The sequence below is a fragment of the Danio aesculapii genome, chromosome 19 (assembly GCF_903798145.1).
Source record: "Danio aesculapii chromosome 19, fDanAes4.1, whole genome shotgun sequence".
NCBI classification, from domain to species: Eukaryota; Metazoa; Chordata; class Actinopteri; order Cypriniformes; family Danionidae; genus Danio; species Danio aesculapii.
Genome location: NC_079453.1, coordinates 2,541,075 through 2,685,253, shown reverse-complemented (window position 1 = coordinate 2,685,253; position 144,179 = coordinate 2,541,075). Strand labels below are relative to the sequence as shown.

Sequence of the window (144,179 nt, the reverse complement as noted above, 5' to 3'; positions counted from 1 at the left end):
GTGTTGTTGTATTCTACATTACAGCTACAAACATTAGACTGAGTATAAATATATCACCAGATCATCGCTTCATTTATCATAATGAATCAGTCTACAATTAATTTGTCAGCGCAAGTTTCAGTATTTTCGTTGGATCGCACGATTCTGACATGTCATGAATGAATGATGGATGCTCATTTGGATCTATTTGTAATGTGTTTGGCTATTTCTGAGACACAAAAAGGATTTTCTTTTCTATTATTATACATTTCACTAGTATAAACATCAACAGCGTGCCTGTGTTGTGTTCATTTTAAATGACGCGCTTTGATTGGCTCAGTCTTTTGATTCTTGGTATAACGGAAACCTTTGGATCGCTGTCCCCTCCCGCCTCTCCCTTCTTACATCACTCAGCTCCTCGTCCAATCGCAGGCCACCCCAAAAAGTTTGCTCCTTCCAGACTATAAGAGTCTCCAAACTTCGCTTCGAGTTTGAGAAAGCCCTCCGTGACGCAGGAGGAGACGCGCTGAGAGGGACCGAGCCTCCGACCCCATTCCGCCGGACTCAGGGAAGCCACGACGCGCTATCTGAGCTTTTCCAGAGGTGATGTTTGAGGAAGAGGCGATGCACGAGGACTCCAGCTCTCCAGAGTCTCCGGTGGACAGTCTGGGAAACAGCGAGGAGGAGCTCGACAGGCGACAACCGAAGCGCGTCAGCAGGAAGAAACGTGCCAGCCGAAAAAACGCCGAGGATTCCGACAGTCCCACACCCGGGAAGAGGAGCAAGAAGTGCAGCAACAGCAGCAGCAGCCCGCAGTCTCTGGAGGACCTGCAGACGCAACGCGTCATGGCGAATGTGCGCGAGCGTCAGAGGACTCAGTCTCTGAACGAGGCGTTCGCCTCCCTGCGCAAAATCATCCCCACCTTACCCTCGGACAAACTCAGCAAAATACAGACGCTCAAACTCGCGGCCCGGTACATTGACTTCCTCTGTCAGGTCCTGCAGAGCGACGAGCTGGACTCCAAGATGTCCAGCTGCAGTTATGTGGCGCACGAGAGACTCAGCTACGCGTTTTCTGTGTGGAGAATGGAGGGCGCGTGGTCCATGTCAACATCCCACTAACGCACGGATGCACGCGTTTAATGCAGCATGGTATGCGATGCAAAACTTTGTGCATTTTAAAAGGCTAAAAAAACAACAACTTGCTCTTAAAAATCAAGGGTTGCGTAATTATTTTGGATAGCCAGTCAAAAGCGTGGACGTAAAACGTTAGATTGCCTATGAGAGAAGTCTAAATGTTATATTCGTATTGTAGGCAATTATATATACACTGAAAAATGATGTTCACTAAATTATTTTAAGGTTGCAAATAATTTACATGGGCTGAATTTAACGAAACAAATCAAATTTAGTAATGTTCAACTTAATTTGTTTGTTTAAATTCAGCCCATGTGGATTACTTGCAACCATGTACCTTCAAAAAAAAAAGTAAATCCAATTTACCATTTTCTATTTATGTATACACCAATTAAACTTGTTACTTCTTGAAAATCTCATGAAAATGGTTGATAAATATCCTGAGCAGGGCATTCATCACAAGATTAATTTTCATGTTTTCACATGTTTGGGTGGCTCCATAATCCTCAGCTTTTGAAATATGTCAAGTTTAAATGATTTATATTATTTTGCCACAATAAAGAGTGAGTATATGTGTCCAAACATTTGGCTGCTGATGTAAAACTAAATTAGGATCATATTAAGTATATTTTATGCTTAGTTATTGGGATTTTAAATAACCCATTCAAAAGGTCAATTTGCACCTAAAATGCTTCATGATTTATTGGTGTTATTCAGAAACATTCCTTTCCACAATGTTTGTAGACGATTTATAAACTAGAACTATTTTAAAAGCAATCCATTAATAATGTTTTATCAATTTAAATAATATTTAATTGTTTATTTACTAAAATAATTACTGTTATTGTTTAGTAAAAGCGGTAGCAAATTTATTAAATCAATGCATATAATAATTATTAGATAAATATTGCATAGATGTCCAAACTCAAATCCTTTTCTTCGGGTTTTTTTAGATTCTCGGCCTTGTGCATCGAGTCAGACGAGCTGAACTCACTGGAAGGAGCGACTCAAAACAAGGGCGAAAATAAGGATTATAAAGGGGAAATTCTGGAGCATCATGACGTCGTTGCAAGCACTTACAGTTGTGAACTACGACATGGGAGCAGGAATTACAGTCAGATCTGTGCTGTTGTGACGGTGGATGTGGAAAACATGTGCTTCTGTCCACAAAACAGAGACTCGCTGCAGGAACAGACGCTTCTGCGCTTCTGACAGCAACAACCAGCATGGCGTCATATTTATTTCTCTGAAGGAAAACACACACAGACACACACACACACACACACACACACACACACTAACGAATGAAGGAAATCGGCTCATATCTGTGTTAACGTTTTCTTTGACCGGTCCTAGAAAAGACATTTATTTATTTATTAATGATTGTCACGATGCAGAATAGATCTGGGGTCTACATGCATTTTCTATTTTAAATACGATGTAAATATGTGTATATTTTCTGCAATAAAACATGATTTGAAATGCACCAATTTTTAGCATGTTGTCATTGCAGTTATTCGTGTTTTATGCACAAATGCAGAAGGCTTTATGAAGAAACAACTGCAATGATCATTCGGTAAGATCATAATAATGAAAACACTCTTGAATGATTTGCCGTTTTAATTTTATTTCTCATCCAATATGGCTTTCTCAGCTCATTTAGATGTCGCAGATATTTTTTTAAAGTATTAAAATGGTGTTATAAAATGCATTTGTTTTTTTGCAGTCAAAGATATTTTAAATTATTCAACAATAACGTTGTAATTAAGAATATCTAAAATGATATGATCAATTAGTCCTGTTACGCAAGCTGTTTTAAGTAAGATTAACATAATATAAGTTCAATTGACTCAAGGTTAGTTTGATTCAGCTTAAAAAATTAAGGCAACCAGGATTGTTTACAATGTGCTAAATAATCGTATTATTGTTGTTAAATATTTCAGAGTTATTGACTAAAATGTAACATAAAAATGTTCTGTGGACAAAAAACAATGGACAAACCCAATCGTTGGGTTAAAAAGTCATTTAAATTGGATTTACAAAAGTAACCCAACATTGGGTTTGTCCTTTTTTTGACAACCCAGTACTTTAGGGTGCATGCTATGCATTAGAAAATTGTATGATAATATGGTTACACATTTAGACGAAATTCAAAAACTATAACAAACGTGTATATGAGGTGACAGAAATTACATTTGATTATTATTATTATTTCTAATAAACACATCAGATACATAACTCAATATCTAGCTGATATTTCTGCAGAAATGAATGAATTTGTGTTTTTCTCCGCGGTTTTCTTCTTTTTAACCCAAAAGGACAGCATTTGACAGGTCTGGGAAAGCGTTTAGGATGTTGTGAATAATCATTTGAAGGTGTGTAACGGGGTCCAAACATCTATGGAATTCACAGATGTCTATAAAACGAGAGGTCGGGAGGGTCACTGAGAGGTACAGCGGGTCAAAGCTGCCAAACACGAGCAATTTACAACCAAGACTCTTTACTGATTACGAGAGAAATAGTATAAAGATTTATAAACCATCAAACGTGATATTTATAAATATTTAATATTTATAATATTTAAATTTAATATTTAAAAACTCTTAAGCTACTTTAAAATTTACTCTAAAATGATGGGTTGTTGTAACTCAATATTATGGCAAATATGGGCAGCAGTTGGGTTTAATTAAAAAGTGTAATTTAAATTCAGTTGAAATAATAAGTAAAAAATAACAAATTTTGGTCTGTTTTATACACAATTTTGTGTTAGCCTACAACAACGAAATATTTGTATTTTGAGTAAACTGAGGAAGAGGAAAGGGAGGTTTTGGAATCATTATTCTGAAGCAGGCCTAGTCTATATTATATTCACCATAAAATCAGCATGATAACCTCATATACAGCTAGAAATCTCCAAATATTTTTGTGCAGTACGGAATTTTAAGATGTCTTGTTTTACGAGGCCCACAAGCCGGGTGTGATTTTAGGCGGGAATCTGGTGCGTTTGTTTTCCTCTGTCACCGATCCCTCCTAACGTTAGCTTCGATCGGTTTCCCGTCAGAAAGACGTTAAAATGACGCCTCAGCCCAGAGGTTTTGGGACTTGGCGAGGGAGAGAGAGGGAGTGAAAGCGAGAGTCCAGGCACCTGAATCAAACTTATTTTAAACAGATGTTGTTAATATTTTTCTTAACGTCACGTGAATCGAACAGATGTTGAGCTGCGCGGACCCGCCTTCACAAGCGCGAGGTCTGACACAAATATATCCGTCGAGTTTCTCAAAAAGACGCTTGCGTCTGTGTGGGATAGCCTAATGGAGGAATTATAAACTAATGTTTACGGGATATTATGAGTAAATGCACTGTTAGAAGGACACGGGAAAATCGTGGACTGTTTTTTCGCTTCGGGATTTCTTCAGTGGATTTCATCTGGGATTGAGGGTGTATTTCTGGTAATTATTTCTCTAACAACTAAGGTCATTTTGATTAGCATCTGGACAGTTTTGATTCACATATCGACTGCTTTTTCCATAACAAATATCATATTTTCCTGCTTTTTCAAATTGAATAAATAAATAAATAAAGTATGAACTCGAGAATGCTTCTGTTTTTATTTCAGTAAACAAAACGCTTTTAAAACACCTTATAAGTATTAATCTGACTGGAGTTTGTTTACTAGGCCTTCAGCATGACCGTCTGAAATCTTCCATTGCGGTGAAGTGTAAAAAGCAGAAGTAAAACCGGAGTTAAACGATTTGACGAATGTTAATGTAAACGCGTCAGCTCTGACCTGCAGGGCAGCTAAAGATTCACCGAGCTGAATCGATTCACCATCTCCAAATGAGCATGTCCGTGTTGTGTTAAACTTGAGGAGGGGAAACTCTCTGTTCTGTGGACTTGACTGCGTGAAATTCCCGATCTCTGCACGGGATCTGCTCTTTCATGTGTGTTATCAGGCTCTGAGTGTTTGACCCGATGACTTTGACATCATGATTTAAAATTCAAAGGCCTCTGAAGACACCAGTGCATCTGCTCATCTGCTTTCACCAGATCAAAGCCTAGAGAGAAACCTGCAAACATGTACGCAATGTGTACAGAGATAATAGATTATAATGATGAACATAAATGACAGATTGTTAAACCACATCTTACGGGTTTTGCTGTACAAAACAGTATATTTGCTGCTTGTTTAAATTATGTATTTAAACAACACACCTTGAGAGTATTTTTGGATTATTTTATGTTCAATCTTAAATGTTTTATGTTAATTTAATCGTATTTTGTGTTGGGACAACAAGAATGATTTGTGTGAAACATAGTTCATTCATGTTGTCCTAACACAAATCAATTAACTAACGATTTAGTGGATTGAACATAAAACATTTAAGTTGTCCCAAAAAATCCCAAGAATTGTGTTGTTTCAGCTCATTTTAAATAAATACTTTGAGTAAGCAGCAAAAATCTGCTACTTTTGAGTGTAATAAACATAAATGACAGATTGTTGAACCACATCTTACGGTTTTCGCTGTACAAAAACAGTTTGAACAGTAATATTTATATACTCTCAAAAAATATTTTTGCTGCTTGTTTAAATTACTTTAATTATTTATTAATTAAACAACACAAAAAAAATTAACTAAACAACACAAATCTGGAGGTTATTTTTGGAAACGTAATTGTTTTATGTTCAATCTACTTAAATTTGTTATGTTAACTTAATCGATTTGTGTTGGGGCAACATGAATGAATTGTGTGGAACATAGTACTAACACAAATCGATTAACTATTAACGATTAAGTGGATTGAACTTAAAACATTTAAGTTGTCCCAAAAAAAATCTCAAGAATTGTGTTGCTTCAGCTCATTTTAAATAAATACTTTGCAAAAGCAGCAAAAATCTGCTACTTTCGAGTGTAATAAACATAAATGACAGATTGTTGAACCACATCTTACGGTTTTCGCTGTACAAAAACAGTTTGAACAGTAATATTTATATACTCTCAAAAATTGTTTTGCTGCTTGTTTATTATTTGTTAATTTAACAACACAAAAAATAAAAAATTAACTAAACAACACAAATCTGGAGGTTATTTTTGGAGACATAATTGTTTTACGTTCAATCTACTTAAATTTGTTATGTTAACTTAATCGATTTGTGCTGGAGCAACATGAATGAATTGTGTGGAACATAGTACTAAAACAAATCGATTAAGTTAACTATTAACGATATAGTGGATTGAACTTAAAACATTTAAGTTGTCCAAAAAAAATCTCAAGAATTGTGTTGTTTCAGCTCATTTTAAATAAGTACTTTGAGTAAGTTTGAATGAGTGTAATAATCTGTAAAAACATTATATAAACATTTAGTCATGACAGTATGTTTTAGTAACTTATTAAACTAAGTTAATCATGTTCTAACTTAATTTCATAAGTTATGCAAGCAGTTTTAAGTCAGTTTAATATAATATAAGTTCAATGGACTCAATTTGGTTCAGCTTAACGATTTAAGGCAACCAGGATTATTTACAGTATATACTTTAAGTGTAATAAACATAAATGACAGATGTTAAACCCCATCATATACGGTTTTTGCAGTAGAAAAACAGTTTGAACAGTAATATTTATACAAGTATAGTCATAAAAAGTGAGGCATGTTAAAGTACACTAAAATTCAGCCATTAAAGAGTCAGAAAACAGTGATATTATTATTTTCTTACTGTAAATTATTCATCATAATGTACATAAAAGTGCAAACAGGTTGATGAGTTTAACAGGTGTACATTTTTTAAACAATTGTAAGTCAAGACACATAATCTTATATTAGAACTAAACGTATTTAATTAAAATATACACTTAAAATATATACATATTCATTATCACCAAAATATATAAAGCAAGTACAAAGTGAGAAAACTGACTTAATTTTTATTTTCTTATTATAAATTATTCATCAGAATGCTGGGAAAGTGCAAATAGATGTACATTTTGGTAATACTTTTAAGTTAAGATACGTCTTGTATTAAAACTAAATGTATTTAATTAAAATATATGCCTAAAACATGTACGATATGTATTCATAAGCACCAAAATAATAAATAAAAGGAAGATTTTATACAAAATTACTGCATAAAACAAAACAGGTGTTTTTGTGGATGTGCATGATCAGGTGCAAATAGTTTTTTTTTTTGCAAAATAAAAATAAAATGTTTTTATTAATGCCAAATATTCGGAGTAACCCATATAATATCCCAAAAGACATGCACAATTTAATAAAAATCATTATTATTTTTAACTATTTATAAAAATAAAACAAATAACGTACCAATATTCACTGCTCTGTACAAAATTCTTGCTGCCTTACATTTTTTAGTTGACTCAAATGAACTTTTCTAGTTATCTCAACTTAAATAAATCAAAATAATTAAGTTAAATTTTAAATAACTTAAAAATATAGTTGAAACCTAATTAACATATTAGAATAAGTTAGAGCAACATAAAAAGATTCGTTGTCTTGACTTCTTGTCATTACATTTTTTATGTCACTATAAAATCATATTTAATGGATTAAAACAATACTTGCATGCACAAATGCTATTTAGGAAAGTTTAAGGTGGCGACACGGTGGCTCAGTGGTTAGCCCTGTGGCCTCACAGCAAGAATGTCGCTGGTTCGAGTCACAGCTGGGCCAGTGGGCATTTCTGTGTAGAGTTTGCATGTTGCATGTGTTGGTGTGGGATTCCTCCGGGTGCTCCGGTTTCCCCCACAGTCCAAACACATGCGCTATAGGTGAATTGGATGAACTAAATTGGCCGTAGTGTGTGAGTGTGTGTGTGTGTGTGTAAATGAGTGCGTATGGGTGTTTTCCAGTAATGGGTTGCAGCTGGAAGGGCATCCGCAGTGTAAAACATATGCTGAATTAGTTGGCGGTTCATTCCGCTGTGGTGACACCTGATGAATAAAGGTACTAAGCCGAAGTAAAATGAATGGATGAATGAAAACGTAAGGTCAAAGGTCATCATTAGATGTGTATTCATGATCCGTTTGGTAGCATGACGTGGCTTTTTGCTGCTTTACCTCCATGTTTTTTTCTGCTCAATGGAAACTTTGAGCACACAATGATTCCTCAAACAAAGCGTGTCCGTCCTGGAAGACCAGATTAATCTATGATTTCATTTGAGCGAAGGCCTTTTCATCTCTGATTTAGTGGGTTCTGGACTGTAAGCAGAACCACATGGATTGGACGCTTTCATGTCAGCGCAGCTCCCATAATAATATGGCGGAGATTCCAATCATATTTAAAATGATTACGAGCAGACAGATCTGATGTGCCTGTGTTTTAATCCAGTCCAGATATTCATCGCACTGCATTTCCTTCATATTCCATGCTGATTTGTTTGCGAGGAGCAGATTATCATGCCCGTATTGCATTGCATCGCATCGGATTCTCTTATGAAATGAGCAAAAGTCCGGTTAGATATTCTGCATTGACTTTTTGTGTTAAACAACTCACATAACCACATTTCAGAGCTGTTTTTTGGTTTATGTTTTATGACTGTCGGTTGTTTTGCTGCAAACAAGCCTCAGTAAGAATCTCAAGTGTTGCAACCTTTAAAAAAATGCATAAATGTGACCGAGACATTTTATTGGTGTTAAAAGTCTTTCCACACTCTAACAGGAATGCAAGATATTTTCAGAACTCAAGGCTTGAGCAATATGAAAGCATTGATGTTTTGCGGTTTGGCATATTTGATCCAGCTTTTCTTTTGTTGGTCTTTTAAATTTTGCTATAATCTATTTTAGGTCAACAAGTAAAGGGAAATTAAAAGTGGTTGGTTCCTTTAAATGTTGGTCAACTTAGTAGTTGTAAATCGAACCTGATTTTAAGAATGAACAGTTTAATGTGGCTGAGTATTTGAGCTGGAGATTCAAAAGGTAACCACAAAATCTCAAAATAGAGGTCAATGTCATCAAAATAAAATCTGAATGTGTTCACAAAAATTTTTAGGGGCTATACTGAGTTTCCTATTGAAGTCAATGGTTACCGGTTTTCACACAATTTAATAATTATAAACTGGTTGATGAGTTTAATAGGTGTTGGATATTATGTTAATACTTTAAACTTCATATATATCTATTAAACATATCCAAAAGGTTGTAGGTTCAAATCCCAAGTGGAAGTAAATGTAAAAGAACATCTGAATGTGTTCACAAAATCAAGTTTTAGGGGCTATATCAATCCCATACCGAGTTTCCTTTTTTCTGTTAAACACAAAAGAAGATATTTTGAAGAATGTTAGAGCCACTGACTTCCATTGGATAGGTTAAACAATTACTATTGAAGTCAATGGTTACCGATTTCCGCACAATTTAATAATTATAAACAGGTTAATGGGTTTAATAGGTGTTGGATATTATTTTAATACTTTAAACTTCATATATATCTAATAAACATATCCAAAAGGTTGTGGGTTCAAATCCCAAGTGGAAGTAAATGTAAAAGAACATCTGAATGTGTTTGCAAAAATCAGCCTCAATTTTAAGAACTTTATATCAATCCCATGAGTTTCCTTTTTTCACTGAACAAAAAAGAAGATATTTTGAAGAATGTTAGAACCCCTGACTTCCACTGTAGTAACAAATACTATGGAAGTCAATGGTTACCGGTTTCCACACTATATGTATTTAACTTCATGTGTTTCGATAGATATTTTCTTAATTGTTTTCTTATAAACAGGTTAATTGGTTTAATAGGTGTTGGATATTTTATTAATACCTTTAACTTTATGTATATCTAATAAACATATTCAAAAGGTTGTGGGTTCAAATCCCAAGTGGAAGTAAATGTAAAAAACATCTGGATGTGTTTGAAAAATCAGCCTCAATTTTAGGAACTTTATATCAATCCCATGAGTTCTCCAGCTTTTCTTTTGTTGGTCTTTTATTTTGCTATAATCTATTTTAGATCAACAAGTAAAAGGAAATAAAAGTGGTTGGTTCCTTTAAATGTTGGTCAACTTAGTAGTTGTAAATCGAACCTGATTTTAAGAATGAACAGTTTAATGTGGCTGAGTATTTGAGCTGGAGATTCAAAAGATACCCACAAAATCTCAAAATAGATGTCAATGTCATCAAAAAAAATCTGAATGTGTTTGCAAAATCAAGTTTTAGGGGCTATTCCGATCCCATGAGTTTCCTTTTTTTTTTTGTTAAACGCAAAAGAAGATATTTTGAAGAATGTTAGAACCACTGACTTCCATTGGATATGTAAAACAATTACTATTGAAGTCAATGGTTACCAGTTTCCACACAATTTAATAATTATAAACAGGTTAATGGGTTTAATATTATGTTAATACTTTAAACTTCATATATATCTAATAAACATATCCAAAAGGTTGTGGGTTCAAATCCCAAGTGGAAGTAAATGTAAAAAAACATCTGAATGTGTTTAAAAAATCAGCCTCAATTTTAAGAACTTTATATTAATCCCATGAGTGATCCAGCTTTTCTTTTCTTGGTCTTTTATTTTTGCTATAATCTATTTTAGATCAACAAGTAAAGGGAAATTAAAAGTGGTTGGTTCCTTTAAATGTTGGTCAACTTAGTAGTTGTAAATCGAACCTGATTTTAAGAATGAACAGTTTAATGTGGCTGAGTATTTGAGCTGGAGATTCAAAAGGTAACCACAAAATCTCAAAATAGAGGTCAGTGTCATCAAAATCTGAATGTGTTTGCAAAATCAATTTTTATGGGCTATACCGATCTCATGAGTTTCCTTTTTTTCTGTTAAACACAAAAGAAGATATTTTGAAGAATGTTAGAACCACTGTGTTCCATTGGAAAGGTAAAAGAAATACTATGAAGTCAATGGATACCGGTTTCCACACAATTTATATTTAACTATGTTTGTGTTTCGACAGATATTTTCTTTTTTGTTTTCTTATTATAAACAGGTTGATGAGTTCAGGTGTTGGACATTTCATTAATATTTTTAACTTTATGTATATCTAATAAACACATCGTAAGGGTTGTGGGCTCAAAGACCAAATGGAGGTAAATGTTGTAAACAAATATTTCTGGATGTGTTTGCAAAATCAGCCCAAATGTTAAGGGCTATGTACCAATCCCACGAGTTTTCATGTTAAACACAAAAGAAGATATTTTGACGAATTTTACAACCACTGACCTCTATAGAATTGGAAAAACTAATTCTATGGAAGTCAATGGTTACCAGTTTCCAGCATAGACATAAACATATCCAAAAGTCTATGGGTTCAAAATTAGCCTTAATTTTGAGGACTTTATGCCAGTCCCAATCCAACGGCTTCCTTTTTCTGTGGAACACAAAAGAAGATATTTAGAAGAATGTTACCACCCCTGACCTCCATATAGCAAAAACAAATACTTTGGAAGTCAATGGTTACCGCTTTCTTTCCAACGTAGACATAAACAAAACCAAAAGAGTTCAAAAACCAAATGAAGGTAAATGCTGTAAACAAAAAATTCTGAATATGTTTGCAAAATCTCCATTTTATGGACTTGATACCACTCCCAGCACTTTCCTTTTTCTGTTAAACACAAAAGAAGATATTTTGAAGAATGTTGCAACCACTGACCTCCGTATAGGAAAAAACCAGCCTGATCTTACGAGAAAACGTATTTTACGTTATGTCACTTTGGTAACTAATTTGTACGAACTCGTACATTTTCAGTTGTACGAAAATGTACGATTTTAAAAAGGAGGCGTGGCACCAAACTCCACCCCTAAACCCAACTGCCATTGGGTGATGAGCAAATCGTACTAAATACGAATTCATACAAATTAGCTACTAAATCGAAACGTTATGAATTGCCGTGAGATTGTGTTGGAAAATACAAACCCTATGGAAGTCAATGGTTACCGGTTTCCAACATAGACATAAACACATCAAAAAGGTTGTGAGTTCAAACCCCAAATAGAAGTAAATGTTGCGTTTGCAAAATCGGCCTCCATTTTAAGGGTTTTATACCAGTCCCAGACTCTAAGTGTCTGGTCACGGCCTGCTTCACCACAGCCGGTTTGTCCTGGTCTTCTGGTTTTCCGCCTCTCTGCTGTATATGTGATTTAATAGTGGGGTTGTGATTTATATGTACCACCCAGGCAGCAGTAATGCCACCTATATGCCACCCTCTCCATGTGGCACACAATAACCAGACCACATCTACCTGCACATCAGCCTGTGGTCTGTGTGAAAATAAACAGGCAATCAGAATGGAGTTCAGCGTACACAAAGGCATCACACACTCTCACGCAGGGTAAACGACTCTTTGTCTCATATTTATTTGTGTTGATCTCTTCTAAAATAAGTTTCAGCCCATCTGAAGGAGGTAAACACACGGTAAAGTAGACAGAAATCTGGATTTCAATGATGCTTTCCTGCGAAACATTCTGACTTTATGGAAATTAAACTAACTTTGAATGAACTAGCTGATTTAATTCGTGACATCATGGAAAATATACACGCATTAAAATTCAATTATGTCATAACTGCTTATGAAGCTTCATTAATAAAGTATTATTTGCATTTTGTTTTGTGGTTGATGGAACAGATTTTACTTTATTATTAATAATAACTTTTTACATCTTTCTAACTACCCAAATTAAGCCATTTAATTTTGCTTAAATTGACAAAACAATAAAAATATGAGAGAAATGCTGTACATTCAATTATTCTGAATGGTTTCTTCATACATATTTTGTTTACCCCAGCTAAAAGAAAGTAATTTAATCAAACAAAATATATTTAAATAAAAAAATTTATAAACATCACGTATATTTGCATATGACTGCCTCTAGAGCAAAAATCGACCAATAGGTTTACATTGTTGCACCATAAGCCCCGCCCACTTTCCTTTGGCTACTTAATTAACGCTGCACCTGACGTAAATTTTACGTCGAGTCAAACACAAACATAACCTGCGATAAGCGTGGACATTATACACTTTATACAGTACACAAGCTTCATTAAATACGCGTTATTAGCATTTTTTGTGGTTGATATATCCGATTTTATTAACATTATTAACAGTAATTACATTATTATTTTACATCTTTCCTAATACTCAGATTAAGCCATTTATTTTTGCTTAAATTGACACAATAATGAAAAATATAGAAGAAATGCTGTACATTCAATTATTCTGAATGTTTCCTTCATACATCTTTTGTTTCTCTCAGCTAAAAGAAAGTAATTTAATCAAACTAAAAATTATTAAATAAAAAAATTAATCAGCGTCACGTATATTTGCAAATGACTGCCTCTAGAGCAACAATCGACCAATAGGTTTACATTGTTGTACCATAAGCCCCGCCCACTTTGATTTAGCGACCTAATCAGTGTTGCCAGATTGGGCGTTTTGAATTTTTTTTTGCCGGTAAAAAATGACATAGGCCCGTAGTGAAAATTTGGGCGGTTTTGCAACGGTTCGCCATCCCCGGTCTGCCCTCATAAATCTGTTTTGATCTCCCAAAGAGATCAATCCCGACACGACATCGCCCCCCTCCCCCCGTTACAGCTTTTGGGCTGGAAACAGTCAGCAATATCTGGCAACACTGCACCCAATTAACCGCTGCACCTGACGCAAAATTTTGCTTCACGTCAAACACAAGCACAACTAGTTATAATCATGGACATTATCTACAGTTTATAAAGTATAGACACAGATTAACTTTCTGATTTACTTCAGATTTAAGTCTGACAACAAAAGGAAAATTGGATAAATATATGATATATAAAGGTGTTCCGTTTAACAGCTCGAGCCTCTGTGCAAATACTTTAGAAGGAGATCGTCGTGTCAGAGGATTATATAGTCCTTTTGTGGGGAATTTAACAAATTAATTAATTAATTGAGAATTTTAAAATGGCAACTTGTTTTGTTAATGAGGCATATTGTAACGAAGAGCAAAAAGACTTTTATTCGAAGAGGAAGCAGCGAGTTGTACTGGATCTGACGGAAGCATCACCAACTGTAAGTAAACCCTTCATAATCCTTCATTTATGATTGTATATGGATAATATTTTCTACACACTATGTATACGTTTATACTCGAGTGTAAACATTGTTGGGAAATATTATTTAATTAATTATTTTGTTGGGAAAAAAATAATTAACGTTTTGAGAAAACATTGGAAAACAATAATAAGCCATGTTTTAACTGGCCTGAGATCATGATATCTCTTTTAAAAATCTTTTAAGCTTGTAATTTTGGTGAAACGGTAAAGAAAAAATCACCAGTATGCTTGATATGGCTATCTGAAGGAGGTAAACACACGGTAAGTAATCTGGATTTCAATGATCCTGCTGATGCTTTCCTGTTAAACATTCTGACTTTATGGAAATTAATCTAACTTTGAATGAAGTAGCTGATTTAATTCGTGACATCATGGATGCACACATCACAATTAAATTCTGTCATAATTTATAAAGAAAGTTTACAATCTTGTGCTAAAAAGCATGGTTATGTGATAAACTCCCAGGGAATGTGTGAATTATTTTTATAACTCGCTTTGATTGTGATAATGAATTGTAAGTAGCTCAAGATAAAGGCATCTGCTAAATGTCTAATGCTGTCTTCATATGCCAAACTGAGCAAGTTTGAGTCAGATTCAGTTTTAATAAAAATCAACCACTGAGATTAAAAAAAGTGAAGTAACACCCATGACTGAAACAAGAGCACATAAAGCACTGAGTCACATACTGACCTGTTTCACTAAGACATAAGAAAGCCAAATCCCCTCGGACTTCCTCTGTTTCTTTTCTGGATGAGATCCCTGCTGGAAGCCGGAGTTATGAGCATGCTTTTGCCTCGCTTTATTCCCCTGAATAGCTGGAATGCACACAAGGTCAGATCTATCCACTGGAAACTTTTAAAAGTGAAATATTTTAATTAGAATGGACCCCGAAACTAGCCCTCGGCATGTCCGTTTAAGTGTTTTCACCACTCTCGCCAGGAAAATCTGATGGTTTGGATCTGACGCATGCTTTTTGTTCTTGGTTGACAAACACAGCGCATTGTTTTGGAGCTCCAGGGTTTGGTTTTGTGTTCACAGATTCAGCAGGAATTAGCATAATTGTGGTGTGGATGTTTAACACATCAGGCCAGGGTTTAAGATGGGTTTGCATTGCGGGAGGGTTCGAAAAAAGTGGCGGATGTTACAGTGGACGATGTGAGTAGGAATGTGGCTGTTGACATTGTTCAATCCCTCCTTGCAACTGTCTCCTCAATAAAAAGTGACAGAACGGACAGAAATAAAACTCCTTTGCTTAAAAGAACAGCTTAAAAGGCACATTATGTAATGTTCTCCACTAGAGGGCGTGTATTCGCAACAAACAAAGGCATATTTTGTTGACCGCATTACTGAGTATGGAATTACAGGACTTGTGGTCTTCATTAGATCCTACGACTCCTGCGGAAATCATGTTGATGGATGTGCTTAAGTAATTCAACAGTTAATATTATGGTAGTACAAAACAGTTCGATTAAAAGCGGTGAAAACGAAATGAGAAAATGCTGAAGCAATTGCTAATGAGAAACAAACACAACGCAGCAAGAAAGCAGCAGAGCTTTTATTATGCCATTATTCTGTTGAATACAAAAGCAGATGTATTGAATAATGTCGGAAAGGTGTAACCATTCACTTTGATAGTATTTGTTTTAGCTACGATGGAGGTTAATGGTTACATGTTTCGAGCATTATCCAGTATATCTTATTTTGTGTTCACAGATTCAGCAGGAATTAGCATAATTGTGGTGTGGATGTTTAACACATCAGGCCAGTGTTTAAGATGGGTTTGCATTGCGGGAGGGTTAGAAAAAAGTGGCGGATGTTACAGTGGACGTTGTGAGTATGAATGTGGGTGTTGACATTTTTCAATCCCTCCTTGCAACTCTCTTATCAATAAAACGTGACAGAACGGACAGAATTAAAACTACTTTGCTTAAAAGACGAGCTTAAAAGGCACATTATGTAATGTTCTCTACTAGAGGGCGTGTATTCGCAACAAACAAAGGCATATTTTGTTGACTGCATTACTGAGTGTGGAATTATAGGACTTGTGGTCTTCATTAGATCCTACGACTCCTGCAGAAATCATGTTGATGGATGTGGAAGTAATTCAACAGTTAATATTATGGTAGTACAAAACCGTAAGATTAAAAGCGGTGGAAACGAAACGAGAAAATGCTGAAGCAATTGCTAATGAGAGACAAACACAATGCTGCAAGAAAGCAGCAGAGTTTTTATTATGCCATTATTCTGTAGATTACAAAAGCAGATGGATTGAATAATGTCGGAAAGGTGTAACCATTTACTTATTTTTTTTAGTATTTGTTTTAGCTACGATGGAGGTTAATGGTTCCATGTTTCCAGCAATACTCAGTATATCTTATTTTGTGTTCACAGATTGAGCAGGAATTAGCATAATTGCGGTGGGGATGTTTACCGCATCAGGCCAGTGTTAAAGATAGATTTGCATTGAGTTTTTTGGAGTGCTTTAAAGTGGCGAATGTTTCAGTGTGGATGATCTGAGTAGAAATGTGGCTGTTGACATTTCTCAATCCCTTCTTGCAACTGTCTCCTCAATAAAAAATGACAGAACGGACAGAAATAAAACTCCTTTGCTTAAAAGAACAGCTTAAAAGGCACATTATGTAATGTTCTCCACTAGAGGGCGTGTATTTGCAACAAACAAAGGCATATTTTGATGACTGCATTACTGAGTCTGGAATTACAGGAGTTGTGGTCTTCATTAGATCCTACGACTCCTGCAGAAATCATGTTGATGGATGTGGAAGTAATTCAACAGTTAATATTATGGTAGTACAAAACAGTTAGATTAAAAGCGGTGGAAACGAAACGAGAAAATGCTGAGGCAATTGCTAATGAGAAACAAACACAACGCAGCAAGATAGCAGCAGAGCCTTTATTATGCCATTATTCTGTTGAATACAAAAGCAGATATGTTGAATAATGTCGGAAAGGTGTAACCATTGACTTCGATAGTATTTGTTTTAGCTACGATGGAGGTTAATGCTTACATGTTTCCAGCATTATCCAGTATATCTTATTTTGTGTTCACAGATTCAGCAGGAATTAGCATAATTGCGGTGGAGATGTTTAACGCATCAGGCCAGTGTTAAAGATGGATTTGCATTGAATTTTTTGTAGCGCTTTAAAGTGGCGAATGTTTCAGTGTGGATGATCTGAGTAGAAATGTGGCTGTTGACATTTCTCAATCCCTTCTTGCAACTGTCTCCTCTATAAAAAGTGACAGAACGAACAAAAATAAAACTCCTTTGCTTAAAACAACAGCTTAAAAGGCACATTATGTAATGTTCTCCACTAGAGGGCGTGTATTCGCAACAAACAAAGGCATATTTTGTTGACTGCATTACTGAGTGTGGAATTATAGGACTTGTGGTCTTCATTAGATCCTACATATATATATACATATATATATATATATATATATATATATATATATATATATATATATATATATATATATATATATATATATATATATATATATATATATGTATATGTATGTGTATGTGTATATATGTGTGTGTATGTGTATATATATGTGTGTATATATATATATATATATATATATATATATATATATATATATATATATATATATATATATATATATATATATATATATGTATGTATGTATGTATGTATATGTATGTATGTATGTATATATATGTATGATATCCAAACTTGCATAAAATAATGTCATATAATGGTCCAATATTGTCATGCAGTATATGAGCAATTCCATGCAAATGTCAACCTTGCCATGAAAAAGTTTTGACCAAAATAGTAAGTTGTTTATGTAGAGTTGCATTTTACACTACTGTAAAAATACTCCATGTCTGTAAACTTTTTCAAATGATTTTAATTGAGTCACACGAGTGCAGTTTTACATCCATAACGGACCAATGTCTTCTCCATAACAAAGCTTTTTCCTAATAAATGCAAAAACGTTCAATTAAATAAGTAATTTTTGTTCTGCAAAGAGACGACTTGTATCCTTTTTATTATTATCATTTCTTTTTGCGTTGTGCAGTTTAATTCAAAGAACTTCTAGTATTTTTTTGTATACACTGAAAAAAAGTGTTGCATGCAAAACTGTTGCAAACAATTCATTTGTGTTGAGTTTAAACAAACAAATTAAATTTAATAATGTTCAACTTAATTTGTTTGTTTAAATTCAGCCCAAATAAATTGTTTACAACCACTTAACGTAAAAAAATTGAGTAAATCCAAGGAATCATATTAGAATTATTTTTTTCAGTGTACTGTAAACCTTCATGGTCACATCCATAACACGTGTTTATTTAGCCCATTTAAAATGTAAAACATGTTAACAGATATTACCAGTGTTTCCCAACCGTGTTCCTGAAGGCACACCAACAGTCCACATTTTCAACCTCTCCCTAATCAAACACACCTGAATCAACTTATCATAACATCAGAAGAGACTCCAACACCTGAAGTTAATGGGTCAGAAAAGGGAGACATCCAAAATATGTACTGTTGGTGTGCCTCCAGGAACAGGGTTGGGAAACACTGATGTAAACATAATACAAATGTTTTAATAATGTGAATATTTTTTACTGCAAATGTCACATGCATAACACTGGAATTGCTGATTTCTATATGACGTTGATTGTATGATGAGGTTATATGATATATCTGTGGTGTTTTTGTTCTTTAATCTCCCCTTAAACTCCTAAATTGTTGCAAGAACAAAGTGCACTGTAGTATTCTGCATCTTTGTGTGCCAAACAGCCGCATTGTGAGAAACTGAAGCAGCGCAGGACGTCAGGGGAGGTTAACGTTTCAGGTTTTTTTTTTCTTTTTTTCTGAAGGATCTGCTTAATGCATCTTTGTCAGGCTCTCCTGGAGGGGGTCTGCGGGGGGTAAATGCAGACCACCGTCCCCCTGGGGGGTAATTAGCCTTCAGTGACACCTCCAAACATTCGACTGCCCCCCTCCAGGCCAAGCTTCAAGGCTTCATTAAGCCTCGTTGACTGGTGTCACCCTGACTGAAATGCTAAACAGATACACACGTGTATAAAGTTCATCATGACCGCACGGCTCTTGCTTCTTTTCAGTGTGTCAGCCACTTTGCAAATGGTGCGTGCATGCATTGCGTCAAGGCTTTTAAAAAAAGTGTGTATGTGAAAAGCATTTTTTAAATTGGCGTAGAAACCTTCCTCAAAGCGAACGTACACCAGAATACATTTTAATTGATTTATTAATGATTATTATGAAATATGAAGGATGGGTATAGCAGGGCACTTATAATTCATCGACAGTTTTACTCTTATTTTTCCACTCCATTTTCAATGTTTTGAGTTTGACCAAGTAAAACCTAATGGTGTATATTATTTATTCTGTATGGTGCATGTTTGAATAAACTGGTGCTTTTCTATTATTATTATTCATTCATTCATTAATTAATTCATTCATTCATTTTCTTTTCGGCTTAGTCCCTTGATTAATCCGGGGTCACCACAGTGGAATGAACCACCAACTCACCCAGCATTTGTTTTATGCAGCAGATGCCCTTCCAGCCGCAACCCAACACTGGGAAACACCCATACACGCTTATTCACATACACTACGGACAATTTAGCCTACCCAATTCACCTGTACCGCATGTCTTTGGACTGTGGGGGAAACCGGAACACCCGGAGGAAACCCACGCGAACGCAGGGAGAACATGCAAACTCCACACAGAAACGCCAACTGACCCAGTCGAGGCTCGAACCTGAGCACTGTAGTTAAACACTCGAGTGTAGTTTTGAGGTGAGTTTGGTGTAAAAGTTCATTGAGAAGCGAAGCAAACAGCTGTTAATATCACAGAATCTCAGTGTCAATTAAATTCCAATTTAAACCTTTTTTTTGCGTAGCTTATTTGTGTATTACAACTGTAGTGAACTCTGCTCCATCTAAAGGCACATGCTTGAGGTTTAATAGAGCCGGGTTTACTGAAAAAAATGTGTATAGAATTTAAATCGCCCAGCCCTATATATTGAACTAAACTGAATCAATTTTAAACTACATCGTAAGTCTACCAATATTCTGCTTTCTGGTTGATGTATTTAATATATTCCACAAAATGAAATAATTATCTGACTTTTTAATCATTTTCCTGTTCATTCTTGTAAAGTGGCTTTGACATAGGGATGGGCGATATGGCAAAAATGCAATCTCAGTTATTTTCAATATAAATATGATATATTTTTCGATACTTGTTAATGCTTTCAGATTTAAAAGAGTAACCCAACAATGATTGAAGCCAAAAAATTTGAGGGTTCATTAAATGGCATAACATATTTTCGGCCAATAAATTTTCCAATAGTATCTGGATGCAGCCTTTATGATGCAAGCTGAGATTGCATCACTCAGCGAAGCAATGTCAGACACAATGCACTCAAATGGAGCGAGTGATGTCACTGTGAGGGGTGGGGTTAGGTGAGCCTATTAAAAAGCATTGGATGCAGCTCAGATTGCACTGCATCAGGTCTGCATCCAGACCCCTCTCAAATTTTCGGTGGCCGAAAATTCAGTACAGCTGAAATATCAACACACTTTTAGATTACCATTGTTGCACATTTCTGTGTGATTGGCTCTTAGATCAATATAGAGTAAAAAAGTCTAGAGCTTATTATTGTAATGCTGCGGTCTCACTAGAGTTTGTGCGTTCGAAATTCTGTTGTATGGCGCTGCGAAAAGGGGCGGGATTAAAGAAGATGATTAGACATTATAAAAACGAGCGATTGGTCCAAATTTCTGTCCAGAGAGGTCATGTTTTGATCTTCGATTGGTCTCACGCGATCATGTGATGCGATTTCGCAGGTCAGAGTTCACCAAGCTTGAACTTTCGAATGAAGCGAACTGCGAAACTTGTCGCACGAGCTTGTGTTTTCACTCTGACACATTCGCTTGCTTATGAGTGGAAGTCTATGGCGAGAAAAGTGCAGTGTGACTGCAGCTTTGAGAGAAATTTAATCGTGATTCGATTATAATATCATTTATCGGCCCAACTCTACTTTGACAGAATCTATGTGGTATAAGGCGCTATAGAAATAAAGGTGACTTGACTATAATGGAGTTAGAAAAGCTGCAGGATTCTGAGATCTGCTGAGATGTTTTTCAGACACCGGTAGTTGACTGTACTTGCAGACCTTTGCAACTATGATGAGAACCAAAGTGTTTAATAAAATAAAGCTTTATTTTGTGACTAGTTTGTTGGTCTTGGTAATGCAATTTAACCATGAGTTTGTCATGTTGATGCTGCTGCCTAAGAAGGGAGCTGCCTATGTAGACAGCAAGGGTGTTGCTCAGTGCTGAGTCATGGCTGTGGTATTTAAAATGTGCATTGCGTTACTCCTCGGCTCACTGTAACCGAGATTTAAACAGTTTCACAGCCCGTCTGTTCTGCTCAGAGCACTTCAGAGGAAACAAGAAAATTGCTCTGCGTTTTCAAAATCGTAAAGAAAATCTTTCCGAATGAGTGAGCTTGACTTTTTGGGGTTTTATTCTTTACAAGAAAATGTTGTGCACACATGCATGTCATCGCTGAAGTATGGCAACGTGATTCAGGAAATGTCAAAAGCATCAATGAAGGTTTGCATGCAGTCCAGCCGGCAGCAGCTATTAAACTCCACATGCTGCAGGGTTTGCTTTTAGTGCAGGTTCTCTCTGTGGCTTTCGCATTGCCATGGTTGGTTTTGAAAACGTTCCTGACTGTATATTCAAGTATTAACCCTCATTCATAGTTCAGCAAAACCCGATTCATGAAGCTTATTTGTGTCAGTTAGATCTGATTAGTTTGTATTTGGGTTTAGTTGCTCTTCTGGTTTTATTTGAGGACTTGCAGAAGTTTACAGAAACATTAGCCGCATTTCCACTATCGGGCCAGTGCGAGCCAGGGCTTTAATCGGGCCAGGCCGGGCCAGTAGCCCGGGAGGTTGAGAAATGAGGCCGAAATCTTGTCGCGTTTCCACTGTCGGGCTAGTTGCTCGCAGCGCGTCACACAAACACCGCCCCCAGAACGTCCCCCGAATCAAACGTCACACAAAACGTCACACAACCAGCCCACTTCAGCGGGAACAAAAAACTCAAATTATAACCACAAACACAACCTGGCATCACTACGAGAGCTGGAAGATGGAGAACACCGAAGCGATTGCTTTTTTACTGTTTGTGGTCTGTTAGTGTAAGGCCAGACAGCGATCCCTGGATAAGGACATTCGAGTTCGGCGGCATTTACTTTTTTTTCTTAGTGAGTTCATCAAGCGCGATAGCAAAACAAATGTAGGGGAAGAAAGCATCTTGTCTCCTCTTTACCTGACAGGAAAACTCCGCCTTTGTACGTAACCCCGCCCCGAAGCCCCAGTTGGCCCTCCTTGGCCCAAGGTATTCGGCGGGCCGAAAAAGGCCGGACGCTGGCCCCAAGGAAGCCCCGCTTTGGCCCGATTACACCCCGGAAGTGATAGTGGAAATGCGACTGGCCTTGGCTCGCCCTGGCTCGCTCGCTTTAGGCGCGATAGTGGAAACGCGGCTATTGCGTTTCTCAAAATCGTAGAAATGTCTGGTACCAATGATCCCTGCTTGAGCCAACGACCTGCTTAAGCTTGTGATGATTCTGATTCAGCTGGTTTATTCGGCTGTAGAGCACAGAAAAGTGAGATTACTAGGGTACAAACAACATTGGGACCCCACTGACATTATATGGATCACAACAAATTTTCAACACAGGCTCGTCTAGAAAATGTGCCCTGGTGTACATTTTTGAGAACCAAGAAATGTGCTAACAGGTAAAAATGGCTGCATTTTATGTGTAAAACGAACGCTATGGGGTGGTACCACTGACTGCTAACCTCCGTATGGACTGCTTTTCTGGCGTTGCTGGTTTGCTTAGTAGCTCACCGCAAATGAAGCCAGACTTGGAGTGAACCAGGGTTCGAGTTGAGCTAAGGGTGTTCCAGAAACCTGGTAAAACAAGAAACAAAACAAGCCGTGTGAGGTCGGGATGGCTTTTCTCCTCTAGTTTGCTTTTAAAAACACTATTGGTTGGGTTTAAGGAAGGGGGTCAGTTTATATCAAGCTGATATGTTATGCATGATGATGTGCCGACTGGATTCTCTCAGGGACATTAATATGCACACAAATGCGAGAAATGGCACATATGAGAACACGTGCCCCCGGTAAGGTATTTGAGATTGTCAAAAATGGACAACGTGACCTCTAGTGGATTTGTGACAACAAAAAAGCAAGAAAACGTAGTCCAATGTAGAAATGTAGTCCTGGGCACATAATTCCAGTGAGCCTGTGTTGCAAAATTTGGTTCCCTTGCTTTCAAAAAAATGATCTACGTTTCAACCCAAGTGTATTTGTATAGCACTATTTACTGTAATTATTGTTTCAAAGCAGCTTTACAAAAGATGCACATTATTACATTACAATCAAATTAAGTAAAAGTTACAATCACATATAAGTCATCATAAACAGGCATAGTTAACCTGCAGTTTTATTGCATATAGGTGATGTCTATGTGTACATGTTTAATAAAGTGTATTAAGTGTATGTGTTGTCCTGGAAGTCCTATGGTTGGCTTCATCTCTTCATAGGAGTTGTTCTCGATAGTTCGCATTGTTTCTTTGTATGTGTTGTCCTTGAGCTCCTCTGGTTATCTTGGCTTGTTTGGCGTTCAACAGTCATTTTTTAAGATGGCTTGAGTAATGTTGGTCACATGTTGTTTCTAAAGCTGTGGTAAAAATCATTGATTTTTCTCTCTTGTATTGATTTTGTCTTTCTTGAATCGCCCTGTTTTTGGCTCCTGTTGATGTCTGTGGTTCATGTTGCATGTTTTACCATGCACAGATATTCAATTCACATTGTTTTTCACATGTAAAAATGCATCTGCACTCTCATCCGCTGTTCAGTTATAAGACAAAATGTTTGTAAGAAGTAATGAAACAGATTGTACAATAAATGATTTTTAATTATGGATGCAACACCTATAGATATTGGTTGTACGATTATAGTCTGAGGAATAATCATGGTTATCACGATTATTATGCGTTCATTAATTTCAAAACACTACTAATTTAGAAAATCACGTGAAAACTCCTTTTATTTTAAAGTGTTATTTATTGCTGCTCAGTAACCAATTAATACAACATTAATAATAATAAAATAAACAATAGTCCATTTCTCTTTGGAAATAACGAAGTTGCACATGCAGAAGACGGGATATGTTAGTAGCCTCAGCCATAGTTAAAATCAGCCTTTAATCCAGCGTATGTGGGTATTGTGTAAAAGCTCTGAACTTTAAACTAGCGCACAGTTGACGTAACTTTTAGTCTCTGCAGTTTTGTTCTGTGCTGAAACGCGGTGTTGAGAAGCCATTACGATTAATTAACCGTAACTTAATACTAGCGCGGTTTATAGTGAAATCAGTTAACCGTTGCATCCCTATTTTTTTATACAGTAAATCTGACTGATTTTACTTATCACATATGTCTGACATCTCAAATCTTTTAAAATGCAGCATGTAGAAAAACGAGCCATTGAATTTTCGAGTGTGTTCGTTTCTTGATCTAAAGTTTGGAGTTTACGGAGCAGGTTTCTAGAGGTCAGAAGCAGGTATCTCCTGCTGTTCTGCATGCGGCATTACTCCATGAAGAAAGAGCAAAGTAAAGAGAGAAAACCTGAAACAGATGGTCCATCGCCCCATGCAGCCTCAACCAACAACAACCGGTGCTCCGGCACTTCATCACCGCTGCATTTTCGGCCCCCCTGCAGGGCTGAAAGAGCCTCTCGCACCCTCGGCCCCTCCGCAGGGGCCCATCTCCACTAGACGGAAGTGTGAAGCTCAAGTTAAAAGTTGTGGAAAGATAAGAGGTTTTAAAAGCCCAAACTGGGTTTTTACGTCTCAGTGGGGCATTGTAAATCCTTCCTCATTAGCTCTCTATACCCCCTTCTTTCTTCCCAGGGATATGTTTGCGTGTTAAATTACTTTTTAGAAGTGTTTGCTAAGTCAGGCATCACTATTATCACTCATTAAGTTTAGTTTTAAACAAACCACTAATCCCGAGAATTAAACTTGTGTTTGCGTAACTCCTGCGACGCCATTTGTGCTGCACACATCAAACACCTGGCAACCGGTCAGATCACAATGGCAACCCCTTGGCAATCTTGGTTTCACGTCTTAAGGATTTGTTGCCCTTGTCCTTAATAAAAACCTATAATTATGTGCTGCTTTGATATTTTTAACTGCACATCAAAACTATAATTAATGAAATATTATGGCTTCATTTTTCCGCGCTCCATTCTCTGCTGTTCTGCCAACGCTGCATTTTGAGTTTCGTTATGAACGGTAAAATGCAGATGAGGTTAAATAAAAGCGTACAGTTCTTGAAGGCCTCCATCATGTTTAATGCTAAAATGCTCACTTATAAACTGATATTAAGCGTTTGGTGCACGACTGTTGATTCAATAAACTTTTATTGCAACAAAAATATGTAAATGGGAAAATAAATAGAGATCAAATATTTTAAGTAATCCATAATTCCATCATTGTTTGGCGTAACAAGTATAATTATGAAAAAATATGATTATTGTTATTATTATATTTTATTATAAATTATACTCTCACTGGCCACTTTATTAGGTACACCTGTCCAACTGCTCAACACCAATTTCCAATCATGGAAGCAACGCGATGCATTTAGGCATGTAGACATGGTCAAGACGATCTGCTGCAGTTCAAACTGAGCATCAGAATGGGGAAGAAAAGGGATTTAAGTGACTTTGAATGTGGCATGGTTGTTGGTGCCAGACGGGCTGGTCTGAGTATTTCAGAAACTGCTGATCTACTGGGATTTTCACGCACAACCATCTCTAGGGTTTACAGAGAATGGTCTGAAAAAAAGGAAACATTCAGTGAGCGGCAGTTCTGTGGGCGCAAATGCCTTGAGGTCAGAGGAGAATGGCCAGACTGGTTCCAGCTGATAGAAAGGCAACAGTAACTCAAATAAGCACTCGTTACAACCGAGGTCTGCAGAAGAGCAACTCTGAACACACAACACGTCCAACCTTGAGGCGGATGGGCTACAGCAGCAGAAGACCACACCAGGTGCTGCTCCTGTCAGCTAAGAACAGGAAACTGAGGCTACAGTTCACACAGGCTCCCCAAAACTGGACAATAGAAGATTGGAGAACTGTTGCCTGGTCTGATGTGTCTCTATTTCTGCTGCAGCATTCGGATGGTAGGGTCAGAATTTGCCATGATAGCATGAATCCATCCTGTCTTGTATCAAAGGTTCAGGCTGGTGGTGGTGTAATGGTGTGGTGATATTTTTTTGGCACACTTTGGGTCCATTAGTACTAATTGAGTATTGTGTCAACACCACAGTCTACCTGAGTATTGTTGCTGACCATGTCCATCCCTTTATGACCACAGTGTCTCCATCTTCTGATGGCTACTTCCAGCAGGATAACACACCATGTCATAAAGCTTGAATCATCTCAGACTGGTTTCTTGAACATGACAATGAGTTCACTGTACTCAAACAGCCTCCACAGTCACCAGATCTCAATCCAATAGAGCACCTTTGGGATGTGGTGGAACGGGAGATTGTTATCATGGATGTGCATCAATATAATCATATCAATATGGAGCAAAATCTCTGAGGAATATTTCCAGTAGCTTGTTGAATCTACGCCATGAAGGATTGAGGCAGTTCTGAAGACTAAAAGGGGTCCAACCCGGTATAGTATTTAATATGACACTTAGTATTTTGGGGCCTGCACTGTGATCTTTCAATAGTCCTCTAACATGTAACCAATTCATTTTTGATTTAAATGGGACATGTTTTGTTACAAGCCTCATCTTAGTGGGTGTTTTTTGTACATCCTGATAGTCATTCTTTTTTTTCTCTCTAATAAACAGGACATATTCTACTGTGCAAAAAAAAATTATCTGTGTAAAAAAAAATGAAAATTGTAACCTATATAAACCCCCCCCCCCCACTTCTTTAAACCCATATACACTATAGGAAATATCTGTAAATTAGCAGTTTTCTGTATCTTGTGATTTATTTTCCCCCATTTATTTATGCTTTTTTTTATTGCATTATGGGATCTTGATCTTTCTTCCAACAGCTTTTAACCTTAAAGTTGGAAAAAGTGTCTTTTATGAACATTTTTAATAGTTTAAAGCGCTATATTATCTGGGTTGGTGTTGTATGTTATGCTACAAAACCCTTGTAATAAACCGCCAGTATTATTTCTGTTATTTTACAGTCTTATTTCTCCATATATTATGTCTTATGTTATTTCAAACTACTAAAATGTCCATAAAAGTCACTTTGGTAAACTATAGAGTTGAATTTTCAACATCAAAAGTCGACAGAGCAGAGATCAACATCCCATGATGCGATTCACTACCGTAAATAAGTATATAAGTAAAAAAGTAAATAAGTAATAAGTATATATGGCGGGCGCCGTCGGTGAAATACCACTACTCTTATCGTTTCCTCACTTACCTGCATTTCGTTGCCTTGTACTTGTACATGTGTGATGACAATAAATTGAATCTAATCTAATCTAAATAAACAGAAAACACATAGAATACAGAAATGGTTCATTAACAGGTTTTTTTAAGTGTATATACTAGTTATATACAGTGTATATATGTGTGTGTGTGTATATATATATATATATATATATATATATATATTTATTTATTTCCTAAACATTTCTGCTGTCCTTCTCATCAAACAGAAAAGCCCCGCCCCTAAACTCTTGCCATTGGTTGATCCACCCTTCCAGTGTTGTGCTGCTCAAACAGACAGAGCAAAACATCTGAGATGGGAAGTATTTTAACTTAGAAAAACACAACACTCTTCACCACCCATTAATCATTATGTTCTGCGAGATTCTCGTCCCGGCTCACGAATTTCGAAGTCATTTTTCTGCACCTCCTCCTGGCGACCTTTCAACCTTTCCTCCACATTAAAAAAAGAATATGGATTGAACGCATAATGACTCTTTTCCTGTGCCGTAAACTCCACGACAGCACAGGGGCGATAATTACAGTCTCCAACGCAACGTTACGCCTCAAACCTCGCTTAAGGCTGAAGTTTCACAAACTTCAAACAGTACATGAACATGAGGGAGAAAGGAGAAAAAGAAGGAATGAATGGATGTGAGAAATGTAGGAGAGAAGGAGAAAAACAAAACGGGAGGGAGAATTTTGGACTGCTGGGTCTGGATTTCATTAGAGCCAATTACCTTATCTGTTTCATCTGTGGAGTGACCCGCGGGCGAGCTGATCCGGACACACGCTAATACACACACACACACACGCATGTAACTATACACGCAAAGCACATTCACACACACACATTCGCTACACGAGCACATACCTAAAGTACCTGCTGTTCTCATAAGAGGAAAAAAACGTGACTCTTTTCTGCTGCTGAACTTCAGTGCAACTCTGAAGTGCCATGTTAGATTATTTTTCATATTGCAGTAAGAAGACTTAAAGTGTTTTTCTCTCTCTGTGGCGTTTCTGAGAGCAAGCTGGAGTTTATTTGCGTAATGTTCGTCGGTGAAGGTGTTGAGCTTTCCACTGCGCCGCATCTGAAGTGTCATTCAAGGCTATGCTAACACAACAAACCTCATTTGAAGAAAAAATGTGACTCTTTTACTGCTCAAAAAAACATCCAGGACACTCATAATGTCAATCTTAATTATTTGAGAAGTTGAAATTTCAGGTTTTGTGAGCGGTGCTTTCCCTGGCTGCAATGCTATGCTAACTAAACATCGCTACAACCTTTAGAAGCAATGCTAACTGAAGCCCTACGTATATTCACTGCAAAGTATTAGTTTAGGGTTTAAAAGACATTTAAAATACCTGAGGAATGGAATACTGTTGGGGTGGCATGGTGGCTCAGTGGTTAGCACGGTTGTCTTACAGCAAGAAGGTCGCTGGTTTGAGTCCCAACTGGGCCAGTTGGCATGTCTGTGTGCATTTAGCATGTTCTCCCCATGTTGGCTGTGGGTTTCCTTCGAGTGCTCCGGTTTCCGACACAATCCAAACACATCTGCTATAGGTGAATTGGATAAACTAAATTGGCCGTAGTGTATAAGTGTGTATGGGTGTTTCCCAATACTGGGTTGCAGCTGGAAGGGCATCCGCCGTGTAAAACATGCTGGATAAGTTGGCGGTTCATTCCGCCGTGGAGACCCCTGATAAATAAAGGGACTAAGCCAAAGGAAAATGAATGAATGGTATACTGTGAACAAATATCATGATGCTTTAAGTAAATGTATTTTCCTCTAAAATATCAACTGTTAGAAAAAGAGGTTAAGAAAGCAGGTTTACACGGCAAAGACGTTTCCGAAAAGTTGGCTTTGGAAAGCTCCTAAACAATCTTCCTTTTGGCCTGATTTCATTCTGAATGATATCACATCAGTACATTCTTCACTTTTCCTTATAGGCATATACTGTATTTCTTTGGCTTGAGGGTGTAAATTGAATGTTTTATACCGATACAAGCTGACATTAATTTTATTAGCAAATAGCTAGCTGATACAAATGCCTTACCCTGGAGACGTGATAGACGCTGTTGAACTCCATCAGTAAACACGACAGATTTAAAATTATTTGATGTGTTCAGCTAATAAACCAACCTTTTTATTTAGATAATTACAGTTAATAATGGATTTTTATAAACATTTCATTTATAAAATATATAATCTAACATTACAGATCAAACAACACACTGAAAAATAAGCCGAATGCATAATAATGATCAGCTGAGGCATTCATTAAAAAAAAAAAAAAAACTATTCATTTATTAATTTTCCTTCAGCTTAATCCCTTATTAATCAAGGGTCGCCACAGCGGAATGAACTGCCAACTATTCCAGCATATGTTTTATACAGCGGATGCCCTTTCATCCGTAACCCAGTTCTGGGAAACACCCATACACACTTGCACACATTCATACACAACAGCCAATTTAGTTCATCAGTTCACCTATAGCACATGTGTTTGGACTGTGGGGGAAACCGAAGCACCCGGAGGAAACCCACGTCAACACGAGGAGAACAGGCAAACTCCACACAGAAATGCCAACTGACCCAGCCGGGACTCGAACCAGCAACCTTCTTGCTGTGAGGTGACCGTGCTACCCACTGAGCTACCATGTTGCCCACATAAGAACTATAAACATTATAAAATAATCGAAAGTACTGGAAATTTGTTAAAAAAAACTATTATATGCCTCGTCAGACTCATAACAATTAATAAACAATCCAACTACAGAGTCCTCGAGCTCTTAATAGAAAGCGTATCAAAACTATTTATATTTTTTTAATGAAATGCTAATGGTCTAATCAAATTCAATGAATTATGCTAAGCTAACAGAACAAGAAATTGGCTGAATGGATTCAAAAATAGTTTGTCAACCCTTAACTTTAGGAGACTTGTAAAATTATCCATTTGGAAGTATTCCTTTAAAGTAAACGTCTTTACCGTATTAAACATGCTGCTTTTAATTAGGATACACACACATTTCTACAATAAATCAGCTCTTCTGTGTTCATGTTTGCACTTGTGGCTGACTGAACTGATCTGAAGAAGTAAACCTGAGTATATTTCGCCATTGCTTCGCCCCCAAACATCCGTCCTTCGCACTGATTCAGCTGCAGGACTCGATATGAACAAACCAGCGAGGACAGATCAAAATAAACACGTGTCGGCTCGCTAACTTCAACAGACGTCCGCTCATCCGGACTGCAGCTCTGCCTAATGAATCGTGACACAATCGCACTGAAGCTCTGTGTTTAATTGAGTCCCGCTTCAGCAGGAAACTGCTAAGATAAACACAGCGCTAGCGATAACGTCTCTGCCATGACAGATCCAGCAGGCTGCCATGCTAACGCTAACATGCTGCTTTTAACAGAAACACGACTTTTTAATATAGTATAATTAGTATATAATGAAGATATACAGTGATTATAGCACAGAAAACACTCTCTATGGAGATTTACTTACATGTTTGAATAAGAGAGGAAATGAATAAGAGAGGAAAGATTTACTTACAAGTTTGAATAAGAGAGGAAACTGCTAGCAAAGTTCTATTATGCTAATGTATTAATTTGGGGGGGGACAACCACCGTTTTTGGTGTTTAAGCTGGACTAAACTAGTCTAAATTAGCAAAGGCTTATCTTAAATACTAACAGATCAGCTTAAAACCACCCTGAACTGGTAAGGAATGCACCTTTGACTGGTTTAAGATACTTTTTCAGCTATAGGAGACTACTGCATAATATTTGAAGGCCAAACTGAGTTCATTAGTCCGATTGGTAAGACTTTCTTTTGATGGTCCCTATTGAACATTTTGTTGACTAAAAGTTGCATTGAATGACATGCCAATCACTTCTCGGTGACTTGGTTGCCCAGTGGGTAGCACGATCACCTCACAGCAAGAAGGTTGCTGGTTCGACCCTCGGCTGGGTCAGTTGGGGTTTCTCTGTGTAGTTTGCATGTTCTCCCCGTGTTGGTGTGGGTTTCCTCCGGGTGCCCCGGTTATCCCCACAGTCCAAACACATGCGGTATAGGGGAATTGATGAACTAAATTGGTCGTAGTGTATTGCTGTGTCTCAATCCGCATACTATGCGTCCTAAATAGTATTTGAAAATAGAATTAGTATGTCCCAAACCATAGTATGTTGACAAGAGTATGCCAAAGGTTCCCGTATGGTTTGCTATTTCCGGTAAAAATTTTAAGTGTAGAAGCGTCCATACTCTAACCGCTGATATTGCCCACAATACATTGCGCGTTGGATGTGAATTCGATAAGAACTACAAACGCGAGTGAAAAGTGTAAATAAACTACAAACATGATGGACGCCCGAGACCAACAGTTAAGTATAGAGGCTTCAGTAAAGATGTTTGTATGACTGTTAATTAATATCTAGCCCACTGGAACATGTTTAAATCGCATTATTGGTGTTATATATTATCTGCAACAACAATACTGAACTTATATAAAGACGTGTTTGGACATTAACGTCTGAATGCAGAATTATACAAAGACCTGAGGAGATTTCTCTGCATGAAAGACTCGTGAATGGGAGATTATCCTGCCGCTGCTGCTTCTCCAATAAGGTAGGAAATTAAATACAACAGAAATGTGAATGATGGGTGGATGATTGACAGGGGGCATAACTAAGCAACACAACGATCTGTAGTATGTATCAAAGCTTGCATACTCTTCTGTTGCACACTCGAAAGTATAAACTTTTCCTTCACTAAAAAAGTATATACTTTTAGGGTGTAGTATAAGTATGCGAATTGGGACGTAGCATATGTGTGTGAGAGTGAGTGTGTATGAGTGTTTCCCAGTGGTTGCAGCTGGAAGGGCATCCGCTGTGTAAAACATATGCTGGATAAGTTGGCGGTTCATTCCGCTGTGGCGACCCCTAATGAATAAAGGGACTAAGCGGAAAGAAAATGAATGAATATAATAAAATTTAGTCTGACTTCCTGTTTTATTAAGTGCAGATCATAATTGTTTCATGTTTACACACTAGTGTGTGTAACGCTGAACGATGATGGAAAGTGGTCGTCAATGTTTTGCCTTTTTATTGTTTAGAAAACGTATTTTACGAACACATGTATTTAATATGCTCTGAGTATATAACATCGCTTTTGTCAGTTCAGTTTGACATGAACACCTCGATGTTTCGATTGTTAGACTTCGCATTGGGTTTCCTTTTGATTTGAAACAATGCAGAATGTATTTCCAGGTTGAGTGCTGTGTTGCGCACAGAATGCCTTCCCTCATTGATGTGTTATTTCCTGAGGCTCCTGCATTAGAGAGCGTTTGGACTGTGAGCTCTGATGGTTTCCATGTGTGTGGAGTCCAGCTCTCTGTCTGATGTCATTTCCTGCTGCAGGCTGGATGTGCTGGGAGAGGGGGAGTCTGGGTAATGATGGCTGGAGAACCTGCAGGTGTTCAGCTCTCTCTCTCTCTCTCTTACACATATATATATATATACAGAGAGGGAGAGAGAGAAAGATATGCACATACCAATATGGATTCACAAACACACATGTGCACACACACATGCACACACAAACACGTACACAAATGCATAAACACACACACATGCACACACAAATATGGACACAAGTGCATGCATACACACACCTTCACATGCACAAACATGCACACACAAATATGGACATGCATGCATACACATGCGTGCACACAAACACATGTGCACACACAAATATGAACACTCAAACACACGTGCACAAACACACATATGCATACACACACTTGCACATACAAACACACACACAAATACATGCACGCACACACGCTAACAAATACAGATGCACACGTGTGCACACACACACACACACAAATATGGACATACAAACACATGCATGCAAAAACATATGCACACACACACATGCATGTGCGCACACAAATATGGACACTTAAACATGCACATACAAACACATGCAAACACACACCTACACATGTGCATACAAACACGCACACACAAATATGGACACACGAACACTTGTATGCAAACACATGCACACATACATGCACACGTGCACACAAACACACATGCACACACAAATATGGACTCTCAAACACGCGCGCACACACACACACATGCATACAAGCCTACATCTGCGCATACAAACACACACACACAAATATGGACACACAAACACATGCACAAATACAAGTGCACACACGAATATGGACATGCATGCACACGTGCACAAATACACACACAAATACAGATGCAGATGTACACACACATGGACACAAGGACACATGCATGCACACTCAAACACATATGCATACACACACGTGCGAGCACACAAATATGGACGCTTAAACATGCAAACACACACCTACATGTGCGTACAAACATGCACACACAAATATGGACACATGTATGCACACACACCCAACAAACGTGTGTGTGTGTTTACTGAGAGTGCATGTAGAGGGTCAGTAGTGGTTCACTCCGCATCTTCCACCTGAGCAAACAGGAAAGAGTTAAGAAACACTGCAGTCACTGAGAGACAGACGAGGAGACACACTTATGACTGACAGATGAGGAGGAGGAGGAGAAAAGCACAGACAGAGGGGGAGGAAACTTACTCTCACTGCAAGAGCATTCATTTGTCTTTTTTATATATATATATATATATATATATATATATATATATATATATATATATATGCACGACTGAACGCGTACGATTCGTCCGAATTAGCCACTAAACTGACAAAACATAAAATACTTGTGTTTTCTTGTGAGATCAGGCTGGAAATACTGTATTTTATTTTAATACTTGTGGCTGCTGTATTTTGTAGTTTATTTTGATACACCTAAAATTAAAGGATTTGGTATTTTATTTTAAAATGCATTTCTATGTGTTTTTGCCCAACCCTGAGCAGTTTAATGGTCACCTATTAAACCCTTTCTACAAGATATTAAATGAGTCTCTGATGTCCCTAGAGTGTGTGTGTGTATGTGTGTTTCAGCTCAAAATACCACACAGATAATCTTTTCTAACTCTCTGAAACTGACCCTTGTAGGCTTTGGTCCTAATTGTGGCGTTTTGGTGACTGTTGTTTTAAATCCAAGTACAACTGTGCTCCTTTTTTTTTTTTTTTTTTTTTTTGCAGTGGGCGGAGCCACAAACGCCTGTGTGTCAGCATAGTGGCAGATTCAAAAACAAGACCAGGTCCATATTAATGGATTATTTCTTATTTTGTATCTTATTCAATAGTTTAGGATTCCTTAGTGTTGCAGAAGATCTCTTAAAAAGAAATGTATGAGATCATAAATACTGGGGAAAATGTTTTTTATGTTAACACTTTCAGCTATTAATGAATGTTTTTACTAACATTCTTAATACATTTATTATGCTACTTTATCATCTTTGTTAATGTTAGTTAACATTATTTAAGTTTAACAATGTTAGGTCATGTTAACAGACTGCATTAATATTCATTTTCTTTTCGGCTGAGTCCCTTTATTAATCAGGGATCGCCACAGCAGAATGAACCGCCAACTTATCCAGCATATGTTTTATGCAGCGGATGCCCTTCCAGCCGCAACCTAACACTGAGAAACACCCATACACACTCTTTCACACATAGACTATGGACAATTTAGCTGATTCAATTCACCTATAGTGCATGTGTTTGGACAGTGGGGGAAACCGGAGCACCCGGAGGAAACCCACACCAACACGAGGAGAACATGCAAACTCACACAAGAAATGCCAACTGACCCAGCCGGGCTCAAATCAGAGACTTTCATTAGTAATACATTAGTAAATGTTGAACTATGATTAATAATTGCTTTATAAGATCATACTTGGCTAAGGGCAGTAAATGCATTAATTAATTGACCATTGTTTTAAAGTGTTACCTTTATTTATTTCTAATTAAAATGTTTATGTAATGCAAAATAAATGTCCTTGTCAAAATCAAAGTACTTCAGACATTTCAAATGTCGTTACTCTTCATATTGTTAATTAACCTGTGCACATTAACCTTGAGATGTCCCTCAAGTCATAACGATTTCCTGGGCAAACTCAGAACAGTGATTGTACTGTTTTCAGTTTTGGAGCCAAATCAGATCTGTGTCTTTCCAACTATAAATAAATGCATGCTGAGTGTTTGCGGTGAGGACCACCGTATTGTTGCTCTTTTCTTTCGCCGTGTTGCTCTAGAGGAGTTTTTCCATCCTCTGGTTCCCGAACCTCCAAATCCACATGAAACAAACCCAAATCCTGCTGGATTAGAAACAAAATGCCAATAGAAATAAGCAGGACAGAAAGCACACGGTCTGACTGTGCTGTAACAGCAGCGCCACCAAAACCCTCAGGCCCAAAACTGACTCTCTGCAAGAAAAATAAGAGTTATTCTTCATCACACAGCTCCTTCTGAAGGCAAGGGAGAAGAAAAGCCATCTTGATGCTTTTCAGAAATCTTGTTGAGTTTGGTTTCTGACACACACACATGGGCTTGGAGATTGAAAGATTCCTGACAGAAATGGATTGAAATAATGTCGATATTAAGCATCAAGACAAAACATCTAAGTAAAAAAAGCATCTTTTGCAGTGTAGCAAAAAGTGTGGGGGTCCATGCATCCTATAGTTATGTGATGTTTAGAACTAACAGAGTTTGTCTGAGCCTCGGACATTATCAGGAAGGGTATTGACCTAATTCTTCAATGCGGAAGTATGCTCGTTTTGGCGATTTGTTTCAGAACTTCCGATTTAGCTCCGTTTCATCACACACAAGTGTTTGCATGATTATTCAGACAAAGCAGCATTATATAATCATAAAAATGCCAATTTTCAGCATCACGCAGCATAACGAGCTGTTTTTAACGTCTAAAAATGAACGGAAGTGAATGAGAGCGGAGGTCTTGAGCCAAAAATATTCAAATGGCTGCACCCGCTCGTACATAAGGTAAATACTAGGAGCCATATATGAGAAAGCTCGACCTCTATTAGTGGACTTTGCTATTCTGGGTGCTACTACTGAGTTTTGAGATCTTAAAGAGCGGGTTGAACTGTAGCGAGACAGAAGGTTGGTTAGATAAACAGAAGCTAGATTATTTAAAGGCTTTATAGGTAAGAAGCAATATTTTATTAACAATGTGGAACTTAACAGGCAGCCAGTGTAAGGAGGATAAAATTTGGGTGATATGATTGTATTTTCTGGACTTAAGGACTCTGGCAGCTGCATTTTGCACTAACTGAAGTTTATTAAAAGAGGATGATGGGCAACCGGCGAACAGAGCATTACGGTAATCTAATCTAGCGGTCATAAAAGCATGAACTAGCTTTTCTGCGTCTGAGATGGATAGCATGGTTCTTAGCTTAGCGATGTTTCTTAGATGAGAGGAGGCAGTTTTTGTGACATGGGAGTTAAGCTGATGCAGTTAAACACCCAGATCTTTTACAGTAGAGCTAATGCTAATTTAACATGTTTTAGCTTGAATTGACATGCTCCTGTTTAAATGCATGTTGTTAGCATGGTTTTTGTCAATAATAACTAGTACAAAACCATACAAATCAAGTTGCTTTTAAAAAAGAAACTCAATAATAGTTGTGTCACTGCTTGATTTCAGTCTCTACACTCTTTTAAAAGGATCAACCAAACTCTCACTTAGTGTTTTCTCTTCTTTTCTAGCATGCAAAACACCTTTAGTTAGCAGAAAGTGTGAGCGCACGCAGGAAAAGTCACATGGTTTGTTATTTAGAGTATTTTGTCTTGTGGAATGATTTAGCAAGATCTTTCACAGCTGGAGTTGCTTGGGTTTTAAATAAAAAAAAAAATAGGAAAAGTTGTAAACAATTTGAATATGTACATTGCATGAATGAGCTTGTTAGTTTTAGTATGTCGCTAGCATGTTTCTGGTATGAGCTCACATGATTTTAGCATGAATTACATGTTGTTACATGATTCTAGTATGAATTAACATTTTGTTATGTTTCTAGTATGAATTAGCATGTTGCTACCAAGATTATAGCATGAATTAGCAGCTTCACATGTTTCTAATATGAATTAGCATGTTGTTAACATGGATAATCTTGTTGCTAGCATGAATTTAGCATGCTGTTGGCATGACTTTAACATGTTAGCACATTTCTTGTTTGGGTTGACAGATTAACATGTTGCTAGCATGTTTTGAGTATGAATTAGCACATTGTTAGCATGAATTATCTTGCTAGTATGATTTTAGCATGTTCTTAGCACATTTCTTGTTTGGGATGACAAGTTAACATTAATTAGCATGTTTCTAGTATGAATTAGCATGTTGTTAGCATGAGTTAACATGTTTGCTAGCGTGTTTTAGTATGACTTAACACATTTTAAACATGAATTAACATGTTTCTAGCATGATTATAGCATGTTAGCACATTTCTTGTTTGTGTTGACATGTTATTAACATGAATTTGCATGTTTCTAGTATGAAGTAGCATGTTGTTAGCATGAGTTAACATGTTTGCTAGCATGTTTTAGTATGAATTATCATGTTTTTAACATGAATTATGTTGCTAGCATGATTTTAGTGTGTTGTTAACATGATTTTAGCATGTTCTTAGCACATTTCTTGTTTGGGTTGACATTTTGTAAACCTGAATTGTGTTGCTAACATGTTTCTGGTATGAATTAGCATGTGGCCAGCATGATTTAAGCATGTTGTTAACATGATTTTAGCATGTTCTTATAGCACATTTCTTGTTTGGGTTGACATGTTAACATGAATTAATATGTTGCCAACATGTTTTAGTATATAATTACCACGTTGCTAGCAGGAATTAGCATGTTGCTAGCTGATATAAGACAATGTCAATAATAACTAGACACAATACAAATGTATGTTGCTTTGAAAAAGAAACTCAGTGATAAAAAGGATCAACCAAACTCTCACTTGGTGTATTTTCTCTTTTTTGCTAGCATGTAAAACACCTTTAGTCATGCAGAAAGTTTGTACATGCCGGAAAGTCACATGGTTTCATATTTGGAGCGTTTTGTCTTGTGGAATTATTTAGTAATTTCTTTCACAGCTGGAGTTGCCCAGGTTCAGATGGCCGTTTTTCATCCCAAAGCTTAATTAAGCAGTTTATCATGTCGGGTTATGCTGTCACGAAGCCTGTCGCTCTCTCTTCATCACTTCATTCATCTGCAGCTCGACAGCCGCCAGATAAGCCTGCTCAATATCTGACACAACTGTAAATCGCACTCGCTGAAAGGCAGAAATATTCCAGCGCATTTGTATGATGAGATTTACAGGGGTCGTATTAATCTGCAGCCCCGCCGGACACTTCAGCAGCAGGAGAAATGAAAAATTAACTGGAAGATCAGTCGGACGAAGCACTTTGATAACAGCACAGGTTTTCACTCTGATGAGATGTTAAAAAAACAGCACTGGATGAAATGTGTAATGTTTTGCTGCTCAAAATATTTATACGTCTGTTCAGGTGTCAATACAGGCCTCAAAACAAGGGCTTGTGCTGCTCAGAACTGAACTGAGATTGGGGAAAGTTATTAAACTGATGTAACAAAATAGATTCTATGTAAGGAACAAGTATGTAAAGAAATTGAAACGCACAATCACAGAAATACAAACAACTCAACTCAACTCAATTTATTTCTATAGCACTTTCAACAAACCACAATGGGTACCAAAGTGCTGTACAAAAAACACATGAAACGCATGCAAATATACACAAAAACTAAAATACAACTCACATCACATGGTTAAAAGCTAAAGAAAATAAGTGTTTTCAGTGACCTCTGAAAAGACTCAAAAGTTGGAGCTGTTCTTAAGGAGAGTGGAAGATCGTTCCAGAGTCTTGGAGCTGCTACTGAGAAAGCTCTATCACCTCGACATTTTAAGCGTGATCGTGGAACTTGCAGATAGAGACAATATTAAATGAAATAAATGGTCTCCACATAAATAAATACGCCACACATTGAAAATGAATATTTGATCTATTTCTTTTATAGGAATATAGGTAATATATTTTGGTGCATTTGAAAAAAAAAAGATTTATTAATATATCTTTTCTCTCTTTTTCTTTTTTTCTATTCAAAAAACATAATATTTTTGTGTAATATTTGGACTTTTATCATAATTTTTTTATAAGATTAACTTCAGATTTGACTTCAGTGCAGCCTGCAAAAATATTATATAAAAAAACATATACAAATTTTGTAAATAATAATATAAAGATAAGTTAGGGGTATATTCGTGCCGGGCACTTTATATACAGTTGATGTCAGAATTATTATCCCCCAGTTTATTTCCCCAATTTCTATCTAACGGAGAGATTTTTTTTTCAACACATTTCTAAACATAGTTTTAAAAACTCATTTCTAATAACTGATTTATTTTAACTTTGCCATGATGACAGTGAATAATATTTGACTAGATATTCTTCAAGACACTTCTATACAGCTTAAAGTGACATTTAAAGGCTTAACTAGGTTAATTAGGCAGGTTGGGGTAATTAGGCAAGTTATTGTATAATGATGGTTTGTTCTGTAGACTATCAAACAAAATATAAAGCTTAAAGGGGCTAATAATATTGACCTTAAAATGGTTTTTAAAAAATTAAAAACTGCTTTTATTCTAGCTGAAATAAAACAAATAAGACTTTCTCCAGAAGAAAAAATATTATCAGACATACTGTGAAAATTTCCTTGCTCTGTTCAACATCATTTGGGAAATATTTGAAAAAGAAAAAAAATTTAAAGGGGGTTTAATAATTCTGATTTCAACTGTATTTCATCTGCAATGATGAAATACATCATTGGGGTTAATGAGGGGGGGGTTATATGTTAAAAATTTATGCGTCAACTGTAAAAAAATATGTTGTTCATTTAAATTTACTGCAAGTTGAACCAATTTAACTTTAGACGTCATTTTAACAAGCATCAATTAAGCTGACTTAAAACGTTGTTCAAACTGAACTTAACTTAGAAAGTTCGTCAGGTTTCAACTTTAAGTTAAAGTAACGTAAAAGCATAAGTTGTCATGACTTTTATCAAGCAATATTTTACAGTGTAGATTATAAAATAAGATTCACACAAACATTTCACACAAATCTGATAAATATTAATGACAAATCTAGAGAACCAAACAAAATGTATTATTATATTATATTATTATTATTATTATATTATTATTATTATTATTATTATTATATTATATTATTATTATTATAATATTATTATTATTATATTATATTATTAATATTATATTATTATTATTATTATTATTATTATTATTATTATTATTATATTATTATTATTATTATATGTTTTATTATATAAAGTTGTAAAAATATTTCTTAAACAATTTGAATAAAAGATTATAATTTAGAGAATTTTTTGTTGTTGTTGTTGTTGTTGTTGTCGTCAGAAAATGAAACTGGTCAGAACAACAGATGTTTCTCTTTTTGCAGCATGTCTAATTGAGTTTTTACATGAATAATGTGTATATACCTAATAATTATTGTGAAATTTGCCTTATTTTTTAAATATTTAGTTTTCAGATTTTTTATCTGGAGAAAATCAGATTTATTTTAGTTTGTCTGGAATAAAACATTAAATAAAACATGTAAAAAATGTTAAGGTCAATATTATTAGCCCCCTTAATATTTTTTTTAAAACTACTGTTGTCCAATAACTTGCTTAAATAACTAAACTTTATCCTAGTTAAGCCTTTAAATTGAACATTAAGCAGAATACTAGTGTAAATTATTGTTATATACTGTTACTGTATGTAATAAATAATCATTTAAATATTATTATATATTATATTCCCCCACAGTCCAAAGACATGCAGTAAAAGTGAATTGAATAAACTAAATTGGCCGTAGTGTACAAGTGTGTGTGTATGGGTGTTTCCCAGTGCTAGGTTGTGGCTGGAAGGGCATCTGCTGCGTAAACCTATGCCGGAATAGTTGGCGATTCATTCCACTGTGGCGAACTCTGAAAAAGAGACTAAGCCGAAGGAAAATGAGTGTATGAATAAACACCAGACCCCTCTTCCAGTCATTCAAAACTCTGCTTCTTCTTATGGTCCATTCAAATGCATGATCATTGATCAAAATGGAGGACGATTGAGCATCAGAAATAAATCACAGGCCATTTTCTAGACTTCAGTCCAGCAAATCTCCCGCAATTCAGTGTCAGAATCATTGTTGTTTCCAGCTCAAGCTCACAATGAACATCTATCTGCATTCACGATGAAGTCAGACTGAGTTTAAAAACAGTTCAAGAAGCAACAAACATCATCTGAGGCTGAATAAGAGAGAGAGCGGTTTCTCCTATAATCAAATGCAAGAGTGCAATAGCAGCCGTCCTGAGCGCCTGATCAAAACAAAACAGCCTCTCGTCTCTCACACAGAAGGGATTTGTTCTGCGGCGCTTGATTTGTGGTCACGTCTGAAAGCAGATCTGCTCCGTTTGACCCACGCTTGCAGGAGGGAAATCAATGCACTGATTAGAAGAGCAGATCGAGTTTCTGATTATAACCACGGCGTGTGTTTAAAAAACAGCAGACACGAATCCTCGTTTCAGCAGGAAGATTCCCAGAATTCCTTCAGATGAGGCGTCGGTGGCATCACAGCCTGATAACGAGTTCTGAAGTTCATTTCTTGGACCTCTGAAATGTGACGTGAGATGAATTAGTCTCATTTCGGGAAGTGATACAGAGTCAATACAGTATTATTGCTCTTAAAAGGGACCTATTATGCAAAAATCACTTTTATAAGGGGTTTAAACAGTTGCTGGACAGTAGTGTGTGAATATATCCAGCTTCTAATGGTTAAAATGTATTAATTAAAACTGTTTATAATCAGACTTGATATAAACAGTCTGCAGAAACACTTTGATTGACATTCTCCCTTTGTACGTGTCATCAGAGGGGGAAAGCCCCGCCCACTAGTGACCACCTCTCCCTCATTAGCATAGGACGTTAGTTTTGTTTTTGAATCTGCCACTATGCTGACACATAGGCATTTGTAGCTCCGCCCTCTTCTGAAAAGAACACAATCTCATTTGAATTTAAAGCGACAGTCACCAAAACGCCATAATTAGGATCAAAGCCTAAAAGCATCAGTTTCAAATAATTAGAAAACATTATCTGTGTGGTATTTTGAGCTTAAAGGGGTGGTCCTCTATGAGTGGGGTGGTCTATCCTATTTTAAGCTTTAGTTGATGTGTAATGTAGCTGTGTGAACATAAACAACACCTCTGAATGTAAGACGCTCAAATTGCAATGCAAAGGGAGACATTGGCTTTTATAGAGTTAGCTTAGCAAAGCCTACAGCGAATGTTTGGGGACTACAAAAAATACATCAGGGTTAGTGAGATCACAAACATTTCAGGTTACACAAATTCACCACGCGCAGCAAAGGGGCGTGGCCAGAAGCACTGTAATTTTATAGCAGAGAAAGCTAAAATGGCGTCCAAACGCTGCTATTTCCACAGAGCTTCTTCTGTTTCGTTTCTGTATTTGGGCCTTCAAAGGACACGACACAAAGAGAGAAGTGCTTACAAGTTAATTTTAATTATGTTTCAGAGAATTATAAAAAATATATAGCTCTAGCATTTGACAAAGGACAGCTTCCGGAATCTCTCTCAGTTCAGTGTTGGATACGGCTAAAAACTCCTCAAAGAAGGAGCTGCTCCAACGTTAATAGACGAAGCTGTGGACACAACCTGTGAGTATTTTTATTAGTTCAAATTGATCTATTACATGCACAGTTTCTAACATTAGCAATATGTTGTAGCAAGGACGTAACCAAGGATGTACAAATTCATATTTATCCGTCAAACCGTGGTAACCCTCTCAATCTTCACCAGCGCTGCAGTGTCTCTTTCCATTCGTCCTCTTTCCCTGCGTTCTACATCTCAAATAACAAACTCACAAAAGAAATGTGAACGTTTCATATTACTTGCACATGTTTATTCCGAACATATATGTGAAAGACTCTTGTCAGATTGTATTTTAGAAAGCAGGCGTGAGGTTCAGCTATGTCCTCTGTGTCGTGTTCTGTCTGATTCAGGCTCAAACTGATATGGCTACACTGATTATTGACAGAGCAGAGGCAAAGCGAGTACTTGTAGGGGTGTGACACCTTTTTTTGTAATGTGGAGCCGATCCGCGAATCACAGCACATTATGTTAGCTGACCAATCAGAGCCTCTTAAGTGCAGGCCTTTCAGAGTAAATAGGAAATATGACAGTGGTTTTCATGTTAGCACAGTATAAAGTTAAAGTAAAGGTGCTTTCACATCTGTAGTTCGCTTCATTTGGTCCGGACCAAGGGCAATAAATGATACATGTAGCATTTCTCTGCCGTCTTTGGGTCGTTTTCCACCACACTGCTGGCTTTGGTCCGAACCAGATGAAAAGAAGCAAAATGCAGTCATCTGACAATATCCACATCTCTCATTGGCCAGATGATGTTAAACATATTTCCTAAAATCCTTATGGATTGGTCAGAATTATCATGTGGTGAAACGCCAAAGGACCTCCCTTAAGTAAACAAACCAGCAGACACAAAATGGCACTTTTTACCATCGAGCTGCGACTGCGCTGACTGATTGTATCCCTGCTCTTAGTAAACATCACTTTAGACAAACTATACATTTCGAGAATGAAGCGCGGCTGCGGCTGGAAAACAATGTTTTAATGCATCGCACGTCATTCCAGAAGGAGGCGTGAATTAATTTGGTTAAACTGCGACATGGTCATCTTGCGGAAATATTGCCAGCGATCCGTCAGGTAATGTTTTCCCCTCTCTCTCTGTTAATAAAGCACTGTCAACAAATATTTGTCCTCCACGCCCCATAATGCACAGAGCATCGACAACTGGATTAGTCCAAAAGGCGCAGTACTTTTTGCGATTGGGTCTGTTTTAGTTCGGATCATATTCTCACCACAATCATATTCGCTCCAGGGTTCGTTTGAAAGCTTACCAACTTCAAGGAGGTCTCGGTATGTTTTTTTAATCCGCTTTTGGTGTGCACTCGAGTACGATTGCTGAATTCACACCTGCCCGAACGAACCGCACCAAGAGAGAAAACGAACTCTAGTGCGATTCAACCGAACTAAATAAGGCAGGTGTGAAAACACCCAAAGATGAAATGAAGCATGAGCACACATTGCTTATAAACACAACCAAGCCTTAAAAATACACTCTGGACCACCCCTTTAAACTCATTTCTCATGTTTCATTATCAGTGAACTTGATAGATATTAAACTTCATATACTAGTTCACACTTGAATCTTGTTTTCATTTGGATGCGAATAAAGCCTGAAAGCACTGTTTAAACACTAGTGATACTCAAGTCTGAAGCAGCTATTTAATGACCATGGTCTTGATCACACTGACAACTAAAAGAGATGCGTAAAGATTACATAAGCTGAATCTGCTTCCAATAAAGAGGGACGCAATCTAAAAAGCATCTGCGAGAATGACAGAGAGACGGACGCAGAGCGGGCCAGTGAAACGCTACCTTGCTGCGGGCTGTTTGTGTTAGTAAGTAAGTTAAGTATAACCTCTTTAGCCTCGGCATACCAGGAAAAAAAACTCCCATTTTTTTTTGATGTGGCTCTTCAATGAAGAAAAGCAAACATGGATGTATTACCGAGGCCAGAGCCGCGCAGATTCCAAGAGATATGTGCGTAATTAGATTCAATCCATTTTTTCAGGCCTTTTATTAAATTATAGGCAGTTTCAACAATATTTTTGTAAACTGAATTCCTCCCTCTTAGGTTTTTTTTTCTAATAAATAAGGGCGACACGGTGGCTCAGTGGTTAGCACTGTCAGCTTACAGCAAGAAGGTCGCTGGTTCGAGTCCCGGGCTCACAACAAACCTCATTTGAATGCCATGAGGGGTTTTTTCTGGATTGCTTTTAAAAACACTGTCGTTGGGTTTAGGGAAGGGGGTGATCGGGTCAGTCTGTACTTTTGAAAACACTATTGGTTGGGCTTAAGGAAGAGGGTAGGTGGGGGTATCGGTCAGTCAGTCAGTCGACCGTGACCTCTTATGTTTTTACGCGAGAACAGCAGGCACGACTGGCTCTCGCGAGAGAAATTTGAGATCTGAAAAAGCATACACAGCGCCCTCTGGTGGATTCACAAAAATAAACACTGCAAAACATGTGCTTCCTGGGACATATTTCACAATCTTGAGAAACATGTATATAGGGGTAAGTATCAATAATGAGCCTGGATTGGGAAAAACACACTTCTCAAAACCACTGGGGTTTGGATCCTAATTCAAAGTCAAGAAATTAAAAAAAAAGAGACTTGTTACTATCCCTCCAATATGACTGTGGACACACTGCACTACACAGACTTCTGTCCAAACAGCTTCCAAAAGTTGACTTTAACTCAATCAATTAAGCAGACTCAAGTTTATTAAACAACAGCTAAATGCTTCTTTACTCAGTCTTTGCTAATGTATATGTAAATGTTTTTGTATTTAGTATTTTAAGCTAAACATATTTACAATATGCAATATAGTGAATGCTCATTAGGTAAGCATTATAAAACATTAATAATCTTTTAATAATAATAATCTAATTCTTAACCTAAGCAACATATCAGAACTGGATATTCAAAATGCCAAAGTCTCCCTCTTTTGTGCAAAAAAATGCTTCAAATAGCTCCTAATTTCAACATTGACCCTCCCCGTCAAGTCTCATGCAATGCATACTGGGAGTTACAAATCCCTCGGCCAAGTAATGCCAATAAAAATGATCCATGCGCTAAGTAAACCGCCAACTTCTAAATTGAAAAGGCTTTCATGCAATAAAATAAAGTTGTGACAAAACAAGCAAGAAATGTTGCATTAGCTCATTTTAATTCAGTAAACTGAAGGAGTTGCGTCAGCAAGACTTTCAGGTGGAGTTAACTGTACATGATGGAACTGAGAATGGAAAACTCGTTCTGCGTTTGGGACATTGATTAACACGACTGTCTTGGGGGACTGAAAATGAGTTTCAAAGTCCCGTTGGTTTCATACAATACTGTGGCATGTTCATGCATATTAATTTAGTCATTTACACACACTCAAAACGTGATTTTTGCTTCTTGTTCAAACTACTTCTTTAAAATGAGCTGAATCAATACAATTCTTTAGGTTTTTGTTGGGGGGGAGACAACTTAATTGTTTTATGTAAAAATAATATAATAAAAATAATAAGTTAACTTAATTTGTCTTGGGACAACATGAAGGAATTGTGTGGAGCCCTGCATTGTTTTACAGTGTATATTGCTACTAATTTGTAATGGAAATGTCACAAAAACACAATGCAAATCTTAGTACGGTGTTTTCAATGTAAGTGTACAGTTAAATTAATAGATAACCTCAAAATTAAAGTGAAGTTTCATAAACTAATTTCGAGAGGAGCACGTGATATGATTGAGCACATCTGGCCGCTCATCTGTAATCAGTAATAATCCAATCAGAGTGATCCTAGTTTACTATAAATGGATCAATTTCTCCCTACTGCTCTATCTTTGTTTGGAAGAATTCCCCCTTCCACCCCATCTCCTCCTTTTCCTCCCTTTTCTAAAGGGGGAGCTCTCGAGACCTACCTGATCTCGGATCTCCTGATATGCTTATCGACCGGGCGGGAGCTCTGGGCTCAAATATTTCCGAGCTCAGGGTTCTCTCCCGGGACAGCATGCCAAACCTGCTTTATACGCCAAGCATAAGTGGGAACTCTTGAAATGTACTCATTGTTTATTCACTCCCAAAATATTTTCAACCGTTTTTTGAGTTTGAGTTCAAAACAAAAAGATATTTTGAAGAATGTTAAAAACTGGTAACCACTGACGTCCATAATAATAATAATAATAATAATAATAATAATAATAATAATAAATTGTATTTTTATAGGTCTTCCTACACACATACAACTCAAAGTGCTTCACAAACAAGCATTAATATAAACCACATAAAAATGTATAGACAAATAAAGCATAATAAACAACAAATATATACTCAGATAGGAAAAAAGTACTATATAATCAATTGTTTACAGCATTCTTCAAAATATCATCTTTTGTGTTCAACAGAAGCGAGAAACCTGTTGAGAACAAGTGCATGCCTGCAATAAACTATAGTAAGTTATAGTAAATACTACAGTGTTTATGAACAATACCATAGTAAAGTAGTTACATCAATCTATTGTGGTAATTCTATAGTTGCTATAATAGCACAACCACTACAGAAATATAAACAAACCCAATGAAGTAAGTTTCTATACTACTATAGGGTATATTATACTGCAAAACACTACAGTTTACTAGTTAAAAACTACAGTATGCTACGGTATTTATTAAAGCTTATATAGTTATACTGCAGTATATGCTGTAGTATTCTTTAACAAGTTGTAAATACTATATTATATGTGTGTATACACTTAACTTTACTATAGTTTTGCAGAAAAAACACTAGTATACCTTTCTTCAGAGTTATTGAATCATTGCAATGCAGATTTAGCATAGTAAATACACTATAATACATGGTAGTTTCAATCTTGCCTATATGTTTGAGTCGTGATGGTGCGGCATTGGCCCGTTGCGAGTGTTTTTGATGGGATGGGGGTGGTGGAGGTGACCCGAATGAATGGATGGATGAAGATCTCAGTCTGCCTCCCATCCACAAGCATCTCTCCATCAGGCAGGCAGGCAGGCAGCAGATAAAGCGGTTGTCTTTTGAAGTGGTCCTCCCGCAGAGCCCTTATCTCCAGAAGTGGAGAGGGAGTGCTGATCCCTGCGAGAGGTTGAGATAACAGCGCAGACCCAAAGAGCAATCAGTCTGACCAACTCATAAAGCTGCTCCACTAAAGGCTCATTCATCTTTCTGTACATGAACTGTGTGTGTGTGTGTGTACTGGTTTTGGTGGTTTACAAGGACAGTCTGTTGTATTATAACATGCATATGACCTAGTTGTACTCGATGGACCCTTTTCACAAGACCGTTATTATGCATTTAATAGTCATCAGCATCTTTAGTCCTTCACAGTTTTTAATATTAAGATAATTTTTTAAGATGTAAAATAAGTCTCTGATGTCTCTAGAGTGGGACGTTTCAGCTCAAAATACTGCACAAGTAATGTTTTAACTCTCTGAAACTGCCCCTTTTAGGCTTTGATCCTAATGGTGTCAATTTGGTGACTGTCACTTTAAATTGAAATGAGATTGTGCTCTTCTCAGAAGAAGGCGGAGCTATAAATGCCAGTGTGTCAGCATAGTGGCAAATTCAAAAACAAGAGTAACGTATGCTAATGAGGGAGAGATGGTCACTAGTGGGTGGGGCTTAACCCCCTCTGATGACTCGTACAACTGAAGAATGTCAATCAAAGTGTTTCTGCAGACTGTTTATATCAAGTCTGAGTATAAAACATTCAATTAATAAATATTTACCATTAGAAGCTGCTTATATTCACAGACTGATGGCACACAGCTGTATTTAAACCCCTTGTAAATGTGATTTGTGCATAATAAGTCCCCTTTAACTAACACCAAGTACATTTAAGGTCACAATTCCTGCTCATTAAATCAAGCCAAACTCTATTTCTGTTTTGTCAGAAATAAAAATAAGCATTGCATGCTTCACTTGACTTGACTTGAAGTGTTATAAAATGTGATTTAAAATGTATGTGTCGTTTCCACCTGCTACCGCTCAAACCTAAAATAAAACCACCCTGTGTTCACTGATTCCCACCATCAATAGGAGACTTTTGACAGCTGAACCCGATCATAAGATTTTCTTTTTCTTCATTCGTCCCTAAACACCAGAATGTTTTGATTATTCTCCTTCAGTGTTATCGTAGCCTTAAAACGTACAGCGCTAAAACTCATGCTGACTTCTTTAAAGGGTGAACCTGCTAGACTTCATTACGACTTTTCAGTTCTGCCAGTCACTGAAATATAAAAGCAAGAAACTAGGAACAGGATTTTGTGGTGGTCTGCCCCGAGCACACGGCTTATTGCGTCATTTATCCTGTAAAACTCAATTTTGTCCAGCAATGTTGAAGCTGTAGCTGAATAAAGCCATGTTTTATAGCAGAATGGTCACTGACAGTCGTTTTGGATGTTATGAACAATCGGACCGCACCAGATGAGCATGTCGTTTGATTCAGAATAAAACAGAAGCTTATAGTTGAAGTCAGAAATATTAGTCCTCCTGTGAATTTATTTTTTATATTTCTCAAATAATGTCTTACAGATCAAGGAATTTTTCAAAGTATTTCCTATAATATTTTTTCTTATGGACAAGGAATGTTTTATTTTGACGAGAATAAAAGCTGTTTTTATTTTTTTTTTAAAAGCATTTTAGAGTCAATATTATTAACTCCTTTAAGCTATATTTGTTTTGATTGTCTACCAAGGTTATACAATGACTAATTGCCCTAATTTTACCTTAATTAACCTAATTAAACCTGTAAATGTCACTTTAAGCTAAATGCTAGTATCCTGAAAGATATCTTGTCAAATTATGTACTGTCGTCATGGCAAAGATAAAATAAATCATTTATTAGAAATTAGTTTAGAATGTGTTGAAAAAAATCTTCTTTCGTTTAAACATATATTGGGGGAAAATATGCACTGAAAAAAATTCCATTACATAACTTTTTTTTTTTTTTTCTGGCAGCTGGGGTAATAATGGCCGTTAAATTACAGACATTTACCATAAAAATAAGAAATTTACAGTAAAATAACAGACATTAAATTACAGAATTTACCATAAAATAGCAGACATTCAATTCCTGAAATTTACAGTATAATAACAGCTCTAAATTACAGAAATTTATCATAATATAATGGCAGTTAAATTACAGAAATTTATCGTAAAATAACAAACATTAAATTACAGAAATTTACCGTAAAATAACAGACATTAAATTACAGAAATTTACCGTAAAATAACAAACATTAAATTACAGAAATTTACTGTAAAATGACAGACATTAAATTACAGAAATTTACTGTAAAATGACAGACATTAAATTACAGAAATTTACTGTAAAATAACAAACATTAAATTACAGAAATTTACCGTAAAATAACAAACATTAAATTACAGAAATTTACTGTAAAATAACAAACATTAAATTACAGAAATTTACCGTAAAATAACAGACATTAAATTACAGAAATTTACCGTAAAATAACAAACATTAAATTACAGAAATTTACTGTAAAATGACAGACATTAAATTACAGAAATTTACAGTAAAATAGCAAACATTAAATTACAGAAATTTACTGTAAAATGACAGACATTAAATTACAGACATTTACTGTAAAATAACAAACATTAAATTACAGAAATTTACTGTAAAATAACAAACATTAAATTACAGAAATTTACCGTAAAATAACAGACATTAAATTACAGAAATTTACCGTAAAATAACAAACATTAAATTACAGAAATTTACTGTAAAATGACAGACATTAAATTACAGACATTTACTGTAAAATAGCAAACATTAAATTACAGAAATTTACTGTAAAATGACAGACATTAAATTACAGACATTTACTGTAAAATAACAAACATTAAATTACAGAAATTTACTGTAAAATAACAGACATTAAATTACAGAAATTTACTGTAAAATAACAAACATTAAATTACAGAAATTTCCCGTAGTGTAACCAACATTATATTACAGAAATTTCCCATAGTGTAACCGACATTAAATTACAGAAATTTTCCGTAGTGTAACCAACATTATATTACAGAAATTTACTGTAAAATAACAAACATAAATTATAGACATTTACTGTAAAATAACGGTTGTTAAATTACAGAAATTTGCCTTAAAATGACAGACATTAAATTACAGAAATTTACGGTAATTAAAAAAAATTACAGGAAATTTCTGTTATTTAACATCTGTTGTTTATTTTTTTTTTTTCAGCTGCCAGAAAAAAACATAAAATAATGGATGTTTATTATAGCACTGTATAAAATTTATTTATGGATTTTCTGTAATTTTCCACAAAATTTATGTACAGTTCCATATTAAATATTATAAGCTCAAAAGAAAATACAGAAAATCTACTGTAAAATTACAACAAAAAACATTTTTTTGAATTACGGGAAATTTCTGTAATTTGAAATAATCAGTCATAAATGCAAAACGGTGTTGTAATAATTTATTCACCAAAAATGAGCATGACTGCAACAAAATTTAAATAGAAAAATGTGTCCGAAAGATCAAATTAGACCACTGAAACAACATAAAATTCTGTTTGACTATATAAAATAAAATAAAAAGCTGGCACAATAGACCTTTTTCACAATAGGGTGGTGTCGCATTTGAATGGTATAAAAGAATTCAATTAACAGGAGGTCGAATAATTCTGACTTCATCTGTAGGCCTATATAGCTCCATGAAAGGCCTGTGTTTCAATCCAGGGTGGTCTGTTTTATTCTCTCACGCATCGATTCCGTTATATTCACATTGCGTTAATGTGTTCCGACACCGTTAAATTACAGACATTTACCATAAAAATAAGAAATTTACAGTAAAATAACAGACATTAAATTACAGAATTTACCATAAAATAGCAGACATTCAATTCCTGAAATTTACAGTATAATAACAGCTCTAAATTACAGAAATTTATCATAATATAATGGCAGTTAAATTACAGAAATTTATCGTAAAATAACAAACATTAAATTACAGAAATTTACCGTAAAATAACAGACATTAAATTACAGAAATTTACCGTAAAATAACAAACATTAAATTACAGAAATTTACTGTAAAATGACAGACATTAAATTACAGAAATTTACTGTAAAATGACAGACATTAAATTACAGAAATTTACTGTAAAATAACAAACATTAAATTACAGAAATTTACCGTAAAATAACAAACATTAAATTACAGAAATTTACCGTAAAATAACAAACATTAAATTACAGAAATTTACTGTAAAATAACAAACATTAAATTACAGAAATTTACCGTAAAATAACAGACATTAAATTACAGAAATTTACCGTAAAATAACAAACATTAAATTACAGAAATTTACTGTAAAATGACAGACATTAAATTACAGAAATTTACAGTAAAATAGCAAACATTAAATTACAGAAATTTACTGTAAAATGACAGACATTAAATTACAGACATTTACTGTAAAATAACAAACATTAAATTACAGAAATTTACTGTAAAATAACAAACATTAAATTACAGAAATTTACCGTAAAATAACAGACATTAAATTACAGAAATTTACCGTAAAATAACAAACATTAAATTACAGAAATTTACTGTAAAATGACAGACATTAAATTACAGACATTTACTGTAAAATAGCAAACATTAAATTACAGAAATTTACTGTAAAATGACAGACATTAAATTACAGACATTTACTGTAAAATAACAAACATTAAATTACAGAAATTTACTGTAAAATAACAGACATTAAATTACAGAAATTTACTGTAAAATAACAAACATTAAATTACAGAAATTTCCCGTAGTGTAACCAACATTATATTACAGAAATTTCCCATAGTGTAACCGACATTAAATTACAGAAATTTTCCGTAGTGTAACCAACATTATATTACAGAAATTTACTGTAAAATAACAAACATAAATTATAGACATTTACTGTAAAATAACAAACATAAATTATAGACATTTACTGTAAAATAACGGTTGTTAAATTACAGAAATTTGCCTTAAAATGACAGACATTAAATTACAGAAATTTACGGTAATTAAAAAAATTACAGGAAATTTCTGTTATTTAACATCTGTTGTTTATTTTTTTTTTTCAGCTGCCAGAAAAAAACATAAAATAATGGATGTTTATTATAGCACTGTATAAAATTTATTTATGGATTTTCTGTAATTTTCCACACAAATTTATGTACAGTTCCATATTAAATATTATAAGCTCAAAAGAAAATACAGAAAATCTACTGTAAAATTACAACAAAAAACATTTTTTTGAATTACGGGAAATTTCTGTAATTTGAAATAATCAGTCATAAATGCAAAACGGTGTTGTAATAATTTATTCACCAAAAATGAGCATGACTGCAACAAAATTTAAATAGAAAAATGTGTCCGAAAGATCAAATTAGACCACTGAAACAACATAAAATTCTGTTTGACTATATAAAATAAAATAAAAAGCTGGCACAATAGACCTTTTTCACAATAGGGTGGTGTCGCATTTGAATGGTATAAAAGAATTCAATTAACAGGAGGTCGAATAATTCTGACTTCATCTGTAGGCCTATATAGCTCCATGAAAGGCCTGTGTTTCAATCCAGGGTGGTCTGTTTTATTCTCTCACGCATCGATTCCTTCTCTTTAGCCCTCTGCCAGCGCTGTCCCACACCGCCTGTGCGGTAATAATGTACGGAAAGAATAACAGCTACGATACATTACCGCTTCATAGCCCGACGCCTGTGCACACAGGAACGCCGAAGAAGAATAATAAACCACACGCCGTCCCACATGCACACGGCTCAGTCATCGAAGCTCAGTAAAGGCTTTCATTTACATTCATTTCATTAACATTTGTGCAGTATTCCTGCAGACAGGTGGACGATGTCAAATTCACACCACTTTGTTTTTCTCCATGTGGCTGGCTTTGTTTACAATGGATTTGTGGGCAAGAAAAATGACATTTTAAAGTCTATTACGTAAAAATCACTATTATAAGGGGTTTAAACACAGTTGTGTGTCAGCAATGTGAATATAACCAGCCTCTAATGGAAACTATTAATTAAATAATTTTTTTTATAATCACACTTGATCAAAACAGTCTGCAGAAACACTTTGATTAGAATGGGAAAGCCCCGCCCATTAGTGAGAATCTCTTCCTCATTAGCATAGACGACCCTGAGTGAGAAGCAGAAGAATCCATTTTTTCTGATGGATCAAGACATGCGTCTGAGGTGTTTAAGAAAAGGTCAAATCAGAGCAGTTTATGGCTTGCTCAGAGGCGATCTGTTTGGGTGTTCAATAATATATGGGGATATTTTCCCCTACCTTGTCCTATTTTCCAACCTTAGCACAAAATAATATGTAAAAACATGAAGTCAGTTCTGATATTTCAAACAAAATCAGTGTAACTTTGCCAAAGATTCTTATTATGCATTGTTACTGTGTTTATCATCATTCATAAACAGTATAAAATAGAATTTTACAGTGAAAAATACCTCATCAAATTGCCCTACCAGTTTAAAATAAACAACACTAATACATTTAGAAAATGTATGCACAGGTAGTAATACATTATGTGTGTGTTGTCATGCAGTAAACCCTGGTAGGAAGTTAAAAGTTAAGTTAAAAGTGAGTAGATGAAGTAACACTTCCCTTTTTGGATAATAGGCTCATTATACAACCTCTCTAGTGTTAAACAGTTGAGTTTTACCATGTTTGAATGCATTCAGCTAATCTCTGAGTCTAGTGTTAGCACTTTTAGCTTAGCTTAGCATAGTTCATTGAAACGGATTAGACCATTAGCATCTTCTTTAAAATCAAGGAACTCTGCTGCCATGGCTGCCGCAGGCACAATGAAACTACACCGCACCTGAAAATGGAGACATTTGTGAAACACTGTGCTGAATTATTTTCAGGCATTGCACAATATCATTACTCCCACTGCAGGCATGGTCCGGCAACATAGTTCTTCGATTATCACGCCAGAATGACAATATAGTTCCTAGCCATATCATCCTAGAAAATAGCAAGATTTCCTTTTCCGTCTTACACTATGTAACTACAGAAGAGTCAAGCTTCATATAGGAAAATTATCTAAACTCTTTGGTCATTTTAGCAAAATGCTAATGGTCTAATCTAATTCAATGATCTATGCTAAGCTAAGCTAATAGTGCTCCCACCAAACTTGGAGATCGGCTGAATGGGTTGAAAAATGGTAAAACTCAACTGTTTACTATTTTCAACAAAGTGGAGTGTTTCTTTAAGAGATATGATATGTAAATAGAAGATTTCATGCTCAAATTAAACCTACTTATTAAAATGCATGTTTGTAAACATGTGCATTTGTATGCATTTTGCATTGCTTACCAAGTAAAAACCAATGTTTTAGACTTGTTTCGGGTATAAACATCCAGTAAGTCAGCGATAGGCTTCATCAGTTGTAAATATATTTCCCCGTGGCCTGTAATGCAGGATTTGTTGAATCTTCAGGGTCACATAATTCTCTTTACTACTCAGAAATTTACTGTAAAATAACAGACATTAAATTACAGAAATTTACTGTAAAAAATTACAGAAATTTACTGTAAAATAACACATTAAATTACAGAAAGTTACTGTAAAATAACAAACATAAATTACAGAAATTTACTGTAAAATAACAGACATTAAATTACAGAAATTTACTGTAAAAAATTACAGAAATTTACTGTAAAATAACACATTAAATTACAGAAAGTTACTGTAAAATAACAAACATTAAATTACAGAAATTTACTGTAAAAAATTACAGAAATTTACTGTAAAATAACAAACATTAAATTACAGAAATTTACTGTAAAATAACAGACATTAAATTACAGAAATTTACTGTAAAATAACACATAAAATTACAGAAAGTTACTGTAAAATAACAAACATTAAATTACAGAAATTTACTGTAAAATAACAAACATTAAATTACAGAAATTTACTGTAAAATAACAGACATTAAATTACAGAAATTTACAGTATAATAGCAGACATTAAATTACAGAAATTTACTGTAAAATAACACATTAAATTACAGAAATTTACTGTAAAATAACACATTAAATTACAGAAATTTACTGTAAAATAACACATTAAATTACAGAAATTTACTGTAAAATAACACATTAAATTACAGAAATTTACTGTAAAATAACACATTAAATTACAGAAATTTACTGTAAAATAACACATTAAATTACAGAAATTTACTGTAAAATAACACATTAAATTACAGAAATTTACTGTAAAATAACACATTAAATTACAGAAAGTTACTGTAAAATAACAAACATTAAATTACAGAAATTTACTGTAAAATAACAAACATTAAATTACAGAAATTTACTGTAAAATAACAGACATTAAATTACAGAAATTTACAGTATAATAGCAGACATTAAATTACAGAAATTTACTGTAAAATAACACATTAAATTACAGAAATTTACTGTAAAATAACACATTAAATTACAGAAATTTACTGTAAAATAACACATTAAATTACAGAAATTTACTGTAAAATAACACATTAAATTACAGAAATTTACTGTAAAAAAAATTACAGAAATTTACTGTAAAATAACACATTAAATTACAGAAATTTACTGTAAAATAACACATTAAATTACAGAAATTTACTGTAAAATAACAGACATTAAATTACAGAAATTTACTGTAAAATAACAGACATTAAATTACAGAAATTTACTGTAAAATAACAGACATTAAATTACAGAAATTTACTGTAAAATAAGCTCTGTCATGAAAACAAATTCCTCGTATGTGTGAACATACCTGGCAATAAAGCTCTTTCTGATTCTGATTTCTTACCAAGTAAAAACCACTGTTTTAGACTTGTTTCGGGTATAAAATAGTGTTTAAAACATCCAGTAAGTCAGCGATAGGCTTCATCAGTTGTAAATATATTTCCCCGTGGCCTGTAATGCAGGATTTGTTGAATCTTCAGGGTCACATAATTCTCTTTACTACTCAGAAATTTACTGTAAAATAACAGACATTAAATTACAGAAATTTACTGTAAAAAATTACAGAAATTTACTGTAAAATAACACATTAAATTACAGAAAGTTACTGTAAAATAACAAACATTAAATTACAGAAATTTACTGTAAAATAACAGACATTAAATTACAGAAATTTACTGTAAAATAACAGACATTAAATTACAGAAATTTACTGTAAAATAACAGACATTAAATTACAGAAATTTACTGTAAAATAAGCTCTGTCATGAAAACAAATTCCTCGTATGTGTGAACATACCTGGCAATAAAGCTCTTTCTGATTCTGATTTCTTACCAAGTAAAAACCACTGTTTTAGACTTGTTTCGGGTATAAAATAGTGTTTAAAACATCCAGTAAGTCAGCGATAGGCTTCATCAGTTGTAAATATATTTCCCCGTGGCCTGTAATGCAGGATTTGTTGAATCTTCAGGGTCACATAATTCTCTTTACTACTCTTGAGTGACGTCATCTGAGCAGTGCAGCCGCATTTCAAAGTCCGAAAACAAACCTTTCGATGCATTTTACGCTGTTTTATGGCATTATAACTCTCACGGCCTCTCACCGCTGTGCAAGGTGAATTTTTGAGCTCTCCCAATGCGTCACATATTTTATGCACAACACAAATTTATAATCTTTCACACCAGGGTTTGTGTGTAGTTTAGGTCATGCTGCAGGAATGCGCGTTCCTTGGTGTTTTTCTTCCCTCTCTCTCTGCCATCTTGAGTGAAAGAAGGGAATAATAAACTTCTCGTGGGACCTCGGTGTCAATGCAATAACAGGGATAAATGTTTTGTTTGTTTAATGATCAGCTTGGCGGCATTTGGAGATTAAGCAGGATAATTGTGTGCTGCTTGTAAAGCGAACACGGGCAGTCTGTCATGATTATTTGCCCGGTGGAGGAGGGTACAGGCTCTCCATAAACCTATATGTTTATCTAGCTCCAGAAAACAGATATTTTCCACTTTATTATCAGTTGCTTTATGATCAATTTGGCTTCTTTGCTTTTAAGACTCCCTTTGTGTAATGATAAATCCTCTTAGAGTTGCTTCTAGTGCTGTCAAACGATTGAGCACATCCAAATTACTAATGTATAAGAAATGTGTGGCACCATGGGGCTTTTTTCCACACAATTCAGTGTAAATCTCAACTTTTTTGAAAATTCTGAGTTTACATCTCACAGTATCGACTCTTTTTGCAAAAGTCTGAGATTAAATTGTACAATTCAGCCTATTTCCACAGAATTTGAGTTCACAGTTTGCTATCCTGACTTCTACATTACGTTCATTTACTTTTATTTATTTGAGAATTTTCAGTTTGCATCTTGCAATTAAAAACTTTCCAAACTTTTTTCTTAGAATTTTTAAGTTTTAAATCGAAGTCTTTCTTTCTTTCTTTTTTGTTATTAGAATTTAAATTTTGGGTAGCTCAGTGGTTAGCACTGTCGCCTCACAGAAAGAAGGCTGCTGGTTCGAGTCCCAGCTGGGCCAGTTGGCATTTCTGTGTGAAGTTTGCATGTTGTGTTGGTGTGGGTTCCGTCTGGGTGCTCCGGTTTCCCCCACAGTCCAAACACATGCGCTATAGGTGAATTGGATGAGCTAAATTGGCTGTAATGTATGAGTGTACGTGTGAATGCGAGAGTGTATGGGTGTTTCCCATTACTGGGTTGCAGCTGGAAGGACATTCGCTGTGTAAAAAATATGCTGGATAAGTTGGTGGTTCATTCTGCTGTGGCGGCCCCTGATAAATAAGAGACATGGCCGAAGAAAAATGAATGAATGAATGTGGCACCATTTTAACAGCAGAAAAAACAACAAACAATGTTTTTTTTATCTTGAAGTTTGGTGACTTTTTCTAAAATGACCCAAAAAGTACATTTTTTTTAATCATTTTCTATTTATGAATTTTTATGACGGCTGTAGACATGTAAGCAGCAATGGTTGAACTTGTAAATTTTGACCCTCTAGCTATAAAACTGTTATGATGAGTGCAACAACGGAGGTGGAGTTCGAAGTAGGGATGGCTGACACGAAACTCACGGTGTCGAGATTCTGAATCTCAGATCTTTCGAAACATTGCTCTAGAGTGTTTTGAAATACCCAGGTCACATGACTAAATGACAAAAATTTCCTTATTTTCAATTTCGTTGACAATAAAATAATTCATTAAATAAATTACCTTGATAAATAAATTTAATTGAATAATGAACAAATAAATAAATTGCATGTATATAGAAAACGCATGTATTTAGAAACTTTCACATATTTTAAAGTTTATATTTGTGTTATTTGCACGCTCGTAATTTCCCTATATTATATTTTTATAATAAATATAATTTCCATTTTCTTGACAATTAACGATTTAAATCTTGAAATTAATCAATTTTAATAATAAAATAAAAAATTCTGTAAATTAAATAAAATAAATGAATGTTTATATAAAAACTTTTTACATAATTTAAACGTTTGTTTACTTCAGAGGTCACATGACTAAATTGTTTCAATGGATCGGGGTATTCCCCAGGAGTTTTGACCAGCCAAAAACTCACTTGCATAATCTGCAATGGCATCCCTAGTTCGAAACTCTGCTTGTACAAAAACTCTAAACATGGAAACAAGGAATGCTCAGAAATGTACAAGACCTAAGACAAGAACGAAATGTGACTGAGGTAGTTTCATGTGTGTGAAGATTGACTACAGGCTCTGTAATCAGAGTCCAGTTCATATGAATCAGGTGTGGTGCACAAAACATTCTGGTGAATGTAGTCCTTGTGAGTGGCTGATGTAAGATGCAGAGTGCCCTAGTGTGTCTGGTGGGTACTCCAGCTGGAAAACCATTTTTGCACCACAGAAACTACTGGCACACACAAAAAGTATCTACTGCTTTAACGTTTATGAGCACTGTCTCGCTAATAACTTTGTACACTTTAAACTTTAATGTGACTAAACGTGAAAGATTGCTGTTATTTTTATGCTTGTTATTGTGTGAGAAGACAGTCTTGGTGTATCTGGGATGACATCGTGCCTTTCCTTAATTCACATATTTGGTCTATTTGGAAAGTATTCTAGGACCTTAAGGAGAGTCTAGATCAGGGATGACCAAACTTGTTCTTGGAGGTCTGGTGTCCTGCAGATTTCAGCTCCAACTCTAATCAAACACGTCTGAACAAGCTAATCAAGGTCTTACTAGGTATACTTGAAACACCCAGGCAGGTGTGTTGAGGCAAGTTGGAGCTAAACCCTGCAGGCCACTGGACCTCCAGGAACGAGATTGGTGACCCCTGATCTAGATGGTGTCTCTTTTGTTGAACTGATGGACATTGAAAGTATATATAGATTAGACAAATATGTTATTCTTGTAATATTTTTATTTATTTATTTATTTATTTATTTATTTATTTATTTATTTATTTATTTATTTATTTATTTATTTTATTATTATTATTATTTATTATTATTATTTATTATTGTTATTGTTGTTATTATTATTATTATTATTATTATTATTATTATTTATTTGTTGTTGTTGTTGTTGTTGTTGTTGTTGTTATTATTATTATTTATTATTACTATTTTTTATTATTATTGCTATTATTTATTTATTTATTTATTATTATTATTATTATTACTATTGTTTATTATTGTTGTTGTTGTTGTTGTTGTCATTATTACTATTATTTATTTAATTATTTAGTTATTTATTATTATTACTATTATTTATTATTATTATTACTATTATTATTATTTATTATTATTATTGCTATTATTTATTATTATTATTATTATTATTATTAATATTATATTTTTTATTTCAAAGTTATTGCATTAAGTTATTTTGAGTTTATATATTCTTGTATTATTATTATTATTGTTGTTGTATTTTATTTGCTAAACAACTCTATTTGTATGACAATGTTTGTACAAATTTTACACATATGCAGGTTCTCTTATTAGAAAATACACCTTTTACTTCAGTCAAAAACATAGTCATAAACATTGATGGACAAACTCCACAATAGTGAGGGGAAAAGCTAGACATTCATAGAGTTTGGGATGAAAATGAGCTTGTTTCTTCATGCAAAATACATTTGAGGATTGAAATTCAATATATTTGAGGTTTAATAAAGGTGGCTTATTTATAACCTGAATGGCGAACAGTGTAGACAGAATTCTAGGACAACAGGAGGGTTAAACGGCGGCATAGCTAACCCTGCGAAACCTCCATATGAATGTCAAACCTCCTCTGAAGGTGGAGATCTGCGTAATAACTGAGTTTTCAGCCATTTCCTAATCTATATATGACTGATGTTTGCGTTTATTTGTAGAAAAGTAGACGTCCCCAGGCTGAAAATACAGCAATGATGTCAAATTGAGGTCTGACCACATGCATTTTCCAGAAAATAAGTGTACAAGAGCAAACGGGAGGAAACCGGAGGAAAGAGTGGGTTTACAGAGCTGATTGCGTAACTGTGCCTGGGAAATAAATATTAATGTGATGAAAGATGTATGGCACGCTTAAATCTTTCTTCTGGATGTTAGACAGTCCACACAGGTTGTAGAGTAAATGATCTGTGTGCATATATTGAAATAAATTGAAGCTAAAGATTAAAGGGTTAGTTAAACACTAAAAAGGTTCATTATTTGCAGTGAGTCAATAAATAAATTGTATGTATATAGACAAACATTTTACATTTATATTTGTATATACATTTTGCATGCTTTTCCAATTGCTAATTTTGTAAAATTCTTATGTTTTTATATTTTTTATATTTTCCGTTTCGACAAACAGTTTCAGTCTTGATATAGTTAAATAAATAAATTAAATACATATTTTTCCTAAAAAATAATAATGATAAATTGTATGTATAAAGAAAACACATTTGTGTATATAGAATTTTTTTACATAATTTAAAGTTTATATTTGTTTACTTCTTTGCATGCTCTTCCAATTGCTATTTTGTTAAATTATTATATTTTTATAATATGAAAATTTCCTTATTTTCAATTTCGTTGACAATAAAATAAATTAAATAAATAAATTACCTAGATAAATAAATTTAATTTAATAACGAACAAATAAATAAATTGCATGTATATAGAAAACACTTATGTATCTAGAAACACTTTCACATATTTTAAAGTTTATATTTGTGTAATTTGCACGCTCTTAATTTCTCTAAATTATTATATTTTTATAATAAATAAAAATTTCTATTTTAATTAATTAAATAATGAAATAAAAAATTCAATAAATTAAATAAAATAAAATACATGTGTTTATAGAAAAACATTTTACATAATTTAAAAGTTTGTTTACTTATTTGCTTGCTCTTTCAATTGCTATTTTGTCAAAGTATTATATTTTTATAATAAATAAAAAATACATAATTTTTTAATTTCCTTGACAAACGCCTGAATTCTTTAAATGTTTAATATAAAATAAATCAGATAAATAAATAAAAAACAATAATAAGTAAATTAATTCTATGTATATAGAAAACATATGTGTATATAGAAAAACTTTTTACATCATTTAAAGGTTATATTTGTTTACCTATTTATAATCTACAGTGTGTATTATTAATTAATTTGATTAAATTAACAAAAAATAACTATAAATAAATATAGAACTTTGTATAAACTGATTTTTCATGATTCTATGATGTAGAAAATCTTTACTGTCTCTTAGAAATAAACACTCAATTTTTAAATAAATAAATAAAAAACATAAAGTGTATTTAAAAATAACAATCAATAAATAAAATAAATTTAGTATAAACTGATTTTTCATGATTCTATGAAGATGTAAAAAATCTTTACTGTCACTTAAAAACAAACACACACAATCGTTAAATAAATACAATTAAATTAAATATAACATTTTGTATAAACTGTGATTTTTCATGTTTCTATGAAGATGTAAAAAAATCTTTAGTGTCTCTTTCAATATCTTCAATGCCTCCTTGTGGAATAAAACTGTGAATGTCTTTTCAAAACCCGCCCTGAGTGCCGTCAACAGATCTTAATGTGTATTGAACCTTCAGAAATGCTGAGGTCTCTGCTGTGATGCTCGTATATCTGAGTCCGGCACATTCCCTTGATAGTAGCCAGCAGATCAAGCACACTTCAAAGGGTTAACCTGATCCGCCAGCACAGGAGGTTAAAGTTACGTTCCCTCAACATCAGCCAGAAACGTGAGAAAAACGCCCAGGGTTGCAGAGCTAAAGACAGCAGGTCAAGCCGGAGAAAACGCAGAGAGCTTCTCACCCATGGCAAGCCGTTTAGACTTTTATTCATTCTCACGATATGAATTCTGGATATCAACAATTTATATGTGTGTTTACATACTCAGATATTAAAAATCTATTTCTTAATAATTGAAATTTGAAATACACATCTTATAATTGTTTCTTACAAGTAGAAATATGTTGTTTTTTTTCAATAAGAGTTCAATTACTAGTAAAAATCGTTACTATCTGATATAAGGAATTTAATATCACTAGTTGAAATGCTAAGTCTTGATATCTGCCGTTATATTTCAACATTTGTAACAGTCATTATTTCTGATATCTGAAAATGCATTTCTGATATTAGCAATTAGGAGAGTAATTTCTGATATCTAAAATTACACATGTTATTAGTAACAATCACATTTATGATATCAGACATTTACATTAGCCGCGTTTCCACTATCGCGCCTAAAGCGAGCGAGCCAGGGCGAGCCAAGGCCAGTCGCGTTTCCACTATCACTTCCGGGGCGTAATCGGGCCAAAGCGGGGCTTCCTTGGGGCCAGCGTCCGGCCTTTTTCGGTCCGCCGAATACCTTGGGCCAAGGAGGGCCAACTGGGGCTTCGGGGCGGGGTTACGTACAAAGGCGGAGTTTTCCTGTCAGGTAAAGGGGAGACAAGATGCTTTCTTCCCTTACATTTGTTTTGCTATCGTCGTTCTCGTCGCTCGGCTGCTCTTTTGCGCCTTGCAGCCAAAATCTGTGTTCGAAGTAAATGCCGCCGAACTCGAATGTCCTTATCCAGGGATCGCTGTCTGGCCTTACACCAACAGACCACAAACAGTAAAAAAGCAATCGCTTCGGTGTTCTCCATCTTCCAGCTCTCGTAGTGATGCCAGGTTGTGTTTGTGGTTATAATTTGAGTTTTTTGTTCCCGCTGAAGTGGGCGGGTTGTGTGACGGGTTGTGTGATGTTTGATTCGTGGGACGTTGTGGGGGCGGTGTTTGCGTGACGCGCTGCGAGCAACTAGCCCGACAGTGGAAACGCGACATGATTTCGGCCTCATTTCTCAACCTCCCGGGCTATTGGCCCGGCCTGGCCCGATTAAAGCCCTGGCTCGCACTGGCCTGATAGTGGAAATGCGGCTATTGTCCCTAATGACATTCGGATTTTTCATAGCAAAAATGAAAAAGTATGTACTTGTAGCAATTGTTGACATTTGTAATTTCAAAATGGCATCAACAGTCAATTTTTAAGGTCAATGTTAGATGTCAATTTGATGTCATAAAAAAACGTGTTAAAAATGCTAATCGATTTGATGTCTAAACCTTGACGTCTATTTGACGTCTACACATTGATGCCCTTTTGACCACCAAAATAAACGACAAAAAGTATTTAAAAAATAAAATTTTATTCATCTGAAAGCTTAAATTAAAAATAACAATTATGATGGATTTTGTGTCCCTTTAATGCATGTGAACTACCTTGGTGTCAAAGCATCTCAATCGATTTGATGATCTGATCGACGTTGATGTTAAAACAACATCAAATTAACATCAAACATGACGTCAAAGAAACATGTCAACCATGCAAATCGGTTTGATGTCAAAACCTTGACGTCTATTTGACGTCCACACATTGATGCCTGTTTGACCACTAAAACAACCACTCAAAAGTATTATAAAATAAGAAGTTTTATTCATCTGAGCGCTCAAATTTTAAATTTACACTGGATTTTGTGTCCTTGCTATGTGTGTCAACTATTCTGATGTCAAAACATCTAAAATTGGTGTCAAAAAACATCAGTAATGATTGCAAAACAATACTGTCATCGATTTTTGATGTCATTGTTAGATGTCAATATGATTTTTGATATATCTAAAATTACTTATGTTTCTAGTAACAAACACATTCATGATTTTAGAAATTAAAAAAATATGTCAAAAATATGTCAGAAAAACACATCAGCAGTGCAAATTGATTTAATGTCAAAATCTTGAAGTCTATTAGACATCCACACATTGTCGTTATTTTAATGGTCAAAGGGACATCAAAGTATTAAAAAAAAAGTTTTATGAAGTAATTTCTTAAATAGAACTTATTTTATACCTTTTATTAATCTGAAAGCTTAAATTAAAAAATATATATATATTGTAATGTAAACAGCCTTGATGAGAAAACGTCATCAAATTGACATCTAATATTGGTGTCAAAAAATGCATCAAAAATGATTCCCAGACAATCCTGTAATCAGTTGTTGACATTAGTGTTAATGTCAATTTGATGTCGTTTTGACATCAAGGTAGTCAACTGACATCAAATCGATTAGCATTTTTGACGTGCGTCAAAATGACATAAAAAACATATAAAAATATGTCAAAAAAACATGTCGACAGTGCAAATCGATTTGATGTCTATTTGACGTCCACACATGGACGCCCTTTTGACCAGCAGAATAAATGACACAAATAAGTTTTATTAAGTAACTTATCTTAAATCTTATTTCATTCATTCATTTATTTTCTTTTTGGCTTAGTCCCTTTATTAATCCGGGGTCGCCACAGCAGAATGAACCGTCAACTTATCCAGCACGTTTTACGCAGCGGATGCCCTTCAAGCCGCAACCCATCTCTGGGAAACAACCATACACACTCACCCACACTACGGACAATTTAGCCAACCCAATTCACCTGTGCCGCATGTCTTTGTACTGTGGGGGAAACCGGAGCACCCAGAGGAAACGCAGGGAGAACATGCAAACTCCACACAGAAACGCCAACTGACCCAGACGAGGCTTGAACCGGCGACCTTCTTGCTGTGAGGCGACAGCACTACCTACTGCGCCACTGCGTCACCAAATCTTATTTGATACTTTTTTTATTATTCTGAACGCTTAAATATTTAAAAAATGACAAAATTATGGATTTTTCATCCGTTCAATTCGTGTAAACAGCCTTGACATCTATTTGACATCCACACATTGATGCCCTTTAGACCACTAAAATACCGACACAAAAAGTATTAAAAATTGTTTTATTAAATAATTTATCTTAAATAAAACTTATTTTACATTAAACTTAAAATTAAACTTAAAATTATAATGGATTTTGTGTCCTTTCAATTCAATCAAAAAAGGGGTCGAAAATGATTCAGAGACAATCCTGTAATCACCTTTTGATGTCCGTGTTAGATGTCAATTTGATGTTGTTTTGACATCAAGGTAGTCAGTTGACATCAAATTGATTAGCATTTTTGAAGTGTATCAAAATGACATTAAAAAAACATGTCAACAGTGCAAATCAAAATTTTGATGTCTATTTGACGTCCACACACCGATGCCCTTTTGACCATCAAAATAACCACACAAAAAGTATTATAAAATAAGTTTTATCTATTTAAATCAGGGGTTACCAAACTTGTTCCTGGCAGGCCGGTGCCCTACAGATTTTAGCTCCAACTCTAATCAAACACACCTGAACAAGCTAATCTAGGTCTTACTAGGTATACTTGAAACATTCAAGCAGGTGTGTTAAGGCAAGTTGGAGCTAAACTCTGCAGGGACACCGGCCCTCCAGGACCGAGATTGGTGACCCCTGATCTAAAGCTTAAATTAAAAAATATAAATAATAGAATGGATTTTGTGTCCCTTAAATAAGTCAACTACCTTGATGTCAAAACATTTAAAATTGGCGAATCAAACGCATCATGATGCAAATGATTCCCAGACAGTCCTGTAATCGATTTTTGATGTCAACGTTAGACGTCAATCTGATGTTGTTTTGACATGTTTTTATCCAGTTAAGACTTTTATTCATGCTCAGGGTGTGAATTCTTAATATCAACAATTCATTTCCCGGGAATGAATAAAAGGCATAAATGGCTTGCCATATCCCATCGTCCAATACTGCAATAACACAAACACCATCGGCAAGTTTGAGAAACTTTTATTCGAAAATTCTAATGTCAACGTAAACATGACCTCCGACCTGAGGTTTTTCATGCAGTTATTCTTTCAATCTAGCGTAACGGTGGATAATAAACTTTATTTACAGAGCAGTGAAGTAAAAACAGGGCTTTTGCTCATTTTACGTTCACACGCCGAAGATTCGTGACGGATTGATTGGTCTGTGCTGTACTGTACATCTGACACAGTGCATGATCACAGTGCATGAACACCAAAACATATTTAACTTTGTACATCTCAGAGGATCAGTGAAGTCTTCAAACATGAAACGTCAGTGATTTTACTACAGATATCACAAATGGACTTCATCATTGACACCAGTTCTTCACACCATTTATATTTCATTTTGTTCGCTAACAAACAAGAGTCAAACACCTGGCAAGACAGGACACACTGAAAAACACACTGAATCATGTGATTGAACACATCACAAACACACATCAATTCATGTAAACAAACAGAAAAACTGAGGCCAGATTCATGAAGACATTGTTAAGGAAAGTCTTTGTAATTTTATATGTATTTTTTAGATTTAAGTATAACTGAAATATTAACAACACTCTGTAAAGAATTTACTGTAAAATCTGCAATGACTTACTGTTAATTTTGGTTACCAGTAAGACTAAATTACAAGCACACTGTAAATAATAATAGCAAGCAATTAAAGCAATAATAGCAAAACGATTGTAATTGTTTATTTGCAGTGCGCTTGTAAATTCAGTCTTACTGGCTACCAAAATTACTGTAAAATTTATAGTAACTTACTGGCAATTTTGGTTGCTTGTAAAACTGTACATTTACAAGTGCACTGTAAATTAATAATTACAATTTACTGTAAAATTTACAGTAACTTACTGCTAATTTTGGCCACCAGTAACACTGCAAATTTACAAGCGCACTGTACATTAATAATTACAATTTACTGTCAAATTTACAGTAACTTACTGTAAATTAGTCTTACTGGGAACCAACTTTGCCAGTAATTTACTGTAAATTTGACAGTAAATTGTAATTATTAATGTACGGTGTGCTTGTAAATTTGCAGTGTTACTGGTGGCCAAAATTAGCAGTAAGTTACTGTTAATTTAACTGTAAATTGTAATTATTAATGTACAGTGCGCTTGTAAATTTACAGTCTTACTGGGAACCAAAATTGCAAGTGCACTGTACATTAATAACTACAATTTACAGTAACTTACTGCCAATTTTGGCCACCAGTAAGACTGCAAATTTACAAGCGCACCGTACATTAATAATTACAATTTACTGTAAAATTTACAGTAACTTACTGCTAATTTTGGCCACCAGTAAGACTGCAAATTTACAAGCGCACTGTACATTAATAATTACAATTTACTGTCAAATTTACAGTAACTTACTGTAAATTAGTCTTACTGGGAACCAACTTTGCCAGTAATTTACTGTAAATTTGACAGTAAATTGTAATTATTAATGTACGGTGCGCTTGTAAATTTGCAGTGTTACTGGTGGCCAAAATTGCAAGTGCACTGTACATTAATAACTACAATTTACAGTAACTTACTGCCAATTTTGGCCACCAGTAAGACTGCAAATTTACAAGTGCACTGTACATTAGTAATTACAATTTACTGTAAAATTTACAGTAACTTACTGTAAATTAGTCTTACTGGGAACCAACTTTGCCAGTAAGTTACTGTAAATTTAACTGTAAATTGTAATTATTATTGTACAGTGCGCTTGTAAATTTATAGTCTTATTGAGAACCAAAATTGCAAGTTCACTGTACATTAATAACGACAATTTACAGTAACTTACTGCCAATTTTGGCCACCAGTAAGACTGCAAATTTACAAGCGCACTGTACATTAGTAATTACAATTTACTGTAAAATTTACAGTAACTTACTGTAAATTAGTCTTACTGGGAACCAACTTTGCCAGTAAGTTACTGTAAATTTAACTGTAAATTGTAATTATTAATGTACGGTGCGCTTGTAAATTTACAGTCTTACAGGGAACCAAACTTGCAAGTGCACTGTACAGTAATGACTACAATTTACAGTAACTTACTGGCAATTTTGGCCACCAGTAAGACTGCAAATTTACAAACACACTGTACATTAGTAATTACAATTTACTGTAAAATTTACAGTAACTTACTGGCAATTTTGGTTTCCAGTAAGACTGTAAATTAATAATTATGAATGTAATGTAAAAACACAACACGATTGTAATTGTTTATTTGCAGTGTAAATTCAGTCTTACTGGCTATCAAAATTGCCTGTAAGTTACTGTAAATGTTTACAGTAGTTTTATACAGTGCACTGTAAAAATGTATTTCTTACTTAAAGTGAGTAAATCTGGATAACTTTTGGTTGAATTGACAATCATGCACATACACTGAATAAAATGCTGGCTTCCACACAATCGATTTTATGTGGGCAACAATAATTAATTAGCTTATTAGACTTTAAAAATGTAAGTAGATTGAGCTCAAAACAATCAAGTTGTCCAAAAGAACTCCGGAATTGTTTCAGCTGATTTTAAATATGTAGTTTGAACAAATGTCAGAGTGTAGTTCATTTACTTAATAATTTTAAGGAAAACTGTTTATTCTGCTTTACAACCTTTACTATTTTTTTAAGTAAAGTCAACTAATCACTTTAAAAGCAACAGGTTTACTCAAATGTATTAAGTACATTGATCGAATTGCTAATTTTACAGTGTAGTAGTAATTTTTATTGGGACAATTCACAGCTATTTTAAATATTCATTCATTCATTTTCCTTCAACTTAGTCCCTTTATTTATCAGGGGTCGCCACAACGGAATGAACTGCCAACTTATCCAGCATATGTTTTAAACAGTGGATGCCCTTCCAGCTGCAACCCTGGGAAACACACTCATACACTACAGCCAATTTAGTTTATTCAATTGACCTATAGTGCATGTGTTTGGACTGTGCCAACTGGCCCCTGCCAGAACTCAAACCAGCGACCTTCTTACTGTGAGGCGACAGTGCTAACCACTGAGCCACCAGAATTTGAATTCTTGAAAAGAATGTTCTTAAAGTACTGTTAATAAATAAAGTCAGGAATCGTCTTAAAGTTCTAATGTTTAATCAATTTATTGGGTAGTTTTGAATATTAAATATTGCAACAACATAATTACTTTAGTTATATAACCCAAACTGAAAAAAATAGTTACATCATAAGATAGACTGATGTCAAAATAAACGTTAACTGAAATAATATAAACATTTAATTTTATTTCAGCTATTCACCAATGCAAAATATCTCACTTTCATTTAGTTAAACTTGCACTAAAACACCTAATATTGAAAAAAAAGTACGAAGACATTTAAAAAATGTGTTTTATAAAATGTCTGAATTACTAAAACGTTAACTAAAATCAAATTAAAACATAAAATGCAAAAAATAAATGCAAATTCGAAAATCTGAATAAAAATAAATCAAATACAAACCTTGCTCATTGTAAATACAAAACTTTCTGCGTATACGAGAGCGCCATATATATATAATTTAGCAATAATATTATTCTTCAAGAATTGTACTTTAAGAACATTCCCATTAACTTATCTTAAAAATATAGTTTTTCTTTAAAAATATCCTCATTAATCTGGTCTCTGGATGACAACAGAGTGTACAAATTCTTACATTTGTGGTTATAATAGCATCATTTCTTCAACATAATGTGACTTTTTCTCATCACAAGTAATGAAAAGCACAATTAATGTCATGTACAGTAAGTGCATTTCATTTGCCCTCAGAAAACGGTATTGTGTGTTTATATCACAGTCACAGATATCATCAAGACAACAAAAACACACTGATTTTGCCTTCACACTGACATTAAAACAGCAGCAGAAAAGCTCACAGCCTCATTTCCTGTTCTCAGATCAGTAGAGCTGCTGTTGCTTTAATATGAGAGTCCAATGAAGCTCTGCGGTCATTGCTTTTCTTTCTTTAGCTTCACACACACACACACACTTTCTCCGCACTTCAGCTTTAACACTTCACTTCTCTTTCTAAACACTTGCTGAAACACTGTCTGCGGCTGAAACTCAAATTAAAAATGTCCAGGTCACGCTCGGGTCACTTCCACTCTTTTCCTTTTATCTTGTTTTGTCATTAATAATAACTGAAGACATTTAAGTAGCCAAAATGACATTAAATCTTTAATTGTTGTAGACCTCTTTCAGTTTCAAATATCTCAATCCATATGTTTATTAATTCTATATTTAATTGCTTTATTTTGGGTTAATATTCATTCATTCACTCATTTTCTTTTCGGCTTAATCCCTTTATTTATCATGGGTCACCACAACCTGAACCACCAACTTATCCAGCATATGTTTTACACAGTGGACGCCCTTCCAGCTGCAATCCATCACTGGGAAACACCCAAACACTCTCATTCACACACATACACTACGGCCAATTTAGTTTATTCAATTCACCTATAGCGCATGTGTTTGGACTTTGGGGGAAAGCGGCGCACCCGGAGGAAACTCACAACAGCACGGGGAGAACATGCAAACATGCACACAAAAATGTCAACTGACCCAGCCAGGACTCGAACCAGTGACCTTCTTGCTGTGAGGTGACAGTGCTAACGACTGTGCCAGCGCACTGCCTTGGGTTAATATCACCCTTATCTTAATCTTTAATACACTCAAAAAAAATCTTGCTTGTTCAAACTAATTTAAAATGAACTAATTACATAATAATAATACAATTATTATTATTTGTTTGTTTTTTTTTGTTTGTTTTTGTTTGTTGTTTTTTTTTGGGGGGGGGGCAGCTTAATTATGTTCAATCCACTTAAATTTAAGTTATATTGGGACATAAATGAATTGTGTGGAACCCTGCATTTTTACAGAGTTCATGCACTAAAAAAAGAAACAAAAGTTGACTAAACTTAAAATTACAAAGCAACTTGCTGCAGTGTTTTTTTTTAGTTCACTCAACTTAAATTAAGTCAAGTGCAATTTTTCACTGTACAAAAAAAATAAATAAATAAAATAAAATGCGAGGTGCACACTACGTTGTCCCAACACAAATTGATTTAGTAAATTTAATCATTTATTACAAATGTGAGTGGATTTAACTTAAAACCAGGGGTGTAGTGGACATTTTAAAAGTGGGGGGGTGCAGCTGTATGAAATCTAAAAGGTTACTTTCTTAATCGCCTGTTTCTAAATGGTCTGTCTCAAAACAGACCCCTCCCCACGGTTGCTACTTACCTGCTTAAAAATGTTAATTGTCAATTGTTGTTAAAACAATTAAAAGTCAATTGTTGTTTCAACTCATTTAAAATAAGTAATTCAACACAGCAGGCAAAAATAAAAATAGCTTTTTTAGTGTTGGCTTAAAAGTGGAATCAACTAAAAAAAAAGCTGTGCAGAAAGTTGCCTTAGGATTTTAACTTGAGTCAACTTTTTTTGATGTACGTTTTGGTGAAGATTCGTTTTATTTATTTATTTATTTATATATATATATATATATATATATATATATATATATATATATATATATATATATATATATATATATATATATATATATATATATATATATATATATATATATAAAATTATTATTGTTGTTTTTATTATTTGTTTTAGTATATTTGGCCTAGTTTCCCTTTTTATTATTATCTTTGTATTGAATTGTTGTTTTACTATTTTTGTTGTTGGTGTTTTGTTATTATTATTAATATTATTATTATTATTATTCATTCATTTTCCTTTGGCTTAGTCTTTGATTTATCAGAGGTTGCCACAGTGGAATGAACCACCAACTATTTTAGCATACCCATACACACTCATTGACACTCATTCACCGCGGCCAATTTAGTTCATCCAATTCCCCTATAGCTCATGTGTTTGGATTGTGGGGAAAACTGGAGCACTTGGAGGACACCCACAGCAACACGGGGAGAACATGCAAACTCCACACAGAAATGACAACTGACCCAGCCGAATCTCGAACCAGTAACCCTCTTGCTGTGAGGCCACAGTGCTAACCACGGTACCACCCTATTATTTTATTATCATTATTATTATTTATTGTTTGGGGTGACGCATCATGTGAAGTACCAACTCTCAATATTAACTAGTGGCTTAAAGTGAAACATGACCTGGGACATTTTTTGAAAAGTTTTTAGATGAGATTCAGCCCTTCTTCCCTCTTTCCTTCATTTGTCTACTTCACACATCGGTTTCGGTCATGTCCTCCATACTGCGCTCGCTGTGGCGTCTCTGGATCTGCTCTGAGACCTGCTGTTCACCTGCGTCCTCGTCTCCTGATTGGCTGTTGTCTTCTGCTGGTTCAGTCTTCATGTGGATGACAGCGGCGTGTCTGCTACGGATCACTCCAGCAGGGGGCGCTGCCAGATTCTCCTCATGCTCCTCCTGATGCTGCTCCTCTGACTCAGACACAACCTGCACATACACATACACAACAGAGAGTTTATATTACAGTTTCACATTGTATAATAGGGGCTGATTCAGTTACAGTACATCACACACACACACAAACACACAGCTATATAAGCTGAGCACTTCATTCAACACTTTAGATGCACTGTTTTGCAGGCAGGGGTGACATGGTGGCTCAGTGGTTAATACTGTCGCCTTACAACAAGAAGGTCCCTGGTTTTAGTCCCAGCTGGGTCAATTGGCGTTTCTGTGTGGAGTTTGCATGTTCTCCCTGTCTTGGCGTGGGTTTCCTCCAGGTGCTCCGGTTTCCCCCACAGTCCAAACACATGCGCTATAGGGGAATTGATGAACTAAATTGGCTGAAGTGTATGAGTCTGTGTGTGAATGACTGTGTATGGGTGTTTCCCAGTACTGAGTTGCGGCTGGAAGAGCATCCGCTGCGTAAAACATATGTTGGAATAGTTGGTGGTTCATTCTGTTGTGGCGACCCCTGATAAATAAGAGACTAAGCTGAAGGGAAATAAATGAATGAGACAGGCCTAGCTCTGTATTGTAATTCCAGTTATGTGTCATAATTAATAAGAAGAAGAAAAAAAAACTGGCCACTGGATTGTAATTCCAGCATGGACTGCTCTGAGGTCAGTTATGTGTCATTATTAATAAGAAGCGACACATTAACAGGACCTTTCTTTCTTTTTTGGTATCTTCTAGTTAAAGCTCGCTCATAAACTCTGAAAACGCCACTCGTCTGGCTTCAGTCCTCTTGTAAAAGAGTAAAATAATACCACCCCCAAAAATATTCAGCTGTAAAAAGGTTTGTGTGAAATAAAAAGTGGGTAAATTGTGTGTGTGTGTGTGTGTGTGTGTGTGTGTGTGTGTGTGTGTGTGTGTGTGTGTGTGTGTGTGTGTGTGTGTGTTGGCAAAATCCTCTCTTAGACCTTCAGGAAATGAAAGAGGGTGAAGAAATGATGAACTCAGGATTAAAGACAGAGAGTGAGCGAGAGTACTGGATATATTTCTTTCCTTTACTTTTTGTTATTGTTGTTGTTGTTGTTATTATCAGTACTTTTATTACTATTATTTCTGTTATTTCTGCTATGAAATGAACAGTGCTCAGCATAATTGAGTACACCCCATTTTGAAAATGAATATTTTTAGACGTTTCTCAGTGAATTTAGGCAGTGTATTTTGGTGTTTTTAAACAAAACAGATTTAGGAAACAGATATATTTATTAAAATATTTTAGTCAGCAAACATATTTAGTAACTGAAAGATAATACAGTTAAATTCAAGCAAAATATTGCAAAAAAAAAAAAAATACAACCTACAAAATTTTAACTATATTTTTTTACTTTTTTATTGCTTCTTTTGATTTTCCCTCTTTTTTTAAAAATTTGTATTTATAAAAAATATAATATTTAAATATTTATTATATTTATATTTATATAATTATATTTATATAGTGCTTTTTTTAACATCTGTTTCAGTCTTAGAATAAAATTGTATATAATAAAATAATTTAAATTAATTTAACTTAAATAAATAATGAAATAATTTAAAATTGATATATATATATATATATATATATATATATATATATATATATATATATATATATATATATATATATATATATACATATATTAAAGACAATTAAAACATAATAAATAGCAAAAACACAAACAACACAAGTAAATAATTGAAATAAACTAATAAACCAAACTAATGAAAAAACTTTAAGTTAAATTGAACAGAATAAAAGTGGAAAAATGCAACTCTAAATGTAAAATGAGTTAAAAGCAGCTGCAGTAAAGACTCCTGGGATTTACTCACTTCCTGTCCATCTATTAACTCACTTCCTGTCTCAGCGAGGCATCAGTCAGATCCATTTACGCGTCATTTTAAGAGAAAAGAGCCTTTAAAAAGCTTTTAAAGAACATACTCACACACACACATATATACACACACACACACACACACACACATTCTCTCTCACAAACTCTCACACACACACATTCTCTCTCACACACACATACTTAAACGCACACACACACACGCGCACACACACACACACTCTGTTTTTCTCACACACTTTTTCACACACTCACTCACTCAGAAACGCTGTTATGGAGTGCTATGGAGCAGTAATACGTTCAAAACCTGCCGGAACTACTTTACCTGTGCGTTGATCTGAAAATAAGGGCACGCCTTAGAATGCTCATCAGCCAATCGGAATCTTCATCTTCACTTTCACTTTGCTGATGTATTTGTGTGTGTGTGTGTGTGTGTGTGTGTGTGCATGTGTGCGTGCATGCTTCTTTGTGTGTTTACCTGGCCCATGTGGACGTGCTGCTGGTAGTGCTTGTGCTTCTCCATGAAGTTGTGGTGTTGTTGCTGCAGCACCAGCTGTGCCAGTGTGCTCTGTGGCAGCGGGGCCGACTGTGTGCGGTTCAGGGGCCGGTGCCGCGGGAGCCTAGAGCGAGAGCTGGAGGACACGCGATCCTTCAGCAGCAGAGGAGACGAGGACAGAACGGGAACACTGCCTGTCACTGCACAGAGAGAGATGAGATGCTTATCCATTGTGTACTGTTCAAATTGACTCCCCTTTGGTTATGTTGGGGGCTGTTTTTGCCCCATTGACTTCCATTATAATCACATTCTTTGATTGCAAAGCCATGACAGCTTATAATCATGCATTCCTGATTGTTGGTGGTTTTCCCTGTTGGGAAGTAGTACAATATGTCATTTTTACTGTTGATCATCAGTTGGCAGCATTAACCCTTTAGATAGGCCTGTGCAAACAAGTGTCTGGCTTTTATATGGAGTTCAGAGGAGTAAAACATCAGATTATAGTGTGTGTGTGTGCAGAAATACACTTACTACTCTTACTCTGGGCAAATTGACAACCCTTTCCTTATGTTAGGGATCGTTTTTGCCTCATTGACTTCCATTATAATGACATTTAATAAGCTGCTCCCGCTAAAGTTTGAGCTACCAGATCTATTGCTATGACACTTGGATGAGTTTTGAAGATGTAACTATCCTGGATTGTGTCAAATCATCCATAATCAAATCTAGTTAATGGAGTAATCCACTTATAAAGAACAGAGCCCTGGTCTGAGTCTGGTGTATTTACCAGGTGAGATGATCCTCTGCTGTCTCTGCTCCTTCAGCAGCAGGTGTTGCAGGAGCGCTTGCTGTCCGTTGCTCACTTTAGACTCCATCGAGACTGGAGACGCAGCGGCGGCGGACAGACCTTCAACACTGCCATCCTTCAGCGGCGTCCCCGTCTGGCAGAGCACACAGCAGGCAAACACTATTAATACCACATCAGGACTCTTTTATGTATACAACTTCACAGTAATAAACACAATCAGTGATGCACACCAATCAAACATAAGACAATCAAGCAAGTTTTAGTTTAAAAGACATCTAATAGACTTCCAAATATAGATGTCTATTAGATTTTTGTGACAGCCCAAGTTTAGCCCTGTTTTAGCAAAGACGTCTGTGTTTGAATGTCTATTAGACGTCTTTAAAAAAAATGTTTGCTGGGTAGTGTCATTGTTCAGATCAGTTCAGTTCAATAACTTGTTTCCATCCAAAGTAAAATAAATAATAATAAAAAAAAATATATATATATATATATATATATGGAGAGAGAGAGAGAGAGAGAGAGAGAGAGACCTTTTTCTTAGCTGCTGCATGGGGTGCGCCATAGCCACCAGCGTCTTCTAGCTGAATGCTTAGAACTTCTGTTTACAGCGTTTACAACTGGTAATTTGCGCTCCGAAAATGGGTTTCATTAGTGTTTTGAGTGGATTACGGAGTGTTTTTGTGACACACAACTTTGAAAAGTGTGTTAAAGCTGTTATAATCTGTCAGATGTGTTTCAAGCGCGAGAGAAAAAATGTTCTCCTAGTTCACGTGTCTGTCGTCAGATATACAGTGTGTATGTGTGTTTCCCTGGCCTGTCAGCTGTTAGCTCAGCGGCTCTTCAACACACACACACATCGATGCACACAATACTTCACTGCATTATAGAGCACACCAGATTATTGGCATGAAATTTAACAGGTATGTAAATCATACAATTTACAAAAATGACCAATAAAAGTCCATTACTGATACTCTGCTGGCTGATTTGCTGTTCATTCTGAAATTGCCACTTGTGCGATTTTGATCAAATAAATATAATAGTTTGAAACACTGACAGATACATGTATGAGAATTTTTAAAGTACTGTAAAATACTTGCTTACACAAAAAATGTAGAAACGGTTCCTCTATTTTGGTGAAAACTTGAATTTTTTTCATAGCAAGGTTGACATTTGCATGGAATTACTCATATATATTTATATATATATATATATATATATATATCATAACCTACAAAAAAAAGCACAGTTTCCATCGTGTTCGTGGTCACTGGTGCACATTATAAATAAAAAAAAATGGGACTTCTGTAACTAGGGGAATCACTAGGTTTGTTTTTCCTCCACAATTAATGAGTTGCATTTCAAAGTAGTGTTGTCACGATACTGGAATTCGGTACCAATCGATACTGACATTTTAAAAACATTCATTTCCCGCTAACATTTGAGCCCCGTTGGGCGCGATCTTAAACAGCGCTGATTTGCCATCGTGTTCCCGTGCTCAACAGAAATGAGGGTGATTGGCCGTGAAGGTCAACAGTTCACCAAACTCACCGCTGTTTACTGAGTATAACCGCAGGTACAGGGACACTGGAGGGTTTTAAAGCCTCGATTCATCAGCGGGTCGCTCGTGTGTCAGACAAACCAGCTGATCAACCCTCCAGTATCCCTAGGTGCGTTCGACTTGAACCACGGCTGCAGCCGGCAATCAACGAGATTAGACGAGCGCAGAACGGGGGTGGAGCTGAAAATGAGGTTGTCAGGTCGGACACCTCGGGGCTTGTAATTGCTGCATGATGATGCCAGATCACATGGCAAGATCAGTGATTTATTTATTTATTGCAACAACAACAACGAGTTACAGTACAAATAAAACGGAAAAGTCTCTACAAAGCATAGCTCATTATCAACAACAAGGGAATTAATAATTAAATTTAAGTAGCCTATAGAAAAGTATAACGAGAGCAGTAAGGGGGAAACGAAAGGGCACATGAAAAGGAAATAAATGTTAATGAATAGGCCTAATAAACAAAGCAATAAGCTCAAATTCCAGGAGTTTAAACATCACACTTTAGGCTACTACATGTTGAATGGTATATTAATACTGTTCCAGATCTTGTTTAAATATGCCAAAAATGGGTTTATATTTATTTACATTTAAAGATATAAAACTTCTCAATAAATAACACAAGGTTTATACAAAACTTGAGTGTATATATATATATATATATATATATATATATATATATATATATAAACAAGGTGTCTGTTAATAAAAAATGATTAAAGCTATTTTGGATAATGAAAGCATTCACTTTAATCCAAAAGGTTGAACAAAAGGACATTCCCAAAATAAGTGAGCTACACTTTCAGTGGAAATTTTCCAGAAATATATCAATATTACTTTTAAATTTCTGTGTAAACGGCTTGAAATGATTGAATTATTTTATAAATATATAAATTATTGTAGAATTATTATATTACAAGTCCGTACGACTTATTTGAGTGGATATTTGGTTATTCACTAAAAATATCTCATTTAAATCTTATATGGAGCTGAATACAGTAAATAGTCTGTATGACAAAGGACAAAAATAAACCTATCCAAACAATTAAGCCTTTATAAACAAATAATTTAACAAAAAAACAGATGATTACCGCAATAAAATATTTGTAGTATATTAATAAGCAAGATATACACAAGATAGAGATGGCATAAAAAGTGAATTGTTTGTCTGGAAGTTTGTGAGCGGAAGTTGTCCAATAATAAATGCGAAACACACAGGATTGTTATCATGCAGTGAATCCAGCCAATCGTGTAATATCGGTGTCGTCATCTGAAGAGCGACTGCAGGAGCTAAGATGTTGCATCGGCTGAATCAATCGTTTAATTTTGGAGTGCTGTCACGGTACTTTGATGCCACATGTGACAGTCACGTGGCGTCGGCGCAGCGTCAAGCCGGACAAAATTTCTACCGGCATGCACCTCTTTAAGACAGATTTTGATTGGCCTGCGCATCGATGCATGAAGTCAAACGCACCTCCTGTATCTGTGGTTACACCCTCTGTGACTGATCGCCCCGTCCAAAAGGTATTCGACATGACCAGGAAGTGAAGAAGTCATTTTAAGGGGAGGAAAGTTCATGCTATTTGATTAAAGTTCTTGAGGTAAATTAATTTACATTTTCGGGAAATAATGAAGTGCACAGATACATCAATTAAACCAATAACTACTATATATATACATATGAAAATAAGACATTTTGACTTAATGGTGAGTGTTAAATCAATACGTCAAATCTTACTACATTAAAAAGTCAAAATAATATCATTACTGAACATGAAGTGACAACTTGCTAAGCCAACGGTGACGTAAGCTTTAATACATGACATATTTTCCTACATTTAGAGTCAAATTGTCACTCGGGCATGACGGAGGCTTACATAACGCCTCCTGCATATGAAATATTAATATCTGTGCTTCTTTTAAAACACATCCAGTCAGCGTTTGTGTTTGGCGTCGCCTATAAGGTGCACGTAATTACCGCGCAGCGTTTAGAGCTCCCTAGTGACTCATTCGGCTATTTTAAAATGCCAAAGTGTTGAAGATGTCCTCATCTGCATGGTAAAAGTGATCCATGTTTTGATTTGCTGGCATGTTACGCTGCTTTCCCAACACAATTTCTTGAAGTTTGTATAACAGTGATGAACGATGATGCTAAACTCGCTCCCTGAAATCCGAAACTCTGCCGTATTTACCCAAGGGGGCGGGGGTCAGAGGTCACGAGCCCGAGGGCCGTACATTAATCCAGCACAAGCACTCAGTGAAAGCGCTAAATGAGATCTGCTCCTAAACCTTCCGCAAACAACAGACGTCTCTGAAAAAACACACAGCTGATCTATAAAGAGGATCGCTCTCCAGTGCATTCCTCATACTGTATTTTGTGCTTTCTCCGCAAATAGATGCGACTCCGTGTCTCACCGTCTCCTAAAAATACAGTTTCGCAGCCCCTTGCTTTTTTCTGCGACATCTATTCATATCTGTTGCGCAGCAGAACAAGAGCTGGTGATGCTGCTTTCGCATTTAATCCCAGAGGAAAGGCCTATTTCTCTTGTAAAGCTCGGGAGATTTGTCTCCATTTATGCATGGGTTTGTTTTATGATGGCTCTGCAGATTTAGCAGCTCATTTAAAAAGCTATCAAATTACTGTGCAAATTGCTTGATGAGAAATGATACTTGTTGTATCCTATTAAATGTGAACAATGTTTGACATTTTAGTTTGTCCAAAGCAACTTACAATTAAGGAGGCATTCAGTGATTCAATAAGAAGAGGCAATACACACAACAAGGGCTAATTATTAGAGGAACTGTTACTGTGCGTTCACACCGAAGGCAGCGAGAGCATCAAAGCTCGCCCTGTCGACAATGCTGTCTGCCTTTTCAAGAGTTCACACTTAGGTATTGTTTGATGACTGTTAGCAGGTTTGGCATGCTGTCCCAGGAGAGAACCCTGAGCTCGGAGATAGTTGAGCCCAGGGCTCCCGCCTGGTCTATAGAACATATGAGGGGAGTATGAGATCAGGTAGTTCTCGAGCGCTCCCTGTGGTAAAGGAAGAAAGGAGGAGAAGGGGTGAATGGGGGGTTTCTTCAGAAAACGAAGATGAGAGAGTAGTTCTAGCTAGGCTAATTATAGTGTGTTGGGATTAATCTGATTGGCTAACTAGTGAATGTAGATGACTGCCCAGCTGCAGTCAATCATATCACGTGCTCCTCTCGAAATTAGTTTGTGAAACTTCACTTAAGCTCAGAGAGCGTCAAAATTCGCTACGTTGATCTCGTATTTAAAGACGCAGTTTAATCAGCATATGCAGTAGAGGTGTGAACCTACACTGATCTCACGGTTCAGTTACGATTATCATGCCATCGATTCGGTTCAATTCGATATTTCGGTGCATCACGGTGCATTGACGATGCTTTCCATACACAATGTTGTATTTTTGGGGGGTGGCTATAACAAGCTGTCTGTATAAACACACACACACACACACACACACACACACATGGATACACAGCACCACACGGTCTCTCATTCACACACATACACAAACATAGACAGCACCAAACAAACACACACGCACCCTCACACACACACGCCACGCCCACTTGCTTGCATGTTTGGGAGCGATATTGTGAGACCGGCCACTCCTGTTAAAATTACACCAGAGTTACCGACCGGCTCCCGCGCTTTATTCGGAAATTGATTCCGGCGCCGCATGAAATCTGGTTGGGTCCCATGACAATGTACAGGTACAGCCGCGGGAATGCATACAGCCGAGAGGAAAAGAGAGGGGAGTAAGAGTCAAGCCGGCAGCCGAGAGAAAAAGTCACGCCAGCAGGTGAAATGGGCCACAGTGAGAGAGAGAGAGAAATGGAGTACTTTCATTCCCTCAATCGCAGAGAAATAGGGGCTTCTGCTGTAAGTGCCAGTGAAAGACTTTCCAGAAAACACACACACAGTGAAATTTTTAAGTAGTAGGCCCCTGTAGTGTTGTGAATACCCGCGCTCGCCTCCCTCGCGACAGAGCGCATATGAGATATATGACATCAGTACATAATAACCGGTTATGATTATTACTGAACCGATACCGAATTGTCCGGCTCTGTATCGCGGTGCACCGAAGAAACAATTCATTTTGACACCCCTAATATGCAGCATATCCGCAAATTAGTTACATTCCTGCATAAAAACGAGCTTACTAGCGTGAAAATGTTGTGCGCCTCTTATCAAATTCATTTAACTATGGGAGATCAAGTTGTTGCGTGTGGTGTGGCTTTGCTCCACTTATCCAATATGTGTCTATATGTCTGAAATATTCTCAATACTGTTTTCCACTGTTGTTATAGTTAGCTTGATATTCCCACTTTAAAAAAACTAAACGTATATAACCGTAATGCTCAATCAGTAAATCACCAGTCACCAGTTTTTTCCATATAAGAAAACATTGTAAATAACTGGAAATCAGGCAACCGCGATAATCAAACCCTTGGGAATAACTTGTAAACAGTGACTCTGTTCTCTAAACCCTCTCAAGCGGTGGACTTCTACATTTCGATTGCTTGCCGCTGAACCGCGTCATAGCTCATTACCATAAAGTTGACTTGATTTTAACTCTCCTCGCTGCCCTAACCGGCAAAAACGTGCTGCACTGATCCTCACCTCTTATCGCCAATGGCTCTGATTGAAAATAATTGACTTATGGCTACTTTGACGCTCTCGTCGCCTTCGGTGTGAACGCACAGCTATGCTGTATTCACACCAGATGCGACATTCAATTAATTTCACCTTTATTTCTATAGCGCTTTTACAATGTAGATTGGGTCAAAGCAGCTTCACATAGAAGACCTGTTACAGTGTTCAGATGACAGAGAAACGCCACGTTGGGTTGCCAAAACAAGTGGAAGAAGTATTGTTTGGAGACATGGGTCATCAGTGTTGCGTTTATAAATGTGCTGCAACGAAGGTTTCGTTTCCATTTCCCGCTACGAGAGCACAGCTGGACTCACGTGTGGACTACAGTGCACGTGACAGAAATACGTTAGTAAGTAACTTTTTTTTTTACCCGAGAGCTTTTCACATCTGGAAATGGTGAAATCCGGATTTGCCTCTCGTCTCCTTTTAATAATGATGCGGCTCCAGTTGGTGTTGATTGTCCTGTCTCTACAGATTTGGTAAGCGAGCGATCCGTGATCTTTGTTTGTTTATTCAGATGGCAAAGTTAGTTAGTAGTATCATCAGCAAGACTCTTTCAGTTTTTAAAGACAGACCTTAGTCAAAATTATTTAGTTACTAAGTTTAAAGTACGTTAATATCACTACAATATTTTGGACTGAAATATCCGCTGTAAATGCTGCTCTCCGAGTGTAACATGTAAACACCGCAATCAAACTATTACCATCGTGTAGAATTTTCGCCGTATTTTGTGACAGGATAGTCTATACACACATGGCTTTCTGATGCTACCTACCAAGTCCATCTAAGTTACCGAGAAATGCAGAGGTTTTTCTCCCATTCACCGTGCGGTCTCAAACATTTCATTGAAACTACACTCTTCCAGCAGTTCCTCGCATCCAATGTCTCGTTTGTCACGGGGGGCATGCATGAAATGTTCCTAAATGAAAGTGAAAGTGCTAAACTGCAGTCGACAAATTAATAATTTGGCAAATAATTCGATTACTGATGTCTGTATAGTCACTGTCTTTCTCCCCTGCGTGTGTGTTTGTTGAGCCTCTGTGAAAATCAGCATGTGTCCAAACAGAAACTCCCATTTTTATGCAAAACCTTCCCCCTTTCCCTCCCCCGACACTCCCACCTAAACAGAGCTGGACACACCCACTTTCTTGGTGTGAAAACACCCTGCTGAGACAGAGGGGTTTCATGACCCTTTAAAATCAATACGTGACCTAACCGGTAGCCAATGAAGTTGCTGGAGAACAGGTGTGATGTGATGGCAAAAGGATGTATAAGTCATGCTCATGGCCGTGACAGAAATGGTCTAATGCGTGCAATATTACAGAGTAATATTTACGAATGTTTACATTGCGTTATCGATGCTGAGACGATATATTGTGTATATTATATGACCTAATAAAAAATAAATCGTTTGAAAACCGAAATCTCACAGTAGTTGCAATGTAGTTCAGAACAATGTTATAAATAAGAACCAAGCCTTTCACTGAGTTTAAAGGGATTCGTCACATGTGCCTATGATGGACAGGGACTTACGCAGATGTGAGTGTGAGCCGGGTGCAGAGCCAGCGTGAGGTTGGGGAGAGATGGAGATGTGTAGAGATTCAACAGAGACAGTGATCCACCCGTCGGCAGGACGCCTCCTTGAGACAGACAGCGCTGGAGGAGAGACAGACAGAGCATCTTACATCGGCTCTTACATAATGCGGAGCCACATTCACAATACTGCAGCATGAGAGTGTGCTCATCTCAGGGTTGGCCGGTTGTTGTGAAGGTGTTCTGTGAGGTTGCTGTTGCTAAGTTATTGTGATTGTTTTAATTATTATTTTTACTGTGTTGCTATGCAGCTTTGGATGGTTGCTAAGTTGTTCTGAATGTTCACTAGTGGTTGCTAGGCTGTTTGTGTTTGTGATCTATGCGTTTGCTAAGTTATTGTAATTGTTGTCATGCAGCTGTGGATGGTTGCTAAAGTATTCTGAATATGTTCTCTAAGGGCTGCTAAGTTGTTGCGATAATCTTCTATGTGGTTGCTAAGTTATATTGATTTCTTTTAAGTTATTGTAATTGTTTTTACTGTGTTGCCATGCAGCTTTGGATGGTTGCTAAGGTGTTTCAGAATGTTCTCTAGGGGTTGCTAGGTTGTTGCATTAGTGTTCTATGTGGTTGCTAAGTTATTTTGCTTGTTTTACCATGTTGCCATGTAGATCTGGGTGGTTGCTAAGGTGTTTCAGAATGTTCTCTAGGGGTTGCTAGGTTGATGCAATGGTGTTCTATGTGGTTGCTAAGTTATTGTAATTGTTTTTACTGTGTTGCCATGAAGCTCTGGATTGTTTCTAGGGTGTTCTGCGTGTTTTCTAAAGGTTGCTAGGTTGCTATAGTGTTTTATGTGGTTGCTTAGATGTTGTGAATGCTTTTAGTGTGTTGCTATGCAGCTCTGAATGGTTGCTAAGGTATTCTGAATATGTTCACTAGGGGTTGCTAGGTTGTTGCAATAGGGTTCTATGTGGTTGCTAAGTTATTGTGGTTGTTTTACTGTGTTGCCATGAAGCTCTGGATGGTTTCCAAGGTGTTCTGTGTGTTTTCTGAAGGTTGCTAGGTTGTTGCTATTGTATTCTATGTAGTATGATGCTGTGAATGGTTTTGGTTTGTTGCCATGGAGCTTTAGATGGTTGTTAAGGGTGTAATAAATGTTCTGTAATTGTTGCGATAGTGTTCTATGTGGTTGCTAAGTTACTTTGATTGTTTTACAGTGTTGTCATGCACCTCAGGATGGTTGCTAGGTTTTTGCGATCGTGTTCTATATAGTTGCTAAGATGCAGTGATTGTTTTTCCAGTGTTGCTATGCGGTTGTCTATGATGTTGTGCGTGTATCACACTGATGAACAGTTAGCCGTCTCTGATGTGCGGATGAGCTCAGTGGGCTGTGTGCCTGCAGGAGGAGAGGAGAGTCGGCTGGCTCACGGCCTGTAAGGAAATGCTTGGGCAGAACTTCACAGGAGAAATAAACCTCAGTATCCCAAAGCCCCTCACCCCTTCCCCAACCGCCAGCGCAGCCAGAAACCACAGCGGAAAAGAGCTGTCACAGTTAGTTCAGCACAGCACACACACACACACACCTTCAGACTCATGCTGCACTGATGCTCAGATGAGATTTTAAACGCTGTGTTTGTTTGTCAGGCTGATGGTATGAGCGCCTGGGGAAGGGCTCCGAACAATTCATTTGGGGGGCCCGACTCATTCACCTCATCGTCTGATAAGAGTAATGAGACGGTAACAGGGGGTTTTATTAAGTTTCAGCTTTTCGGTTTCTATGGTTCAGTTCCCAAAAATGCAATCGCAGACTCAGAAGCGCACGCAAATGCATGAAAGCCCACAGCTGCATCTGTGCTGGAGGAAACTAACCTGCTAGAGTTTGTGAAGAATGTCAGTGCATATAACGTTTCAAAGCATATGGCATTTATTTTGAAGGAAGAACAAATCTGTTATTAAAACAGCACACACAATAGTACATTTAAAGCAGATGATACTAAACAAAAAGTTAGTTCTGAGAAAGACACATGCAGGGCTTGTTTGCTGGTGATATGCAGATATTTTTACTAATACTCTCAGCTCATATGTACTGTTAGTGAGTTCTAGGCTCACACAAAGTCGACGCCCACAGATTTTCAGATTTTAAGCTCATCATTGAATCTATTTATTTACTTATGTGTAGGGCCAGACCGAATCTGTGAACATTTTTTGCTATCTCTGTGCTATTTCCTATTTCAAATTCTTTTGTGTAATGGAAGAAAGAAACTCACAAAGGTTTGGAGACACTTGAGGGTGCGTAAATGGGTAGTAAATAATTTTTTTTTAGTGAACTATCTCTTTAAGACAGATGGTATTGAATGATTCTTGTTCAAAATAATCCTGAGAAGATTACCTCTATTTGAGTTGTGCTGGACTGGTATGATGCTCCATTCTCATTGCTGCACAAGCCAATGGGTGAGCTCGGCCCGGAGCCTGCAGGACTCTCATTGGCTGAGGAATCTAGAGTGAAAAACAGGAAGTGATTAGGTCTGTATAAATCTCTAGTTAAAGGGACAGTTCACCCCAAAATTATGAACATTTACTCACTATACTCACTCTTGAAGCTCCGGGAAGTGCTTTGAAATGTGCATTTTTTTTTTATTAGATGTTTGACGTAATCTCAACTGACACATAAATAGAGGGCGGGACATAGTGTAGCTCCTCCCCTTTATAAAAAAACAGCCAATAGCGTTTTATCACAGCTCAACTGCCTGTGAGAGTGGTTGATCTCAAGCACATTAAATGAACAGCCGGTTAGAAGAAGGGGGTGGAGCATGTCAGACACTAGAGAGCATTTGATTGGTCAGAAGATTTGATGAGAGACTGAAGTATGAGGTGAAGTGAAAAATAATGTTAATCCATTTAGATTGAAGCTAACAAAGCTAAGCAAGCTTTGGATGTTTATATCGGTTTTATATGTTCAAAATGCAAAATCTGCCACTGTTTTGGAGCGCACTAGCTTATTTATCCTTAAAACTAACAAGATTTATTTTAATTTCACAGGACCTTTAGGTGGTTATAGATCTTTGAGTTTCTTTTTTCTGTTAAAGGCAAAAGAAGAATTTTTGAAACTGATAACTATTGACTTACATAGTAGGAAAGACAAATACAATGAAAGTCAATGGTTACTGGTTTTCAGCATTCTTCAAAATATCTTATTTTGTGTTCAACAGAAGAAAGAGACTCAGGCTGGTTTGTGACAAGTGAAGGGAGTGTAAATGCTGACATCATTAAACTTTTTTGGCTTGAACTATGCCTTTTAGAGCCGAATTGTAGAACTTATACTAAGTGATTAAGTACAAATTACTCAATTGTAGATTCTATAACTCAAAGCAGCAAAGGTAAGCGATGATATCTCTTGTTAAAGGACAGTTCACCCAAAAAATGAACATTTACTTCCTATGCACTCACTCTTAAGTGGTTATAAACCTTTAACCATTGACTTCCATAGTCAGAAAAATAAATACAATGAAAGTCAATGGTTACCGGTTTTCAGCATTCTTCAAAATATCTTCTTTTGTGACTCAGACTCAGACTGGTTTGTTACAAGTAAAGGGAGTGTAAATGCTGACAGAATAAACTTTTTGGCATGAACTATCCCTTTTAGAGCCAAATTACAGAGCTTAAACTAAGAGACTAAGTACAAATGAATCAGTTGTAGATTCTATAACTCAAACAAAGCAGCAAAGACAAGTGGTGATATCTCTAGTTAAAGGGACAGTTCACCCAAAAAAAGAAAATTTCGCTGTTTAAGTGGTTATAAATCTTTAAGTTTCTGTTAAACACAAAAGAAGATCTTTTGAAACTGATAACCATTGACTTCCATAGCTGGAAAAACAAATACAATGGAAGTCAATGGTTACCTTTTTTTAGCATTCTTCAAAATATCTTCGTATGTGTTCAACAGAAGAATGAAACTCACACAGGTTTGTGACAAGTGAAGGGAGAGTAAATGTTGAATTTTGCCGTGAACTATCCCTTTTAGACACAAATTTAAGGACTTAAACTAAGTATAAAACAAATACAAATCACTCAGTTATAGATTCTATAACTCAAAGCAGCAAAGACAAGTGGTGATATCTCTAGTTAAAGGACAGTTCACCCAAAAAATTTAATTTACTCCCTATAGACTCACTCTTAAGTGGTTATAAAGCTGTAACCATTGACTTCCATAGTCAGAAAAATAAATACAATGGAAGTGAATGGTTACTGTTTTTTTTAGCATTCTCCAAAATATCTTCTTTTGTGTTCAACAGAAGAAAGAAACTTGACATGTGAAGGGAGTGTAAATGATGACAGAAATTAATTTTTTGGCGTGAACTATCCCTTTTAGAGCTAAATTAAAGAACTAATACTAAGTGTCTAAGTATAAAACAAATACAAATGTAATAATTGTAGACTCTATCATTTGTAAAGCAGCAAAGGTAAGCAGTGACTTTAGTAAAAAGGCTGTCGATCTGTCATTTGACTGAATATTTCTGTGGTTTGCTCACCTGTTAGTTCTAGAGTTCGTTTCTTGAGCGGTGTGACGAGGACGCTGCCGTCTCTGCGGCGAATCGGACCGCTTCTCCTCTCAGAAACCTTCTGCTTGAGTCTGGAGCGCACCTTCAGATTGGGCTCAGACGCTGAGACGAGGAGAAAACAGACAGATGCCATGCAGATTAGTTATGAATTATTAGAGTTATTAGTTCAATTTGAGTTCTTTTATACTTTTTCCCCAAGTTCTGTTTAATGGAAAGAAGAGTTTTTTTAACATAATAGTTTTAATTACGGATTTATTTTATCTTTGCTATGATGACAGTAAATAATATTTGACTAGTTATTTTTCAAGATACTTCTATACAGCTTAAAATGACATTTAAAGGCTTTACTAGGTTAATTAGGGTAATTAAGTTATTGTATTACAGTGGTTTGTTCCGTCACCACTGGCTTGCTTGGTTTGGGACTTGTGGAGCTGCGCATTGATGGGTTTACTCTTCAGTGTTTGGACTTTCAGCAGTGAAATTTAAGACCAGACTGAACAGAACTGAACTCTGAAAACTGGACTGACCAACACAATCTCATGGCAATTCGTAACTTTTTGACTTGGTGGCTAATTCGTATGAATTCGTACAATCTAATTCGTACAATTTAGTACGATTTGCTCATCCCCCAATGACGGTTGGGTTTAGGGGTGGGGTTAGGTGCCACGCCTCCTTTTTAAAATCGTACAATTTCGTACGACTGAACTCATACGAATTCGTATGAATTAGCCACTAAACTGACAAAACGTAAAATACTTACGTTTGCTCGTGAGATCAGGCTGGACTGACACAGTTTCAGTTTACTAGAACTTCCATGTTAAGCTGCTTTGACACAATCTACATTTTAAAAGCGCTATAGAAATAAACGTGAATTTAATTGAATTCTGTAGCCAATCCAAAATAAATATAGCTTATGGGGGCTAATAATATTGACCTTAAAATGTCTTAAAAAAATTAAAAACTGCTTTTATTCTAGCCGAAATAAAACAAATAAGGCTTTCTCCAGAAGAAAAAATATTATAGGAAATACTGTGAAAAATTCCTGAATCTGTTTAACATCATTTAGGAAATATTTGAAAGAGAATAAATATTTCACAGTAGAGCGAATCATTTTGCCTATGTATTCTGTATATATATATTCAATTATTTCGATCATGGTTTATAGTGATGCATTTGAGTAAAACATTATTTTTATTACTTTTATTCCATAAACTACTGAAGACATCTCTTCCTAATTAAAAATAAATGATCATTTACAGCAATTTTCTTCAGGAGTGTTTTTTAGGATTTGTCTTTAGATGACACAACACAATAACAATGTTTTTAACTACAGAAGAGTTAAGAAATCAATATTTGGAGGAATAAACCTGAATTTAATCACAACAAATGACTAGATTTGTGATTTTTATCATTTTCTGAAATAAATAAATATGCAAATGCTGTAAAAATGCAATGCAAATGCAAAAATGCAAATGCTGTAAACACTGCTTTAATTCAAAACTAATAAAACTAATCAATCCACACTGACAATTTACAAATGGTCTCTTAATATATATTCATGTATGTACTTATTATTATGTATATAGTAAAAGTCAATATGATTGACTCTCCTGTGAAAATGTTATTTCTATTTAAGATATTTTCAAGAGCTGTTTAACAGAGAGACAACATCTTCAACACATTTCTAATCATAATAGATTTAATAACTCATTTCTAATAACTGATTTATTTTCTCTTTGTCATGATGACAGTAAATAATATTAGACTAGATATTCTTCAAGACACTTCTATACAGCTTAAAGTGACATTTAAAGGCTTAACAAGGTTAAAGTTAGGGTAATTAGGCAAGTCATTGTATAACAGCGGTTGATTCTGGAGACAATCCAACACTAATATTGCTTGAGGGGGCTAATAATATTGACCTTAAAATGGGTCTTAAAAAATGTAAAATACTTTTATTCTAGCCGAAATAAAATAAGACTTTCTCCAGAAGAAAAAATATTACAGGAAATACTGTGAAAAATTCCTGAATCTGTTAAACATCATTTGGGAAATATTTGGAAAAGATTAATTATTTCACAGGGGGCCGAATAATTTTGCACGCAACTGTACACATATTAAGTCATTTTAATCACAGTTTATGGTATTGTATTTGAGTAAAACGTTAATTTTTATTAGTTGTTTTATTCTGTAAACTACTGATCACATTTCTTCCATATTGAAAATAAAAAGGACATCATATACAGCATTATTTTGCATAAATTAACAAAAAAAGGGGCTTTTAGGAGTGTTTTTCTGGATTCATTTTTAGATGACACAACACAATAACAATGAATTTAACTCCAGAAGAGTTAAGAAATCAATATTTGGAGGAATTTCAATCACAACAAATGACTAGATTTGTGATTTTTATCATTTTCTGAAATAAATAAATGTGCAAATGCTGTAAATGACACTGCTTTAATTCAGAATTGGGGTTAAATGTTGTCAAACCTTTATAGAATTAAACAAATATTAATATTTTACTCAGAAACATTACTAATAAATCCCCACTGACAATTTACAAATGGTCTCTTAATATATATTTATGTATGTTTTATTATTATGTATATAGTAAAAGTCAATATGATTGACTCTCCTGTGAAAATGTTATTTCTATTTAAGATATTTCTCAAGTGCTGTTTAACAGAGAGACAACATTTTCAACACATTTCTAATCATAATAGATTTAATAGTAATAGTTTTATAAAATAACTCATCTCTAATAACTGATTTCTTTTCTCTTTGTCATGATGACAGCACATAATATTTGACTAGATATTTTCTTAAGGGGACCAATAATATTGACCTTAAAAATAAAATAATATAGGGAATACTGTGAAAAATGTCCTTGCTCTGTTACACATCTGAAAATTTCACAGGACGGCAAATTCGTTTGTCTATCCAATAAGTACCTAATATAAATCAAATGCTGTGTGTAGAAGTGGTCTGACTGCGCGGCTCACTGAGTGAAAGTGTGGCTCTGCTCCAGCAGCACTGAGGGATTCTGGGATACGTCCAGTTTTAATGAGGTAAGAACTCAGTTCTCATCTGGAGGACATTAAAAACACCCAGCAGTTCTCAGTCCAGTACCTGCCAGCCTGAAGACCACAAACCCCGACGGTAGCAGTGTTTACGTGAGCACACAGATACGACACACACACTGAGAGAGAGAGAGAGAGGTTTGGCTTCAGACAGGGGGAAATCCTCGCTTTCTGTCCCACTATGACCTGCAGAGTCGCACAAAACCCCCTGGATTTTAAAGCCAACCGCCTGATAGATGCCAACTACTGCTGGTCTGACCGCTGAGTGGGTATTAAACACACACACACACACACACACACACACACACACACACACACTGTTTATGCCCAGACCTGTTGATGAGAATATACTACTAAATTTAATTTAAGGGGTGGCATGGTGGCTCAGTGGTTAGCACTGTGGCCTCACAGCAAGAAGGTCACTGGTTTGAGTCCCGGCTGGGTCAGTTGGCGTTTCTGTGTGGAGTTTGCATGGTCTCCCAGTGTTGGCGTGGGTTTTCCCTCCACAGTCCAAACACATGCGCTAAAGGGGAATTGATGAGCTAAATTGGCCATAGTGTACGTGTGTGAATGTGTGTGTGGGTGTCTCCCAGTACTGGGTTGCAGCTGGAATGGCATCCACTGCGTAAAACATATGCTGGTATAGTTGGTGGTTCATTCTGCTGTGGCGACCTCTGATAAATCAGAGACTAAGCTGAAGGAAAATGAAAGAATGAATATATAAATATAAATAAATATTATATTAATATTAAATAAATATTATAAATAATTTTTTTTACATTTTAAATATTAGTTTACATTTTTTAATTTAATTTTCATAATTTAATTTAAAAACTACAAAATACAAATACAACATAAAAACATTTCTATAATGTAAAATAAGTACATCATATTAATAAATGATCATTTGTGGACAAAATATGCATATTATTATGAATGATCAATTGTTTTTGCAAGTTTTTTTGTAAAAATGACAATAAATAAAAATGTATAATAAAAAAAATCATCCAAGCCAAAAAATCTAACCTGTTGATACAAAAATAAAAGTCCCACTTGTTAAAACAAAATATTTTTGTTATTATATTATAATTATAAATATTATACATTTTTTTTGTCAAAGTTGACTATACATTTGTTTATATATACAAAACTGTAGTTACTATATATTATTTTGTAGGATCTGAAATTTGTAATAACCTGTGTGTGCTTTAAATGAAATCAATTCTATATTATATTGTGTTTTTGTTTTTTCTATTATTTGTTTTGCATTGATAATTCCAGTCATGGTTATATAATCAGTTGTAAATCTTAGTTATTCATTTAATCATCCATTTATTTGATTCATTGATGTTTATCATTTATTATATTAATAATTTATTGATTTAACTTCTTTATTTTATATATTTATTCTTACTCGTTCTGCTTTTAGTGCTTTTTCCATTGTTAAGTCTTATTTTGATGGTGTTTCGTCTCCACCGATATGAGGGTACGTCTCTAATTTAAGGTGGTCTGATGTATAATAATATTTGTTATGTTTGTGGTGCTCAAACGAAGTATCGCACCGAAACACATGCAACTAAGATTATTCAATAAACCCTGCTCACTTATTCTCATCACTTCGTCTTTTGCTTCTGCTCTTCTCTGGCTTCCTTCCACAGTCGACTCCTATATTGATAGTAGACTGTTAATTCAGGTAAATACTGCTTAACAGGTTTGGGTATTGGAAACTCTGCTGACTTCTTGTCCAAATACCTGGAGAAACTGACATTTCCTGACAAGATCTGGGGTTGGATCTTATTTATCTGGCGTAGAGACTGATCTAACAATATATACACTGTAAAAAGCACATAGTTTGTTTACTTAATAATTATAAGGCAGCAAGTTTACTCTTTAGTCTCTTTACTCTAAGTAAAGTCAACTAATCACTTTTTACAATGTAGTCGAATGAAACAAATGTGTTGAGTTTCCCTACTATAATCTTATATGTTTCTTGTTCGATTAAAAACCTGTCGCTTCAAATTTTGGCTATTAATCCTGAACATGTTAAAAGCAATTAAAAAAAACTGCACTTTCTTGATTGGGGGAAAAAATCCTATCATAATGAAAAGGAGATTCAGAAGCGCTTGGCAGATAAAAGAAGATTACCGTGATGGCGAAATACCGTAATTGAGTGTTTTCTGACAAATGATGAATAAGAGCTATTAGAAAAATACCGCAACAATATTTGCCCAGCAATTAGCGGGAAGGATTTACACGTTTTTAATTCGTAGGGAAAATACGCTGAACAGTCGGCATGTTTGCGTTGGGCTGCGTCATTAAAGGGCATTTTCAGCACAGCTCCACTCAAACTTCCTTAAACAAACACCTGTAGTGATGGAGCGTCCAGAAAACCCCTCGCGCGCACCTGTGGGGCTGTTTTTAGCTGCGGCTGTTGACCAGTTCCATATGCCGGAGAACATGCATGTGCGCACACACACACACACACACACAACCAGATGCTTCTGATATGAACTTAGAGCTTCAGGTCCTCATGGACTAGAAGTGTAGAATTCAGAAAGCCTTGTTTTTAGCGACACCGGTGGACGCTCAGTGAACTGCAGCAAGGAAACATGTTCAAGTTTATTTTAGTAAACATTTTAAGTTATCTAAAATATTCACAATACTAAACTAATACTAAATTAAACTAACAAAAGAGATGGAGATACTAAATAATAGAAAATTATAATATATAAATTATATTATTATTATTATTATTATATTATATATATTATGATATTAATGTAAAGGGACTAAGCCAAAAAGAAAATCAATGAATAAATGATATTAATGTTATATATACTAATAATAATCGCTTTGGATAAGTTGCAGATTTCACGTCAAAATGTTCCAAAATCACTTTTCACATGTGATTTTAACTAAGATAAATTATTATTTATTCATTCATTCAGTCATTTTCCTTGGACTTAGTCCCTTATTTATCAGGGGATGTCACAGCGGAATGAAATGCCAACTTATCCAGCATATGTTTTACACGATGGATGCCCTTCCAGCTGCAACCCAGTACTGGGAAACACCCATACAAATTTACATTCACACACTCATACACTATGGCCAATTTAGTTCATCCAATTCATCTATAGCGCATGTGTTTGGACCTGAGCACCCAGAGGAAACACAGGGAGAACATGCAAACTTCACACAGAAATGCCGACTGACCCAGCCGGGACTCAAACCAGCAACCTTCTTGCTGTGAGTCCACAGTGCTAACCACTGAGCCACTGTGCTGTCCCACTGACAATACATAAAAACTTATACTAAATGAAACTAACAACAGTCACAGAAATACTAAGTGAAATAAAATAATATATAAATATTAATCGCTTTGGATAATTCACACATGGTTTTCATGTGAAAATGTTCCACTTTTCATATGTGATTTTCAAATTATTATTATTAATTAATTTATTTTAATTTTATATGTGCACCTGGAGCCAGTAACCAAAAATACATTGTATGGGTCAAAATGACCAATGCTGAAAATCCTTAGATTGCATAAACATCAATATTATGTTTGCAGCAGCAGTGTGTTATATCCCATGTCTGTGAAAATACTGGCAAGTCTTGGTACTTGCTCTGCCATAATAATCAAATGAGCAGCAGCAGCGGAACAGATCTATTCCACCAAGACCAAACACATCAACATTGCCATGCACATATATATTCCCACACTAAATCTCTCTGAGAGTTGTCATGACAGAAATGCATCTAAAACTGTTTCACTTACAGTAGTAAGGGAGCAGAAATCCTCCAATTAAGAGCAGAAATCATTCACACACACTCAACATTAAAGTGGCGCTATTATGCAAAAATCACTTTCGGAAGGGGTTTAAACACAGTTGTGTAGCAACAGTCTGTGAATATACCCAGCGTCTAATGGCTAATATTAATTAATTAAATATTTTTATAATCACACTTTATAAAAACAGTCTGCAGAAACACTTTGATTCACATAAAAAAGCCACTTGGGAAAGCCCCACCCAGTAGTGATGATCTCTCCCTCATTAGCATAAACAGCCCTAAGTGAGAAGCAGCCGACTGATGCCAGCGACTAAGAGGATTATAAATGTTTTAGATGAACCACAAATGAACGCTGGAGTCTCCATAGACATTCTGAGACTCTTTTTCCACACGGATTATGCTAGTTTTGTTTTTGAATCTGCCACTATGCTGACACACAGGCATTTGTAGCTCCGCCCTCTTCAGAAAAGAGCACGACCTCATTTTAATTTAAAGCGACAGTCACCAAAACGCCACAATTAGGATTAAAGCCTAAAAGGGTCAGTTTCAGAGAGTTATAAAACATTATCTGTGTGTTATTTTTTAGCTGAAACCTTACACACACACACTAGTGACATCAGAGACTTATTTAAAATCTTGTAAAAACAGCATAATAGGTCAACTTTAAGTCTCATCATTGAGAGTTTGTTCTAGTAACTGATAATCATAAGTAAAAGTGCAGCAGTATTGAAGTGTCTCTCCCGCTGTTCTCTTTCCTTCCATAAACAGAGCTGTCGGCTGCACATCACCAGCACTCAGCATCTCACGGACACTCCCCCGGCTCACACCTGTCAATCATTCTTCAGCGAGGGTCCTGACCGCGGCCAAGAACAAACACCACCTTCATGATCACCCGCCACCCCCTCTGACAGACCCAATCTGAGGGCCGATCTACCGGGACGAGGCCTCGGAGCGTCATTCAAAACCACTAACAGGAGAGTCTACACACAGGATGCTTGATGTTTCAGTTCATTCATAAAAAGAAATTGTTTTTGCTTCGCACGTGAGCTCAGCACCTTTTAAACTGCGCAAGAAACTGCACACTGGACGAAGGATTGCAGTCATGAAGAGGCCTAAAGATCCCGGAGCACATGCAAGCTGATCTGCATGCAATGCTTTTAGTGCACACACTTAATCCCGCCCCTCACAGTGATGTCACTAGCTCCATTATGTCTGAGGTTGCACGTATGAGACTGCTTATGTAAGTCTGTAGTCAGATACTAATGTAAAAATCATCATCTTCAGGTACAGAGAGGTGTCCTGATAGGCTCAGTTGGTGCGTCAGGCACAATGTTATTTTAACGTTCAATAACGACATTAAATGACGTTGATAGTTGGTTGATTTTAGTTTGTGTTGTAAAATGACCAAAATCGTCAAACCAGCATATTAACCAACGTCATATTGACGTCAAATGCTGAAATTTATTCGGCAGGTATGGCAACCAAAATCCAACATCTGATAGACGTCATATTGGTAACGTCCACACAACATCAAGCTGTAACATCATTAGACGTTGATATTTGGTTGTTTTTAGGTTACGTTGGAAAGTAACCAAAATGCAACATCTGTTTGATGTTTGACGTTGACGTCCGCCTGACGTTGAGTTTTGACGTCAACCCGGTTTTTATTTTCAAACAGAATGCAACGTCCCACGACATTGGGGAACAACGTTTATCTGATGTCATCTTGACGTCCTGTGCCTGCGGGGCTGTTTCCAACTGCCGGAATTCAGAACGTAGAACTCCAAGAACTTCAGATTTAGTTTGAAATGACGTCATTTCAGTGTTTCCCCTACACTAAAAAAAGTGTTGCATGCAAAACTGTTGCAAACAATTTATTTGTGTTGAATTTAAACAAATTTAATTTAATAATGTTCAACTTAATTTGTTTGTTTAGATTCAGCCCAAATAAATTGTTTACAACCACTTAACGTTAAAAAAAATTGAGTAAATCCAAGGAATCATCGTTAAACACTGACAGTCCCATATAAGCTTAACCAATGCCCGCAGTCTGTGCCGAAAGGAGCCATGATTAGTTCGCCTTTCGAGTCTTCTGGTTTTTGAGTCGTTCGTGACTCATGACATGACTCACACAGAGGACTTGAGAAATGAACGAAGACTCATCGTTCTAGAGTCACATAAAAGATTCATTTAAAAACGATTCGCCTGTCAGATGTGGCGCGCACTCTCATTTCCATACAGCAGAGAGTGGCTATGTGGAACTCCTCCATGTGTGATTCAGAGAGCAGACGTTTATAAACGCGCGATCATGTAGAGACAGAAATGACATGCCGTTGTGTAAAGAAGATATTACATATGGCTATTTAGCTTGTTCATTAACAGAAGTTTTGATGTGGCTCTATATATAAAATACAATTAACTTCAAGGGGGGCGGGGAAAGCTGTTGGGAGGGCGGGGCGCCCCCTAATACAGTGGTAGGGGAAACACTGTATTTGATTTCGTTTGAAGTATCCCGGTGCCTTAAATAATCACCAGGGTGTTACTATGCTAGCTCTTAGGTGTCCAAAAAAGTTTTTATTGGATTATTATTAGATTACCGAGGGTTCTGTTCTGATTTTATAGGCTCTCTCTTTTCCATCCCTTCAATTTTACCTTTTTTTTTTCAGCGCAAATACTTACAGTCATAAAAGAGGCCAAAAATACTTTCCTCTGGGCACAGAGAGGTGTTTTGTGTCTCGACTGACCTCTTCTGCTGATCTTTGTTCATTCTGATCTACGTCTGAAACCAGAGCCGCAGGAAGTGGCCCTGCAGACTGTCTTGTCTGCGTAGACAAATTATTCCATTGACAAAAACCTGGGCTGTTTTTCTTGTGCATTTTTTTCGTGTTGTTTTTGTATGCCCCCTAATGTAGGCCTCTTTTTTAAAAAGCTGTTACCTGAGTTATTGAGAGGGAATGAAAAGACGGCCTGTGGTTTGGCGCTGCTCTGCGATGCACAGACCCCTGCGCTCGGGAGAAATCCCCCCCGGAGGGTTGCGGTATTCCGGCCTGCTGAGCCTCAGGACCCCCTTCCCGCTTTTTTGGCTATGCTGGAAATTCCATGAAAACACCGCCTGGATGAAAACCAGCTCTATTTTTGTGTTTCCTTTGAGAAGTGTTTCAGTCTTATCGTTAAGTCAGGCGTATCACCTTCCTCTGCAAACTCATCTCCAAATCAGCCTCGCAACGAGACACAGAAATATGCAGAAATATTGTGTGGACCCAAATACGAGTTCCCAGAAAAATACACATGTTTTCAGATGTACTTTGTGGGGTGTTTGCAAAGTCCTGCATCACTTCTACTGAGTGTAGCATTATAAAGAAGTTTCTTTTCTTTCACTGCAAAACAAATCTTTAGCTTTTGTCTTGTTTCTAGTCCAAATATCTAAAAATGCTCAAATCAAAAAGCAGATATTTAAGAAACATGCTCAGTGAACATTCTTGTTTATCTGAAAAACAATGCTGAAGTCAGATATTCTGTTTTTAACGGAATTTTAACCCACCCGATGCCAGTTTAGCCAATTTAGTTTCAGCACCCTGGGTTGCCTTCATGGGAAACAGCGTATTTAAGTCATGTAAGCTCTCAAAGCATGTGTCCGTGACTGAAATGCAACCTCCGGTGGACAATAGCAGACTCCGAAATGAGACAGATTCAGAGTTTCACATGTGGTTGTTAATTAACAAATGATATAAATATTACAAACGTAAACTTTTGCTGAGCAGGTTACATTGTAACCCTGTGTCCTAACAACACACTACATGACAAGATGCGCAGTGATAAGCAATTTGGCTGTTTGCACCAGACGAAATCTGCTGCTGCTTTCAGTAGTATGGCAATAAATGTGATGTAAAAAGGCATTCAGACTCACATTATTAGCATTTAACACTGAATAAAGCACATGAGCGGTACCTGAGGTGATCAGTTTATCCTGTTGTTCACCTATGAAAAATAGAAGCCATTTCTGAAATATAAATTTCAGGTGTTGGTTAGGGCAAAAGCTCCTTATATGGAAAATATTCCTTCTATCAGGTGCCAGTGCTTTTAGTTAGAAAATGGTTAAAATCAGCCTTAAATCAGCCTTTAGGCTCGATAGTCAGGCACACTCACGTCAATCTGGCAAACTACGCTTGCGTGCACTGACAGAGGAGGAGCCGAGTGAAAATGTGTTTTCATCCAGGAGTGCAATACCTAGTTTAGCAACTGGGTGTCAAACTTACATACTGCACCTTTAAGGAAAAACTCACTTTATTGTGACAGTTGTTTGAAATTGCAATAATATTTCAGGATCTTCTGTATTTTTTGATAAAGCGAATGCAGTGCTGCTTTGCATAAAATCATTAAATTATCTGGTAACACTTTAATTTAAGCATCAACTCTCACTGTCTGTTTATTTGTTCTTCTCAAGTACATTTTCTGCATCCCTAATTATTTATTTATTTATTTATTTATTTATTTATTTATTTAGCTACCTACTTACTTCACTTACTTACTTTACTTAATTACTCACTTTACTTACTTTACTTACTTCACTTACTTTCTTTACTTACTTTACTTAATAACTTACTTTACTCACTTTACTTACTTTACTTACTTAATTACTTTACTTACTTTGCTCACTTTACTTACTTTACTTACTTTACTCACTTTACTAACCTATTTTACTTACTTTACTCACTTTACTTACTTTACTTATTTACTTTACTCGCTTTACTTATTTTACTCACTTACATACTTTACTCGCTTTACTTACTTTACTTACATACTTTACTCGCTTTACTTACTTTACTTACCTTACTTTACTAACTTTACTTACCTTACCTTACTTTACTTACTTCATTACTTACTTTACTCACTTTACTTACTTTACTTACCTTACTTTACTTACCTTACTTTACTTACTTCATTACTTACTTTACTCACTTTACTTACTTTACTTACCTTACTTTACTTACCTTACTTTACTTACTTCATTACTTACTTTACTCACTTTACTTACTTTACTTACCTTACTTTACTAACTTTACTTACTTGCCTTACTTTACTTACTTCATTACTTACTTTACTCACTTTACTTACTTTACTTACTTTACTCACTTTACTTACTTTACTCACTTTACTTACCTTACTTACCTTACTTTACTTACCTTACTTTACTTACTTCATTACTTACTTTACTCACTTTACTTACTTTACTTACCTTACTTTACTAACTTTACTTACTTGCCTTACTTTACTTACTTCATTACTTACTTTACTCACTTTACTTACTTTACTTACTTTGCTCACTTTACTTACTTTACTTACTTTACTCACTTTACTAACCTATTTTACTTACTTTACTCACTTTACTTACTTTACTTATTTACTTTACTCGCTTTACTTATTTTACTCACTTACATACTTTACTCGCTTTACTTACTTTACTTACATACTTTACTCGCTTTACTTACTTTACTTACCTTACTTTACTAACTTTACTTACCTTACCTTACTTTACTTACTTCATTACTTACTTTACTCACTTTACTTACTTTACTTACCTTACTTTACTTACCTTACTTTACTTACTTCATTACTTACTTTACTCACTTTACTTACTTTACTTACCTTACTTTACTTACCTTACTTTACTTACTTCATTACTTACTTTACTCACTTTACTTACTTTACTTACCTTACTTTACTAACTTTACTTACTTGCCTTACTTTACTTACTTCATTACTTACTTTACTCACTTTACTTACTTTACTTACTTTACTCACTTTACTTACTTTACTCACTTTACTTACCTTACTTACCTTACTTTACTTACCTTACTTTACTTACTTCATTACTTACTTTACTCACTTTACTTACTTTACTTACCTTACTTTACTAACTTTACTTACTTGCCTTACTTTACTTACTTCATTACTTACTTTACTCACTTTACTTACTTTACTTACTTTGCTCACTTTACTTACTTTACTTACTTTACTCACTTTACTAACCTATTTTACTTACTTTACTCACTTTACTTACTTTACTTATTTACTTTACTCGCTTTACTTATTTTACTCACTTACATACTTTACTCGCTTTACTTACTTTACTTACATACTTTACTCGCTTTACTTACTTTACTTACCTTACTTTACTAACTTTACTTACCTTACCTTACTTTACTTACTTCATTACTTACTTTACTCACTTTACTTACTTTACTTACCTTACTTTACTTACCTTACTTTACTTACTTCATTACTTACTTTACTCACTTTACTTACTGTACTTACCTTACTTTACTTACCTTACTTTACTTACTTCATTACTTACTTTACTCACTTTACTTACTTTACTTACCTTACTTTACTAACTTTACTTACTTGCCTTACTTTACTTACTTCATTACTTACTTTACTCACTTTACTTACTTTACTTACTTTACTCACTTTACTTACTTTACTCACTTTACTTACCTTACTTTACTAACTTTACTTGCTTGCCTTACTTTACTTACTCCATTACTTACTTTACTCACTTTACTTACTTTACTTACTTTACTCACTTTACTTACTTACCTTACTTTACTTACTTTACTTACTTACTTTACTTACTTGCCTGCTTGCTTACTTACCTACCCACCCACCCACTTACTTATTCATTCATTCATTCATTCATTCATTTATTCATTGATTCATGCCATATCAGGAGCATTATTAAATAAACTGAATGAACTTATCAACCTCAGATACTTCCATTATTAAAGGAATCGAACAGATACAATATTTCCAATCAAATAACAACAGCTTTGGTGAACATTAACATTTAGAAAAACATTTCTACATTTTAACCCAGCCGTACACAGCAAAAAATGCATTTCTGTCTTGTTTTTAATCTGATTATCTAAAAAAAATTCAAAAATAACGAAGCATTTTCTGGACAAGCAAAAAATACAGTCTTATTTCAGAAATTGTATGTCAAAATGAAGTGAAACAAGCAAAATAAATCTACCAATGAGAAAAACTTAATTTTGATGTTTTTTTCTGAAAACAAGACAATATTTATTGATACAAATTAAACTGTTTGATATTTGGACTAGAAACATGCCAAAAGCTTGTTTTGCAGTGTAAATAAAACACTTATAGACTATAGGCATAGGTTGAAAGGTCAAATGCTGACGATGACCATCCCGAATGTAACCGATCGACCCAAACCTGACGGCCGCAGGACTAGTTAACCTCTGTGCTGGAACCGCATCCCGTGTCCTCAACCTCTGCAGTGGATAATTGTTTGCAAACGTCCCCGTCATCGCCCAGGGCCGTCCCAGCGGGCACAAGCGTGGTCATTTTCACCGCGCTGACCCACAAGCCAAACAGGGTCACTCATTCGGCTCTGCCCACAGGCCCCACTGACCTCTGACCTCTGTGATTAAATATCGGCCAGATTCATCTGCAAACATTTAGGCAGTGCCACCTCGGCCCGGAAACACACATCAGCTCATATCCACATGGAGCTCAATGCTCAACTTAATGAGTGCACTAAATGGACAGCAACAAAATGATGATGCATTAGATTTTCTGGTATATATAAAAAACTAATAATAAAAAATAAATATTTGATTAATATTGAGATTTATCTAGTACTTTTAGGTTTTGTGTAATTAAAAATGGACTTTTAACTGATATTAAAATATATAAAATAATGTTTTTACAGAAATTTTATATATATATATATATATATATATATATATATATATATATATATATTTGTTATTGCTGTGTTCTCTTTGAATTAAGTTTATTTTACTGACCTAAATTGAAAAACTATTTTTTATATCATACAATAAATATATTTGCTTAAATAATTTTTGAAGTATATTTGTCTTAATTAAAGAATGTTTTAGTAGATATTAGTACTGGAAAATGGAAAAATATCCTTTTATTTATTTTTCTTTTCTTGTTTTAAATTTGTAAATAAAGTAATACAAGTCTAAATAATCTAAATAAAATTTAAATGTAAAAATTATATATATACATACATAAATACATACACACACACACACACATATATATATATATATATTTATTTATTTATAATATAATTTATTTATTAATTTATTTATTTATCATTAATGTTTATTTTACATTAATGTAAAATAAGGGTTTTAATACAAAAATGTATCCCATAAAATCTAATTTAAAATGCAATTTTATATTAAGTATTACTTAAAAATAAGTATTTTTATATTAAATCAAAATCATTTTATAGATTTATTTTTATATTAATTTATATAAAATACAATATTTTATATTATATATTCTATATGTTTATATTATATTATAAATTATGTAAGTAAATAAATTTATTTTAAATATTTATTACATTTTTTATCCAGAAAACAAAGACATTTTTGCATTAATTATTCATTCATTCATTCATTCATTTACTTATTTTTTTACATTAAAACCCAACAGTATCCCATCAAATATAATCCTTTAAAATGCACAAATAATCAAACTTATTTTATAGATTTATTTTTTTATATTAACTAGTTTATATAAAATACTATATTTTATATTATATATTCAATACTGAGCACGTTCATATAATATTAGAAATTATTTAATAAGTAAATATAATTTATTTTAAATATTTACTCTAAAAATATATACAGAAAACTTTATATTAGTTTATTTATAACAACTACTATGTTTTAGATTATATATTACATACTGAGCGCATATTCATATAATATTTTAAATGATGTAGTAAGTAAATATAATTTATTTTAAATATTTATTTCTTTTTTTTACCAGCTGGAAGGGCATCCGCCGCAAACAATATATGCCAGTATGTTAGTGGTGGTTCATTCCACTGTGGCAACCCCTGATAAATCAGGGACTACACTAAAGGAAAATAAATGAAGATATGACTTTATATCTTAAGACATTTTTGCAATTTAAGTAAATGTGTCTTGAATTGGGAATGTTTAGAACCGTTCAATGCCATAAAAGCAGACTCTTCCCATCATGCCCCCTGCTAAACGTGTGATTTTCTTAAGCCTTGTTGTCCTACCAGTCTTCCTGAGGGGGAAATCCTCTCTGCAGTCCAGACCAGAGGGCAGAGGATATTTGAATATGGGCGGAGTCTCTCCCAGTGGAGGAGACGTCTGTTCTGATGGGTGGGCGGAGCTACGAAAGGTGACATCATTAGTACAACATCTTAACGCTGCTGATACAACTCAAGTTGTGTTAGTGTGTCGTACCTGTACCACAGTTTGGAGCGGCTGAGCGGGTAACCAGCGCCTGACACTGACGGGTCTTTAGCTGATTTACTCATCAGAAAATCATGCAGTTTCTGACGAACTTCAGTACTCGCCATTGCACCTGCGGAAAACAAGACAGAAACGGAGTTAGACTTTTTAAAACTTCAGCTAGCAGCTTATATTTGTCCTAATTATATCATGCAATGTCAATAGGGAATATTCTTGAATGTTTTTATTATGCATTTTAATTTTTTATTGTATATAGTTAAATTAAATGTATATTTGTTTATTACATTAACTGTAATATTGTAGTATAAAACAAAATTGTAATAGTTAAAATAATCATTTAATCTATATTTTCAATCTGTTTGCTGCTCTTATTGATTTTTTTAAATATATTTTGCACTTTAATGACACTTTAATGACATAAATTAATATAATTATTATTATTTAATTAATTATTATTATTTAATTATTATATATAAATATAAAAAAATATTTGACTATTTTTTCATCCATTTGTTGTATTTATTTTTCTAAATACAACAATTTTACTTGTAAACCAATAAATAAATAAATAATCTAATTGACTTCATGATATGTCTGTTATAAGTATGCTTGACAAAATAATAACTTTAAATCAAATAGTAAAACTTAGTATTTAGACAATATAATCATACTATTTTAAATACTTTTAAAAAGGCCTACTACATTATATAATATCCTCACACTTTCTATTATGCAAAAATTTGTATCAAAAAATTATATAAAAGATGCATATTTTTTACAATATTAAATATAAGTTAATTTATTTTACTATTTTTTTACTAAATTTATATTGTTTTGCTATTTGTTCATCGATTTGTTGTTGTATTTAACATTTTAAACAACAGTTTTACTTGTAAACCAATAAATAAATAAATGAAATTATTCTCACACTATCTATTATGCTTGACTAAACACTACTTAATATCAAAATACTACTTGGTTACTATTATTTAGAAAAAGTTATTATAACTTAACATTTAGTGAATATAATCGCTGTAAAAAGTTATATGACATTAAGTAAGACAATATATATATATACATACATACATACATACACACATAAATATATATATATATATATATATATATATATATATATATATATATATATATATATATATATATATATATATATATATATATATATATATACATACATACATACATACATACATACATATGTGTATATATATATATATATATATATATATATATATATATATATATATATATATATATATATATATATATATATATTGTAATTAATATAATATATATATATATAGTATTATAAGTTTTACATATTTTAGTCTACATTTACATAACTACAGTTTATTTATGATGCAAGTTGAGATGACTAGAAAAGTTAATTTGATTCAACTAAAAAATAAGACGGTGTCGTATTTTAAATACTGCTACATTGTGATTACATGATATTCTGACGCTGGTCAATATATATGGAAAGATGTTGAAGTAAGAAAAGACTAGTGCAGAAACAGCGCCACCTAGTGGAAAATGAAGCAATTTGCAAAACTAATTGAGCTGAATGTGAACCTTTCTATAATAAAAATAGAACAACTGAGGGAAATCTCTCAAGTGAACGCTGTTGTGTAATGGCAGGTTTGTTTATGTGGTGCTTAGGCTCACTCTCTCTGGATCTGTCTTTCCGCCGGTGTTTGTGTACGTCTCTCCGCTGCTGCTCCTTCTCCTCCTCCCGCAGCTCCTCGCGCTCCTCCTCCAGCAGCAGTCGCCGCTCCTCCGCAAACACCTCCTGCTGCTGCCGGAGAGTTAGCAGAGCCTGCTGGAGCTGAAGAAACACACATTTTTAGCGTGTGTAATTTTAAAAGTATTCAGTTCAGACACTAAAAGTGAGGACATTTGATTCTTTCAAAGTATCAGGGATTGTTGTTGTTGTTGTTGTTGTTTTAATACCTTCTATTTATCAAAATGGATTTGTTTTAGCTTTTATGGTTAGCCATTTTTTCAGTGCCATTTTATTCCTTTCCCGCTTATCAACTGGCAATCACTTAAAGGGATAGTACACGCAAAACCCGAAAATTCTGTCATAGTGTAGTTACCCTTTGTTTCAAACCTCTATGAGTTTATTTATTCTTTTGAACAGTAAAGACGATGTTTTGAAGCTGAAAACTAACCATTATCTTCAATAGGTCAATGTTTACCTAGGGTAAGGGTTCCGCTTCCAAAAAAAGAGATAAAAGAAATGTAAAACCAAGGTAAAACTATATAATCGCAGTGCACTTTTCTCTTACGTTTGCTTTCGAAAAACATAGACAAGCGCAAAAATGTAGACAGCGCCCTCTAGTGGATTTATAATCTACAACAAAATTAAACACACCCTAAGTGATGTATTTTAGATCCGCAAAACTGTAGACAGCGCCCTTTAGTGGATTTATCATCTGAAATATGCAATGCAATCAAACACGCTCTAAGTGACTTGTTTTAGATTCGCAAAAATGTAGACAGCACCCTGTATTGGATTTATCATCTGAAACATCCCATATAACACACTTCCGTGACATATTTTAGATTCATAGAAATGTAGTCAGCGCCCTCTAGTGGATTTATAACCTGCAACAAAATTAAACACACCCTAAGTGATGTATTTTAGATTCAGAAAACTGTAGACAGCGTCCTTTAGTGGATTTATCATCTGAAATATGCAATGCAATCAAACACGCTCTAAGTGACTTGTTTTAGATTCGCAAAAATGTAGACAGCACCCTGTATTGGATTTATAATCAAAACATCCCATATAACACACTTCCGTGACATATTTTAGATTCATAAAAATGTATACAGCGTCCTCGAGTGGATTTATTATCTAAAACATCCAATCAAACACACTCTAAGTGACTGATTTCAGATTTGTAAAATTGCAGACAGTGCCCTCTAGTGGATTTGCCATCTGAACTATGCAATCAAACACACCCTAAGTAACGTATTTCAGATGTGTAAAAATGTAGACAGCGCCCTCTAGTGGATTTATAATCTAAAACATGCAACCAAATGTACCCTAAGTGACATATTTCAGATTCGCAAAAATGAAGACAGCGCCCTCTAGTGAATTTATTATCTGACACATTTAATCTAACACACTTTAGTTGATGTATTTCAGATTCGCATAAATGTAGACAGCGCCCTCTAGTTAATTTGTCATGTGAAACATCCAATCAAACACACCCTAAGTAACGTATTTCATATTAGCAAAAATGTAGACAGCACCCTTTAGTCGATTTTTAATATGAAACATCCAATCAAACGCACCCTAAGTGACCTATTTTAGATTCGTAAAAATTTTCAAAGTGCCCTCTAGTGTATTTATAATCTAAAACATGCAATCAAATGTACCCTAAACTACATATTTCAGATTAGCAAAAATGCAGACAGCTCCCTCTAGTGGATTTGTCATCTGAAACTTCCAATCAAACACACCCTAAGGGATGTGTTTCAGATTAGCACACAATGCCCTCTAGTAGGTTTTTAATCTGAAACATGCAGTCAAACACACCCTAAGTAACGTATTTCAGATTCGCAAAAGTGTAGACAGCGCCCTCTAGTGGATTTATCATCTCAAACATCCCATTTAACACACTTACGTGACATATTTTAGAATCATAGAAATGTAGACAGCGCCCTCTAGTGGATTTTCCAGCTGAAACGTGCAACAAAACGCACCCAGAGGCACGTATTTCCAGTGAGCCTGGACTATTTCTCACACACTGAGGTAATGAGATTGAGCAGATTAATGACTGACTGAGCGGCTCTAAATCCATCAGTTTCCTGCAGGTCAGCCAAATGAACTCAAACCACACTGACCCGCTTCAAAACGGAAGATCAGCCTCATCCTGTCTACAAATATCTGACGCAAACAACGGCTTGATTTGACGGATGAACAGGTCAACACTGAGTGCACTTCAGTTCACGGAAACAGAGCCTCAACAGGAGAGTTACAGCACATTAGCTTAGCAAAATACAACAATTATGACTTAGCATTTCTGACTTTTCATTTACAAGTATTTAAAATGTACTTAATTCAATTTGTTTATCTGTATAACATTACCTAACCTTACCAAAGATGAATAAATACAGTTATAAATGTATATCTAATTGTTGGTTCATGTTAGTAAATATTATTAATTAATATTAATAAAATAATAACTAATATAAATATTATAATAGATCATTATTTTAAGGTGTCACCCTTAAAAATATTTTGTTAAAACCTGATTAACTTTAAAAATAAAAACATTTGTTGTCTTGACTGAATGTTACTGAAAGGTTGTGTGTGTGTTTTGGCTTGTTTACCTTGATGTGCTCCTCGAGCTGTGCCTGATGTTGCCTCAGCAGGTTCTGGTGCTGCTTCTGGAACTCGGAGATGAGCAGCTGCTTCTGGATCTGCTGCTGTCTCTGGATCAGCAGAAGCTCTCGCTGTAACTGCTTCTCCCATTCCTCTGAATCCCGCTCCCAGTCCAGCATACTGACCCCAGACGAGCCCGCCGAAGAAAACACCTCAGAATCTGATACACACAGAGAGAGAGAGAGCAGACACTCAGTATGTATTCAATTCAAGTTTACTTCAATAGAGCTTTTCACAATAATCATCATTCCAAAGCAGCATTACAAAAGGTCAAAGGTCAAGGTCAGTTGCAGGGTTGGCAGTATGTAAATGTAGTCAACCTGCACTGAAAAATAATGATTAATTAGATTTACACATTTTTTATGATAAGTGGTTGTAAACTATTTATATAGGCTGAATTTAAAGAAACTAATTAAATATAGTAATGTTCAACTTGATTTATTTCTATAAATTCAGCTCATATAAATTGTTTGCCACTGAACTTAAAAAAAATCAAGTAAGTTGGCGCCAATAGCCTAGTGGTATTGTGTGCCGACATGTAGCACCGACGTGCTCAAGGCGACCCGAGTTCGATTCCCAGCTCAAGGTCCTTTGCAGATCCTTCCCCCCTCTCTGCTCCCAATACTTTCCTGTCTGAAATCTCTACTGTCCTATCATAATGAAGGTGAAAACCCCCTAAAAATAATGATAAAAATCAAGTAATTCCAATGAATCATTATTTTCAGTGTGTAATTCTACAGTATATAGCATCCTTCCAAAAGAAACAATATTATCAAGTAGTAACAATACATGTACAATGAACTGTGTTTGTGCACTAACTACATAAAAGCCCTCTCGAATATAATCAACATAGCAGTGGTTTATTAAAATGGTGGTGTGTTGCTTTTCCTATGGTCTGGATCTATTTGATACTGAAGTATTTGATCTACATTCTGGTTTTGCTTATCAAAACTGACTTCAGAATGGTTTTCTAGGGCTTTTGAAATGTCTTTTAACAGCCAGTTCTGGTTCCGGAATTTGATTTAATTTTGATGTGGCGTGTTGAAGTGGTGTGTTTTAATTAAGGGGCAATGCAAAACTAGAGAGGAAGACACGTGGAAGGGTGGATGAATAAATGAAGTTAGCAGGAAGTGCTTGTGCAAGAGTGAATCTCAAATCATTAAATGACAGATCGGCGCTCCACCTTACTTTTTACTTGACTTTCTATCTCAACAGCTGTGATTCAACAGCTGCGGTCTGACCCATAAGACTTGTTCCTCAAAGACACAGGTAAGATAATATATATATATATATAAACATTAATGGCTAACATGCTTTGGCTAAAGGTCATTTGCATTTTAGCACAGCACAAATTGTGAATTTAAGAATAGCATTTCTGTCAATCATTTTCCATAAACTAGAATGACATGTATAATTTAAAGTAAATCGAATGCATTATTAACGTAAAACAATGCTTAAATACGATGTGGCACATACAATTTCGAATAGTTGTTGTTTAAATCATTGTTAAACTATAACCTCAAACCAGATACCACATGAAATGCCTAAAAGAGAATTGTATGTATATTCATTATATTATAATTTTTAACTTACTGAAATTTCACTCTAAAGGAGTTTACACAGAATGAATCTACTAATTCTATTTTAATATTTTGTGCAAATTAATGTAATGTAATGTATTTTTTATTTAATGGCATGTCAGCAACCAAAGCTATTTTCATGGCAAGAAAATTTCAATAATACAGGGTGGGCCATTTATATGGATACACCTTAATAAAATGGGAATGGTTAGTGATATTAACGTCCTGTTTGTGGCACATTAGTATATATGAGGGGGCTTATAAAATAAAGTTACGTTAAAAGCAAGCACACCATTGTTTTTTCTTGTGAAATTCCCAAAAAGTATATTAAGGTGTATCCATATAAATGGCCCACCCTGTAAATATATAATTAAAAACAACAAACAAATATATAAATATTTAGTGAATGAGGAGGTATTTTATAATAAATATGTAAATTGCGAATCAAAACTCCAAACAAACGCAGCGAAGCTACCGTCCGGTGACAGCGACAGTGACTAACTCGAGCATAAATAATAAGGTTTTTAGTGTTAATACAGGATAAAAATTCAAACTTTTTTTCCTGTTGTCACTTTGTTAAAAACAAGAGTCAATTTCATAAAAAGCCTTCATTATCCCTTTAACTGCCCAACAGAGAGAGAAAAATTGGATTCCATTTCTTACTCCTAATGTCGCTAGTTAACACACTCAAACGGTTGATATATCGGTTTATGTTAAAAGTACCGGAATTAATACACATGCTATGAAGAATCAGAGAATGTGAAGTGTAAAACAGTCTTTCTTTAAATGACTTTAACAGTTAAAGGGTTAAGTGTTGTAAGGAGGATTGTTTTCAGAATACAGTATCATGCAACTTTAAATGTTGATTTTTAATGACATTTTCTTTCTCTTAATTCTACATTCTCTTAATTATATCTTAATTATATTGCAAAACAAAAATGTCACACCCTGCACAGCATTTCACGTAAATACAAACACTGCAAAAAAGTCACTTATTTTGCAGTTTTGAGGAATGTAAATACCTATATTGTGAAAAAAAACTGCATTTATGTAATTAAATTTTTTTAAATTATAAAAAATGAACTGTGAATACTTTATGAATATGTTTTAAAATTGTGTTTATTTCAAATCTGAATTTTTTCAGCATTCTCTTTCTAGTCTACAGTACCATGATCCTTCAGAAACCATTTTATACCCACATTTGCTGCTCAAGGAACATTTCTAATTATTATTATCAATGTTGAAAATAGTTGTGCGGCTTCATTGGTTTTTTTTGTTTTTTTTATTTCAGGACTCTTTGGTGAATAGAAAGTTCAAAGTAACATTTATTTACATTTTTTCCAGTCACTTTGATCCATTTAATGCATCTTTTCTGAATAAAAGCTACATTTTAGATCAAAATAAAACCCACTAAACTCAAATATTTGATCAAAAATGAACATTGAATTGTAAAAAGAATATTAATAACAATAATAATAAATAAAAGGTATCGTTCACCCAAAACTTTAAATGTACTCACTATCACATTCAAGTGGTTTCAGTCCTACGAGTTTCATTCTGCTGTTGACAATAAAAAACAATACAAAAGAAGATATTTAGAAAAATGTTGGAAACCTGTAACCATTGACTTCCATAGTAGGAAAAACAAACATTGTGGAGGTCATTGGTTAAATCTTTCCAACATTTACAAAAAAAAAAAACCTGTGTGGTTGAGTAAATCATGACAGAATTTGGGTGAACTATCCCTTTAAATAATTTTCTTTTTTTTACGTTTACAATTTTTTAATTATTGGTACTGTTTGACTGCAGATGAATACTCTGAAACTGCATTAAAATAAGCAAATCTAAGTTCCTCATGATAATCTAAACTCAAATCTCTCACAGCCTTCTGGCTCTGTTATAAATGTTTAACCTTTAACCAACTGCACATCAAGACTCTCTTCAATATGTTACTCAATTTGCTAAGAAAATGGTTCATAATTTATCTGCATTGTAACATCTGAAATCAAGGGGATAGTTCACCCAATAACTGAAATTCTGCCATCATTTAATCACCATTTACTTGTTTCAGAGATTCTTTCTTCAGTTGAACACAAAAGAAAATCTTTTGAAGGAAGCCAAAAACCTGTAACCATTGACTTCCATAGTATTTGATTTCTATGAAAGTCAATGGTTACCTATTTTCAGCTTTTTCAAAATATCTTCTTTTGTGTTCAACAGAAGAAAGAAACCACTTGAGGCAGAATAAAGAGAGTAATGTCTAATTTTTGGGTGAATTGTCTCTTTAAGACTGATTCAAATGCTGACATCTTTAATGTATCCCACTTTTTGACATGACCCTGGACAAATCGAGCTCGCGCAGATTACAAACTGACACAAGCGCAGATGTGTTTGTGTCACAAATGAAGGACTGCAGTGCTTGCTGCTGGAAAACGACTAATTAAAACCCTTCTTTAGCTCTTTAAATAAACCCGAGCGCAATTATGACCATAATCTACAGGGAGGGTCTTTTTTATGGGGTCTATTTCCAATGCCTTGAGCGTAAACACAGAGGTATTTCAGCAAGCTCCCGTTCAGGGCCCAAATCTTATTTGAGCTCAATCTAAAGTCAGACGCCGTGTGACTGTCACGTTTGACTTGCACTTCATGTATTTTTACACATGTGAACAAAACAGCGCCAAAAGACAAGGCGTTTGGTGTGTATGTGCTTGTTTTTATATCCTAATGGGGACTTAAACCTGAATTCGCACAGACTCATGGGGACTTGTGTTAGCATGGGGACAAAAATTGAAGTACTCAAGAGTAAAACTGCTTGTAAATCACACAGAATGATTTATTTTGAGAATGTATAAATGCAGATTGTTTCCTGTGAGGGTTGGGTTTAGGGTTAAGGGTTTGAGTAGGGGTAGAATTACGATTTATGACCCCAAATGACAAAAAGTTGGGACAGTATGGAAAGCGCAAGTAAAAAAAGAAAGCAGTGATTTCCAAATTTACTTTGACTTGTGTTTCATTGAAGACAATATGAACAAAATATTTCATGTTTTGTCTGGTCAACTTCATTTCTCTTGTAAATATACATGCTTTACTATCATTCAGACCTGCAACACATTTCAAAATGAAGCTACGGTCACACTGGGCTTTGTTTGTGCGAAATTCTGTCATACGGCGCTGCGAAAAGGGACAGGATTATACAAAATGTTTAGACATTAAATAAAGCAAGCGATCGGTCCATGTTTTAAATTTCTGTCCAGAGAGGTTACGTTTTGATTCTCGATTGGTCTCACGCATTCAAGTGATGCGATTTCACAGGTCAGAATTCACCAAGCTTGAACTTTGCACCGCAGCAGCCTGCGAAACTTGACGCATGACCCTGCGTTTCCGGTCTGACGCATTCGCGTGCGTATGAATGGAAGTCTATGGGAGGAAAAGCCCAGTGTGAGCGCAGCTTAAGTTGGGACAGGAGCAGTTTAGGGTTAGTAATCAGGTCAATTGGTGAAATAATGATGGGATGTGAAACAGGTGATGTCAACAGGTGATTGTAATTATGATTTGGTACAAAAGCAGCATCCAAAATAAGGTCTAGTCCAGAATATAGAACTAATAATAATATAACTAAAATATAACTCATGTAAGTAAATAAAATAAATGCTCTGTTACAAGTCTAGAGATTAAGGAGTTCAGTGTGCAGGGGGGAGGAGCTGAACACGCAGCGTCAACCGGCGCCTGGACTCTGAGGTCTGTGGGATTGGGGCAGAGCAATCACAGAATCTGGTTGCACAACACAGTAGGTGGCGATATGCACAAAGAATGCAATTCGCCAAAAAACTAAGAAGAAGAAGAAGAAGAAGGTCTAGTCAAGAAAAACAAACCAAAGAAGACTATTATCTGTTCTGATTCAAGCTTATCTTTAATATCGATTAAAACAGGACATTAAGAATGTAGATCCGGTATTTTGATAGAAATTTTACAATCAATATACAGAATTTAACAGATGGAGATCATATTAGCTTTTATCTGGGTTCCAGCACATGTTGGAATTTTAGGGAACGAAGAAGCAGATGAATGTGCAAAGGAGGCTACATTAAACATAGAAATTGACATGTTTTTAAGAAGTAGTAAAGACGAAATGAAGACAGTTATTCGACAATATGTGAGGGAGAGATGGCAAAAGAAATGGGAGGAAGAAAGAACAGGAATATAATATTACGTGATCCAGAGGATGGTGGGTAAAAACAGAACAGTAGGGAGAAATGGACCTGAGGAAACCGTTATATTAAGGTTAAGGTTTGGACATACTGCTCTAAATAGTGGACTGTTTAGAATAGGAAAACATCCAAGTGGATATTGTAATGAAGAGGAAAGTATAGAACATATCATTAAAGAAATGTCCATTATATTCACCTTATTCTTAATGTACGAGTGGGCGCAGCCATTGGAATCTTTTTGGCTCGACACTTCCGCTCTCATTCACTTCCATTCATTTTTAGACGTTAAAAACAGCTCTGTTTGCTGGTTGATGTTGCAAACTGAAGTTTTCTTTTATATTATTCTACGTTGTCTGTATAGTCATGAAAACACTTGCGTGTAGAGTAAGTAGTTTGACCGTTTTGTGCCGTTTATTATTCCAAGTCATTTCTCCCATAGCCAGCTGAGTCGAAAGTTCAAAAACAATCGCAAAAACAAGCGCACTTCCACATTGAAGAATAAGGTCAATAAAAGGGAATGGAATATGATGATAGACATTGAGGAAAATAATGTAAATATAGATATTAATAGCATGTTAAGTAGTGGAGTAGAAGATAAATTGAAAGCCTTATTGACGTTTCTTAGAGAGACTGGGTTGTATAATAAAATATAAATTAATAAGAATAAGAGGGTAGAAATTTCAACTCTGATCCACACTCCTAACCAGTAGATGGCGGAAATGCATCATGAAGTTGTATGCCAACCGCCAATAAAAAAAACCATGAAGAAGGTCTAGTCCAGAGATGCCCAAACTAGGGCTAGCGGGCCCATGTTAACCTTTGATTTTGCCTGCCTTCCCATCTGACAAAAAAGGGAGAATGATGGGGATGAGAGACTTTGGCAGATTTTGCTTGAGTAGTGTGTTCAGCATTAAGCTACACTGTCATAAATGTGATTCTTTGTTGTTATTGTAATAAGTTATCCTGCATTAGTTAATGTGATTCTGAGTGATGTTTTCTATTTATTTTGAAATAAATTAGCAAATCGCCCATGCCAATTTTAAAGTAAAATAGTTTGGTATATTTATACTCAACCCATGGCTCTAAATGATGTTTGGTTTTGGGCCCTTCATATGAAAAAGTTTGGGCACCCCTTGTCTAGTCCTTTTGGAGCAAAGAGGGGCAGAGGATCACTAGTTTGTCAACAAATATGCAAGAAAATTATTTAAAAACAATGTTCCTCAAAGACAGACAGGATGACATTTGTATATTTCTCCTTCAACATTTTACCTTTCACATAACATAATTAAAATATTCAAAGAATCTGGAAGAATTTCATTGCGTAATGGACAAGGGTGCAAGCCTAAACTGAATAATTGGCTGCCGAGGATGAGGATAGGTGCTTGACTGGCCTGCCTACAGTCCTGACCTGTCTCCAATAGAGAATGTGTGGCGCATTTTGAAGCGCAAAATGTGACAACGAAAACCCCACACTGTTGCCCACCTTAAGTCTTGTTGGACAAATGACGGGACAAAATTACACCTGAAACACTTCATCACTTGGTGTCTTCAGTCCTTACAGGAGTGTTTAAAGTGTTGTAAAAAGGAAAGGCAACTTTAGTGGTAAATGCATTACTGATAAAATGTTTTTGGAAATGTGTTTTTAAAAAGAATTAAATCATGAGGAACACATTCAATAATGCTTGTTGCATTGCCTGATATAAAATACAAGTCAAAGTAAATTTATAAATCACTACTTTTTTATTTGCGTTTTCCATACTGTCCTAACCTTTTCTGATAAGGGGTTGTAGTAGAAACATCATTTTGTCTATGAAAGTCCCAACCCGGATATAGGTTGTGTGTGTGTGTTTGTGTTTAGAGAGAGAATGATGTGGCCTCCTGCCCTAAAAAAAGCTGCATTGTAAGACTCGTCTATAAACATGGCTTTAATCTGCTGTCCAAAACACAGACCAAACTAATAAACCTATTAGTGCATATGCTGCTTTCCTCAGGCATTCATTAAAAGCTTTATTTTTACTCTTTTGCTGTCATAATAATGTTTTTTTCATTGTTTCCATTTTAGAAAGATGGCACAGTGATCTAACATGCACCTCAATTTAAAGATACCCACACAAGGAAAAAAAATGCTCAATCAGGATTATGAGATAATAAACAAATGATGAGATGTTAATATTATGAAGGAAAAGTTAAATAATAACTAAATACAAAAAATAAAACACTAAGAGATATTAATTTACAACATATGGGATTAAACAATTAATAAATCTAAATATGAGATTATTATGAGATATATTCATTTGACAAGGTAAAATAAAATCTAGATAATTATGACATAAAGAAAAGGGTGTTGTCCAAGTTTGACTTTTAAACTAAATGATGGCATAAATTTAAACTCTTATGTCCTAATTAATTGAAAGAAATGAGCATGTCATACATTTTATCTCATAATTATGGTAATCTCATAATTCTAATGTCACAATTTTGACTTTTTTATTTTGTCATTTATATTAACTTTTATCTGATAAATGTGACTGTCATAATTGTATATTTCATCTTCATTTTTTACTTGTCTCGTCATTATTATGGCATTTCTCGTTTTTTTTTTTTTTTTTGTAATTCGGCTTGTTTCATCATTTTAAACTTTTATCTGTGACTAACTCTGAATTCATTACATTTTTATGTCAAAATTATCATCTAGTATGTCATAATTTCAACTTTGGACATTTATGAGAGAAAACGTCAAAATAATTTGTTGTAAATAATGTAATTTATAAATATATTAGCATATTTTTTTACATTTTCTCTTATAATTGATCAAATCACGTTGAACTTCCATACAGGAGATTTCAGTTTTGACAAAAAAAGATAATAAAATACAATATAACCTATAAAAGCAGCAGATTCTCTCTCTACACTCTCAGAAATAAAGGTACGTGAGCTGTCACTGGGATGGTACCTTTTCAAAAGGTACAAATTTGTCCCTCTAAGGTCCATATTAATACCTCAAGGATACATACTAGTACCTAAAAAGTACAAAAGTGTTCCTAATATATACTTAATATATACTTAATATGGAACTAATATATACTTTTGAGGTGACCCTTTAAGTATAAATGTGTACCTTTTGAAAAGGTACCACCCCAGTGACAGCTCACATGCCTTTATTTCTGAGAGTGTAGTAAATCCGCTGTAATTTGGAACTGTTAAGTTGACTTAATTTTGATAATTGAATTATGCACCTAATTAATTTACCTAATAATCTTACGGGCAATGGGTTTGCTTACTTTAAGTAAACCAATTGCTTTTAAAGCAATGGGTTTTTACTCACTTTTTTTAAGTAAAGCGAACTAATATCTGTTTACAGAATAGTTTTTGTAGTGCAAAAATGTTTTTTATAGCTGGTCGGTCATAAAAATTGACCCCTAAGACAACCGCTGTACCCTAAATGTGTACAGGCTTCATAAAATTAGAAAATAGAAAATGTTTCTTTCTTAATGCTGGGTCATTTTTAGGAAAAAGTCACCAAATTTGAAGATTTACTTCTGTAGTTAAATTGGTCATGTGTCATTTTTGACCCATAACTCAAACAGGAGGGTTCAACCTCCAGAGAAATGTGAGAAAAACCTCCACTGCTACCACAGTTATTCTTTAACAGTGGGTTATTAACGTATCACTATGCAACAGGTGACAGTTGTGTTCATCTCAGAATATTGGCATCAGGTCCACGTTCGGCATCACTGAAATAAAAACCGTGGCGTTGTGAAACCATCTCTCGCCACAGAGACTCCATCGGCCCCCAGCCCAGAATACACCGGCCACAAAAAGCACAGAGACCCAAAACAGAACCACAACACTGGCCAAAGCTGTCAATCACCATTACACGCTCACAAATAACTGTACAAAAGCTGTCCCTGGAGCAGTACTCTTTTAAAAGGTGCAGTTTTGTACTTTTTTGGTACTAATAAGTAACTTTAAGCCACAGTATGGACCCGCGTACTAATTATACATACTAAATATACAAATATACTTTTAAGCTGTAATGTGGACCCTTTATGTATACACAATGTATTGTTTAGGTACTAATATTTACTTATAAGGTACAATTATGGACCTTTTAGCTACTAATATTTACTTTTAAGCTACAATATAGACCCTTTATGTACTGATATTTACTTTGATTACAACTATGGATCCTTTCATGCTAATATTTACTATTAATGCTCCCTTATGGATTCTTTAGTACTAATATTTACTTTGAAGGTACCATTATGTATACTTTAGGTACTAATAATTACTTTTAAGCTAAAATATGTTCCCTTTAGGTACTGGTATTTACTTTTAATATACTATTATGAATCTTTTAGGTACTAAAATTCACTTTATGCTATAATATGGACCCTTTACTTTTAAGGTACCGTTATGGATCCTTTAGCTGCTAATATTTCATTTTAAGGTACTATTTTGGATCCTTTAGTACTAATATTTACTTTTAAGGTACTCTTTTAGATTTTGTTTATACTATTATTTACTTTTAAGGTACAATTGTGGACCATTTAGTCACTAATATTTACTTTTAAGGTACCAATATAAACACTTTAAGTACTAATATTTTTTTGAGCTACAATATGTACCCTTTAGGTACTAATATTTACATTTAAGGCACTATTATGGATCATTTAGGTATTAATATGTACTTTTAAGCTAAAATATGGATCCGTTAGGTACTAATATTTACATTTAAGGCTCTATTATGGATCATTTAGGTATTAATGTGTACTTTTAAGCTAAAATATGGATCCTTTAGGTACTAATATTTACATTTAAGGCACTATTATGGATCTTTTAGTACTAATATTTACTTTTAAGGCACTTTTATGGATCTTTTAGTACTAATATTTGCTTTTAAGGTACCATTGTGGATCCTTTATGTACTAATATTTATTTTAAGCTACAATATGGACCCTTTAGGTACTAATATTTACCTTAAGCTAAAATATGTATCATTTAGGTATTATGTACTTTTAAGCTAAAATATGGATCCTTTAGGTACTAATATTTACATTTAAGGCACTATTATGGATCATTTAGGTATTAATATGTACTTTTAAGCTAAAATATGGATCCGTTAGGTACTAATATTTACATTTAAGGCTCTATTATGGATCATTTAGGTATTAATGTGTACTTTTAAGCTAAAATATGGATCCTTTAGGTACTAATATTTACATTTAAGGCACTATTATGGATCTTTTAGTACTAATATTTACTTTTAAGGCACTTTTATGGATCTTTTAGTACTAATATTTGCTTTTAAGGTACCATTGTGGATCCTTTATGTACTAATATTTATTTTAAGCTACAATATGGACCCTTTAGGTACTAATATTTACCTTAAGCTAAAATATGTATCATTTAGGTATTATGTACTTTTAAGCTAAAATATGGATCCTTTAGGTACTAATATTTACATTTAAGGCACTATTATGGATCATTTAGGTATTAATATGTACTTTTAAGCTAAAATATGGATCCTTTAGGTACTAATATTTACTTTTAAGGCACTTTTATGGATCTTTTAGTACTAATATTTGCTTTTAAGGTACCATTGTGGATCCTTTATGTACTAATATTTATTTTAAGCTACAATATGGACCCTTTAGGTACTAATATTTACCTTAAGCTAAAATATCTATCATTTAGATACTAATATTTACTTTTAAAGCACCATCTTAATCCTTTAGGTACTAATATTTAATTTTAAGCTACAATATGGACCCTGCTTATTATATTTACTTTTAAGGTATACAATTATGAATCTTTTGTGTTCTACTATTAACTTTTAAAGTATTCTTAAGGATCCTTTAGGTACTAATATGTTCCCTTTACACACAAAACCTTTTGTATGTACTTTTTGAAAGGCCCAGAGACGGCTTTTGTACTTTTATTTCCCAGAGTGCAGAAATAAGAAAGCGTGAGACAGCTCTCAGAATCTGCTCGTCAAAACATCATTTCTCCATCCTGCTGTTATTAAAGAAAAACACAGAGTGAAAGAGAGAAAGAAAAGAGTGCTGTGCATTATAAATAAAGCCTTCCGGTATGTAGTTATGTGAGGAGTTAACTCAGACGGAATGATAACCGGGGCTAATCTTAGCATCCTAATGCCTTAAGCCCAAAATACGGAGGCTAAGAATAGTCCAGCTCCAAGTCAAGAGGCCAGAACGTTCAACATGCAGCCGCGGGGCAGAAACAGAGGCACAGAGGGGTAAATAACTGCCCTCTCACGCCAAGCCTAAAGCGGGACGCCCCTCGCAAACACACCTGAACACAACACAACACTGTCATAAGAGCTTTCGTACAAATGTCAAATCAAGAGTGAAGTAAACAAGCATCCACCTGCTGAACGCTGAGTGAACCTGACAGTGACAGATTTAATGCATTTATTCAGCAAGAGGAACGGCTAAAAATCTTTGCAAAAACATGTGAAGCTGAACAACTGCATTAATGATAGTCGGAAATTATTCTGGAGCAGCAATACTTTATATATTTTAGTATACCTTAGGTACTAATATTTTTTTTTAAACTACAATATGGATCCTTTACTTTTAAGGTACCATCAAGGATTCTTTAGGTACTAATATTTACTTTAAAGCTAAAATATGGACCCTTTAGGTACAAATATTTACCTTTAAGGTACCATTATGGACCCTATAGTTACAAATATTTATTTTTAATCTATAATATGGACCTTTATGTTCTAATATTTACTTTTAGAGTAACACTATGGATTTTTTAGTACAATTATTTACTTTCAGGATGCTATTATGGATATTTTAGGTACTAATATTCACTTTTAAGCTACAATATGTACCGTTTACTTTTAAGGAACTGTTATGCATCCTTTACTAATATTTACTTTGAAAGCTACAACATGAACCCTTTAGGTACTAATGTTTACTTTTAAGGTACCATTGTTCATCTTTTATTTGCTAATATTTATTTTAGCTAAAATATGGATCCTTTAGGTACTAATACTTACTTTTAATGTAGTCAGAAAAGATTCTGGAGCAGCAAATTGGTATAATATGTTTTTTTTTTTTTTTTTTTTATGTATCATGTAACTCTGGATGCTGAAAATTTGGATTTGCATCACAGAAATAAATAGCATTTTAAATTGTAATACTATTTTACATTTTTATTGTCCTTTTCAAGATAAGATTTATGAAAATAAACCCATTGAAACATTTTTACCAATTCTACTTTACTACACTGTAATTAAATGACAATCTGTTGTCACAATATCATGTGACACTTAAGCCTGGAGAAATGATCCTGAAAAATCAGATTTGCATCACAGAAATAAATTGCATTTTAAAATTAATCCTCACGGAAATTATTTCTTTTAATTCATTCATTCATTTCTATTTTTACTGTACTTTTTATAATATTTTACAATTTTTATTTATTTATGTCCAAATAAATGCAACCCTGATGAGCATGAGAAGATACAAAAAGATAAAAAGATTATTACCAATACTATTTTTGAACGCTACGCTGTAAATAAATAAATATCCTTTGATCATGTGACACTGAAGACTTTAGTAATGATGCTGAAAATCCAGATGTGCATCTCAGAAATAAATTGCATTTCAAAATGAATCCACACAGAAATTATTTCCTTTAATTTGTAATACTATTTCACTATTTTTACTGTCCTTTTTATACTATATTACTGTTTTTATTTATTTCTGTCCAAATAAATGCTTAAAGTTAAAAAATCACAGGGATAATATCACAGGGATACATTGCTTTTAGAAATATATTGCAATAGAGAACCACTATTTTAAATCAGAATAATATTGCACAATTTTTGTGTCATTTTGATCATTCTTGATTACCAAAAAATAAGTTTCTTTACTGTACCAATTCCTTCTTTTTTAATTATTTGATTCATTGTTGTTGTTGTTGTTTTATTCATGCTTTCATATTGCATTATGGGTCCTTGATCACTGCACAAACAGAGTTTGATAATGAAAACATAAGACGTTTGTATTATTTTACTAACACTTTTAGTAGTTGAAACAATGTATTGTATGGGTTAATACTTTATATATTTTATGGGTCATGTTAATTATAAAAACCACAATGACCTGTTATTGTTGTTTTTATACAACATATTGTTATGAAATATTTAAATGCGACTTTATTAAACAACAAAGTTACATTTTTATCCTCCAAATTAAAGTCAGAGCTCAAATAAAGGTCCCATAATGCAATTCTAAAGCAAAGGTAAACAGAAAAGCATAAACTACAGACAACTGTAATATTTGAATTGTACATAATTCTTCTAAATAGTTTGTAAAATGACAATTGTTGTGTCTCAAACCACTTTAGATGCAAGACCAGAAGACATAGAAGACTAAAGATGCTCAGATCCTTCAGTGGATTCTGGAAATGTTTCTTTTGGATTAATATTAGACGCAGTCCCACAGGAGATGAGTTCAGGACAGATTGTGCACTTTTGACCTTGCTGGAGAGAACTGGAATGCATATTAAATAATAATGAATTCTGCTATCAGTTTATCTTCCACATATGTATTTTCTCATTTCAAGCCAAATGAAGTACATGTAATGCACTGCAATAACAAACAGGACACAAGCTCATAGATTGTAAACCTCTACAATTCTAAAACTTCACTTTTTGTCATGTTTTAAGTAGAAATATTTTCAGACTTGAGTTTTTGACTGAAGAGCCATTACAAAAGTTGAAAATCAAGAACATAATTTTCGCATTTTAGGCAGCAGTGGCATTAAATGAGAGTAAATAGAGATTTTTGAACATTACATTGAACCCAGAATTCCATAATCGGGATTCTAAACTGATACGTCCTTCAGAATTCTGTAATCAGAATATTTGATAGATTCTTCCCTCAGAATTCCATACTCAGAATTCTAAATTGAAACATCCTTCAGAATTCCGTAAGCTAAATATGTTAAATAGATTCTTTCCTCAGAATTCCATAATCAAAATTCTAAACTCATACGTCTTAATGAATTTCAGAATTGGAAAATTAAATAGATTCTACCCTCACACTCCTAAACCGACACTTCCATCAGAACTGAAATTCTATGTGGATTCCTCCTTCAGAATCGGAATTCTAAATTTACACTTTCAACAGCATTCCATAATCGGAAGATTAAATTATACGTCCTTCAGAATTCCATAATCTGAATATTAATTTGATTCTTCCCTCAGAATTCCATAATCAGAATCCCAAACTGACACTCATCTGAACTGAAATTGTACGCAGATTCTTCCTTCAGAAATAGAATTGTAAACTGACCCTTCCATAATCAGAATTCTAAATGGATACGTCCTTCAGAATTCCGTAATCTGAATATTAAATCGATTCTTCCCTCAGAATTCCATAATCAGAATTCTAAATGGATTTAATTGTTTTAAACTCAACCCTCCTAAATTTGTGAAGTTAACTTAATCGATTTGTGTTGGGTCAACATGAATCCATTGTGTGGAACTCAGCATTTTTTACAGAGTACGTCCCTCAGAATTCCATAATCAGAAACCTTAACCAACACTTCCATCATAACTGAAATTATACATGGATTCCTCCTTCAGAATCAGTATTTCTAAATTGACACTTCCATCAACATTTCATAATCGGAACTCTATATTGATACGACCTTCAGAATTCCATTATCAGAATATTAAATCGATTCTTTCCTCAGAATTCCATAATCAGAATTCTAAATTCATGTCTTTCAGAATTCCATAAATAGAATAGTAACAAGATTCTACCCTCAGAACTCCATAATCAAAATCCTAAACTGACACTTCCATGAGAACTGAAATTCTCCCTGCATTCATCCTTCAGAATGAGAATTCTAAATTCCATCAGCATTCCATAATCAGAATATTAAAAGTATACATCCTTCAGAATTCCATAATCAGAATTAATTCTACCCTCAGAATTCCATGATCAGAATTTTAAATTGATACATTCTTTAGAATTCCGTAATCAGAATATAAAATTAATTCTTCCCTCAGAATTCCATAATCATAATTCTAAATTCATATGTCCTTCAGAATTGCGTAATTGGAATATTAACTACACTGTAAAAAATGCAGGGTTCAACACAATTCATTCATGTTGTCCCAACACAAATCGATTAAGTTAACTTAACACTTTTAACAAATTCATGTGGATAGAACATAAATAAATTAAGTTGTCCCAAATAAATCTGAAAAATTGTGTTGTTTCAGCTCATTTTAATTAAGTAGTTTGAACAAATAAAAAATATATTTTTTGAGTCTAAATTATACCCTCAGAATTCCATGATCACAATCCATAAGACCATCCGCAAGAAGGTCATTGGTCCATAATCAGACTTCTAAACTGACACCTCCATCAGAACTGAAATTCTCCCTGCATTTTTTCTTCAGAATCAGAATTCTAAATGGACACTTCCATCAGCATTCCATAATCTGAATTCCAAATGGATGCGTCCTGCAGAATTCCATAACCGGAATATGAAATCGATTCTTCCCTCAGAAATCCATAATCAGACTACTAAACCGACACCTCCGACAGAACTGAAATTCTCTCTGCATTTTTTTCTTCAGAATGAGAATTCTAAATGGACACTTCCATTCAGCATTCCATAATCGGAATTCTAAGAGACAAATACATGCAATACGGAACTTTGAAATCACGTCACATCAGTTTAAAGCTCCAGCGGAGTGTGTGTGTGTGTGTGTGTGTGTGTGTGTGTGTGTGTGTGTGTGTACCTGTAGTGCCGGCTGTGCTGTTGGAGTCCAGGCTTCTCCTCCTCCACTCTGCACTGATGCTGGAGTCAGACTCATAAATGGTCTGCAGCATTTCTGGATCTTCAGCGTCCGTCTCTCGCTCTCTCTCTCTGTAGGAGCTTCACAGGTACAGACAACACAGGTGAGTATGTGTGTGTGTGTTCCTCAGTACAGTCTCCAGCAGCTCTGTCTCTGCATGTGTGTGTGTGTATTTCAGTCAGTCTCACGCTTTCTGTCTCTGTTACTCTTCCCTCTCTCTCTCCCTCTCTCTCTCTCTCTCTTGCTCACTTGCTCAGTCAGGTGCCAAGAATAGCATTAGGACCAGCCCAGGACAGAAATAGGCCGGGCCAGACCAGGGGAGTAGAGCAGCGGCCAGACTCTGGAAATAGCAACACAAAAACACAGCTGTCTGCCTTCATCTCTTCCCTGCGCACTCGCTTTTCTCCTTTCATTTATCTCTGCATGGGTGAATCGCTCCAACACAACCGCCAGCTCGCCTTTCACCACTAAAACCAACAGAAAGAAGCATCAAATTAAGCTCTGGGTGAAGGGGATGAAGTCTGAAAGGCATTGTGATGGGCTTTTTATTGATATTTTGGGATGTTTGGTTGTAGTGAATTGTTAAATGTGAACAAAACAAGTGAACAAACAAACAAAAACTTTACAATTACTTACAATTTACAATTTACAATTAATTACTATAAGAAATAGTTCAGATTTTGCTGTATCAACGAAAAACAACAACACATTATTACTGGAATCGTAAACAGCAAAACAATTAATTATCTTAAGTCTTGTTTATTTTAATTTTTAATTTTAATATTTATTTTAATATATTTAATATTTTAACATTGTAGATTTTATTATAATAAAATATTGTTGCTGTGCAATATATATATATATATATACACAACAGTTCTGTCTGGTTCTCGAGTCTGATTGGCTGAGAGGCGTGCGATATTCTGCAATAACAGCACTCGTACAACCTCTTCACCCTTGTGTATTACTCCACCAGAGTGACAGCAGATCAATAAACTCACTACAGTTGACAAATATTACAGCTGTTGGATATTATAATGTACTTTTGAAGCTTTCTTGTTTAGATTGCAACTATGCAGTTTATTAATAAGGATAGTGCCTATTTTAAATATTTATAATTTCAGAGATTTTGTGTGTCGGCAGCCATGAGCATGCAGAGCAGAAATTGACGGTTGGCGGCCACAAGATGGCGACAGAGACAGCATAAGCCCTTAGGGGAGAAACACTCTTTTTCTTTTCGTATTTCAGCTGATCACATCATTATAAATCAGGTAAGTGCCATTCTAAGTCGATCTCTCTCTTTTGTATGTTGTAGTGCTGTATTTATACCATAGTAATCTGATAGTGTTTGCTTTGCTTTGGCTTTTTCTGGATTGAGTATTGTGATCTCCTGATTGCAACAGAGAAATAATAGGAAATCTCTGTAGACTGATGACATTTCATGCCGTTCAGCCTTGTAATCTTAAAATGTGAGCAAAATCACCTGTTTTGTCAATATTTTAGACATTACGCTAGAGAATCATACAAATGCTAGCTCTAAAGTGACGTTGTGTTTTCAAGCAACCGTTTCTGCTGTTCTGACCATCAGCTGCAGATGTGTATGAGTGGCAGAAGAAAGTAGTTCCCGTGAGACTCTCCGTGTTTGATTTTCTTTTTTATACACATGATTTTGCCATCAAATTGTTGTATAAACACAATATCACACCCGTAGCAGTGCGATATGGCTGTATATTATATATTATATTATACACTGTATATTATACACTGGTGGGACACTAAAGCAGGTCGCACACCTGAAGCGACACGACGCGCACATGACAGTTAAAAGTATCACACACCAGACGCGCACATTCGCATGATATTTAACATGAAACTAATCAGATGGCGCTCTGTGGCGCGGCAGAGAAATTAACAGTGTCTTGAGTCATGGCTGGGCGGCGGTGACTTGCGGCGCCGGTGTGTGTACCCTGAAAGAAACCTATGTTTCGAATTCTGAAATGTGTGGCCCTGCGTGGCGCTATGCGGCGCGCTGCCAAGCAGTGTTTCTGGTGTGCAACCTGCTTAAGGCACTCAGCCTGTGGCCTCAAACCAACTCACGCCTCCCACCAGTGCCGATATACAGCCATATCACATCGTGTGATATTGCTCATATACAGTTAAAGTCAGAATTATTAGCCCCCCTGTTTATTTTTTTCCCAATTTCTGTTTAACGGAGAGAATTTCTCAACACTTTTCTAATCATAATAGTGTTAATAACTCATCTCTAATAACTGATTTATTTTCTCTTTGTCATGATGACAGTAAATAATATTAGACTAGATATTCTTCAAGACACTTCTATACAGCTTAAAGTGACATTTAAAGGCTTAACTAGGTTAATTAGGTTAACTAGGCAGGTTATGGTAATTAGGCAAGTTATTGAATAATGATGGTTTGTTCTGTAGACTATTGAAAAAATATAGCTTAAAGGGGCTCATAATTTTGGCCTTGAAATGTTTTTAAAAATTAAAACTGCTTTTATTCTAGCTGAAATTAAACAAATAAGACTTTCTCCAGAAGAAAAAATATTATCAGACATACTGTGAAAATTTCTTTGCTCTGTTCAACATCATTTGGGAAATATTTCAAAGAGAAAAAGGGGGCTAATAATTCTAACTTCAACTATATATATATATATATATATATATATATATATATATATATATATATATATATATATATATATATATATATATATATATAGTAGGATAATTTTCATTTTTATAAGTTCAATAAGTTCCATATTTTAAATAATTTAATAATTTTAAAGTATAAATAAAATATTTACTGTATGAAGTATAAATAAATACTATTTACTAAAAAAATTGTTGTTCAAATTGCAGTAAAGAAACTTCATTATTGAAAAACATCCTCATTGTACTGTACATTATTTTCTGTAATTTCCTTTAAGTGATACAAAAATAAATGAATTTAAAAATCAAAATAAAATATTTGTGTTTTTTACTTTGCTTTTAATGTTGTAATTATTGCTGTAATTAAAAAGAAAATGTGAATAAATGTAGTGCAAAATACAGTACTTTATAACTGAAGTGATTAATTTCTAAAACAAAATTAAATCTAAACATACCGTACTCGTGTCATTTTTGTTCTCTTTTTTTTTGATATTGTAATTATTGTTGAAATAATGAAAATGAGGTGCCGTGGTGGCACAGTGGGTATAGCTGTCACCTCACAGCAAGAAGGTCATTGGTTCAAGCCTTGGCTGGGACAGTTGGCATTTCTGTGTGGAGTTTGCATGTTCTCCTCGTGTTGGCGTGGGTTTCCTCTGGGTGCTCCGGTTTCCCCCACAAGTCCAAACACATGCGCTATAGGGGAATTGAATAAGCTAAATTGGGCGCAGTGCATGAGTGTGACTGAGAGAGTGTGGGTGTTTCCCAGTGATGGGTTGCAGCTAGAAGGGCATCCGCTGCGTAAAACATTTGCTGGATAAGTTGGCGGTTCATTCCGCTGTGGCGACCCCGGATTAATAAAGGGACTAAGCTGAAAAGAAAATGAATGAATGAAAATGAAAATGACTACATTTAATGTAAAACCTTAAATTAATTAAACATTCATTAAAACAATTAATTTAAAATGTAAACTTTTTTCTTTTTGTTGGATTTTATTCTAATATTGCAAATTAAAATGAACTCTTCTCCATGCTAACTGTCTAATTAAAGCAACACGTCACATTTTGACGTCAAACGAATGAAATGAATTAGTTTAGAAACATACAGCTGACTTAATAAATGCATACATAAACAGCTTTAATGTTGTTATCTTAAGTTGAGTCTTCTTTTGATGTGTGATATACTGTCAGACAGATGTGCTGAAATGTGTGTGTGTATGTGTGTATGTGTGTGTGTGTGTGTTTGCTGAGATTTCTCTGTCAACGTGTGTTTCTCCAGGGTTTGATCTCCTCTGTTATCTGTTTACTCTCAGACTCTGTGTCTCTTCACCTGTTTGTCTCTGACGTTTCATCTCAGTTAAAGCATTAGCAGCACACACACACACACACACACACACACGCACGCGCACACACACACACACACGCACACACACACACACACACACACACACTGACTACTTTCAAAGACTCATCCGGACACATTCTGTTGACATTCTGCAGTCCACTTCCTGTTTCCCAAAGCCTGCGTCAATAAACAAACCATTCTTTGATTTTTCCATCTGCAAATCGACACACACACACACACACACACACACACACGCACACACACACACACACACATCCAGAAAATAAAGAGCAGAAAATGTGGATTCTGATTTCTGAGACAAATATGCTCAGATATTTTACAACTTAAGTTAACTGACTAATCCAAATCGCCACCATAGACATGCTCCTAGTAAGTAGTTATCTCTTAAGAGCGATCTCTATCTATTCATTAGCTACTACAGCAGGGGAGTTCTCCAGATCTACCTGAGCTCAAACTCCCCTCTCGCCCTGCAATGGGAGGGAGCCCCGGGCTCGAGGATCTTATGAGCTGAGGGCTCTCTCCCGGGACAGCATGCCAAACACTCTTTATAATCAGTCATCAGCTAAGTGTGAACTCTTGAAACTCCCAGTCTGATATCCTGGACTCTAATATTAATAATAATAATAATTCCTAACATTTATATAGCTCTTTTCTGGGCACTCAAAGCGCTTCACACAATGGGGGGAATCTCCTCATCCACCACCAGTGTACAGCATCCACCTGGATGACGCGACGGCAGCCATTTTGCGCCAGACCGCACACCACACACCAGCTGATTGGTGGAGAGTAGACAGAGTGATGAAGCCAGTTATGATATGGGGATGATTATGAGGCCATGATAGACAGAGGCCAGTGGGCAGATTTGGCCAGGATGACGGGGTTAAACCCCTACTCTTTTTCGAAGGACATCCTGGGATTTTTAATGACCACAGAGAGTCACGACCTCAGTTTAGCGTCTCATCCGAAAGACGGCACTTATTGAGCAGTATAGAGTCCCCTGGCCTCACTAACACCACTTCCGGCAGTAACCTAGCTTTCCCATGTGGTCTCCCATCCAGGTACTGACCGGGCGCAGCCCTGCTTGGGCGACCATGTGAGAGTTGCAGAGAGCTAGCTGCCGGCTAGCTCTAAACATCATCATGGGAAAACACCAAACGCGGACCTCAATCGCAGACAGTGATGTGGAATCCCCTCAGGCCTGCCCACACACTCAGGGAACTGAAATCATCCAGAAAGAGCTGAAATCCCCAGAGTGAGATGTTCCTGATGCGTGACGGAGAGGATGAATACAACCACAACGTTATTTTCCCAAGCACATTTTATTGCTAATGCTCGTGTCATCCTGCACCCTAGCAACCAGACTAGCAACGCTTTCCAAACAGCTTGCCGACTGCATAGCAACACCTCAGGATTTTGCAAAGGCTAAATGTATTTAATGAACGCATGCTTATTGATAACCCGCATAGATATATTTGCACATATGATACATGGGAATTTATGTAAATGATATGCAAATGATATATATATATATACATATTTAGATTTCATGTATATAAAATATGTCATATATTAAAATAATTATAACAAATTATAAACAAATATGAATGTTGTATGTGTGACATATGTTATACTGCATATGAGAAATCCAGATATGAACTTGTATGTCATTTGCATATATTTGCATAAATCAGATTGGGAATGTATCATGCACAACAATACTGATTGGTTGGATCTTGAACACACACACAGAGAGAGAGAGAGATACATAAACACAAAACAAACAGACACACACTCGCAGAGAGACACGCAAACACACACACATATGCACACACACACAAACAAATGCAAAGACAGACACACATACACAACACAGTCACTCACGAAGACACACATCGACAGACAAAACATGCACACAAACACACACAATACAAACACACTCACACAAACACATACGCACGGATAGACACACTACACAAATACACACACACACACACACACACAAACACACTCACACAAACACATACGCACAGACAGACACACTACACAAATACACACACACAATACAAACACACTCACACAAACACATATGCACAGACAGACACACTATACAAATACACACACACACACACAACACAAACACATTCACACAAACACATACGCACAGACAGACACATTACACAAATACACACACACACACACACACACACACACACACACACACACAACACAAACACACTCACACAAACACATACGCACAGACAGACACACTACACAAATACACACACACACAACACAAAGACTCTCACACAAACACATACGCACAGACAGACACACAACACAAATACACACACACACAACACAACACAAACACACTGACACAAACACATACGCACGGATAGACACACTACACAAATACACACACACACACACAACACAAACACACTCACACAAACACATACGCACGGATAGACACACTACACAAATACACACACACACACACACACACACAAACACACTCACACAAACACATACGCACAGACAGACACACTACACAAATACACACACACAATACAAACACACTCACACAAACACATATGCACAGACAGACACACTATACAAATACACACACACACACACACAACACAAACACATTCACACAAACACATACGCACAGACAGACACATTACACAAATACACACACACACACACACACACACACACACACACACAACACAAACACACTCACACAAACACATACGCACAGACAGACACACTACACAAATACACACACACACAACACACACACACACAACACAAACACACTCACACAAACACATATCCACAGACAGACACACAACACAAATACACACACACACAACACAAAGACACTCACACAAACACATACGCACAGACAGACACACAACACAAATACACACACACACAACACAACACAAACACACTGACACAAACGTATACGCACAGACAGACACACAACACAAATACACACACACACACACAACACAAACACACTCATACAAATGCATACGCACAGACAGACACACAACACAAATACACACACTCACACAAACACATATGCACAGACAGACACACAACACAAATACACACACACACACACAAACAAACAACACAAACACACTCACACAAACGCATACGCACAGACAGACACAAAACACGAATACACACACACACACACAAACACATACGCACAGACAGGCACACTACACAAATACACACACACACACACACACACACACACATAAACACATAACGAACACACACACACAAATAGACACATACACACAGACACATACATGCACAGACAGACACAAACAAACACATACACACAACACAAACACACACAAAGAGCCACAAACACATATGCACAGACAGACACAAACACACACACACACACAGAGAGAGAGAGAGAGGCCTATAGCTTTCCCGCTCTTCCTCTCCAGACAAAACAATAGGTGTGTGTGGTAAAATAGGTCATGTGCACACAGGTCTAACAGAAACACACACTCCCGAGGTAAAAGAGGACAGATAAAAATAACCAGCACAGCAAACACAGCCTGCTCTATCTATACACACCAGAAACTGTGCTGGAGGACAAGTGCACTGCACACTGTACACTATTTAGACTGCCTAAAGCAGAGAGCAGGCTTGTGTTACCGCAACAGACACTGACCGCTTGTGTGGAAGAGTGTATTTCAGGCGGCATTATTGCATTGCATTATCCACACACACACACACACACACACACACACAGTGAATGAGATCAGATCTTTGGTTAATGTTCTGGCAAGACCCTCTCAGAAATATGAGCAAACATTCTTACAGTAATGTCAAAAAACGAGCTTTATTAATAAAGAAGTTCAAATTCTACACAATCTGGCAACCCTTCATTGATTATTAAAGACATGGAGATGGTTACACTGAAGACTCATTTAGATCAAAACTTTCGCCTCACAGCAAGAAGGTTGCTGGTTCGAGTCCCAGCTGGGTCAGTTGGCATATCTGTGTGGAGTTTGCATGTTCTCCCCGTGTTGATGTGGGTTTCCTCGGGATGCCCCCACAATCCAAACACATGCGCTATAGGAGAATTGATTAACTAAATTTGGCCGTTGTGTGTGTGTGAATGTGAGAGTGGATGTTTCCCAGTGCTGGGTTGCAGCTGGTTACATAAAACATATGCTGGATAAGTTGGCGGTGGTGAGCTTTAATATTAAAGAAGACAAATTCTATAAAATCTGGCAACCCTTTAATTTTAAAGACATAAATTCTACTGAATTAGTTAAAGTGAAGAGGTTTAGACTCGTTTAGATTCAAGCTGAAGGTCAGGAGTTTACATTTATTAATATATATTATTAATATTAGTGTTATTTTTGTGTTTTTTGTTACTAATAGTTACTCATTTGTAATTTTGAGTGAACTACCCATTTAACAACATAAGTGTGTGCGTCTGTAAAGCATACGTTGGCAGCAGCGCCCTCTTGAGGCTTAAATACTCAAGTGCTTCTACTCAGGGACTTATGTAATGCAGGTGATCTGGTGTGTGTGTGTGTGTGTGTGTGTGTGTGTGTGTGTGTGTGTGTGTGTGTGTGTGTGTGTGTGTGTGTGTGTGTGTGTGTGTGTGTGTGTGTGTGTGTGTGTGTGTGTGTGTGAGTGAGTGAGTGAGTGAGTGCGTGTGTGTGTGTGTGTGTTGTTTGTATATGCGTGTGATTGTGTGTTTGTTGGTTTCTTTGTACGTGTGTGTGCGTGTGTGAGTTTATGTGTGATTGTTAGTTTGTACATGCATGTGTACGTGTGTGTGTGTTTGTTTGTTGGTTTGTTTGTACATGTAAGTGTTTGTACATGTGTGTGTGCGTGTGTGTATTTGTACGTGTGTGTATGTGTGTGTTTGTTTGTTTGTACATGTGTGTGTGTGTGTTTGTGTGATTGTTTTTTGCACATGTGCATGTGTGTGTGTGTTTGTTGGTTTGTAGATGTGTGTTTACATGTGTGTGTGTGTGCATGTTTATGTGTACATGTGTGTGCGTGTTTGTGTGATTGTTTGTTTGTACGTGTGTGTGTGTGTGTGTGTTTGTTGGTTTGTAGATGTGTTTACATATGTGTGTGTGCATGTTTGTGTGTATGTGTGTGTGTGCGTGTGTATTTGTATGTGTGTGTGTGTGTTTGTTTGTTTGTACATGTGTGTGTTTGTGTGCTTGTATGCATGTGTGTGTGTGTTTGTTTGTTTGTACATGTGTGTGTGTGCGTGTGTGTATTTGTACGTGTGTTTGTGTGTGTGTTTGTTTGTTTGTACATGTGTGTGCGTGTGTGTATTTATACGTGTGTGTGTGTTTGTTTGTTTGTACATGTGTGTGCGTGTGTGTATTTGTACGTGTGTTTGTGTGTGTGTTTGTTTGTTTGTACATGTGTGTGCGTGTGTGTATTTATGTGTGTGTGTTTGTTGGTTTGTAGATGTGTTTACATGTGTGTGTGCACGTGTTTGTGTGTATGTGTGTGTGTGCATGTGTATTTGTGTGTGTGTGTGTTTGTTTGTTTGTTTGTACATGTGTGTGTTTGTGTGCTTGTATGCACGTGTGTGTGTATGTGTTTGTTTGTTTGTTTGTTTGTACATGTGTCCATATGTGTGTGTGTGTGTGTGTGTGTGGGTGTGTGTGTGTGTGTGTGTGTGTGTGTGTGTGTGTGTGTGTGTGTGTGTTCGTACATGTGTGTGTGTGTGTGATCTGTATGTATATGTCAGTGTATCAGGAATGCTGCAGGTCTCCACCCTCGTCTCTTTGAGGACGGATGAGCCAATATGAGGTTTTCAGTGTTGACATCATTCAAGCAATCGTCTGCGTCACTCCACACACACTCACCAACTCATTAAACCTCTCAGACCAGACACACACTCATACACACACACACCACAAACACTGATTCACAACACACTCCTGCTGTTCACAGTCTGGAATATTTATAAAGTGTTAAAATTGTTATCTGTCTGTCAAATATGATGATGTATATGCGTATATGAAGAAGTGTATGTGTGTGTGTGTGTGAGTGTGTGTGTGTGTGTGTGTGTGTGTGTGTGTGTGTGTGTGTGTGTGTGTTTGTTTGTGTGCTAAAACAGACACCTGTCAGCTTGGTGTCCATCTGTGTCTCTGAAGCAGCCAGTAACACACTGAGGAACTAAATATATCTGATGATGAATATCAATGAGAGAGACTATACCTTCAGACCAGGTGTGTGTGTGCGTGTGTGACAGAGAGGTCAAAAGGTCAAGCTACAGGTAAGGTAACTATTGTCTCCATAAAGGTAGAGTGTGGGGCATCACGGTGGCTCAGTGGTTAGCATTGTCGCCTCAAAGCAAGAAGGTCGCTGGTTCGAGTCCCGGCTGGGCCAGTGGGCATTTTTTGTGTGGAGTTTGCATGTTCTCCCCGTGTTGGCGTGGGTTTCCTCCGGGTGCTCCGGTTTCCCCCACAGTCCAAACACATGCGCTATAGGGGAATTGATTAACTAAATTGGCCGTAGTGTATGAGTGTGTGTGAATGCAGGAGGATATGGGTGTTTCCCAGTACTGGGTTGCGGCAGGAAAGGCATCCACTGCGTAAAACATATGCTGGAATAGTATGCGGTTCATTCTGCTGTGAATGAATGAATGAAAGAATGAACAGTGGAATTCCATGTGGAAGGACCAGACAGAATCTGCAGATATTATTGCTATAAGGACCAGACAGAATCTGCAGACGTTTTTGCTATTTCTGCGCAGAATTGGGTTAAAAATCTGCGGATTTATGCAGAATGATTTATCATAACATGAGTATCATAACTAAAACTTTGATATATGAAATAAAAAGTAATACCTTTTTAACTTGTATTTAATATTTGCAATGCAAATCCAATTAGCTTCACTTTATTTGGTAAACAAAGCAAGTCTACCATATAATATCTCTACTAAAACACAGAAAATAGGACTGTACACAATATATTGTACATAAATCATATTAATATTTTCATATTAGTCAATAATATTACTGAAATTAATTTAAAAACTGATTAAATCTAAATTTACAGGGGTAAATAAACAGAATTAATGATGGGCTAAAAATCTGCGGAATTCTGCGCTCGCAGATTCTGTGTGGGCCTACCCATGGTGCATGATGACCCATAAACTAATTAGACCTTTTATTTACTTTTAAGTTAAAAATGTTCGTGTAATTTTAACTTTTTGTGTTGTAAATTATTTATCAATGTATTTACTGTAATATAATTAAATATAACATGTATGTTATATATGTTAACATATATATGTAATATAATTCACTTCAGATTTTTGTAATTCTTCAAATTGAAGTAAAGAAACTCAAGAAAATTTTACATTGAAGTAAAAAAATATATAAACTATACTTAATAATAATAATAATAATAAACTAATAACTAAATAACTAAATAAATAATAATAATAAATAACTAGCAAACTAATAAACATTAAAGTAAAAATATATACATTTTTAAAAATAAAAAAAAACTTAAATTGAATATTTAATGTAGAATTTTAATAATAATGATATACTTTTAAACCATTGCAGTGAATTTCTGTTCTGGAAATAAATGCAAATATCTGCATATTTAACTCAGCTATGCATCATCTACATCAGGGGTCGGGAACCTTTTATCAGCAGAGAGCCATTGCTGATTTTTTTTTAGCAAATGTATTTTTTAAAGAGCCATTAGGGGTGTGTATATAAAAAAAACTTTATTTATGATTAAACAAAACCTTTGTTTATGTTCATGCATAACTCAAAAATAAACAAATATAACGCATCATAATGTATGAACAAAGGACAAGTTATAGATTTTTTTCTTTTTCCATCGCCATTAACGAATGTTGTTTGAATTTACACGCGCGAGGTTACCATAGAAGTGTAAGTTGCTTGCCCTTTATTGGTGTCACGATTTAAACTAAACCATAGCATCACATATGTGCATTGGTATAAAAATTGGCATTGCAATAAGTGTGGTTTATTTATAAACTAATTTCGAGAGGATCACGTGCTTATGATCAACACGCCTGGCTCCTCATTAGCTCCGTAATCTGACCCATTAGATGATTACGGAAGCATTATAGACCAGAGTTTTTCACTCCAGTTATCTTCGTCTTGAAGCTTCCCCCTCCTTCCACCCCTACTTCCTCCCCCTTTTTTCCGATAGGGCGACACGGTGGCCCAGTGGCTAGCGCTGTTGCCTCACAGCAAGAACACCGCTGGTCTAACCTCCTATCGGGCTGGTTGGTTTTTCTGTGCGGAGTTTACATGTTCTCCCCGTGTTTGCGTGGGTTTCCCCCGGGTCCCCCGGTTTCCTCCCACCGTCCAAAAACATAAACTATAGCCAATCGCCTAAACCAAATTATCACCGAAAACAACCCTAGTTTACACTTCTCACATGGCGACAAGCAGGGGAGTCCTCGAGACCTACTTGAGCTCGAACTCCCCTCTCGCCCTTCTAACGGGAGGGAGCCCCGGGCTCGAGGATATTACGAGCTCCGGGCTCTCTCCCGGGACAGCATGCCAAATACGCTTTATTGATTATCAGCTAAGTGTGAACTCTTGAAAAGTCCTTTCATTGTAAACTGAGGTCTTTTCATTTTGCTTTAGAAAATACAGTAAAAGGGAATTGTAATTGTATTTTCAATAGGAAACTGATTTCTAGCGATAGTTATAATGTTTTAAACTTTAAAATAGTATTGAAGCGAGACAGCTGGAGAGCCACATATTGTTGGTCAAAGGGCCACATGTGGCTCCAGAGCCATAGGTTTCTTACCCCTGATCTACATCAACTTGCCCTTCATGCAAATCAACCTTTATAGTTATGTAAGATTTTGTGAGCTGTTTTGCATCTGCTCTTTATACTATACTAAAATATCTCCAGCAGGCTGTGTAGAGTCTGTTGCAGCATCGAGAATAGCAGCAGACAGTGGCATATTCACAGCCTTATTAATAGCAGACCTGTAGATGTAACCTGTTGAGCTGATCCCCAGACACTGAAGATTCTCTACAAACCAACGCATCAAAATCAGCAGAGACACGCTGGAGAAACAGCAGCATCTGTGAGGCAAAAGCAGAGGCTGTGTGTGTGTGCATGTGTGTGTGTCTGCTGTCAGATCTATTTATAGCTCAGTGATGTGTCCCCCATGTCGTCCTATGAGCAAACGATGCTGGATATATTCTCTACCTGTTACCAAGAGCTCCAAACCCTTCTTTCAGACAAAAAACGACTCTAATTAATATGCATTTGCATCATAATTACAGGTACAGTAAGCTACTGTAATAAAATGCATCAGGTATCCCACATTCATAAGACAGACCTCCATGCAAAATGACTGTAATTAGCCTAATGACACACAACCGCATGCATACATTGTACAGTACATTGTCACTTATGAAATAAAACAATCATAAAAAAATTAATACACTTTAATCAATTCTGTGAACCAAAATCTATGAATTAAACACAATTATGCAATCTATCTATCTATCTATCTATCTATCTATCTATCTATCTATCTATCTATCTATCTATCTATCTATCTATCTATCTATCTATCTATCTATCTATCTATCTATCTATCTATCTATCTATCTATTAAATGTAGAAGACACTCACCTGAAGAGCTGTTTATTTTGTTTCTGCTCGTTTGCGGGATGTTATAAGAGAGATGGCGAACACACGCTCTCTCTTTCTTACACATATACACTCATTCATAAAAAAACGCACCGCGGATATTGCGCGCTCACAGTAGCCGAGCGCGCGCGCGCGCGCACGCGAATCAGGCGCGCGAGCTAAAAATAGCGCAGAAGAAGAGATGCGGTAGAAAAATCCCACACTGACTGCTTTTTACATCACTGTACTGTCTTATATTACTCAAGAGAAGCTGACAGGGACGTTTACATAATGCAGTGGGCGTGACACGATGGTGACTGTGAAACTGCCTTTCTGAGACCGATATTGGATGGTAATAGAGCAACTGTATGCTGATATATTCAGATTTTGATTTATACTTTAATTAGAGTATATTTAGAAGGGACCTATTATGCAAATGTTACTTTTATAAAGAGTAAAACCAGCTTGTAATGTTAAAAATGTATTAGTTTTATTGTTTATAATCACTCTATATATAAACAGTCTGCAGAAACACTTTGATTGACATTCTCCCTTTGTACGTGTCATCAGAGGGGGAAAGCCCCGCCCACTAGTGACTATCTCTCCCTAGGACATCTTGTTTTTGAATCTGCCACTATGCTGACACACAGGTATTTGTAGCTCCGCCCTCTTCTGAAAAGAGCACAACCTCATTTGAATTTAAAACGACAGTCAAAAGTGTCAGTTTCAGAGAGTTATAAAACATTATATGTGTGTTATTTTGAGCTGAAACTTCACACACACACTCTAGGGACATCAGAGACTTGTTTTACATCTTGTAAAAAGGGGCATAATAGGTGTTTTTTAAACATTAGTACTCTTGAAATTTTTACTTTTTAAAAAAGTCAAATCAAAATATTGATTGGCTTTCTGAGACGTGAATATTCAATTCAATTCAATTCCCCTTTATTTCTATAGCGCTTTTACAATGTAGATTGTGTCAAAGCAGCTTCACATAGAAGAACATAGTAAATTGAAATACTGTAGTTCAGTTTTTAAAGTTTATTTTCAGTTCAGTTGAGCTCAGTTCAGTGTGGTTTAATAATCACTACTGAGAGTCCAAACACTGAAGAGCAAATCCATCGATGCGCAGCTCTACAGATCCCAAACCAAGCAAGCCAGTGGCGACAGCGGTGAGGAAAAAACTTCACCAATTGGCGAAAGTGAAGAAAAAAAAACCTTGAGAGAAACCAGACTCAGATGGGCACGACCATTTCTCCGCTGGCCAAACGTCTTGTGCAGAGCTGCAGTCTCAGTGGCGGAGGCTGGAAGCTGGCCTCAGCGAAGACTCGTCTGTCCCTGGAGCGTCACAGGAATCAGTCTCATGTTCTCCACTCCTCCATGACCACCACAGTAGCTGCTCAGGATACGGCCTGGTCCAGGATATGGAAACCTTGGGATCATCTCGACGCTGGTCTTATAATACACAGCAACTGTATTTTGATTTATTTAGATTTTAATTTATTTAGACTTTAATTAGAGAACTAAAAACATGAGTACTCTTACAATTTAAAACAGTAACATCATAGCACTGACTTGTTTGTTCTTGTTTACCCAAAGTGCATTAAATGTTAACGAGCACAACTTTAGATTTTAATAATGCACAAGTGCATGTTGAAATATGAATAATAAATGATGTGCTGGCATTGTTCATTCATGTTAGTAAATACATTAACATTAACTAATGCATCCTTAATGTAAAGTGTGATCATACAAAAATCATTCAAAAGAAATGATGATGTCAAAATATTTGTTATTATTTTTTGTGATCAGATAAGTTTAATGCATTCCGTTATGTAAATAAATAAAGAAATTGTAGGAAAAGTAATGATGTCAAATCATTTATTATTACTTTTGATGTCAAAGCAGTTGTTTAATGCAATTATATTTTTATTAAATAATCATTTATAGCAGAGCAGTAGTCTCCATAAACATATCTAAAATAAATAGATAAATAAATAAGGTAATGAATTAATTAATCATGAAAAAAAGAAGAAATAAATGATGTCTTATTATTTATTATTTATTATTATGATGTCAAAGCAGTTTGTAATGCATTCTGTTATTATTAAATATAGGTTGTGATATAACAGACTTATTTCTAGCAGAGCAATGGTATCTCTAAATGTTATCTAAATAAACAATGAATCAAACAAATGATGAAATAAATACATTTAAAGTCCATTACTCTGCACTTATGGTATTTTAATCTTCCTGACCCGTGTTTCTTTACTCACCCTGTCATAAACCTGAATAAGGTCCAAAGTTGATTAAGGACTATACAGTGTGACGTCAGGAACGTTTGGCCTGCAGTCAACAAGTCTTTATCCTGTTTCCATTGTAATGGATGCAATTCCTAAAGGTGTTCTAATGCTTTTTCGAGGCTATGGTGGAGTATCCAATGTTTCGTCCGTGCCATTGCACCCCTTGGAAACTTCAGTGGGAAAAATATGTTTTTTATCACAACCTTCCTCACGTAATTACAAAATCAGTTCTCTGTTTCAAAAGGAAATTGTAACAACCCCATATGTGGTTTTTTTTTTGGATGGAAATATATGATCATATTCAATAGAAAAGAGTTTGGTCTTTATCTGTAAAATATATAATAACTAACAAAATTAGAGAAATTTCATTTAAACTGTTACACAGATTTTACCCAGCCAAGACATTTTGGAAAAGATTTAAGTCAGATATAGAGACATGCTGCTCTTTCTGTAATATAACCAATCAAACTGCTGATCATATTGTTTGGAATTGCCCTCATACACAATGCGTTTGAATGGAACTTTCCTTGGTCATTCATCGCAAAATATTACCGGGATTCTTGTTATCTTTTAAGGATATCCTATTGGGTTTTTTTTCAATCCTCCTGATGATAAAAGCAAGGGAATATTTCATTATTAATCTCCTTTTAATCCTTGCTAAATTCCATATACACCGCTGTAAATTCTCTCAACGTATACCTTGTTTTATTGTTTTTGAAAAGGAAATTTAACAGTACATTAGAACTATTGCTTCCTCTAAAAATCTTACAGCTATTAGAACTGTTAACTTATTTTCCTTTTTTAATTTTCTTAACACATAATTTTATATTATTTTTTATTTATTTTTTGTTGTTTTTTTCTCTTGCATGTGCCTATTTGATGCTTTACTTCTCTGTAAAACTCATGTACACTCTTTGTAACAAATTTGTATGATGTTGTTATTGTTACCCCTAATAAAAAAAAATAAATAAATAAAAATAAAAAGTCTTAATCCTGTTGTGTGACTGGAAAGAAGGAAACTGCTTGATAAAATGATGAATTGATAAATGATGCATATAGGCATACCCGGAATCGATTTAGGAATAATGTGAAAAATGCTCCTCATTAGCGCTTCAGAATCTGCCGATGTGTTTGATAGATGATGTGTTTCTTACTTTCTCACCACTGGATTCAGGTAAATCGCCGGATTCATTACTCCTTCAAATGCCATTACCAGTA

At 35.3% G+C, this 144,179-nt stretch overlaps 2 protein-coding genes across 2 annotated transcripts; one reads left to right on the top strand and one right to left on the bottom strand.

Moving 5' to 3' along the window:
* The first annotated feature begins 454 nt into the window (after window positions 1-454).
* Window positions 455-2,602, top strand: twist1a (twist family bHLH transcription factor 1a). The gene is made up of 2 exons (XM_056479708.1): window positions 455-1,131; window positions 2,070-2,602. Exon 1 carries the CDS (start codon window positions 586-588, stop codon window positions 1,099-1,101), a length of 516 nt encoding a protein of 171 aa, XP_056335683.1. The 5' UTR covers window positions 455-585; the 3' UTR covers window positions 1,102-1,131; window positions 2,070-2,602.
* Window positions 2,603-73,803: 71,201 nt separating this feature from the next.
* Window positions 73,804-140,731, bottom strand: LOC130247255 (histone deacetylase 9-B). The gene is made up of 12 exons (XM_056480485.1): window positions 140,662-140,731; window positions 126,896-127,032; window positions 110,252-110,463; window positions 107,573-107,732; window positions 105,878-105,998; window positions 105,688-105,803; window positions 89,680-89,811; window positions 87,540-87,646; window positions 85,154-85,276; window positions 77,352-77,505; window positions 76,547-76,764; window positions 73,804-74,218 (listed from the first exon to the last, which is right to left on the bottom strand). The coding sequence occupies exons 2-12, from the start codon at window positions 126,984-126,986 to the stop codon at window positions 73,985-73,987; spliced, it is 1,668 nt and encodes a 555-aa protein (XP_056336460.1). The 5' UTR covers window positions 126,987-127,032; window positions 140,662-140,731; the 3' UTR covers window positions 73,804-73,984.
* Between the last annotated feature and the right edge of the window lie 3,448 nt (window positions 140,732-144,179).

Bases quoted from the DNA above. Each gene is read 5' to 3' on its own strand.
- twist1a (XM_056479708.1), top strand. From the start codon at position 586: ATGTTTGAGGAAGAGGCGATGCACGAGGACTCCAGCTCTCCAGAGTCT.
- LOC130247255 (XM_056480485.1), bottom strand. From the start codon at position 126,986: ATGCTGCAGACCATTTATGAGTCTGACTCCAGCATCAGTGCAGAGTGG. The intron at 77,506-85,153 runs GTAAGTCCCTGT...GTGCTCTGCCAG, and splicing joins CGGCTCACACTCACATCTGC to ACGGGGACGCCGCTGAAGGA. The intron at 74,219-76,546 runs GTAAACACACAA...GTGTATGTGCAG, and splicing joins AGCACGTCCACATGGGCCAG to GTTGTGTCTGAGTCAGAGGA.